We start from the raw sequence: 144,179 nt of genomic DNA, 5'->3' as shown, positions 1-144,179 counted from the left end.
TGATGGCAACTGTAGATCTAGATAAAAGCTAAGATGGCACCATCATTGGAGGATAGGAGATAGGAGGGTTCAGTTCTGCTTTAAAGCTTGCATATATAGCAACAATCAACATGGTCATGAAGAGTGTTATTCAGTGACCCCATGAGGCAGATTCATCCTTTTTATTTGTTTTGGAGACTATTGTTACCCAGACAGAAGTTGTAGCGATATTTTATAATTTAGAGAATTGTTCTGGTGACAACTGAAAAATGTGGGATTTCTTCTCTCTTCCTGTTATATCTGTGGAGCAGGAATTAAGGTAATCTCTCACCAAATGGGATACAGGCAACAAAATAATTTGACAGAAGTTCTAACCCTTCCCCACTCTGTACTGTATGTTTTGGCTGGAGTTTTAGTCTAAGATTGCACCAAAAACTGTGGATAATGTTGCAGACAGGTGAAAGTCAAGTGTGGTTTTGAAAGGGAGACAAAGTTCATAATGCCAAAGAAATGTCTGGCTAGAGGCAAAAGTTGAGTTTTTTGGTAAGTTATTGGCAGTAGCTGGGACAGGCAGCACACATACCAGGGTAAGAACCAGAATAACATTCAAAGCAGAACTGTCCCAGAAAACTAAAAACATAAAGAAAAGCCTCTTTGTGCAGGTACTGATGCAATATAATGCACAGAATATATATCTTCAGTTGAATTTGGCATAGAAATTCCCAAGATTTTCTGCACATATATTGTATTTCACCATGCACATTTTTATTATTGTTAAGATAAGTACTTCTCCTTCTTCTTCTTCTTATAATTATAATTACTATTTTTATAATGCAGTATTTATACAGTGCCAACAGTTTGCACAAAGCTCTACAATATAGTTAGAGTAACACGTTGATATTAGGTTTTTGGGTATTCTAAATGGTACATCTAAACATCATATGTTCCATTGAAATCAGTGCCCACAATAAAATGAACTCATATGCAAAGCAATGTCATGTGCTTAAAGCTTTTACAGTGATGCTCATGGGTTAAAAATAACTGAAATCGTGTACAATAGACAAAATATATAACTCTCCAGTTTGCTGTCTTGTGATAGATCACTAATTATTGGCATATTGTTAATGGTTCGTGGTAGGGCTTAAGTGGTGTAATTTAACTGTCATGATTATGGTTAAGGAATAGGACGTTCAATTTGGGTTACATGTTAAGAAGAAGGTTGAATGTTAAGAGTTCATTTTAGAGATTCCCAAGGTAAGGGTGAGGGACAAGCAAAATGGTCAAGAGAAGGGTTAAGTGCCAGTGTTTAGATGAGGAGTTAAGTGTTTATAGGAATTATTTGGAGGGTTATATTAAGTGTTAATGGTTTAGACAGAGAAAGGATATGTGCTAAAGTGTACCTTTGTGTCAGGGAAAGTTTATACAGTAGTTAAGGACATTTAAAACACAGAGAAAACTAACAATGTTGAGAATTAACATTTGGACACTTATCTTTCTCACATTTCAGCCCACAAAATAACAGCGTTCACTACTGACCAGAGGATCAGAGGATCAGAGAGCTGCTGGCTGCAGGTAAGTGCAATTAAAACTAAGGTTACAATTTAGGGGTTAAGTAAAGTGCTAAGAGTTCAGGAAATAAAGCAGGCCTATTAGTAATATTAATTAATGTATTTTGCAAAGTCACAATATATGATAACAGTATAAATATATAATCATTCTGCTGCATGCAATTTTCCGGCACTTCACAAAGTGTGAGGCAGCCAAGATCAGTTAAGAACAGACAGCCCCTAGTATTTACATACTGGTGTCATCTTTGATCCAACATAATAAATTATCCAGTAAGTAGATACTGACAAAGCTGACAATGATGCTTGAGCAAAGATAATATTGGTCTACTAAGGAAAAGGTAAAATGTCTGTCAAGTAGAACCCTGTGATCTATTTTTGAAGTAGTAACACCTGCAACTATTATATTTTACATTACTGATCATTCACTTACCTAAGGCATAACGTGTAAAAGGGTTTTTCGAGTGTTAGGGGTTCTTAAGAAATTATAAATACTCATTTATGCATTCGCCTGTTGTTGCTGCTGAAAACCTCACACCAAAACCACTACTTCTGGCCTCCAATTACTCAAGAGTACTCATGAGTTTGCCTATGACCTGCATATCCATATTTTTCACTTTACCTAAAACAGTTGTATTCTAGTATCTGATATTTAGATCCAGAGGAAACAGATTCCCTTATAACGTCCTTAGAAAGAAAATGTTTGTGAAATGATAACTCAAAAGAAGAGATTAAAAATTAGCTGTGAGTTCACGTTAAACATGATTTTGACTCAAACTCTAGCTGTCCACAAACAAATAAGTTAGTTTGCGGCCATAGCAACAAACTACCAATCATGCAGTTCCTGGCTATTGAACAACGGCCACATGACATAGAAGGGCCAATGATGGGGGTTTTCTAATGTGCCATACCTCTTCCTATAAAAGTCAGGTTTCCTATTAGCTTCTTGTCAGTGTGTTTTGGAATTGGAGTAGATAGGGACAGCTGAAAGAGTGTTTTCAAATACAGTAACAGTAAAGGTTTTCTTTGCAATTATATATGATTCCTTGGTTCCAGCAACATTTGTAACTGGTGCTAAGCACAATTTCTGTTTAGGCCACAGATAATGTCAAGGGATGGTGCTTTAACATCAAAGCCAAGACATTTAACTGCACTGGAAGTGTTAAGGACTATACAACTCAGTGCACACAAGCCCACATGCATCATTCACAGGTTCTCTGAGTGGAGGTGCCAAAGCTTTAACCCCTCCAGAAGACACATTCCATATGCATGATAAACCAGCATTCACCCTACAGTCTCCAGGCTCCTTCTGAGAGGCCGTTTACACATTTCTAGAAAAGTTAAATGTCTTTAGATCTCTCCAACTACAGAGCAGCACCCTGTGGCAGTAATACATATATCAACTTTTCTTGCTGTGGCCACAGTTTCACACTGGTTGTTTCCTGTTTGGCAGGTCAAAATATTTTAATTATAATGCATTTTGTGGTCAATGAACCATCAGCTAGTTATCTGGCCTAAAGGGACCAATAAGGAGCGATTTTTCTTCTGCCAGCCTGTTACTGTGCTCTATTGCTCAAATTTTCTGCAAATTGCACTTGTGAAACATATCCTAAATTTCCTAGACTTCCTCAAAGTCACTAGAAGCTACATATGTTGCAGCAGATGTAGCAGGACACTGTGGTAGGGAGATGTAGAAAGTGAGCAATAATGGAGGAGGAGTGTAGACCTTTTGTTGCAGATGTGTCTCACTGAGGTGCTGACCCATTGAAAATGGGGTAACACAGTAGTGGGCTTAAGCACTGTATGGCCATATGGTGTGACCAAATCCCCATATTTGCTTATTTGCTTATTATGTTCAGGTGCTTTAAATAGCCTTGAAGGATTTTGAATGACATTTTTGTATGTATGCACTATAATCTTTTGTTCACTGAGGTGCTGCTCCCATCTAGCTCTCTGGTACAAAGTCATGTGTTTCCCCATACGCATCCCTTATTTTTCAGACATTTTGGTGTTTGACATGCCCCACTGTCATCCAAAGGATCAAATTGACTATTGGGTGTCCAGGGTGGACCACTGGCCGGGGCTTGCACATAATACGCTGGATCTTCTGGATTGCCCTAAAACCCTTTTTGTCTTATTTGTTATCATTACATAGTTACATAGTTACATAGTTAGTCAGGTTGAAAAAAGACACAAGTCCATCCAGTTCAACCACAAAAAAATTAACAAACAAAATAAAAAACACAGAAATATCCCATACACCCAACTCTATACCCACAGTTGATCCAGAGGAAGGCAAAAACCCCAGCAGAGCATGATCCAATTTTCTACAGCAGGGGAAAAAATTCCTTCCTGATCCCTGGATCAAGTTTACCTACAAATCTTAGTCCTCAGTTATATTCTGTACATTTAGTAAAGAATCCAGGCCTTTCTTAAAGCAATCTACTGAGCTGGCTAGAACCACATCTGGAGGGAGTCTGTTCCACATTTTCACAGCTCTTATTGTGAAGAAACCTTTCTGTATTTGGAGATGAAATCTCTTTTCCTCTAGACGTAAAGAGTGCCCCCCTTGTCCTCAGTGTTGACCGTAAAGTGAATAACTCAACACTAAGTTCACTATATGGACCCCTTATATATTTGTACATGTTGATCATATCCCCCCTTAATCTCCTCTTCTCAAGAGGGAATAAATTTAGTTCTTCTAGTCTTTCCTCATAGCTGAGCTCCTCCATTCCTCTTATCAGTTTGGTTGCCCTTCTCTGCACTTTCTCCAGTTCTCCGATATCCTTTTTGTGAACTGGTGCCCAAAACTGAACTGCATATTCCAGATGAGGTCTTACTAATGATTTGTACAGGGGCAAAATGATATCTCTCTTTCTGGAGTCCATACCTCTCTTAATACAAGAAAGGACTTTGCTCGCTTTGGAAAACGCAGCTTGGCATTGCATGCCATTATTGAGCTTATGATCAACTAAAACCCCCAGATCCTTCTCCACTACAGATCCCCCCAGTTGTACTCCCCCTAGCATGTGTGATGCATGCATATTCTTAGTCCCCAAGTGCATAACTTTACATTTATAAACATTAAACCTCATCTGCCACATAGTCGCCCAATTAGACAGAGCATTGAGGTCGGCTTGTAAATTGGAGACATCCTGTAAGGACGTTATTCCACTGCATAGCTTGGTGTCATCTGCAAAGACAGAAATGTTACTTTTGATCTCAGACCCAATATCATTTATAAATATATTAAAAAGTAAGGGTCCCAACACTGAACCTTGGGGTACACCACTGATAACCTTACACCATTCAGAGTATGAATCATTAACCACTACTCTCTGAATTCTGTCTTTCAGACAGTTTTCTATCCATTTACAAACTGATATATCCAATCCTGTAGACCTTACCTTACACATGAGCCGTGTGTGCGGAACTGTATCGAACGCTTTTGCAAAATCCAAGTATATCACGTCCACAGCCACGCCTCTGTCCAAGGTTTTACATACTTCTTCATAAAAGGAAATCAGGTTTGTCTGACAACTTCTGTCTTTCATGAATCAATGCTGTCTGCTGCTTAAATATATTTTTTCCAGCAAGAACTCATCCATGTGGTCTTTTATTATACGCTCCAGTATCTTCCCAACTATAGAAGTTAAACTAACAGGTCTATAATTACTTGGTAAAGACTTTGTTCCCTTTTTAAATATGGGCACCACATTGGCCCTGCGCCAATCCAGTGGTACTTTTCCTGTCATTAATGAGTCCCTAAATATTAGATACAGTGGCTTTAAAATTACAGAGCTCAATTCTTTTAGGATCCGTGGGTGGATGCCATCTGGTCCAGGTGCTTTATTCACCTTTATTCTGTCTAAATATTTCTGGACCATATCACTTTTGAGCCATTGTGGATTTGGGGCTGTGTCACTCCCACCACCATTATGGACATGAGCTCCCCCTTGCTCCATTGTATACACAGAGCTGAAGAAAGCATTTAATACATTTGCCTTCTCTTTGTCCTCAGTCACCCACTCTAGATTGTTTTGTAAGGGGTCTACATGCTCAGACTTCACCTTTTTACTATTAATGTATTTAAATAATTTTTTGGGGTTTGTCCTACTATCTTTTGCAATCTGTCGTTCATTTTGCATTTTTGCATCCTTGATTTCCTTTTTACATATCCTGTTATATTCTTTGTAACATTTAAACGACACTAGTGTTCCTTCATTTTTATATTTTTTAAAAGCTATTTTCTTATTGTTTATAGCTTTTTTAACTTTGACCGTGAGCCACATAGGTTTTATTTTTAGCCTTTTAAACGTATTGCCCATGGGAATATACTTTGCAGTGAGTTCACAAACAGTCTTTTTGAAGAATTCCCATTTCTGTTCTGTGTTTATCGGTGCCAATATTCCCTTCCAGTCTAAGTCCTGGAGAGCAGCCCTCATCCTTGGAAAATGTGCTCTCTTGAAATTGAGTGTTTTTATCTTTCCTGTATGTATTTCCTGCTTATAGTTAACATTAAATGGAAAATATGATCACTGCTACCCAGGTGTTCCTTTATCTGAACATTAGTAATAAGCTCTGCATGGTTTGAGATGACCAGGTCCAACAGAGCATCATTCCTAGTTGGGGCCTCAATAAACTGGACCATAAAATTGTCCTGTAATAGGTTTTTAAATTTTTGTCCTTTAACTGTCCCAGCAGTGCCATTAATCCAGTCAATTTCTGGGTAGTTAAAATCCCCCATTATTATCACAGTCCCAGCCCTTGCAGCCCTTTCCATCTGTGCAAGGAGCTGAGTCTCCACCTCCTCCTTAACATTGGGTGGTCTATAACAAACTCCAATGATTAACTTTGAACTACGCACATCTGTATGCAGTTCCACCCATAATGCTTCATTGTCAGCTCCGGCATTACTGCTTGGATGTAAAGGGGTTGTAAAGGTCCGTGTTATTTCACCTTAATGCATCCTATGCATTAAGGTGAAAAAACACCTGGCAATCACCGTTCCCCCAGCCCCCGTTTTACTTTCCTAAACCCATTTGTCTAATCGGCCCGTCCCCACTGCCCTTCTCTCCACAGAGTCCCGGCTTTGATTGGATAGATTAATAGCAGCGCAGCCAATGGCTCCCACTGCTGTCAATCAAATCCATTGATGCGGGTGCTGGGAGCAGGGCCGAGTTTCACACTCGGCTTTTATGGACGCCAAGTGTATGACCCAGGAGCATGCCCGCAAAGTAACCCCCTAGGGAGAGTACTTCTCCAAGGGGGTTATCTAATGCGGGGAGGAGCTGCGAGAGCCGACGAGGGACCCCAGAAGAGGATGTTTGGGGCCACTCTGTGCAAAATTAACTGCATAGTGGAGGTAAGTATAACATGTTTGGTATTTTAAAAAAATCAAAAGGGAACCTTTAGTATCACTTTAAGCTAATTGAGAGGGTGTTCAATGCAGCAGGAGATTTTGTTATGCAAAGGCATTACTACACCGGTCTCCTGAAAGTGTGGATCGGCTCTTTCATTAAAATGAACCAGTCTTGAATTACCAAAGACTACAAAACCCCTGCTGCTGATGCTACAGACTAAACTTATAATTATCATCTCATTTTAGCTGCCATTTTTCTAATGTTTACTGCAGTGTAAATCTTGTGATGTCTCAAAGTTTGAGGCCTATTCCAGTGCTCAGTAACTGTAAAAAGTGCCACACAATGTCAATGTCTTCTTTGTTTGGCCTATTTTGTTTCTGGAGCACTGTAAAGATGGCACACAATGATTTTACAGCTGGACCTCAACTACCTATGGTCTCCAATGTGAGATAAAAAAGTTTTAGTGAAAAAAGTGTCAAACAATAAGGATACACCTAATGCCGCATATATACGTTATTCATGTCATGGAAAAAAACGACGTTTTTCTCGACGTGATTCCTCTCAAGCCTGCCTTGCATACACACGATCGTGATAAAAAATGCTTGAGCAAAGCACAGTGAGGTACAACACGTACGACGGTACTATAAAGGGGAAGTTCCATTCGGATGGTGCCACCCTTTGGGCTGATTATGCTAATTTCCTGTCTCATAACTTGCTTCTAAGCATGCACGTTTTTCCCCCCTCGTTCAAGCGTACACACGACCGTTTTTCATGACGAGAAAAACGATGACGTGAAAAAAGACGAGAAAAAAAAGAGCAGGTTCTAAATTTTGAATGGCCATTTTTCTTGTCGAGAAAAATGCTCTGGAGCCTACACACGACCGTTTTTCACGACCAATTAAAAAATTGCATTTTCTCGTCATGAAAAACGGTCGTGTGTACGCGGCATAAGCTCTTAAAACTCCCCCAAAAAACTGATGAGCCTGCCCCACATCATTATTATTATTATACAGGATTTATATTGCGCCGACAGTTTGCGCAGCACTATACAACAGTAGGGCAGACAGTTCATTTACAATGCCATTCAATAGTCATCCACATACTAACCTAAACACACCATCAGGGGTGTCTTTGTACAAAGATTTGGCTTGTGCTACACACAGGACATATCACCACATATGCTGGAGTGAGATAAATTATAGACTTGTTATTCACGATTAACTCCAAAATATGTTGTAATTTTACTACCATATGCAAATTCAAAGCTCACCATGTTGGGTATCTATTAATTTGGCATAACCTCATCTTATATCCTTTTTAAAAAGTTGGGTAATATATATTTAGTGCCCTTAAATAAACCTTACTATATTTTTAATTGAAAGTTTCTGCTTGATAAATCTTTGTGCAAATTTTGTGTCAAAAAAAGGTACTACCACTCTATTATTCTCTGGGGTCTCTGCTTTCTGGAAATATATACCGTTTTTGCTTTGCTAAATGTCCTTTAGGGCAGTGCACAGCTCAATGTGCCCTTTTTTTGACCAACATTTTCTATTTCCCTTGAAAAGAGACAGACGTTTGTATCAAGATACACCCCTATACTGCAAAAAAGTTTTTGTCTGATTTCAAACTGGATTCAATAAAACTCCCAAAAAATTAACCCAGCATGAGGAAAGCTTCTCCCCAACTTTTCTATTCACTCTCTATTTCTCTTTCTTTCTCTCTCTCTCTTTGAATGCTTTTTCCCTACAGACAAGCATAAGTTGCTTTTTCCCCAACTGCAGAACGCTGAACCTTTTTTTGACTACTTGATGACCTTTCTCCTTATTGGAGGATACTTTTCCTATATTAAGAGGCTGCTGTTATGCAAATTTAAGAGAGAAAAACTTCATTTTTATGAAGTTAGTATTGGACTTCGAATGACGTCACCAAACATATCAGGGTGACTACCTAGAAGGAGAGACCGTTGTCCCAAACATCCCTTGTGATAGCTGGGGCAGTGACAGGTTCTCTTTATTTATTAGACCCTAGGTCTCTAGTCTGCTCTCAAAAGGCATCTGATCAAACAGAGATTGCTTTGATCAGATGCTTTACAAGTCAGTAAAGGCTTGTAAAAAAAAAAAACTAAATTGGAAGTGACAAAATCATCGCTTCTGGTTTCATAGGCTATAGAGATGATTGGAAAATGGACATTCCTCCTTTATCGATATGTTGTACTTCCCCAACTGCCAGTTTTAGTCCTGGTGGAATGGGAGAGCCTGGGAAGGCAAGGGGGGAACCACATTCTGCCACACGCAAAAGTGATCCAGCGGCTGTATAGCCACTCAGATCACTTTTACATTATAGAACATTGCCAGCTGTAAAAAAGATACCAAAGTGATAACTACAGCTACAACCACTGAAACCTAAAGGACTTATGGGTATGTTCATTTGAGCAAAGTGGTTAATTAAAGGGGTGTTCCAGGCTTTTTTTTTATGTTTATTAAAAGTCAGCAGCTACAAAAATTGTAGCTGCTGGCTTTTAATAAAAATATACTTACCTGTTCCTCGGTCCAGCGACATGCCGCTGGGAGCTTCGTTCTGGTCTCCCCCCTTCACCGCCGGCTCCTCCACTGCAACTGTGGGCACCTGGTCGTGACAGCTTTCGGCTTCACGGCCGGGCACCCACTGCGCATGCGCGAACGGCGCCGCGCTCCCTGATTGGACAGGCGATCTCCTGGGACCTGTCACGTGTCCCAGGTGATCGCCTACAGGGAGAAGCCACTAAAAAGCAATATGACGTATCGCCTTAGTGGTCCCTGGGCGGAAGGAGGAAGTGGGACAGGAAGTCCCACTCCTCCTGAAGCCCCCACTCCTCCCCCCCCAAGAAAATGACATGCCAAATGTGGCATGTAAGGGGGCGAGGAGTGGATTAAGCGGAAGTTCCACTTTTGGGTGGAACTCCGCTTTAAGTAATTTTAAATCAGTAAAGTGTTGATAAGTTAATGTATCTGTATAATAAACCACAGTGTAAAATGATTTTAGTAGATTGAACATGTTATACAGAGATTTTGGTAGAGGAATACTTTTCCGAGCACACTATGACACTAAGCAGCAAGTATAAAAGTGCAAATGTTAACACTTAAATATGTGACAGAAAAAATGTTGCACTAAATGTAATAATACATAATACCAGCATAGTGTAAAAATTATTCTCAAATATCAAATTATTAACAAACATTCAAATCCTAAAAATCTAAATCAAACACAAAAATAAATGCAAATTGAAATACTAAACACTGACCACCTGTATTTGCAAGCTGTGACAGGTGTTAAAGTGTGTATGTGACCAAAAGTTACAACTTTTCATCACACAAATGTCCTTTTTCCCCATTATTGGAGGTATGATAGCCTTGACCTGGCTTTTAAAGGGGACATGTGCACACCTTGTTGAAAGGTTATTTCTTTCAGGTAAGAGAATGTCCATATGAATGTTGGTGGTATTCACTGGACACAAATGCTAGGGGGTCTTCAAAAAGTTTCTGCACTTTTTTAAAACTCTATTAAATACAAAAAAGTGCGTAAACTTTTTGAAACCACCTAGTATTTGTGTCCAGTGAATACCACCAACACTCATATGGACATTTTTGAAGAACCCTTGTATAAACTGGTTTCATCACTTATGGAAGCCACGTACACACGATCAGAAATTCTGACAAGAAAACTATGGATTTTTTTCCGACTGAATTTTGGCTCAAACTTGTGTTGCATACACACGTTCACATAAAATTCTGACTTTCAACAACGCGGTGACGTACAACACTACGACGAGCCAAGAAAAATTAAGTTCAATGATTTTGAGCATATGTCGACTTGATTCTGATTTTTGATTCTGAGTTTGTTTGTGCATCGGAATTGCATACAGACGATCAAAATTTCCGTCAAGAACCTTTCCCATCGGAAAATTTGAGAACCAGCTCTCAAATTTTTGCTGTCGGAAATTCCGATGGGGCCTACACACGGTTGGAATTTCTGACTAAAAGCTCACATCAAACATTTCTTGTTGGAAATTCTGTTCATGTGTACGCGGCATAAATGATTAAGGAGTACTATATTTGGACTTATTGGCCTAGATTCACATAGGGTGGCACAACGTTGTGCGGGCGTAGCGTATCTTATTTACGCTACACTGCCGCAACTTAGAGAGGCAAGTGCTGTATTCACAAAGCACTTGTGTCCTAAGTTACGGCGGCATATCGTAAATCGGCCGACGTAAGCGCTCGTAATTCAAAGTAGGCAGGTCGTGGGCATGTTGTATTTAAATTAAGCGTGACCCCATGTAGATGCATGGCCGAACGAATGGCGCATGCGCGCGCATGCTCAGTATCACGTCGTATTTACGCCCAAAGATACGCCGGCTCAATGCCTGTGACGTGAACGTAACCTACGCACAGCCCCATTCACGTACGACTTACGTAAACAACGTAAAAAGATACGCTTGTTCCGACGTCCATACCTTGCATGGGCTGCGTCACCTAGAGACCAGCTTTATCTTTATGCCGGCGTATGTCTTAGGTAAATGGTGTAACTAATTGCGACGGGCGTACGTACGTTCGTGAATCGGCGTATCTTGCTCATTTACATATTTGACGCGGAAATCAACGGAAGCGCCACCTAGCGGCCAGCGTAAATATGCACCCAAGATACGACGGCGTAGGAGACTTACGCCGCTTGTATCTTGGCAGAATTTATGCGCAACTGATTCTATGAATCAGGCGCATAGATACGACGACGGCCATTCAGACTTACGACGGCGTATCTGGAGATACGCCGTCGTAAGTCTTTGAGAATCTGGGCCACTTTGTATTTTGGAAGTAAACTTGGAGTTTTGGACTATTACAAGGCAGTTTGAAACTTTTTTCCCAGATTAAAGGACATTTGTGTGATGAGAGATTGTAACATTGCTGGTCACATACACTTTTGACAGCTTGCACATATAGGTGGACATTGTTTATTATTTCGTTTTGCATTTGTTTATTTTTGTGTGTGATTTTGATTTGTATGATTTGTATGTTTGTTAATCATTTGATATATGAGAATTATTTTTACATCAGACTGATATTATTGTAGCACAGCATTCTTTTTGTCACATATTTAGGTGTTATCTTTTGAACTTTTATGCTGCCGGCTTAGTATCACAGTGTGCGTGAAATTTCATTTTGTCATTCCCCTACCATGTATAACACGTTGAATCAACTTAATCCTACAACCAAAATCATTTTACACTATGGTTTATTATACAGATACATTTAAAAATATGTTGAAATAAGATCACTTAACAGCAAGTTACTGATTTCAAATTCCTTACTTAATTTGTGTTTGGAAACATCTAAATAAGTGATTTCAGGCAAATGAAACATTTATTGAGCTACAGATACTATGTAGTAAGCATAGCAACAATACAAAAGTATAAAGTTCACTCTATTTGCCATAATCTGAAATCTGCAAATAAGCACACACAAACCTATACTGTGTTAGTAGGAGTGTAAAGCCTCGTACACACGATAGGTTAACCAGAGGACAACGGTCTGAAGGACCGTTGTCCTAGGTTAACCGATGAAGCTGACTGATGGTCCGTCATGCCTACACACCATAGGTTAAATAACCGATCGTGTCAGAACGCGGTGACGTAAAACACAACGACGTGGTGAAAAAAAAAGTTCAATGCTTCCAAGCATGCGTCGACTTGATTCTGAGCATGCATGGATTTTTAACCGATGGTTGTGCCTACTAACGATCGGTTTTGACCTATCGGTTAGCAATCCATAGGTTAATTTTAAAGCAAGTTGTCTTTTTTTTTAACCTATGGTTAAATAACCTATGGGGCCCACACACGATCGGTTTTGACCGATTAAAATGGTCCTTCAGATCGTTGTCCTCTGGTTAACCTATCGTGTGTACGAGGCCTAATTCCAGAACTGCGTACTGTATAACTTCCTTGCTCTCTAAATTAATAGGGTAATGGGTGGCCTAACTGATCTCGGGTACGGATGTAGCACTACCCACGTAGGAGTTTCTAATGTCAGGGTTCCCCACTGCTGCTCAGCCAGTCACATAGCATTTTCTTCTTGCATCCAGACACAGAAAACATTATTTTTCTTGGTTTTGTTGTTTGATTATGGGATTCTAACTTGGATGGGATAGGGATTATGGGATGCCCAACTTGACAATAATAACAGAACCCGGGACAACTTCCTACCTATTTACAGCTTCCACTCCTTCCTCCTGCACAAATCTTGATCCTTTGCACAGCTCTGCTGGGTATACTCCTTTAGGCTTTTTGTTAGCTTAGCAACAGCCCCTTACAGGCTAGGAACTCTCAGTCCCCTGAAAAAGTAGCACAGGTGGAGTGAAATGCTTCCTGAAACACTTTTAGCAACCTGATAGACACTGGTCCCAGCTCTATTTCTTGCAGGAAATGACAGCCCATCTGGCTTCCATTCCACCAGCCCACCTGGCTGCTTCTTTTTCCCAGTCTATCCAACTGAAAAACACTGGAGATCTCCCAGGGCAAGGCTAAAGACTTAAGCGGTCTTCTACAGATGACAATTTCCCCCCTTGTCTGTCTCTGTATCATAATGATCTACTCACTCTGTCTCTCCTTGCTCCCACTGCCTCCCTGAAAAGCCTTCTTTCAACTTGTCCTGTGGTACCATCCTTCTAGGTCAGTAAACTGAGCCCAGGCAGGTAGAGCCCCAGGCTGGCAGGAGTCCCGTAAGGGCCAGCAACAGACTCCCTCAGCACTGCATCTCCATCTTTCATCCTACTCCCCTCCCAGCATGACAAATGTCTATTTACTTGCACTTTACACTTGCTTATAAAGATGTTGGCCACTGAGGGTGCATATGTGGCCCCCATGGCAACTCCCTTCCTTTGCCTATAATGATTTCCATCATGCCAGAAAAAAATATCACTCATAGCTAGATCCAATGCCTTTACCAAAAATTATTTTTGCTTTCTTTTTAAGTCAGTGCTTTGTAAGTCCTACGTTACTGCCTCTAAGGCATAATTTTATTTGGTGTTTCTATATATCGAGTTTACATCAACACTCGCCATTGTTGCCAAAATACTGCTTATTATTGGTCTACCCGGAGGGGTTTTCCTTGCAGTTTTGAATTTTGGGTATTTGATATATAACCAGCATCCTTGGAGCATCAGGTACTAAATACCTTGACTCTTTTTTATTGATTAGATCTTCCCTTTTTTTTACTAATTTCTTTAACTTTGCCTTATATTTATTAGTAGGGTTCTTCTTTAATTTCTCATATGTGTCTCTATCTTTTACCAATCTATTAAATTGCCAAATAATCTGTTTTATCTAGGATTGCCAGTCTGCTAGTCGTATAACAACCTCTTTCTTTCTTTCCAGCATTTTTAATCCCTTCTCTATGTCTTTCTTCTACCTTCCTGGTGTGATTTTATTTATCTATGAAGCTAAGAATCTCTGTAAGTGTGATTTTAACCTTTTATATAATAAACAAGAACTTACTACACTATATGGATTCTCTTTCCTTCATGTATGAGTGGTGACAACATAGGAAGATACATCTTCCTGCTCACCAGTATAGGCTTAATAGACCCACATGTAGTGTTGCTAAGGGGTCCATACTATCTGGTAAGTAAAAAAAACAAGGGGGTGTGTGGAACACCATTCACTGCGTGATATTTTGGAACACTACAGCACTTTAGAAACTCTTGCACAGGAGCACATTAGAATAAAGTGTGTTTTTTTTGGGACTTTTCTAGTCTATCTTTGACTTTCACTAGCTACCTACTTTCTAGCTTATATGAAATTGGACTTTTATGATTTATTTGGTTTGAAACTCACAAAGTGATTGATTTATATTTTATTTTTTATGGTGAATGCACATTGTTTGCACTTTGTTGTCAAAATTAGTACTATTTTCACTGTGATTTGTTGTATACAATTAGAATCTTAGTGATATTGTAGAAAAATAGCTTAAATTGTTAGTTTACATTTATTTTTTTGTCTGCGTAATTGTTTTGCAATGTTCAGTAATGAAAACCTGCCATTATAAAAACATGAGTCCTGATTTCCTTTCGAAATTGCTTGTTACCTGACTAGTGTGTTGATTCCCTAGTTTAATTCTTCCAGAGTCACTAACCCAGAATAAGTATGCATATAAGGAATTTGGACTTTTCCCCCGGTTGTGTTTGCTGCATCTTTGTGAGCTGGGAGTCTCAAACAGTTTAATTCCGCAAAGAAGCAGAGACTGTTCTTTTAGCAAGATAAATAAAGTGAAGAAATTGTGTGCACTCGAACGATCCAATCACTTACAAGTAAAAAAATCATGTGTTTTTCATTTCTCTTTGTACATGATTGAATGACTGAAGTGAACGCAGCACAATCTTGCCCTAAATAATCTTTTTTTTGCTTTAAGGTAACTTCAACAAAAGTGACACTAAGCATACAGTAAATCATTCCCTTGCACTGAGCATGCTGTAAGCGAACTGGAATTTTAAAGCCTTGTGAGAAATATATACGAAGTCCTTTTCAATCATTTTTTATGTGATCATGAACCTATATTCTCTAGTACCTAGAAGGGTTATTAGATGGCTCAATAAAACTTGCACTTATTGTACACTATAAAGGCAGACAGCTTCAAATCCAGTGGAGTCTAATCCCCACTATAATCACCAGTATATAAAAGCACCTCTTCAGCACACACTATATGCCCCGTTGCCTGTGCTGTGGTGATAATGAGGGTAGACTGAACAGTTCACTCCAACTGAACTGATAAGTATTTTCTCCTAAGCAGTAAACTTCTCTGAGTATCACCCCCTCTGTGAAAGAACGACTGCTCCCTTCTGTTTTAACTAGTTTTCAAGCAGTAAAAAAACATTTTATTGCTTTCAATAATTCTCATTTAATCACAGGCCATTTCAGTGACTAATGAACATGCTTAGCTTTTTGCATAGTGCAGAAGTAAGAAGGCTGGTGAAGGAAGGTACAGTAATGTTTAAAGTCACTAGGGTGTGCCTGTTCTTTCATTAGGACATAGAAAGGTGCCATTCAAATTGTTCTAAACAGGAAGTAAAGGATTCTGTAGACAGACCAGTTCCAGCAGTGTTTTCTGGTGAATATTGCAGAGAGAAACCATACTTTTTAATTCTTATTATAATACACTTGTGACATTGTGTATTGTTTAGAGTCTTAAACCACTGTAGTCATATACTTGCATCACACAGAGATCAGGCAAAATTAAGGTTGCTTACAACTGAACTTCGGGCACAATACATTTTTATTAACATTGCTCAACATTCACAAAGGATATAAATTAACTTTGTCCGCACTAAATTCTTTTGCAAATTGAGTTATTACCTTGAAAAAGGTGTAGTGACCTCATCAGTGATCACAGCGCTGCACAATAGTCTGTGCAGAGAACAGGACTGTGCAAGATATCCAGCAGGCCCACAAAGTTCAGGCCACCTACAGAAAAATAGAGAAGGGAAGGTGATATAAAACAAGTCCTGTTGCATGATGTGAGGAGAGAGAAGCAGTGACCAGTCATTATTAGAGCTCGCTCCAGCACTTCGGCAAAGTTTTACACTTAATTTTTGTACAGATTTGAAAGAAATGCGCAAAGCACACCAAGATTCAGGTAAGAATACACATTAATTTTGTATCTACACAGTTGTGTATTTAGAAGTTAAGATTCAAAGATAGTTACATAGGTTAAAAGGTTAAAAAAGCACACAGATCCATCCAGTACAACCTCTGTGTGTGTGTATGTGTATGTGCTTGTTATTATCGATTCCCATAACATATTCTAAAGATGGAGTGAGATTCAGATTTGCCAAGGATTATATTTTGCAGGGAAACAAAATTTGCACATTTTTTTTTTAAACAATTTTTGTACAGATAGGCATCTGAGAAATATTATCCATTGCATACTGAGAGATATAGCTTGCAACATAAGTCATATCAAGAGTGAGCACACAAGGCACAAAAGTCATGTTCCATTTCATGAAACACCAGTTATAACAGACACTTGAGTCTCTACCATCCTGACTGTATGTCATTTTTCTTAAACCGCAAATCAACAAAGTAACAAAACATATATAAAGAAAGGAAACACAAGAAGTAGAAAGAAAGAAAAAAGGGGGGGGGGAGGGAAGGGGAAGATAAAAGGGGAAAGGAAAAGGGGTAGGGTTTGGGACCCCTACTCCCCCTCTACTAGTACAAAGCCATATTGACTAGCGCTGAGCTGCTTATTGGTGCATTGCACCTTGGACAAAAACCCTCCAGTTTTCAGCTAGATCAGAAGATATGCAACATGGTACCCTTGGCCTCCCTGCGATGCCAACAGGTGTTCGCCACATTAGGGTACATTTTCTTTAAGAGAGACAGGACCTTATACCAACACGTGAGTACCTTATAGCTCAGCTCTGGTATTTACTGGACACTGAGGAGTAATGAGCAAAAAAAAGGATATGATCCCGCTGCTCAATGGAAAGGGTAAGGCCCAGATCCCTTTCTCAATTCTGGAGAAATCCAGGGAAGAATCCCTCAGGAGGACGTACTAGCAATTTGTAGTCCTCATGAGTAGAGGGGCCCTGTTGCAGATATACGCTTTCCAGTGGTGTGTTAAGACCACCCCTTACTGAGTACAAAATTTGCAAATTTTTATCTGAATTCACCAGAACATTTATTTTTGTTTATGAAACTGCTTTGCATGACCTTTAAACCATGGGCAGCAGGTTTAGGAGAACTGGTAAGGGACTTTTGGGTAAGGCAGCCTCTTTGCTGTAAAAGGGAGGGCTCAGAGCAGCCATAGTGTTAGTGTTTGGAAGCTGCGGTAGGGAGAGGAGAGGGATAGAAGACCAGCAGAATAAGGAGAGGTTAGTGTCAGCTAAAGGCCTGCACTTTATTTCTATGTGTTCTAGTTAAAGTAAGTTAGCGTCCCTCCCAGCCAGTGTCAGTTAGCGTCAGTCCCTAATTGCTGATCACCGCCATTACTATAGTGTCTGTCTGGTTTCTGTATCCTTGTCACAGTCAGAACTATACTAATAGTGTTCTCAATAGTATAGTATCCCCCAAAACACAGTGTTAGCAGGATCAGCCCCGATCACTACCAGCACTTGTGACATGTAGCAGAATACATTTTGGACTATATGTATAAAGAAATTTGATTTGATTGGATATGTCTTATGACAGAAAGTAGAAAATATTGTTTTGTTTTGTTTTTAATTTTTTTTTTGTATTTTTCATTTATATAATAAAAAATAAAAACCCCAGTGGTAATCAAATACCACCAATAGAAAGCTCTATTTATGTTAAAAAAAATGTATACATTTCATTTGCGTACAGTGTTTCATTACCAAGATATTGCCAAATAAAGTAGGACAGTGCTGAATAGCAAAACAGGGTCTGGTCATAAAGGGGCTAAAACTTTCTGTGGTTAAGTCACCCTATTTGCCAGCATTTATTTTTATTTTTATTATTGTTGGCTTTTTTTATTTCATTTTAATTTATGATTGATTTGAGGGCAGCAGCCATTTTTATCTGATGTCCCATCCATAAAAAAACGAATTATATGTTGATAATGCCTTTTGATTAAAGTTTGGAGTTGTTTAAGTACAGCTTTTTGCAATCATCTGTTCTTGAAGCTGCCTATTGTTTCCAGCACACCGCTGCATTGTTTAAAAGAAAAACGAAGTTCAAAACCAGTGTGTACCTATACCACCTCAAATGATATTACTCACATTTGTCACACCCACCTATCCCTATAGAAAAAATAAAAGTAAGACACACACTGGTTAGGCATGACTGCTGCTGGCCAGTTTTTACAGTTCTGTATTGTCTTCATTTTTTAATAAAAACATCTGTCTGTGGCCTACATTTTGGTCTAATTTTACAAGCTAAGCTATATCTTTATAAAAAATGCTAAATTGGACCTCCTTTCTTAGCAAAGCTCAGCGCTCAGGGGGGTTAAAGTGTGCGTGATGAAACAGATATAGTTAAAATGTGATATAGATAGACCACTTAAATCACAAGCTATATCTTTGGTTTAATGCTCCTAAATTTTGAAAACTTGAAACTTGTATATTCCTTGTATCTCTAGTACATGTCAACCAATTAAAATGCCCCGCCACTGGCCAGTTATTACACTACTGTATCTTAACATAGAAATTGATCAGAAACAGGACAGTTTTGCATCAGCAAGAACAGGAATGGCCTCAGCAGAACCTCTGGCCAATTTCTTTCTGCTGGTCAAAACAGACCTATTACCACTTGTCAGATCTGAAACTACCTAAAAAAAGCATCTTTTTATAAAATTTAAATGATCAGATTGGGGTACTACTGCTGTAGGTAAGCCAAGCAAATTGTAATAGTTTTTTACCCCCACAACACCAGTTGAGTGTTATTTTATTTATTTGTGTTTGACTCTTCAACTTCAATCGCGTACACACGATCAGTTAAACCGATGAGAATGGTCTAATGGACCGTTTTCATCGGTCCAAACCGATCGTGTGTGGTCGTCATTGGTTATTTATCCATCGGTTAAAAAAAAGCCAACTTGTTTTAAATTTTACCGATGGATTCCTAACCGATAGAAAAAAAATGATCGTTAGTAGGCACAACCATCGGTTAAAAATCCACGCATGCTCAGAATCAAGTCTACGCATGCTTGGAAGAATTGAACTTCCTTTTTTTCAGCACATCGTTGTGTTTTACGTCACCGCGTTCTGACACAATCGTTTTTTTAAACGATGGTGTGTAGGCATGACTGACCATCAGTCAGCGTCATCGGTTAACCGATGAAAACGGTCCATCAGACCGTTCTCATCGGATGGACCGATCGTGTGTACAGGGCTTAAGTTCTGCAGTAGTGAAAGGTCACTTAAAGTCTGATAGCCGGTTTCCTTTAAATCGCTCAACCTCACACACTGTCACCCGGCTTCTGAGTGTGCAGTAAAATTTGATTTCAAGTACCCTTTCTTTTCCTGATTAAAGTTTACCTTTGTGCTATGCAAGTAAATAAGGGGGCACATTTAGGTCTATCATGAGTAATCCTGTAGCTTTGTAATAATTCAGGAAAGAACCTTTAGATGCATACATAAGCACAGTCATGATTGGTTTTCCCATGAATCTGTGATAACTGTAGAAGAGATTGGTCAGAAAACCACCATTGAATGGAACCAAAAGATAACACTTTGTAAATAAACAAGCCTACATTGTTTTTAGGCCTCGTACACATGACCGAGGAACTCGTCGGAAAAGACACATCGTTTTCCTCAACGAGTTCCTTGTTAGACTTGTCGAGGAACTCGACAAGCTTGCTTTGCGTACACACTGTCAAGACAAAATCTCCTCCAAACGCGGTGATGTACAACACATACAATGGCAGGGGAAGTTCGATTCCACTGGCACAACCCTGGGGGCTGCTTTTGCTAATCTCATGTTACTGCGTGTTAAGTAAAAGTTTGGTAAGAGACGATTTGCACTTTTCAGTCTGTTACAGCTTGAAAAATGTGTTATCTCCATTACAAATGCTACTTTTACTGCCGTCTCATACTTTATTCTGAGCATGTGCGGGTTTCTTAGCATACACACGCTCGAGTTTCTTGTCGAAAACCAGCCCGACGAGGAACACGACGAGGAAATTGAGACTCCCGTTCGTTCTCTTTTTTTCTCGTCGAGTTCCTCAACAGTTTCCTCGATGAAAAACGTACACACGACTGTTTTCCTCGGCAAAAAAGCTCTGCCACCAAGTTTCTTGATGGATTCTGTCGAGTTTCTCGGTCGTGTGTACGAGGCTTTAGTCGTAAATACAATTTAAAAATGTAAAATAGGGAACATCTGATGGTTTGAAAGATATATATATATATAGGTGTGTGTGTGTGAAAAATATATTTTCGGCAAATAAACTGCTGCCAAATTTTGCCTCCTATATATGAGCAACTATGCATAAAATAAATAAATAAAGGTGCCCAGACATAGCTTGACCTTGGGGCAGGTTACATCACCTAAATCAAAATGTACTGGTAGTCAAGCCAACTATGTAACTCAGTAGTAATTGTCTATGAGGTCATTGTCCTCCTCCAAACTCAAATATTCAGCTTGTGTACCAAATATCTTATTTCAGAGCATCCCACCTTATGCCAACATTGTTAAGGGGTCTCACTCCTCCTGCCTCGTTTGCTTTCTGTTTTGTACAGGTCATATCAGAGTTCCTGATGCAAGAAAGATATTTTAAAACACAGAACAGGGGCAAAATATGACACCTAATGGAACAATTTAATTTCCAATTTCCCAAATAGATATGAAAAACAAAAAATAGATTCACCACCATAAACCAAGTACTGAAATAGTTTTTAAATATACTAACCTTTTCCCAATATACTGTGCTTGCTATTAAATTCTGCAAACTGTTATCACTACAGAACTAAATGATATGTGGAATAGCATTACCCCTACAGTATTCTATCTGGCTATTTTAAGGCTGTATTCACAGTTGTGTGTTTTGGTAATGCACAATAATTTACACATTGTAATGCATGTTACTGTAGAATTTCCAATGGCATGCTTAGATGTAAATATATATATAAACACACCTACATTGTATTGCATCACAATGCACTGTTTTAAATACAAAATACATAAATAAACGTGTGTGTCTTAATACATGCAAAGATGTAAATCGTCCCCTATTCACTGAGAAGCTTTGAGAACACAAACATTTTTATTATGGCAAACAATTGTCAAGCAGGTGTAGAATAATTTACCTGGATAAACTACTTAATGGAATAAAGTTCCCTTCATATTACCAGAGCCCTTGTTCATATCAGGGGGAAAAAACTTTTAATCTGGCACTTGCTGTATGGATGGGTGTGGCTTAATTCAAATACCAATAATTTATCAGTTAGTGTTCAGACTTGATATAATTTACAAGAGCAGCCAAAATAACAACAACCATAATAATATTAATACTATTAATATGCATAGTGTGAATTTTTTTAAATCATTTTTTTTTCTGCTTTATAACGTTTAGAATATAGCTGGCACACATGTATTTTTCCACAAGCCACAAATGCATTTGTGACGATTAACACAAATAGGTCTTGTTTAGATTTATAAGTTGTTCTCCCATGGATGGGGAAAGGACGGCTGGTTCATTGAAATGTTGATCAGAGCCTATGTATAAAATATGTGGCATCTGATGGGTTGTCCTAGACTCTGTCTAATTCCACTTTGACAGGAGACAGGACGTACCCAATAGTGAAAGGATGGGCTGTCATCAGGACACTTTGATGTCTACAGCTCCCTGATAGAAGGTCAGAACATACAATGACATGTACAAAATAACACTAAGTGGGGGTAATGCTGGGGCATTTATCTGTGCCTTCTATATCTATTCCAAACGGCCCTCGTTTTGTATTATTGTGTGTGAAATATATACATAAATGAAACTCAAGCTACACATGAAGTTTATGTACTATTCACTTAACCTGCCTGCTTTTATTCTCCAATAAGACAGTGAAAATTACATTTAAAGTGATAAATAAACATGAATAATAATTTTTAAAAAATGAAAAATTCTACATTTATATATAAAAATTAAAAAAAAAACGCAAATGCTAACCTTACCGGGGTATTAAATAGAGTAAAAGTTCAATCATTTAAAATAAATATTTGTCATGTTTATTTTTTATTTTTTAACATTCGTTATATTTTTTAACTTAAACATTTCTATGTCTATATAATAACACGTTATTGATTTGTTTCATGTAATTAGAGGTAATTTTGAAAGACATATATAATTTATCAGACCTTTGTCTATAGAATTACATCCCGGGTCTGTTTTAATGCACAGTGGTAAGGTTGTATATAATTGTATCTCTATGGCTTGCAAGCTGTCAGGTGGGAAACGTACAAGCCAGGGCAGACTGCAATATAAGCATTATATAGAGAAGTCAGACTAATTAGGACCACTGCCCACTCCTGATTTGGATGTCAAATAGTGCAAGGGGTGCAATCCTTTGCAGCAAGGTGGGAGGCTGCTTTTGCCCAGCTATGTCCAAGTGGATCTTAGCTTTGAGCCTTGCCTGGGGCTAAAAAGCTAAGCACTGACTTAAAATGGCCAGAATAAGCAGCCAGGCTACTCCTTCCCAATCTCCATCACCCATATCCACTGAACAAGCCAAAAGAACGGATTGCTCCATGAACGCCCATCAACCTCCACTTACATACTAACATTTAAAATGAAAAAAAAAAAAAAAAAAAAAAAGGTTACTCGTTTAATTTCTTTAATAGGCCTGTAGAAAGCTACTTGGAGGGTTAATCCAAATAACTTATCCTCTTTGTTACTTCTTTCTAAAATATTTTGTATCCTTTTGTATTATTGTCACAGCTTTTTTTTTTTTTTGCAGGTAAATCGAATATGTTTATTAAATAATGTGATTTGTTTTAAAACCTAGGTTACATTTAGGTTAATCAAGTCAAGTCGCTTATTTTTATTTTTTATTTTATTTTTAAAAGGCGCATATATTACTTTTTGAAAGTTCCAAAGCGTGTGTTAAATGGTCGTTCATTTTTCTGCCTACCTCAAACAGTCTATTCGTTTCCCTGGCTGGCCAAGGCTTGGTATATGTGATATATGGCTTGCTGAACACTGTTAATAAAACTAAGGAAATGTACACTGCCTATAGTGACAAAGTATTTCCTATTGCTACATCTCATTAGTAGTACACCCTTTAAGCCCAGCTTTAACGTGGTCCGTGGAAATAGTTTGGTTTTTGTTTAACTATTTTGTTATTTTGAAACTTTAATATTGGATTGTGTCTAAGAATGGAGCTATGGCATTGATTTTTATGTATTTGTGAAGAGAAAACTTTGCAGAAGATTTGAGCTGCAGTAAGTAAAAGGCGTGAGGAGTGCATATGGGGAAATCAAGTCAGCCCTCTAATGAATAATGTGAGTATAGGCATATAGCATTACTGTTAGTAAACGCCAACCCTTGTGTAAATCTCGCTTGTGTGTTGGAAAAATACAGCACTTCATTGATAGGGGTCTTGACAATTGTCTCAGTATATAACAGCTCATTTCTAGGCTGCTTCTCTTTTTTTTCAGGCTTCCCGCTGCTAATTCTATGCATGTGTGTAAATTTCCTTTTTTTTTTTTTTTTTTTTACAACTTGTACATAATATTCCCTTGAGTTGTACATTCCTCGGAAAGTAGATGGCACTGGGACAAATGAAACATCATAAACCTCTTCTGTATCTCCCATTTACAAACGTTAGCTTCCTGAATGATTAAAACTCGTCCTAGCCCAATTACATCTAATAACTTGTATGGTGTCGCAGTCTTGCATGTCCCTGGTTACCAATTGCTTCAATTAGATCTTCTTGTCTGCTGCAAAGCAACAGGGACGAGCTTCAAACTTTAGAACATGTTAAACTAGTTCAAATGAGCATTTTACAATTAAAAAGAAAGAGAGAGCGAGAGAATGGTCGCTTTGTATTTGTTGCTTCGGTGTAATAATGTTACAGTACTGAACATATATATATATATATCATCCTATTACTGTTTAAACTTTGGAATTAAATCTAAATAATATGTTTAATTATATTGTGGTCTCAATTTTCATTTATTATAGACGTCTGTGTGTGTGTGTGTGTGTGTGTGTGTGTGTGTATTTTTGTATTCCTAATTTCTATATATTGAGATAGAGAGATATGTAGATAGATAGATAGATAGATAGATAGATAGATAGATAGATAGATAGATAGATAGATAGATAGATAGATAGATAGATAGATAGATAGACAGGCAAATAGATAGATAGATAGATCGATAGATAGATAGATAGATAGATAGATAGATAGATAGATAGATAGATAGATAGATAGATAGATAGATAGATAGACAGACAGACAGACAGACAGACAGACAGACAGACAGGCAGACAGACAGACACAAATAGAAAAATAAAAAAAAAGAACATAGACAAATACTTTTTTTTATTTGTGGCGATTTGTATATTTGATTACACCCCCCATATGTCATCGGCGATTCCTGCAGCTTTATTAAATAGGTGGGACTCCCATACCCTTTCCATTTTGTACGATAGATAGATAGATAGATAGATAGATAGATAGATAGATAGATAGATAGATAGATAGATAGATAGATAGATAGATAGATAGATAGATAGATAGATAGATAGATAGATAGATAGACACTTTGTTTACGTTATATATAAATAATGCCATACAGTGTGATTTTATTGACCACTAGATAATTGAAGCACTTAAAAGTAAATTAAATCTCTCTCTCTCTCTCTCTCTCTCTCTCTCTCTCTCTCTCTCTCTCTCTCTCTCTCTCTCTCTCTCTCTCTCTCTCTCTATATATATATATATATATATATATATCATTTACTTTTAAGTGCTGCAAGGATATAGTTTAATAATTGTATACTGTGTATATATATATATATATATATATATATATATATATATATATATATATATATATATATTATACAGCATGAATATATATATTTAGAAAAATTACATATATATATATATATATATATATATATATATATATATATTTACAAAAGTAGATATAACTATATTTATATATTTTAAATATATATGTATATAGTATATGTATAGTATACAGTACAAATATATATATTTAAAAAAATATATATAACTATATTTATATATTTAAAAAAATGCATATATATATATATATATATATATATATATATATATATATATATATATATATATATATATATATATATAAAATGTATATATAAAGATAGGTAGATTGCCTTATTGCATCGCTATACCAGTTCTTTGCAGCCCTTAAAAGTAAGATTTCCTAAAAGGGACTTGCTGTAAATTAGTGCTGGTAAGATACACTACAGTCCCCTAGTTGTTAATAACAGGCGCTTCTAGCTGAGAGGAAACGTAGGTAGGAAATAAATGAAGTTTGTGTGATTAAAAGAATCCGGTCTAATTATGAAAATGTCATTTATTTGGGTGACGGAAGCGTTCAGGATCAATCAGCTTCAATTAGGATTAAAGTGAGCCCATTCAATGAAATCTATTAGCTTCTCATTTCAGACACGGATTCGGCGCATAAATCAATAAACAGCAGAAAAGAGAGACCAGTGGCAAAACACAGAAAAAAAAAAAAAACTATTACAACCCAAAGACTTGTAAAGAAGCATCTGTAAAATTCTGAACCCTTTTGATCAATACGATGAATATTTAATAGTTAAAAGAGGAAAATTGAAATCTATTAACACCATCTCCTCCCTTCTTATTAGGACTACACCATGCCCTGAGACTTGTTTGATTTTGGAGCTCCAGAAAACGACATGGGCAGTCTTGTCTTAAACCTCTATTAAATACCTCTCGTTCTTCCTAGCTCCATCAGAGATTTTTCTAACACTCCAATATTCACCAGCCAGCCTCAAAAAGTCCTTTTTTTTTTTTTTAGAGAGAGAGAGAACTTCCAGTGTGACGTCAGGGACAGCTAGGAAACAAACTTTAATGTGCAAATTGTAGATCACACAAAAGTGACCTCTTCAATAACGTTGGACAGACCTCAAGTTCAATGCCATCGCCTGATTTTGTAGAAAAAAAAATCATTTGAAATTCAAATTGTTTTTTTTTTATTTTTTTGCACTATGACACGATCCTCCATTCATGTGGTTGGTCTGGATGCAATAGCCGGTGTGTGTGGCTGTATTTTTTTAAACTTTCGTATTTTGCTTAAATACACTAGCCTATTGATAGTTGTATGACAGCCAAACATGGCAGAAAAAAAAATTACTGTGTGCCTGAATGGGAGAAGTATTTCAAGCCCCTGTGTCTAGATTAATATTTATATGCTACTATGTCATTTAAAGCAAGCCATTACCCCAATTAATGGAATTATAGGAACATACATCATTGACCCTATGCAGGCATGTAGTTAATTATGCCCCCCTAACAGTTTTCTACTCGTTATCTGTGAAATAACAGGGATCTGAACGTCCAGATTATATGACCTATAGCACTTGTAGCAAGAAAGGAGTGTTGTTCCTGGGTCTGATGTTTAATTACTTTTATTTCCCCCCTTTTATTCCATGCAAAAGCTGAAAATGATTTAGAAGTAAAAATAGACGTTAGATCCAAAGGGGTGAAGGGTTCTTGCTAACTAAATTATACTAGCAGTGGAGTAGAACTTTGCAAATCCCATTTCAACCTTTCCCCCTGCACCCACCCACAGAGAAGATTATATTTTACGAATTATGTTCATATAGGAGCATATGGGTAGAGCTGTTTGTTCGTGTTCTGAAGCCTATGTGGGAGGTCTGAGAATTATAAAATATATATGGAAAGCTAGAGGGCCAGGAAAATGAAGGTGCTTGAAGTGCAGTTTATTTATGAGGGAGATACACTATGGCTTGTGTATGTGAAGGCGGTTGTGTTTTTGTCTGCTGGTAGCAGGGCCTTGCTGGTTTGTGGCTACTCTGCAGCTTGTTGCTTCAATAGGCTTTGCTATGATTTCAGGAACAATTAAGCCTTTTTATTAAACTATTATTTCCTCTTGGAGTCCCTTTTCCACAGAAAAATAATAAGCTTCAGCCTATTTTTAAACATGTAGGGCCCAAACCCTAGATGACTTTGATAGATTAGATATGGCAACATCCATTAAAGCTGAAAACTCCAGACAAACAGCTAAATATATAAATGACAATTGTCTTACCTGCCAAGGAATTTGTACTTTTATCCATCCAGACCTAAAATTGACACTACCCTGATAGACATCATAGCCAATTTCTTTTCCTGCCCTCTGCTTTCCCCTCCTTTCAAGCCTTGTACACACGACGAGGAACTCGACGGGCGAAACACATAATTTTCCTCGTCGAGTTCCTTGTTAGGCTGTCGAGGAACTCGACAAGCCAATTTTCTCCATTCCCATCAAGGAAATAGAGAACATGCTCTCTTTTTGGCTCGTCGAGTTTCTCGACAGTTTCCTCGACGAAAATGTACACATGACCGGTTTCCTCGGCAAAAAAATATCTCCCAGCAAGTTTCTTGCTGGTTTTTGCCGAGAAACTCGGTCGTGTGTACGAGGCCTGACTCTTTTCACACTGGGGTGCTTTTCAGGCGTTTTAGCGCTAAAAATAGCGACTGTAAAGTGCCTCAAAAACAAAAGGGGTTGTAAAGGTAAACGTTTTTTCACCTCAATGCATTCTATGCATTAAGGTGAAAAAACATCTGTGGATTAGTGCCCCCCCGAGTCCCCCGTTTACTTACCTGGCCCCTTGAAAGTCCCGCCCCGTGAACGCGCAGGCTACTCGGCCGGCTTCACGGCTCATTCATTGGTTGATTGAAAGCAGCACAGCCATTGGCTCTCGCTACTGTCAATCACATCCAATGACGTGGCGCATCGGGGGGCGGGGTCGAGTGATACAGCAAGTGGAGCGCACCCGCAAGAACTAACCACCATGCGAGTTTGCTCGCATGAAGGTGGTGAATTCTTGCAGGGAGGAGCCGAGACAGACGCCGAGGGACCCCAAAAGACCAGGTTCGGGGCCACTCTGTGCAAAACCAGCTGCACAGTGGAGGTAAGTGTAACATGTTTGTTATTTTATTTTTATTTTTTATCTTTAGTGTTCCTTTAAGCCACCCCAGTGTGACAGCCCAAGTGGTGTCACACTGGGGCGGTGCCCTTGCAGGACAGGAAAAAAAGTCCTGCAAGCAGCATCTTTGGGGCGATGCGGGAGCAGTGTATACACCGCTTCCAAAACGCCCTGCCCATGGCATGGGCGCTATTAACCCTTTCTTTGGCCACTAGCGGGGGTTAAAAGCGCCCCGCTAGCGACCAAAAAGCGCTCCTATAACAGTGGTAAAGCCCTGCTAAAACTAGTGGTGCTTTACCGCTAATGCCCGCACCACCCCAGTGTGAAAGGGGTCTTATTAAGCTTATCTCTTCTCTTCAGATATATAGAATATAGGACACCAGATTGGCTCAAAGTGTTGACCCTACCTCTTTTAATGTAAATGCTGCTATAGAGGAGAGTAGAAATATCAAATGCAGGTATTTATAATAGCTACTTTTAAAATAAATGTTTTATTTTAAGTACACACAGCAGCATTTAATGGTGTTTTTAATAACAAACTGAAGTTCAGCTTTACCATCTGTTGGGATGATAGGGAAACCACAGATTTTTGCCAGTTTTCTTGCTAGGAAGGGCCATAATAGAGCAATTGTGATGTTTTTTTGGTCTATGCCTAATTTGAAAAGCAAACCCAAATGTCTACAGACTGCGCCAGTTAGAACCATACATTTGACAAATGCTTTATATATTGTTGATAAATTAAGGACATTTAAAGCACAATAAAAAAACAAAAATGTAATACATTGTGGACTTACAAAACTTAGATGTGATAGCTACATTAGTTTTCTTTTTTTGGCTTGTTTCTTTTTATTTTCACCTGATGATTCCGACAGTAATACGCTATGGGGTTCATTTACTAAAACTGTAGAGTGCAAAATCTGGTGCAGCTGCACATGGTAGCCAATCAGCTTCTAACAACTGTACTTCTATTTTCTTCCTCAGCTCATTCCCCACATTTATTACCTTTTGTATCACCTGACCCTCCTTCTTAGATTGTAAGCTCTAAGGAATGGGCCCTCTGCTGCTCGTTTTGCACAGAGTTGCCCTGAACCTGGTCTTCTGGGGTCCCTCAGTGGCTGTGTCAGCTCTTACTTTCAAGAACTCAGCACCTTCATGTGAGCGAGCTCGCATGGTGATGAGTTCTTGCGGGCGCGCTCCTGTGATACAGCCGGCAGCCATAGCCGCTCACTGTATCACTCGGCCCCACCCCCGGCACGCTGCATCATTGGATGTGTTTGACAGCAGCACGAGCCAATGGCTATGCTGCTTTCAATCAACCAATGAATTTGCCGAAAAGCCTGGCCGAGAAGCAAGCATGTTCACGGCATGGGACTTTTGAGGGGTCGGGTAAGTAAACGGTGTGGGGCTCAGTTGGCTATTCCTTAGATGTTTTTTCACCTTAATGCATAGAATGCATTAGGTGAAAAAACGTTTACCTTTACAACCCCTTTAAGGCGTTTCCAGCCTTGTTGGAAGAGCAATCGAGTCACCTTTGGGTAGCAGCATTGTCAATTAGGGTAGGGTAGAGGATAATGCAGATGCACTACCAGAGATGGACTTGATTTAACAATTAAGTTAAACCCTAAATTCCATGTGCTTAAAAAAAATGTCAGTTCACTTGGCAGAAGTACATAGTTTAGATGAGTTTAAGAGAGTTTTAATTTTTTCTACCAGAAAGCTCCAATCAGAAGCGCAAACCAGAAACATTTTTATTTGTAATGTACACGGGACGTTTTACAACCTCTCCTGCACGATTTACTTGACAGATAGTAACCGATAGTAACGTGAGTTTTGCCACGTTTACATTTTTAAGCTTTTTTTTCAAATAGTCAAAAATTTTAAAGGCCTGTAAATGAAACGTGGCTAAACAAGCTTTTACAGGTTTTTAGCATTTCAAATGCCTCTGAATATCCATCCTGAATGCATTTTTTTTTTCTTCTAAACTCACCTGCCTAGAAATTACTCTAAACGACCCTGTGTACATTGTATGTACATGTATGTAAGATAACAGGAGGAGAGTTCAGGGGCAGCTGAAAAAAGCGCCCAACTGCTCCTAAATGTTATTCTTTTAGGGATAAAGGTTTTAAATAAATGGATACAAGCAGATCATTGTAAGGGCTCAAGCACACAGGATGTTTTAAAAACACCAGCCAGCTACAGCAGCAGTAAAAACGCGTTTAGCCGCGTTTTTACATTGCATGTTTTATCGCGTTTTCAGTGTCAGTGTTTTTTTTATTGAAAACACTCTCTATAATCTAAAAAACACCTAAAAACATCAAACGCGGCTAGACGCGGCTAAACGCAGCTTGGAGCGTTTAGCTACATTTAGATGCGTCTTTGTGGTTTTTCATTTTCACAGCTTGTTTTTACTGCTCCTGGAAGCACAAGTTGGCTGTTTTTTTTTAATGCCAGTAAACGCTAATGCTTCAAAATGCCTCTGACAGTTTGCGTGCATAGACACATAGGCTAACATGGGGGGCTTTTAGAGGCAGTTAAAAAATCTGGACTTAAAAAAAAACTGTTCTCTTTGAGTAAAAAACATTTTTTTTATACAAAGTTTAGACGAGTTAAGGAGAGTAAACAATTTTCAAACAGAGAATTTTTTGTACAAAGTTTACGTTTTTTAAGCCAGTGTGCATGGAGCCTAATGTTGATCTTAAAATATGCCTGTAAACATCCTAATGTACATGGACATATAGGATAACATTGAGTTGCTTCTACAGGCAGAACACAAAACTTCTGTAGAAGCAACATTTTTAACGCCAGTGTGCAAAATGTGAAAACTCAAAATATGCCTCAAGGCCTCATGTACACTGCTGCTGGTAAACAGACGTTCAGAGGCAGTTGGACATTTTTTTTTGCTGCCCCTGAAGGCCCCTTTCACACGGGTGGATTATTCAGGTCCGCCTGTCAGTTTTTTAGGCGGACCTGAACGACCTGGTACTCCATGTACCTCTATAGAGCCACGGATGTCAGTGGTGACATGTCCGCTGACATCCAACCGGCTCCGATCCGCCAAAGTGTGATGGATGAAAACCCTATTTTCCATCCGTCTGGTGGATCGGATTTGATGAAGGCAGACTCTACGGTCCATCTTCATCCGAACCTCCATAGGTGAGAGTGGTGCTCTGACAGGTTGGTCCCTGTACAGTGTGCAGAGACAGACCTGTGATCTGCCAGCTCAGCGGGGATCGACGGAGCGATTTTATCCGCGTTTAGGAGCGTTTTCGTTTAGAAGCATTTTTAAAGGTGCCCTATTTTATTTGAGGGTCTAATGATGTTATCTTAAATAAACTCCTAGAAGCGGACGCGGCTAAAAGCACGTAAACACGACCGAGGAACTCGTCTTAAAAGAAACATTGTTTTCCTCAACGAGTTCCTTGTCAGGCTTGTCGAGAATCTTGACAAGCTTTCTTTGAGTACACACTGTCAAGACAAAATCTTGTCGTTCTCAAACGCAGTGACGTAAAACACGTACGACGGCACTATAAAGGGGAAGTTTGATTCCACTGGCGCCACCCTCCTGAGCCTGTGCGGGTTTCTAAGCATACACACAAACTTGTTTCTCGTCGAAAACCAGCCCGATGAGGAACACGACGAGGAAATTGAGACTCCCAACGAGGAAAAAGAGAACTTGTTCTCTTTTTTTCTCATTGAGTTCCACGACAGTTTTCTCAATGAAAAACATACACACGACCAAAAAAGCTCTGCCACCAAGTTTCTTGATGGATTCTGTCGAGGAAAACGGTCGTGTGTACGAGGCCTAAGTGGGGCCTGCTAAACAGATGTTTTTAAACGCAAAAACGTCCAGAATGTCCTAATATGCTAATATGCTAATATCCTAATATGCATGGGCACATAGGATAACATTGAGTAGCTTCTACAGGCAGGACACACAACTCCTGTAGAAGCAACATTTTTGAAGCCAGTGTGCATGGGGCCATGGTAATTGGTTTGCCTCACCCTTGGCTGAGAAGGTTGGTCTGTTAAAGGAAGTTGAAAAAAACAGACCAATTTAAAATAAAGGGGAAAGGCATTAAAAATAAAGAAAACTAATGCAGCCACCACATGTATATTGGTTTTGCAAAATATTAAATATTTATTAATAAAAAATAAGTACAGCTTTTTTTTTATCAGTGGTTACTGGTGTTTTATTAAGACAAGGTAAATTAAGCAGAGTCCTAGGACAGAGCCCAGCCATGTAATGTAGGCACAGGAGACCAGAGATTCTAGGAGTTCTGTTACTATAGAAACGCTGGAAGTGAAATAAATCTCCATACCAAGCATGATACAACCTCCATCGAACATAACTGGGATGTTACAGTCTTTCTATGTGAACCTGATCACTGCCACCCTCACTTTTTTGAAGGGCTGCAGTGCAATGTCAACCCCAGCACGTGGCTTGGCTTCATTACTGCTTTGATGTTGCAAAACCTCCCCGTCCTAAACCCAGCATTTAATTAGCGTAATCAAGTGTTTATTTTATCCTTGTTCATTTATTGAATGTTAGAACTTTCTTGTGATGTTCCAAGCTTCCTACGAGAAAAAAAAAATTGCAATGCAAAACTATATATATATATATATATATATATATATATATATATATATATATATATATATATATATATATATATATATATATATATATATATATATATATATAAAAAAATCTTGAAGGCTCTCTGATACATTTAATAAACTCTTTTATATAAAGATTAATAGGATTTAAGTGGTAGTGCATAGGGAGCCTTCCTCTAAGCCAGGGTGGAGTTTAATAGGCGATGGATGAGAGATGAAGCTTCTAGTAGAGACACACTTTTGCCTGATGCTTATCAATGTCAATTGCAAGCTGCCATATTGCTCAGTCTCTTGGGAAAGTGGAGCACTACTTGTGGCTTTTGACAAGGCTCTGGGTATTTTTAGAACCTTTGCCCTCGTTCTGTCTTCAGCACCATTGGTAATACAGAGTGGTACCAGACTTCATAATCTCTATAGATATTATAGGAGTTTCTGTCTATTTTTCAGATTTTTAGGAGGTCGGTGATCACATTGACCTCCCAATATCGGTATAGCTTCTCTCTTAGCTTGTCATTCTTTGCAGAGGTTAATCCATCCCTGCAGCAGGGTCATGTCCAACCCAACACTCTAATGTATACATGTGATGTTCTAAGCAATGCTCAGGCGTGGGCTCTTTCCAAAAAATAAATGTATAGAAATAATAATTACAGCGGTTCCTCTGATCACTGGAAAGAATTAAAGCTAGGCGTGCACTTGGCATTCACATCTTCCAATCCCACTGATTAAAAGTCAACTTCTATTAAATATGCGTGTCTGTGCATGCTCTCTGGAGCTGATGGATGAAATATGGAGATTAGACTTTAAAGGGTAAAATCCTTTATATCAGCTTACCTGTTAGATTTGGTGGCTGCATTCATCCCCCCCCCCCTGCACATTTTTCCTTTATTTTGACCTGGCATATTTTTGTGTCATAGGGTGACAACCAGTGTTATCCCCCCTAGGACAGGGAGTGAGTTAGCACCATATAACACTCCTTAGCACCATATAGCACCTCTCTCTTCTCCATGATAGGTGTGTAGTCCACCTATAGCAGGGTATAATACTCCAGGGGCAGGGGGTTGAGTTATTAAAGGCACTTTGCAAGGGAAGTTGCACTTTGCAAGGAAATTTGCCCCAAAGCTTAGTGAATGAGCTGACTTTCATCATAAAATTATATGCAAGCATGCTGTTTTTTTTTTCCCCCTTGCGAGTGATTGAATATTTTATGCAAAGTGTCACCACATTCACTGAGCTCAGGGGCAAATACCCTTGCAAAGTGAGCAGCCTATTTGCCTTTAGTAAAAAATCAACCCCAGAGAGCGCAAGAAGATATCAGCTCATAAGACTACTAGAGAAATGAACAGCGATTTTTTTGGGACTTGCAATGGTAAATTTAGCTAACCAAAAGGGAGCAAAAAAAGAGAAATTTATTGTTAGGGCTTACATTCAGTTTAATATATAGTAATATTTAATTTGGAAATAACCTGTGGGCACATATAACATTACATTAGACACACATTCGCTATAAAGAAAGCAGCTAGTATAGGGAACCTAAGCTGAATGTTATAGCAGCGACTATAATATTATATAGCCATGTGTCAAGAGATCACTATGGTAGTACATCTAAATAATAATTTTGCGCTGATTTTGGAGAAAGCATGTAGAGACTCTTTTTATAAGACTACTAATAATAATATTATTAAATAATAATACAAATTATATATATATATATATATATATATATATATATATATATATATATATATATATATATATATATATATATATATATATATATATATATATATATATATAATATAAATAATAATAATAATAATATATATATATATATATATATATATATATATATATATATATATATATATATATATATATATATATATATATATATATATATATATATATATATATATATATATATATACATATAGATAGATATAGTTTATAGGTAAATCGGGTAGCAGTAGGGAGGATAGAAACGTCTGCCTGTCTGTTGCAATCATCAAGGCTATCTAATGTCACCTTGGTGGGTGACCTAGTCCCATGGACTTGAGACCAGACCCTGGGCAAGACCGGCACTCAATCCTAGCACAAATTGACTGAACAGAAGAGATCAATGGCCACAATGACTCTTGAGTCGCCTATTCCCAGTCCTCCTTGTACCTTACCTTGTTCAGCCGAGCAAAGCAACACTACAAGGGGAAATATTGTTTGCAAGTGCAGATGTTGCGGTCACATAGCATTCATTGAATCCATCATGTCCTTTGAAATATGGATAAAGCAGGATGTGAAGCTATTCCCCCAGCCAGGCCCCTGATCACATTAGACACCATTCTAGCAATCCATCAGTACCACTGCAAACTTAATGCTATTTTGAGTTAATGCTCGCTGTAATTATTTTTGCCTTGTAAATATGTTAATTCGCTTTAATATTGACGATAAACTGACATTTACAGTAGACATTCATTTATAATCTATATTACCACCGCATAATTTAATAGAGCAGGGTTGGCTGATACGTCTCTTGATATTTGCCTGAGACAAGTTTCTTACATAGGAGCAAATCAGGAATTAAAAAAACAAAAATGGTCACTGATCGCATTCTTAAATCAGAACTAATATAGATTTAGATTGTGGCATGATGGTGAAGGCTGGCGGCTACATCCATGAGCTGAGTGGTTGTTCTGCAACCCATCCTCTAAGTAAGGCCCTGGCATTCCTATAAACTTTGGTGTGAGCCTTTTTTTTCCAGGATTTGCCTAATTGAACACGTTCTCCAAGTATATTGTTAAAGGAGCACTGCAATTAGACACTTCCCCTGGAAAGGAAACAATTGCATCTAGTGCATGGGCAAGCATCTCATTGACAGCGATCTCACGCAGGCTTTGGGTGGAATTAATTATGTAATGTGATTAAATAATGAAGGCGAGGATGAAATCATGGAAAGCTAACCCGCTATGAAATGACTTTCAACGCTGCAGACACTTGTAGGGGATCATTTACAGTTTCTCTTTCTTTCTTTATTTTAATTTCAACTTTTATTTTAGATTCATCAATGTAGCTGCATAGTCAACGTAAATGAGGATATGTTGATGTGTGAGCTAGTCTGATTTACTAATGAAGCTTAGAACATTCCTATTTACACAAATAGATTTAGTAAAGCTTGGAACATTCATATCCATACAAATTGTTTCCCTAAATGAGCTGGGAACATTCATATTCACACACATTGGTGTACTAAAGGAACTTGGAACATTCGCATATTCACATAAAAAGGAGCTGGGAACATTCATATTCACACAAAAAGGAGCTAGGGACATTCATCTTTACACAAAAAGGAGCTGGGAACATTCATATTTACACAAAGTGATGTACTAAAGGAGCTGGGAACATTCACATTCACACAAAAAAAGGAGCTGGCAACATTCATATTCACACAATTGGATGTAGGAGCTGGGAACATTCACACAAAGGGGAGCTGGGAACATCCATATTTACACAAAAAGGAGCTGGGAACGTTCATATTTACACAAAGTGATGTACTAAAGGAGCTGGGAACATTCACATGCACACAAAAAGGAGCTGGCAACATTCATATTCACACAAATGGATGACGGAGCTGGGAACATTCACACAAAAGGCAGCTGGGAACATCCATATTTACACAACCCGTTCATATTCACACAAATTGATTTACTTAAGGAGCTGGAAATATTCATATTCACACAAAAAAAGTCAGCTGGCAACATTCATATTCACACAGATTGTGCGAATATTCACTTTAATTACCCAGTGATGTGCAGATGAAATAGAGTTGTGCTATTCGCATGGGCGAATAATTTTTAGTGAATTTTCACATACTTGTGTGAGCATTCTCAGATCCTTTAGTAAATCAGCCTCTGCATTTCAGGTTGTCTGCTAGCAAAATGGGAGAATTCTAGCACCCAACACACTCTATAATACACATGTCCAAAAACTGAAACAAAACTGGTATTGGTTCTGGCTGGAATGTCCATTGAAAGCATTTATTAATTCATTGAAGAACAGTGGTCATAATACTGCCCAAGTTCATGATGAGTATCCTAAAACATGTATTTTCTAATCTGTTTCCTAGGCAGCAGCCTAAAAATCTGACCATAAATGCACCCTTTCAGTAGTTATTTATTTACTAACAAACAGATGACACAAGGCGATCGTGAAGATCTCCAGTTTCTTTTTGCTCTGACAATGACAAAATAGTATTTTCTTGCACTTTGCTTTTGGCCATTGTACATTCAGCTAGCTTGCATTAGCCCTGTTTCCATATTTGTCTTTTTTTTTTTTTCCTTAGGAATAATTTTTATATTTTTAGTTGTGTGTTGCTGGTTTTCTATACAAAAGTCAAGGTGCACTGATGCCAAGCAGTGATGAAATAAGAAGAAAGCCAATTGCTGGACTGAGGTGGGGGGGATAGCTGCTAGGAATCCGCCTGCAACTGTGGAGAAGTCAGTAATTGCTGGAGACAGGGAGAGCTGGGAGGGGGGGTTGGGCTGAACTATCCATGTATAAATAGTGTGATCTCAAATTGAAAGGCATAAATAACAGCAGGAGTGATCTAACCCTATGCAGTTCATCCTCGTCGTGAAAAAAAAAAAAAAAGGGAAGGAGAAACAATAAAAAGCTTCCAGGGGACGTGTAGATCTCCTACTGAAAAAAACGAGTGGATCTCTGTGGGTAGGTGCTACAAGATCACAGGGCAGCCATGGAAGAACTTACAGCTTTTGTATCGAAATCTTTTGACCAAAAAAGCAAGGAGAGCAGCGGCGGTGGCAACAGCAAGAAGGAGACCATCACCTACAGGGAAGTTTTGGAGACGGGCTTGGCTCGGGCCAGGGAGCTGGGGAACTCTGATAGCAACCTCCAGGACATTACAGAGAACAGCAATCACTGCCCGCTCCATCTCTACAAAGAGCACACAGACATTGACAAGGACAAGCTCAAAGATTACAGCACCAGCAGGATTTCTGAAGGTAAGTATGTGCATGGAGACAAGGCTTGATTGCCTGACTGCCTGCCTACCTGCCTGCCTGCTTGCTTGGACTGGATCAGTGCTGCTTGTGCTCTGGTTGAGGTCAGCAAAAGTTCCAGCCATATCCACACCGATCTGTACTGATTCAGCTTTTAACAGCTGTATTGTTGCATGTTTGTCCTTCTATCCCTCCTATACATGGGTTAATTCTTCCTGGCTGCCCATGAATTCCATCCGATCATTGAATTTTAAGGAACATCTGGTTTTTGTGTAATGCATGTTGTCTGTTAGCCTATTGCTTTTCTTTCTTTCTTTTTTTTTTTACTATTTGAAATAATTCAGGATTTTTTTTTTTTTAAAGAAGAGAGGAACATTATGCCCTATGCTGGTGTTTCTTTGTTATGTAGAAAAGGGACATGGCATTTATTCTAGGCTGAGCTGTGTAATAAAGTTTGCACAAGTTACATTGTGATTGTTAGGAAATGTTTTTTTTTTTTTTTTTTTTTTTTTCAATGGGGCCCAGCGACAACCCATTCTGCACTCACTCACATCAAACAGCAACGTTGTCCCTCTATCTCTCAATCAAAGCCATCAAGTGGCCGGACACAAGGGCCACATCGGTTAAATCGTTTCTGACCCGGGCAAACAGGTGTCCTTTCTTTCAAACAGGACTATTCCATTGGAAAAAAAAAGACATATTGCAACCAGCCTGCAAAACATGTGGCTCGACTAGGGGGTGGGGGGGGGGGAATCCCAAAACGTTTTCATCTGGTGTGACTCAAGGTGAAACTAAATTAAAAACAAGACAAGTGAGAGAGCAGGATAAGAGGACATGAGTGGTTTTCTATTTTACTCTGAGCTGGGGGACACAAACAGGAATGTTATTATATTGAGCATTGAGCTTGATTTACTAAAGGAGTTGCGAATCTACATTATATATTGTATGTTATTTGTATTTTATATATATATATATATATATATATATATATATATATATATATATATATATATATATATATATATATATATATATATATATATATATATATATATATATAAAATAAAAATAACATATAATGATGCAATCATGTGAAAAGCAAATTCTTGTTGACCTATGTCATCTGCTATGATTATGCATGTGATTAGGTATTTAAAGTGAATATCCATCCAATTTATTAGGTGCTCATTTTCAACTCCTTTAGTAAATCAGCCTTTTAATGCTGTCTGCATTATCCCCTTCTTTGCCTGCTGCTATTATAAACCACAATGTTCCTCCTTCACATGCAGGCTTTAACATTGATCGAACAAGTGTTTATTGTCTTGCCAGCAATGAGCACACGACACAAATAAATATCCTGTTACCATTTGCAACATGCAAAACTACAGATCCCCTAATATATATTTAATATTTAATACCCTGTCATATGTCAACACGTGGGCCTTTTCGACTTTAGAAATACTCTAACAATATATATATATATATATATATATATATATATATATATATATATATATATATATATATATATATATATATATATATATATATATATATATATATTTTAAGTCACTATTGTGCCTTAAAAAAAAAAGTCTGCTGTGGCCTTCTAACACTCACAGCCCCAACAGCAAATGTAATAAAAAGTTTAAGTGGACCGCAAGAACAAAAAAGGATTATAAGATGATTAAAACAGCGTACACGGACTCTATAAACACGTGGAAACAATTACACGCCCATTTTCTTTACAACCTTTGCAAAGTTAATTTTATATAATGGATTACACCAAACTGAGAGAAGTTTTGGCAGGAGGTTCCAATAAAGAGCAATTTTACAATTTGGAATTTAGCTTCTCATCTAACAGTCTGTAATATCTATCTATCTATCTATCTATCTATCTATCTATCTATCTATCTATCTATCTATCTATCTATCTATCTATCTATCTATCTATCTATCTATCTATCTATCTATCTATCAAACATTATACATATATTTTAAAATATTTACCTACATTTTAAAAGGCTGCCTAAATGCTGTTTTGTACTGCAACAGCGTGAGTGTTTATAGATAAATTATAAGGGAAAGCCTTGACACTTGACTATCATATTTCTAATTGAGGCTCCATTAACCACCTCCAGAGCCACTTTCTTGCCTTGTTGATTGAAGAATCATTGATAAAAGCTACACATGACTGTTCCCTGCATTCTGTACAGCACAGTTCTGTGTTAATGACAGACGAGCCTACTGAGAGGCATTTTATCCTCAAACTACCGAATACATGATTGCTACACATTCTATCAAATATACTATAACTATATATATAAAATAAAGAGCTTGACTTACTAAAGGAGTTGGGAATATATATATATATATATATATATATATATATATATATATATATATATATATATATATATATATATATATATATATATATATATATATATATATACATACACAGCTGATGTCAGCTAAAGTGGTTGCTGCATGTGCTGGGAAATACACTAAAACTAAATGTCAGCTAATTTACCTCTGGCTGCTATATGTGCAAATGAATACACTATAATCTATCACTACATAATGGCAACTAATTGTTCTATGGCTGCTATATATGCTGTGGAATACACTATAACTTTGTATCCATGTCAACTAATTGATCTGTGGCTGCTATACGTGCAAAGGAATGCACTAATATGTTAAATGTCAACGACATTGCTGCTAGATGTGTAATGGAATGCTCTGAAACCATCAACCAAATTACCCCAAAGGATTCACTATAACTATATATAAGTGTCAGCTCATTTATCTCTGGCTGCCATGCGTACAACTATATTACTATATATGCATTTATTGCCAAATACTTTAACTATGGGTGCTATATGCTTTACTGTCAGCCAATTTATCTCTGGCTGCCATTTGCATAACTATATAACTATATATGCATTTATTGCCAATTGATTTAACTAAGGGTGCTATATGTGAAAAGGAATACACTTATCTCTAGATATATACAACTATATAGCTATATATGCATTTATTGCCAATTAATTTAACTATGGGTGCTATATGTGCAAAGAAATACTCTATACATTAATAATGTCAGCTAAGTTATCTCTGGCTGCCATTTATACAACTATATAACTTTATGCATTTATTGCCAATAAAGGTGCTATGTGTGCAAAGAAATACGCTTTTCTCTAGATATGTACAACTATATAACTATATATGCATTTATTGCCAATTAATTTAACTATGGGTGCTATGTGTGCAAAGGAATACACTATATGTACCACTATATAACTTTATTTGCATTTATTGCCAATTAATTTAACTATGGGTGCTATGTGTGCAAAGGAATACACTATATGTACCACTATATAACTTTATATGCATTTATTGGCAATTAATTTACCAATGGGTTCTATATGTGCAAAGGAATACACTATATGTACCACTATATAACTTTATATGCATTTATTGCCAATTAATTTAACTATGGGTGCTATATGTGCAAAGGAATACACTTAACAATCTATGCATTTATTGCCAACTAATTTAACAATGGGTGCTATATACGTGCACATGAATACACAGCTAATTTATTTCTGCCTGCCATATGTACAACTATATAACTATATATGCATTGTCAATTCATTTAACTATGGGTGCTACATGCAGAGAAATACACTTTATACATTCCTGTCAGCTAATTTATCTCTGGCTGCCATTTGTAAAACTTTATAACTATTTATTGTCAACTAATTAAACTTTTGGTGCTATATGTGCAAAAGAACACACTACATATACATTCATGTCAGTAGGTTAATCTATGGCTGCTACATAGGATAGGGAGTACACTATTTTTATTTTATTTTTTCTATTCTTCTCTGTTCTGTTTTTATTTTGTATTATTACATTATTTTCTGTTCCATTCTATTGCCCCTTTTTTTAGTTTATTCTGTTCTATTGTCTATGCATTTGTGTCTTCCTAAGGATTTTCTGCATGCACTCCTGTCATTAATGTACTTTGTAAAGAAATGCATGTTGTAGGTGTCTAGGAACTGTAGGTGTGTTAGGTGTAAGCTCTGGCTGTACAGTGACTCCAGTGTTCTTCTATAAACCCAGGAGAGTGGGTAGTGTAACATTTGCTGATAATCTATTTATTGTGTGTAATGAAGCAACTGAGCCGAGTGTGCAGGGCCACTGACTGGATTCATTATCATTATTAAATGATATTAAATAGATACAAATCCTTGGTCCCATTGTATTTGCATTCGATGTGTCTCCAATTGATTTCTGTGCCTGTGTTCTCTACACCGCTTTTGGACTAATATAAATCGATTGAGAATACATTAGAAGGTATCTGCTAGAGCGGGTTAGTTCATGAAATACATGGCGGATAAAGAGTAATTATTAAGATTACTGGCTTCTTCCTACTGAAGGGAAATCAAATTGCATCGATTTTTTTTTTTTTGCTAGGGCAAAAGAATAAAAAATGAGAATACACACAATTGTTAATTGAAGATCATGTATGAGGTCATTTATCAAAAGAGGGTTCGCTAGTTATTGTGAACACAAATGGGGGGAGGAGGAGGGGGGGTGCAGAGATATCAAAGAACAGGTCCTTTGAAGTATTAGGGGGATTTAAGTCCATAACTGTTGCTGAAGCTCAGAGGCCCCAGCTAGGCTTTGATAACATGCTGACACCTTTCACTTACTTTCTGGCAGGCATCTATGAGTGCAAAGACAAGAGGGACGATGTGAAATCCGAGGATGAGGATGGGCAAACCAAGCTGAAACAGAGGAGAAGCAGGACGAATTTTACATTGGAGCAGTTAAATGAACTTGAAAGACTGTTTGATGAGACTCACTACCCTGATGCTTTTATGAGGGAAGAACTGAGCCAAAGGCTGGGACTCTCTGAGGCCAGGGTGCAGGTAGGTGATAACGCTTCTATAGGTGCTGAACAAAACTGCTAGATACTCTAGACCTCAGCTAGTATTTTGTAAAAAAAAAGCACAGAAAATACATTTATTATTATTATTTTGATTTCTTATGATGATAATAATAATAATAGTAATAATAATAATAATGATGATGATGCAATTAATAATACATGTTACTGTAAACCTCAGCTAGTATTTTGTAAAAAAAAAAAAAAACATAGAAAGTAATTTGTTATTATTATTAATAATATTATTATTTCTAATGATGACAATAGTAATTATAATAACGATGCAATTAATAATAAATGTCACTGTAAACATCAGCTAGTATTTTGTAAAATAAAAAAAAGCATAGAAAATAATTTGTTATTATTATTATTATAATAATAATATTATTAATATTATTTCTAATGATGATAATAGTAATAATAATGACGATGCTATTAATAATAAATGTTACTGTAAACCTCAGCTAGTATTTTGTAAAAAAAAAAAAAAAACATAGAAAGTAATTTGTTATTATTATTAATAATATTATTATTTCTAATGATGACAATAGTAATTATAATAACGATGCAATTAATAATAAATGTCACTGTAAACATCAGCTAGTATTTTGTAAAATAAAAAAAAAGCATAGAAAATAATTTGTTATTATTATTAATAATATTATTATTTCTAATGATGATAATAGTAATAATAATGATGATGCTATTAATATTAAATGTTACTGTAAACCTCATTTAGTATTTTGTAAAAAAAAAAAAAAAAAAACATAGAAAATAAATTGTTATCAATATTATTATTATTATTATTATTATTATTATTATTATTATTATTATTATTATTATTATTATTATTATTACTATTATTATTTCTAATGATAATAATAGTAGTAATAATGATGATGCAATTAATAATAAATGTTACTGTAAACCTCAGCTAGTATTTTGTAAAATAAAAAAAAGCGTAGAAAACAATTTGTTATTATTATTATTAATAATATTTTTATTTCTAATGATAATAATAGTAGTAATAATGATGATGCAATAATATTAATAGAAATAACAATGATATGAAATATGATTATTAAAATGATTATGATGATAGTAATAAGAAATAATAAAATTAGTAGTAATAATAATAATAATAATAATAATAATAATAATAATAATAATAATAATAAAAAAATGATGATAATGACGATAATGATGGTGGTGATGATGATAATAAAAGATAAAAAAATATTATTATTTTCGTCAACATAATCAAAATAGTATTAATATTATTTCTATCAGCATCATCATCATCATTAATATTGTTATCATCAGCATAATATTTATTATTGTTATTAAAAAATATATATTATTATTATTATTATTATTATTATTATTATTATTATTATTATTATTATTATTATCATAATAATCTTCATCATCATTATTATCAATATCACCATTAATATTATTATTACTATTATCATCATCATTATTAATATTAATATTATATTCATCATCATCATTTATATGAATTATTGTTGTTAATACTCAGGACTGACATATATAGAATAGAGGAGCTAAACGCCTATTTTGCATCCAATCAGCATGGCCACGTTGTGCACATCCATGGAGCTTTATCCAGGCACAATTTGGCACCACATGCACATCTAACCCTATTAGTTTTCAGCCCAATTTTCCACCTTATGTCGTTGCCACCACCGAATAAAATAGGCCTCTTTTAAAGGTTATTTGGCTGCTTTGGGGCTGGATTATCATGAGCCGGGGGGTAAGGGTGCCCCAGCTGACCTACTTGACAGGCATATGGATTTATGACATCCAAGTCCACCCCATCTGCTCACTCGCTGCTTTGAAAGCGCTGGAAACACAATCCTGAAAATGATTATTTAGTCAGTAAAACGTATTTACGAGCTTTTAGCTGAGCGTTCAACGTTTATGACAGGACGCATTGAATTAAATCTCTATTTAGACATAAGTTTTCCTGTCCCAGCAGCAATCGATAAAGAGAAAATAAGTCAAAGCTTAGAAATAATTGCGATTTAAAAGCGAAGTGCAAATTCAAGCATGTAAAGTTGTATGCAGAAATGCCAGAGCCACAAGTATAGAGAGTACAATGGAGGTGCATGGGGAGAAATCTTGTATCATTTTTTGTTTCCACTCGGACTAGTAGACAAGTAAATTAGATTGCTAAAAGTGGCGACGGTATGAAAAAAATAAGAAACTAAATATTGACATTTGGGGATTTTTTTTTCTTTTTTGCATTGCTTGCTGTATGAAATGGTTATTGTATTGTTTATTGTATAGTAGTGATAATCTCTTCTTTGTGGGGTTTCAGTCTTACAAAGTGACCACAGTCCATATTGCTGTTTTATATTGCTGGCTTACAAAGTGACCACAGTCCATATTGCTGTTTTATATTGCTGGCTTACAAAGTGACCCCGCAGTCCTCAATGTTGCTTATATCTTTGCTTTATAATGTGACCACACAATCCCTCAGTACTGATTATTATTGTTGCCCTACAAAGTGACCATGATGCAGTCGCCTTTGCTGCCTAACTTATATGGCTACCTTACCCAGTGACCACACAGTCCTCAGTGCTGCACCTCAAAGTCCCCATTGACTTTCATACTGCTATGGGACCGAACTGTCCCTACTACTGGGTGCTTATATTGCTCCCTTACACGCTGACCACACAGTCCCCCAGTAATTGCTGCTTATGTTCTGCCTTAAACAAAATGAGCGAGCGGTCCATATTGCTGCATATATTACCGCCTTATACAGTCTACAGTACTTGCTGCATTTACTATTATCTTACACAGTGACCACACAGTCCCTAGTACTTGCTGCATACATTGTCTTACACAGTGATTACAGCCCCAATTGCCTATAGTACTGCTTTTCACAGAGACCGCACAGTTCTCAGTACCTGCTGCTTATATTGTAGTCTTACATAATAACCACACTGTCCTCAGTGCCTGCTGCTTATATCGTTGTCCTACACAGTGACCACACAGTCCCCAGTACTTGACGCTTATATTGCTGTCCTACACAGTCCTCAGTAATTGCTTTGTTGTTGTCCTACACAATGTCCTCAGTACTTGATATTTATATTGTTGTCCTATACACAGTGAGCACACAGTCCTCAGTATTTGCTCTGTGTTGTTGTCCTACACAGTGACCACACAGTCCTCACTATCTGTTCTGTGTTGTTGTCCTACACATGGTCACCCAGACCTCACTATTTTTTCTGTGTTTTTGTCCTACACATTGGCCACACAGTCCTCAGTACTTGATGTATATATTGTTGTCCTACATAGTGACCACAGAGTCCTCACTATTTGTTCTGTGTTGTTTTCTTACACATTGGTCACATAGTCCTCCCTCACTATTTGTTCTGTGTTTTTGTCCTACACAATGGCCACACAGTCCTCAGTACTTGATGTTTATATTGTTGTCCACAGTGACTGTACAGTCATCACAATTTGTTCTGTGTAGTTGTCCTACACATTGGTCACACAGTCCTCAGTACTGGGTGTTTATATTGTTGTCCCACACAGTGACCACACAGTCATCATTATTTGTTCTGTGTTGTTGTCCTACACATTGATCACACAGTACTCAGTACTGGATGTTTATATTGTTGTCCTACACAGTGACCACACAGTCCTCTGTGTTGTTGTCCTATGGTCACACACTGTTCTCAGTACTTGAATTTAATATTGTAGCCCTACAGAATGACTACAACGTCCTCAGTACTTGCTTTATGGTTGTCCTAAACAGTGACATCAAATCCCTCAGTACTTGCTTTATTGTTGTCCTACACTGTGACCACACAGTCCCCAGTACTTGATGGGTATATTGTTGACCTATCTAGTGACCACACAGTCCCCAGTACTTGATGGGTATATTGTTGACCTATCTAGTGACCACACAGTTCCCAGTACTTGATGGGTATATTGTTGTCCTACACTGTGACCACACAGTCCCCAGTACTTGATGGGTATATTGTTGACCTATCTAGTGACCACACAGTCCTCAGTACTTGATGGGTATATCGTTGACCTATATAGTGCCCACACAGTCCTCAATACTTGCTGTGTTGTCCTACACAATGGCCACACAGTCCTCAGCACTTGATGTTTTTAATTGTTGTCCTACACAGTGATGACAAAATCCTCAGTACTTGCTTTATCATTGTCCTACACAGTGACCACACAGTCCTCAGTACTTGCTGCATATACTGTTATTACTTTAACTGACCATGCATCGTATTCCCGGCAGTTTTGTTTCTTCTTTCCCCAGGCCTGAGAACAAAGTCATTCTAATGTCATATTTTGTACATAAGCATTCCCATACTAAACACTTCCCCCTGTCCTAAGTAAAGTGTGGGATTATAGGGTCCCAGCACAGTTCAGAGCATGTTTGTGCTAGGCTCAGTTCACGTGAAGGATTGATCTGACTGTCTTAACCCAAATGAATACAAAATAGAAAAATAAATATTTTTTTATTTAGCTAAAGGGGATATCAACTTTTATGTCATTGCCAGTTCTCACGTTCTAGAGCTGTAATATCTCATTGTACCTTGATGTACTGTTTCTATAAAAAAAAAAAAAGACTTGTAATGGAATTCTGCACTGCCTCCTCTTAGTACTTTATTAGAGAGCAGCACCTTAACAGGATGTTCAAAGCTGCACAAAATCATATTCTCTACCAAAAAAAAATCTATATTGATTCAGGTGGAGGGAATGGCAAGAAAAAAAAAAAGGAAACAAAAGTGAGTGCTTTGATATATTAAAAAAATGAAGCAAATTATGAAAAAAAAAAGAAGAATGGAAAAAAATAATATTACAAATGAAAATAAAGGAGAGGTGTTTAGATACAGGAGTAGAAGTCACAGGGGCATTTTAATACTCGCTGGCTTGTAGTAAAAGCCATTCTATCAGCACACCCTGTCCTTGTTGTTAGAAGATCCAGTTTCAATTTAGAGTAGAAATTTGCTGTAAATAAATTGATGCTCCTATGTCTTGCTGGTCCTTATTAACCTTTTATTTTTAGCGTGTCCTGGAACCCCATACCACCCAGCTGTCAGGGTTATAATTGAAAGTTATGAGACCACGGTGAGGAGCAGGCAGTAATTCAATTACAAGGAATATCTCTTGGTTTAGGGTGCACAGCTAAATTAAATGTCATTATTCACTGTCTCTAATGGAAATCAAAAGGAAATCAGATTAGGGTATTTGTGAAAGGAATCATTGAGTGATGCTTAATGAAGAAATAACTGTCTAAAACAGTATGCTAAGCTTTACTTGGAGTATTCCTGTCTAATTGGAACTGGTTGCAAATCGCCACACACTGATTCGTTATTGCTTAACCTACTGGCTAATTTATCACTTTTATTTATCATAAGCTGTTTTTTTCCCCTTCATTTGATGTCTCCCATGGAGAAAATCTCCTTATTTCTGCAGCCTCCCTATTTGCAGAGGTCCCTAGCTAATGCGCCAGGAGCTATCCAAGAGATGACACCAGCTCAAATCACATTACACACTGATTGCACATATGCACTTCTCTTTGTTCACAACAACTACATCCACAATACACAGATTTTCAGGACCAGCAGCCTTCTAAAATATTCCTTGGATTAAAATGTAGTGGGGTGAAGGGTGGGGGGGGGGGTAGTAGTTTGTTATGATGAACAATCTTCAAATCTCATTTCCATGTCAAATTTGCTGAATCAGCCTAAAATGACACCTTCAATTTTAAAATGATTTATTTTTTTATTTTTTATTGAAATGCATGATTAAGGCTACTTGACATCTAAAGCCAATGACAGATTGCAAGATGATTTTATTTTTTTTCTTAGACTGTATCAGCTTAGCAGAAATAAATATTTCTAACCTGAGATCGTCCTTTAAAATAAATGACAGCTGGCAATAATTATGTCATCTACACGGAGCCTCTTTTTACACTGAGGTTCCAGCACCATGTAAAGTAAGAGTAGAATGTGCAGGACATGCAGGCACATCCAGAGAGCACAGTGTGACATTACTGAGAGCACAGTGATAAATGCCTCTCGACTCTCTTCTCACTAATTACTGCCTTGTAAATGACCGTCATTAAGGCAATTGAATAAAGCTTGAAGGGAAATGCAATGTAGAAAGTGCAGCTAGTAATAATTAAACAGGGAGTCATTTGACAGGCAATTGCACGACCCATGTTTACATTACTGCACTTTTAATGGCTGTAGAAACTTTTTCTAAGTACTGCGAAGTAGATTACACTTTTGCTACTCATTGATCCCCAATATTCCCCCTAAAATCTGGAAATGGCTTTACAAGGGATGTGTGTGCAGAGAAAAAAATAATGTTGCCATCTTATATTAGAATGGAGATATAGATGTTTTAGTGCTGGTAGGCAATGGTGACAATATTAAATACCATCTTGTGCATGTTATAGAAAATCTGAGAATTTTGGTGTAGCACATTGGAGAACTCTGGATCCATGGGTAGTTGCTGAGCTCTCCTCTTGACTGTAGGGATGACTTTTGTTACCCTGCACTCTGGGAAAGGCTGATATAAAGACCTCTAAGATAACACTGAGCTGCTTCATACGAGAGAAGTTACAGATCAGAGAACCAGTGCACACATCTGATACCTAGAAGGGTTCCCTCCAACTGATCCAGCTTTTGAAGAGAATGTAATAAAGTCACACTGTACTAAATAGCCTTGCTTTGTAAAAATAGACTATACCATCTACCACTGCTAGGGAAAGTAGAATATATATATATATATATATATATATATATATATATATATATATATATATATATATATATATATATATATATATATATATATATATATATATATATTTATATATATATATATATATATATATATATATATATATATATATATATATTTATATATATATATATATATATATATATATATATATATATATATATATATATATATATATATATTATAAAGAGCGTTAGCACAAAGGAGTGCAAAAAATATAGCATATTAGAGAATCAAGTAATATACATACGGTTATTAAACAAGTGTGAGAGTATATATATATATATATATATATATATATATGTATATATATATATATATATATATATATATATATATATATATATATATATATATATATATATATACACATATACATTTTTTTTACTTAATTCCCTAATATGCTATATTACTGTACTCCTTTGTGCTAAAGCTCCTTACAGGCTAAGTACACCATATCCTTTTAGTTAGTAAGAGCTATATAATATCAGGGTCCACATGGCTGGATATACCCTCCCTCTTAAGCTGGCCATACGTTATGCAATCTTCTTACTCAATTTCCTTTAAAAATTTCCTTCAACTATGTAGTGCAAGGGCCTTCCTAATTGCATACACATTGAAAGTGTTTAGGGTTGACCTCATATTATATGATTTTGGTCAATTCTAAAGGAAATTTGTACAAGAAAATTGTTTAATGTGTTGGCCAGCCTTAGATTGTAAGCTTTAATGAGCAGGGCCCTCTGATTCCTCCTGTATTGAACTATATTGTAGCTGTGATGTCTGTTGTAAAGTGCTGTGCAAACCGGTGGTGCTATATAAATCTTGTATAATAATAATGCTATGCTTGTAAGGTTCTTGCACTAAAAAGTTGGTGGCAAAACTCAATAGTTATGATATATATATATATATATATATATATATATATATATATATATATATATATATATATATATATATATATATATATATATATATATATATATATATATATATATGTGTCAAAATGTAATCCAGGACCATGGTATTGTAGTGCATATTCACACACTTCAAAAACTACTTTTGGTGTAAAGTCATAATGCCATTGCCAACTAGTCAGCAATAGAAAATTAATCATTTGAATTCCTTTAATTTATTTAAATCTCTCTAACTATCAGCTGCAAAAGACCTGTAGGGCATTGCACCTCTTGATTCAGTTCTAAGCCATGGGTGCCACAGAGATTTATTTAACATGGCTGTTCCCAGACTACATTTTATAAAGTACTGTAGCATTCATTTGGGAACAGGCAAACTCAGGGGAAATTTGCAACTTTGTATTGTCCAAGCATAGGTAACAGATTCATTTGAAATGTTTCCACTGGGAAGGTGATAGTACACACGTTTAACAATGTAGGCTGGAAAAAAATAGTCTATATATATAATTTAATTTAATACATTAATTTAATACATTTTTATTAAAGCATCTTAAATATTACCAGGCAATTTATTATGTTACATGAGCGGGCTTTTAAGGTAGTACACAGTGTATTTGCTAAGTACACCTGTTATTTAAATGTAAGGCTTTATAGCAGAACTTGCCTGGGAGGACAGAGAGTTGCTCTGTGCTTAGACCCTGCAGATAACGACTCAAAATAGCTCCATTCATGAATTTAAATTAATTTGAATGCTGACAAACACTGTGGAAATGTACTACTTTGTCTAATTAGTGAACCATGTTTGAGCTCCCTTCTTGGAGATTGACAACTTTAAAATATTATATAGTGGTTTTAATGTAGATCTCAAATGGTTTTGTGCAGAGTTTTCTGAAGGGGATGAAAGAGATAACCCTGGCATCCTTAGTGTTATAGTATCACTGTAAATGTTTGTCATTAATTATTTAGCATTTAATGGAAAAGTATGATGTATTCCATGCTATATAGACATTCCCAGGTTAACCACTAGAGGGAGATCTGCATTTCCTGGCAAAGTGGCAACCACGGCCTCCCTGCAATTTTTGAAATAAGATATCAGCCAGTTAGAGAGTGCATACATTTCTAAAGATAAGTAGGCCTGTTCTTGATTTACTAAAATATTATGGAATGTTCACTTAGCAAAGTAAATGTTTATTGAACTTATTGAATAAGGGGAATACGTGTTCACTTTATTCACCCAGTTTTACAAGCAACGTTTATTTTTTTGTATTTCTATTGCAAATGGTTGAGTATAAAAAGGTTCACATTATTTACTACACTAAGTTAACAATCTTTACTGTTTTAAACAATTAATTTGGACATGCTCAGTGAGAAAAAGTTTCTTAATTTCCCTCCTTCAGCGGCTCAGAGAAGCCACTCCTGATGAGGCAGAGTTAACTAAGTAAGTTATCTACAGCTAGGTGAGAGGCCCTCCATTGTCAGAACTGGCAAGTGGGCAGCAGAGTCAGAGGCAAATAGTGTTCAGCTTCTCTGAAAGGCCCAACTACTGTGGGGAGCACCTCTCTAATTGCTACTAGAGTACTCCAGTTTCAGTGGTGTGGTCCTTTTTACCTGGGCCTTGAAACTTTTGTCAGGTGTATTTCCTACTCCATCCAGCAGGTGGTGTGTTCTGCTATGTTTATGTGAGAGAGGAGACTTGGATGGATGTTTTTCCTCTGCAGCCTCTGTAGGAGTCATGGGGAGAGAGGCTCTCTGATAGGACACTTTGATCCCTGGTGACCTTCCCTGGCCATCTTTGTTGTTGCAGCCCTTTTATCTAGAGGGTCCAGCTGAGGTATGGTGCTAATTTTGCGAGTGGTTAGTGGAGGGCTCTGTCAGGGAGGGAGATTGAGTGCTAGGAAAAGCTTCCACTGTGAGGAGCACAAGTGTAGGCATATTGCTACACACCCTCAAGACACTGGTCTCCATGGTTGCTAATGCAGACCTTCCAATCTCCTCTTTGGGCTTCCAGTGCATTATGCCCTGCCAGTCAGCCAATTCTGGTAAAGTAGGCCTTGCCTGTGCAGTGATATAATGTACAGTATATTTCTGCCTAGCTCTGCTCTGGTGCTGTGACATTCTGGTTCAAGCCAACTTACCTGCACCATTTATCTTCACCTGTGCCATTTAGAACTGCGCAAGCAGTCTATAGAGAACCATTATTGTGCCTGTTACTGGAAGTGAATTGCACCTGTTACCAAAAGAGTTACTGTGCCTATTGCAGCAAGTTTTATCATGCCTGTTATTGCAAGTGGTGCTGTACTGTACTGCAAGTGTTCTCTACCTGTTGCCATCAGTGATTATACTAGTGCTAACTACTGTGCTCGACAATCATGTATGTTAGGCTCCATTCACCCTTGTACAACTCCAAAGTTGTGCCGAGTTTGGAGCACAACTTTGATGCAACTTTGGATGGGTGCAATTTGGATATGACTTTGTCTTTGAGCAGTGATAATGGACAACTTTTGCACCACTGTTGCATTGTATAACATTCAGGTATGACTTTCATGCAACTTTTGAGGGTTAACATTGAAGTATATGGCTCTCAAGTTGCATGAAAGTCAGACCAAAGTAGTGCATGAACTGCTTTGAAGTTACCGAAACTTTAAGTCACACATATATGAATGGTTATCATTGGAAAACATGGGGAATGACTTGTCATGAGACTTTGATGTCCAAAGTTGCATGACAAGTTGCGCAAGTGTGAATGGAGCCTTAGTCTTCAGCCTGCATACTTCTAAATACAAAAAACATTGACTCTTCGTAGACGCTGTGTGCGCTGCTTCCTTACATTGGGCACCCTACTTCTGGCCCTGCCCACAAGCGGTTTTCTTTTGTTACCAGAGCTACCCCAGACTTCAATAAGAGGGGACACTGTTTATGAAGATAACCACAAGTAGCTGTGTTCTGAGCTGTTTAACCGAATTAGTGATTTTCAGTTTGACTTTCTTTGGTTATAGAATCTTATAGAAAGTATGCCATGCAGCCACATGGGTCCCTTTTGAGACAGGTATATTATTATTGTTTTTATTATTATTATTATTATTATTATTATTATACAGGATTTATGCATTCCTGTGAAACATCCATGTTTGTGTAGCTTTCATTATTCTGCAGTGTATGTATGTTCATTGCCACCCTAAAACTGTTTTTCATTATTGCCTCGCTCTAACTATGCACCTGTTTAGCCAATTGCATTTACAATTACTCTCAGTCTGATAACTATGCAGTATACTGAGAGAATTAGGCTGCCCCCATTTACTGCACATATAACAGCAAGGTTTTTAACCACTTCCCATCCCAGCCATAGTCATATGATGTCCGCAGGCCGCCTAGAGGTGTGCGTGCCCGCCGCGTCACTTGGGAGCGGTGCGCGTGCCTGGCATCCGCGATGTCCTCCGGGCCCCCGCGATTGCCTGTAATAGAGCGGGGACATGGATCTCTGTGTATAAACACACAGATCCACATCCTGTAAGGTGAGAGGAGACCGATGGTGTGTTCCCAGTACAGAGGAACACCAATATGTCTCCTCCCCTTGTGAGTCCCCTCCCCCTACAGTTAGAATCACTCCCTAGGTAACACATTTAACCCCTTAATCGCCCCCTAGTGTTAACCCCTTCCCTGCCAGTGACATTTACACAGTAATCAGTGAATTTTTATAGTACTGATCGCTGTATAAATGTGAATGGTCCCAAAATAGTGTCAAAAGTGTCCGATATGTCCGCCGCAAGGTCACAGTCATGATAAAAATCGCAGGTTAACCATCATTACTAATAAAAAAATAAGCCATAAATATATCTCGTATTTTGTAGACGCTATAACTTTTGCGCAAAGCAATCAATATACACTTATTGTGATTTTTTTACCAAAAATATGTAGAAGAATATATATTGGCCTAAACTGAGGATTTTTTTTTTAATTGGGATATTTATTATAGCAAAAAGTAAAAAATATTGTGTTTTATTCAAACCTATCACTCTTCTTTTGTTTATAGCACAAAAAATAAGAACCGCAGAGGTGACATTTGGGTACAGTGTTGCAATTGTCATTCACAGTGCGACAGCGCTGAAAACTAAAAATTGGCCTGGGCAGGAAGGGGGTGAAAATGCACTGTATTGAAGTGGTTAAAACATTACCAGATAGAGATAAGAATATTTTCCAGCATGCCATTCTCTTTCACATGTACAGTAAATCTAAACAAGACCATACATTCCACACCCCCCATGTTAGATAACTCAGGCTCACATTGTGAATCAGAAAACTGGGCATTTGTGGCGATCTACAAGCAGCATTAAAAGAATCACTGGCAGTGGTGCAAATACACACATTACAACTGATAGAGCCTGCAGTGGAGGGGTGATTTTGATTTTGCAGATATACATGTACAAAAGATCAGTTTGATGTAATTAGTCTTATTGATGTAAGTTATTATAAAAAAAGAGTGCTTCTATGTATACATTTTTAATTTCATACATATGCAGACACAGCTTCTGATTTAACAGTGCTGAGAGATTGATTGTGCTTTACTGCAGTTGGCCTGCTCACTGAAAACAGTATACTACTGAGGCCATTGCTGCTAACACAATAAATGAGTTAGGTAGGGTAGCCTCAGTAGCTAACCCATATGCTTCTTGTGACTAATCTACAGATCATTGCATTTAAAGCCAGGATATGCAAATATTTTCTAAATACTTGAGGAATGTGTATTATTACTTGAATCTTGGTGTCCTTCATGTATTATTTGCAGATCTGCGCAATAATCCTAGTTTAAAATGTTACCTACGTACAGGAGCTTCCTGTAATAAAGACCAGTAGCTGCTGCTCTATCTCCTTGTACAGGTGACTGGTTTTATATACACCCTTCCTGTAGTTTCCTGCAGACAAGATGTAGTGGGTGGAGTCTGCTGGGACACTTCCATAGCTATGCTCCCTGCACATGCTCTGTAGCACAGTATTGATGTCACTGCTTACTTTACAAGGTAATAACTGGACTTTGGAAGCTTTTAGTGCACATAAAGTGGATTTATATCTTTTGTGGCTGTCAAGGAGAATATTTAGATGAAAGCTTTTGTGACAGAAGTTTGGAAATTTAAAGGTGCAGGGTAAACACATCTTAAGTAATAAGAAATCTCTCCAAAGTATGGCCTCGTACACACAACCGAGAATCTCGTCGTAAAAGAAACATTGTTTTCCTCGACGAGTTCCTTGTCAGGCTTGTCGAGAATCTTGACAAGCTTTCTTTGCGTACACACTGTCAAGACAAAATCTCGTCGTTCTCAAACGCGGTGACGTACAACAAGTACGACGGCACTATAAAGGGGAAGTTCTATTGCATTGGCGCCACCCTTGGGGCTGCTTTTGCTAATCTTGTGTTGCCGTGTGTTAGAAAAAGTTTGGTGAGAGACGATTCACGCTTTTCAGTCTGTTACAGTGTGACGAATGTGCTATCTCCATTACGAACGCTACTTTTACCGAAAATTAGGGGGTCGTCTTATACGCCCGGTCGCCTTATATACCGGGGAAATATGGTAAACTTTATTTGATTTTCAGAACATTTTTTTAAATACATGATCACATCTATCTAATATACATTCAGCCCATATCCCCTTTAACCCCCCCCTCCTACCCCCCCCCTTACATCCCTCTTCTTTCTTTATTGTGATTCCTCTTCTTCTTGACTCTCCACCCTTCTGCCTCCCCTCATTACCTACTCTGCCCATATCTCTGCATATTTCCTAGTTTCTTTAAATTCTGTCAATTTTTCCCAGATGTTTGAGAATCTCTCTGTATGCTTTTCCTCTCTACTGCTAAGATTCATTGGAATTTGGGTACATCTCCCTTATAACAACAAAAACCTGACGGGTTCTAACCCCACACTACGCAATCAAAAAATAAATAAATAAAACCCCCTGGGAATTGCTTTAAAATATTTCCACATATGTGGTTCAGCAGCTGTTCAGTATTGTTCAATGCCACTAGAAGTAACCATCTACAGAGTTACAGAGAGAGAAGTGCAATTGACATAGAGACCATCAGTTTCTTTGACAAATGTTGCTGACTGTTCACTTACCACCATAATACATAACCAACGTCAGTCAGTTATTACATGAATAAGTATTGTCTCTGAAAGACACATTTTGAGGCTGTCAGCAATTATCCAGTTTTACATTTTTGCTTAACTATCCATATTATATTTTTAATGATTATATTATAAGCTACATTTTCTCAATTTTATAGTCAAGCAGCATTTTAATGACTTTCGCTTTCCAGGTTTACTGTAGCTTTACTGTAGCTTCCAGGAATATATTGAGTAGATTTTTACTGTACCTCTAACTCTGCCGGTATCCAGATTCAATTTAAAATGTTATCCCAAAGTCAATGTCAACATAGCCATTTTTGTATTTGTTTTTCTTTGGTCCAGGTACAACGCAATGTGAAAAGCAAGACTCCAGGCAGATTTCTAGAATGGAGTTTGAAATGTAAGGAGAACAGGGACAAAATATGTATGTAGTCTAAGTGCTCTGCACCTGAAGAGGGTGTTTCTTTCCCCTCAGACCTACTTTCTGACTGTCTACTAAGCTGATGCATATGGTCAGTGTACAGATATAGAGACTAATGGCTGTTCTGAGCATAATAAAGTATGACCATTAATCTCTACACCTGTGCAATACTTCCCTGCCTCCTCATCAGATCACTGTCTGTATTAGAGGTCTATATAATATTTACCAAGTTTGATTAGGAGGGTAGGCAAGATAGAACATTTGTTTTAAAGTTACAATCATTCTTTCAATTGCTGTTGAAATTCAGTAATATATACTATACATTGGAGGTTGTTGTTCATTAATATAGAGACAATTAGTTTAGTAAAACTGTATTTACTTCATTCATACAATCAGTTAGTGTTTTTAATAAATACCCCTGCAAATTACTTGAGTATTCAAATTGAACACAGCTTTCCTTTTGCTAGCTTAAAAGCACTAACATCCATAGCCTGCGCAATAATTGCAATGCATAAATAGGTGATTATACCAGGATCATGGCTGCAGCTGCATGGCCTTTGGTGCCAGTGTTGAGCTTTACTTGTGATCATTTTTACAGTGCTACAAGACCCTCCCAAATCCCCATTGGCACCTGCCATCATTTTCAGGCTCACCCATTCTGGGTACCATCCTGGTACTGTTTACGGGTACCAGTGTTCAGATTTACTTGTAACAGTGATAATTTTTATAGTGCCCACCTTCCCAGGACCGCAGGTTTCGTTGGCTGCCCACAGACCAAATGGAGAGACATTCATTCCAGATCTATTCTGCGATGAATGAAGCCAGAAACAACAAGGATTTCATCACTTTCGATTTCAGAGCTGTCTTTCCCAGGCCATTACTGCCAGGGAAGCAGCTGATGAAACAAATCTGTGTTTGATCAGATACCTTGGAAGGCAGGGGAGGCATCAGGGGTCTAAAAGACCCCTGATGTCTCCCTACAAACTCCCTACAAACTACCAGTCACTGCCCAAAGCTATCACAAAGGGTCTTGTTCACCCCTTGTGATAGCAATAAAGTTAAATGAAAAATATATAAAAATGTGTAAAAAATAATAACAAAGCAAACATACATATCCAAACAGTGATTTCACCACACGTGTGAAGTATCGCTTGGAAACAACAGTATGAGAGCATTAATTCTAGTGCCATAGCTCTAAAGGCTTTTAAAGTGTAGTTTGTAGCACAGGTGTGCACAATTTAAAATCGTGACACGTGTGGTATCTATTTACTTGAAGCACCATCATATTTTATATATATATATATATATATATATATATATATATATATATATATTTTAATGGGTATTATGTTGTGTTTGTGTGCACTAAAATTCATCAACAGTCACAATTTTATTTCCCAAGGCGTTTGCTTTGTTTTTTGTTTTTTTTTTGTTTAGGGGTATTATGTAATTTTTGTAACAAACAATGCTGATTTTATTTTAATTTTTTTTCACAAGATTTTAAACATGTATGGAAAAAATATAAAAATTTCCCTAGTATGCAAGCAGTAAAACAAATCTGAAATCTGACATGGTAGTTAAATCATACAAGCTGCACAGTTTAGTCTAGTAGAATTCTGAGGTCTTCCATACCCGTGCATGTTCCATACTATAGAAAACATGCCATATCCGCATGCTCATTCCAGGACTCAACCCTGATGCTTTCAGCTTTACCTCTCACACTTGTGTTTTCACTATTTACATAAAGCATACAAGGCTTTTTTATTCTACATTAGAGTACTGTTGGTGATAAAAGTTTTCACTTACATATCACAGCTGCCTATATTTAAAACAAAAGGGACTCATTGAAGGAGTAGAGAAGAAAAATGGCACATGTGGAGCTACCCAGGCTCATGTGGGTATAGCAAACATGTGGGCATGGCCAATAACGTAGGTGTTGCTTCATGAAATATGACTTAACGTTCTGCACCTTTACCCCTAGGGTTTGCGAGGCACAATAAGCAATGCTACTTTAGAAGATTTTGTTATAATTTACAATTGTTTCTTGTACTCTGTACCTAGGGCTTCACATATACTTTTCTGCATAACAGATATGACATGCATCCCCGCATATGCATGCCCATGCCTATCAGAATATTATCATTTATTGTTTCCTATGTTGAGATGTAGCTGTGCAGTATTTTTTACTTTACATGATATTCCTATTTTTGGATTAAAAAATACCCATGAATTTCATGCTCATGTTCATGTTATATCTAACCAGAGGGCAAAATCAAAGAGATTCCCCCTATATTATTGATAAAGAGCCACTTATTATGCACTGTCTGCATAATATGTCTCCTAGATCATATATGCCATAGATCATATATCAGATAATACTTTGATAGGACATGCTTATAGGGATGTGTGTCATACCTGTTATGCAGAAAAGTACTATATTACATTGTATTGTAAGTTTACTGTCTACCCTCAAGTTGTAAAGTGCTGTGCAAACTGTTGGCACTATATAAATCCTGTATAATATTATATATATATATATATATATATATATATATATATATATATATATATATATATATATATATATACATATATATACAGTATCTATCTATCTATCTATCTATCTATCTATCTATCTATCTATCTATCTATCTATCTATCTATCTATCTAGCTATCTTTATATGCATACATACACACATTAGCGCCTAGGGTACATTGGGGAGAGAAGGTGGTGGCAAAAAAGTCCCATATAATTGGTGTCACTAAAATTAAAAATTGTCATCATTAGTGTCAGTGGAATGAAATAGGCCCCATTGCTGGTGTCTGTGGGCTACAATTAGCTCAGTTGTTGTGCAACTGGGATAAAAGTCCAATATCATTGGTACTACTGGGATATTATAAGCCCCATATTGCTAGAGTCACTGGGATAAAGTGTCTCATATTGTTGATGTCAATGAAATAAAATAAGCCCCATATCATTGGTGCAACTGGGATAAAATATGCCCCATTTTGTTGGTGTCAGTCTAAGCAGAGACTTTCTATGTTTGCATTGAAGTTCCTTGGTTACTAACCTCATCACACACTCCCTTGCTAGTGCTCTACCTTTCTCCTTCCGTCATACCAGCACTATGCTGTCACTGTTGGGCATTCTGCCTGAAAGTGCCAGCATAACCATAGTGTTAAAACACAGAAAACAGTCAGTAGGTATTCTTAACATCAATTATCAAATTAAATTATCTAATTTGACTCTTATAATAGATGGAAAATATTACATTATTTGTCAAAATACCTCAGCCGATGCATACGTAGAATGCTAATTATGTTAACCTCCTTGGCACAATCCTCCTTCGTAGGCTACTAATAAAGTGGTTGGTTGACAGTATGGGTCATGGCATTCAATACACTATATTTTGCCAGGGTTCGCCTACGTGCAAGTCTACAATTGTATGGCATCCTGGAACTGTTTTCATCCTTTCTCCTTCAAACACACAAACCAGTTTCTCCCTTGCCTTTTGCCTGACTCTTTATGTGCTTAAATTTACAGCTTCCATAGATGCATTGTTTATCCCTCTCAATACATCATGCTTTCTCGATATTCACCCTACTAACCCATCATTGTCTATGTCTCATTTATGCTGCTTGTATTTACTGAAAACCCACCTTTCAACTTGATTCAGGCTTTACAGTTCAGAGCAACATGACAATGCAAAGGGTAGGAAGCATGGTGGAGGTGGGGGGAGGGGGTCGGCACAAGGGACATAACTTCATAACTTTATCCCCTGTTGTCTTGTGAATTCAAGCTGTTGGTAGCAGGAAAAATTTATAATAGGCAGGGAGCATCACATTGTGATCCCAGGACACAGTCTTGGACATAGATATCATGGGACAATTCACTAAAATGCAGGATTATCTTGGCAAATCTAGGCCAGTTGGCATATATGAAATGGCAAACTGAGTTTATGATATTTAAATGAAAACTGTTAGTTGTGAAATGTCACATAATACAGGCTTTATTCAAAATATATTTTCTTTTTGACAATATTCCTGTTTTCACCATGAAAGGCATAATCACCCTGTTCTGCAAGTACGTTGTTTACTAGATCCTACATTTTCCACCTTTCACTACCAAGTCTCGCACTCCACATTTAACCTCAGGTTAAAAGTGGAGTACAGGACTGCATTGGTGGGTATTGTGCTAAACTGATGTAGGCATACATTTGCACACCAACGACACAACCCTGTTCCGCAAATAGAGTTGAACTAATGTAATTAAAAAAAGAAAAGAAAACAAAAACAAGCACTGTGATGTGCACAATACACACCACAATGCACATGATATATGCACCATAATGTGTGCCTGCTGGTATGAATGGGCTCACAGTGCACCAGCACCTGTAACATGCATTTTGACAATGTGTATAGTACTCATGTACTTTATGTGTGTGTGTGGGAGGGTGGGATGTAACAGAAACATCTAAAGGGCTGTTAAAGTAAATCCATATAGAGTAAAATACAGAGGTTGCCATTGCTATGCTCCTTTTGAAAATTCTAGTTGCCAGGTCCCAGGAATCATTTGGATGATTTACTAATGGAATAAAGACTGTTCATTTTGAAAAGTGAATTTGCACATTATATTCCCTTTGCTTTCTGAATAAGATAAAGATGCGTTCAATTCAGTCATCCAATCATGTACAAAAAAAAAAATCCTGTTTTTTCCCCTGCATATGTTTTGAGCATTTAAAGTGAATGCAGCTTCCCCTTTTTTACTAAACTATATGAAAATACACTTTTCAAAGTTAACTACCTCCAATCTTTTTGTAAATGATCTCCATTGACCCAGAAACAACAAGTAGTATCAGTATCTGTATACTCATTCTAGGTCATTGACTTATGAAGTACTAAAACACTTGGAAGCCCCTGATGATGTAACTGGTGATGAAATGCATAGGGTGGACCCAGTCGTTTTGATGTCATCACACACACAGAAGTGTACCGATCAGGTCCTCATTCATTGCGGATACATAGCATTATTACCTTTAAACTATGTGAGTGTTTTTAAAGTTTTTTTTTTAATATATAAAAACTTATTTTGAATTTACACTATTGGAAGCACTTGGTTCTTCCTTTTCTTTTTCCTATATATATGAGTTTTTGTGGAGATCCAAAAGGTGGTAGAAGCCACTTTCCAAATAGATCCCAAGATGGTTATAATGTGCTATTTGACCACTCATTAAATGGTGGTCATGGCTCTCTGATAAGCCTTTAGGTATTGTACAGTGGTGGAATGCAGCTTGTATTGTTGGGCCCATTTGAAGATCACTGCTTTTCACATTGTGACACAGGAAGATTTTGTGATTATTCCACAGGCAGTTCTTTTTATTGGCACAGATATTCACTAATTATTCATGTACTTGACTATTTACAGTATGTGCTTAGATTAATGTTGTACTTGTCTGTTGATTTAATGTTTATTGCTATGTTATATCACATATTGTGTAAGCAGCTCTTCTTATATTAGTATTGTTTCATTTTTGTTTTCCAAGCGTTTGGATTAAGGGCCCTTTCACATGTACGGATCCCGTGAGGATCCATACCTTTATCATCTGCTTGCTCAGCGGGGATCGCTTTGTTGATCCCCACTGAGCTGGCAGATGACAGGGCGGTCCCTGCACACGGTGCAGGGACCGCCCTGTCAGATCTTTGCTCTCCTCTATGGGGGATCGGATAAACATGCATCAGACAGTCAACCAGCATATTCAAAAGCAGAATTCAACAATGGCATCTTGCATATTTTCCCTTTTAACAAATGTCCAACATTTTTGGCCAAAAAAAAAAATGATATAATGTTGAGATGCCATCAGGCACTACTTTCCAAGTATAAATTGTTTGTAGGATAAATGATTGGCCATTTTAGGAAAACCTTGATCACTTATAATCTTGCTAGTCTAAACATGAATGGATAAAATATCATACCTTTTTAATGCTTTACATTTCTCCACCCTTTTACTGTGATGATTTGTGACTGCTTCCTGCTTGGCAATGTTACACAATGCAATATTCTCTTAGTATAAATACAGCATCTGGCTCTCCAATATTCTGTGCCTATCTAGATGAGTAACAGCTACACAACTTATTATAAATGTCTTCTTGCAGACTTGTATTACAGAAGAATGGAAGGGCATGTATGACCAGATATGGTACTAGTGCTGATTACTGAGTGTACTGGGTCTAGCTCTGGTGGCTATTATAATGCACAGTTGTGTTTAAACACTCTAAATAACAGGTGTAACAGGAAAGTCGAGTTACAATTATAAAAATGAAGGTTGTTACTAAAATGTTTTTATGTTCGATATTTTCAATGAATTCAACTTCATGAATTGTATCTATTAAAGCCCATGCAAATGACATAAGCCTGAGGATGGCAGATTGTGTCTGTATGTATTACTACTCCATGCTGCAGAGGCTGAAGATCTACTTTAAACACAATTTTTGGACTTGTGTCCTGTAGAACAGAACATCTTTCACTGTTGGTTAAGGATTGCTCGATCAGTTTCAATAACATCATTTCCCCTCTAATTCACATAGCTATAGTATGTTGGGAGGAGGTTTGGTGTAATCGATTGCAACAGTCCCCAACCCAGTGTATTTTTGTGGTCTTAAAAACATACCCAAAAATAAAAATCTTTACAAACTTTGGAATACCAGTATCAGGCCCCGTACACACGACCAGTTTCCTCGGCAGAATTCAGCTTCCGACCGAGTTTCTGGCTGAATTCTGCCGAGAAACCCGGCCGTGTGTACACTTTCGGCCGAGGAAGCCGACGAGGAGCTCGGCGAGGAAATAGAGAACATGTTCTCTATTTCCTCGTTGTTCTATGGGAGCTCTCGCCCCGCCGAGCTCCTCGGCGGCTTCAGTGCTGAACTGGCCGAGGAACTCGATGTGTTTGGGACGTCGAGTTCCTCGGCCGTGTGTACGAGGCCTTAGGCCTTTTTTTTTAATATATAAAAACTTATTTTGAATTTACACTATTGGAAGCACTTGGTTCTTCCTTTTCTTTTTCCTATATATATGAGTTTTTGTGGAGATCCAAAAGGTGGTAGAAGCCACGTCGAGTTTGGGACGTCGAGTTCCTCGGCCGTGTGTACGAGGCCTTAGGCCTCGTACACACGGCCGAGGAACTCGACGTGCCAAACACATCGAGTTCCTCGGCCAGTTCAGCACTGAAGCCGCCGAGGAGCTCGGCGGGGCGAGAGCTCCCATAGAACAACGAGGAAATAGAGAAACATGTTCTCTATTTCCTCGCCGAGCTCCTCGTCGGCTTCCTCGGCCGAAAGTGTACACACGGCCGGGTTTCTCGGCAGAATTCAGCCAGAAACTCGGTCGGAAGCTGAATTCTGCCGAGGAAACTGGTCGTGTGTACGGGGCCTCAGACTTACACTTTGAGCATTCTTGGTTTGCTGTGTTGACAGATAAACTCTTTATTGTAACTGAATATACATTTTTTGTTCCCCATAGTAATACACTGAATGGATGTGTTCTCTATTATTGCCATATCTGGTAGTTTGTCTAGCAGTGACAATATTACTTTAAAATTCTGATTCTTTGTTAAGTATACCTTATTGAAACTTGAAAATCACAGCCTCTTAAGTTTGTAGCAGTGTTTCTCAGTTCTGATCATCAGTGAACATCAACAAGTAATTTTTCCCAGATCTGTATTCAGAATTAACTGTGAAATCATCTGTGTGTTCCCTATAAGCTGCTACTTATTTTCATAGCTGAGGTTCTGCCAGAAAGCAAGGTGACATGATTTGTTAGCAATTGTTGAGGCCCTGTGCTTAGAACACTAGTCTGTTGCAATATATATATATAAAAAAACCAATAATCAGTATAGAAATAAAGCAATAGTTAACAAGCAAAACCAGGACAATGATACACATTTACATTTGCCACTAAATGGTCTGTAATATTTTACTGATAATAACAGGACTATTCATATCTTGACAAATACTGTACTGATATTATTATAAAAGACAGAAATGTTATTTTTTTTTACAATAATTGTTTCTTAATATATACATTCCTACTGATGGTTGAAAATCTGTAACCTATTTTTGTTTACATGAAACCTGGATATAATTATGATGGATGCAGAACACTAATCATCTGTGTGTTTTATAGGTATGGTTTCAGAACCGAAGAGCAAAATGCAGAAAACAAGAAAACCAAATGCATAAAGGTGGGTATGGTGAGTAACATGATCAAATTTTACTTTTTTTCAAGATGCACACACACAATTAGCCATCTCTTTTTAGACATTACCTCAAAAGCAGCCTTCTGCCATTTTCTGCAAGTGGTAGCAATTACCATTCCTGCACAACTGATACTTAACCAACTCTTGTTGGTTAGCTTAGAGAAGGCGGAAATCTTTGGCTTCACTATGCACAAGGGCAAGAGTCTCCTCAGTTGGTTTTGGGGCATAGACAAGCCCCACTAATTTTCCCACAGTGCAATGAGCTTGAGCAGCCTATCACTGGGCCCAAGTATTGTCTTGCAAGGCAACTGTAACTGAAAATGCTCAGAACTGTAAATAAACTTACACTAAAAACCTTAATTACTTTAGCATAGTATTAAACTAAGATTATGCCCATATATTCTAACATCCGTATCATGTGCAATAATACTTAAAAATCCTAACTAGCAAAGCACCACCAATACATGCACTTTCCCCATAAAGTTATGAAATATATATATATATGCCAGAAATGCAGTAATTTCCTAACTTCTTGTATAGGACTGTCAACATCGCCCTGCTATACTATCCTACACTGATATACAATAGTTCAGCAGAGAAGAACTTTGGCAGGGCTGACAGTGCTGCTGGGAATTTTAGTGCAGCCGTGCCAGTGCTGGCAGCCCACTACAGAAAGCTAGGAGCTCACTGCATTCCTGGCAGGATTATCAGGCATTTTTCAGTACTTTACTGCCTTGAAAAGGGGCTGAAAATGCTCATTATCTCCTCACCTGTCTCTTGATGCTAGGAGTCTGATATTGAGCATGCAAGTGCTTTGTCCTGAGCACTTTAGGGTCATTTAACACAGGAGCTGCTTGTCAGAGCTCCTGCACTATTCAGAGAACCCACAATCCTCATTATTCTAGAGAAGTTTACAGTAACAAGTAAGTAATGAAGCAACATATGTAATTAGCTGCTAAGGGTAACAATTTTCTCCAGTTGTTTAAATAAGCCATACATATTTTACCTCTTGGCCTTTGTGAAGTCAAACCCAACATGAGGAAGCCCCACAGAGCAACACGTTTAGTCCAATTATCAAGTATAAAATAGTGAAGCCACAATTTAGACATCCCCCTTTGTTATTTTGCTGACTTAACAGTTCTGGTTCAGTAGTAGTTTGCACAAAGGATGAATTGTCCTATTTATGCTTTATATTAATATCAAAGTGAACCAGAATCATATTGCTCAAGATAAGGCAGTGAGGTACCTGCTATTATAATTGATAGTTAGAAAATACTTTTTGGCGCTTTTCTTTGATCCCAGATTTTCTGGGTTGGCATGGCTTGCTGATTACTTATTCCTAAAAGATTATAACCTGTCCTTTTAGTTTAGAGAAGGGATTACATCTATTAGTCCAATACAAATGTATGCAGAACTGACCTATATTTCTATTTCAGGTGTGATTCTGGGAACAGCGAGTCATTTAGAAACATGTAGGGTTGCACCATATGTGAACATGGGAGCGTTGAGGATGCCTTTCCAACAGGTAGCACATTATTTGCATTTGCTGGGGAAAAATATATGAGTGTGAATATAAAGCCTGATACCTGGAAATGTATTTCTTAAATTTTTTTACACAACAATCATAATAATCATTACAGGTAAACAATAGATGCTACCTAAAGCTATCAGTCAAATTGTCTGGTACAAACAATAACATTAAATCTAACCTGTGATTGATATGGACATCTGGATGGCTTTTTCTTTCGGCTATTTTTGTTGGACATAGATTACATGTTTCCTAACTGCCAGGTCCTCATGTAAGGTAATTACAGCTTAACACTGTTGTAACATTGGTAACAGTCCTAGGCCAGCACAGTTGTTCATACAGAAGAATGAAAATCTGATCCATCTCTGCATTACATTGTAAATTGTTTTGAGGGATTGATCTAAAGATAATTTCATAGTTACTGATAATGCCAGATAGCAATAGCATGGTAATGTTGGATGTCCTTAGAATGCTTGCTAAATGCTTGGATTAGATTGCAAGTCAAGCACCCTTTTCATTTGCCCTCATTTATTTTGAAAATATATAAAACTAATTTAGTATTAGACTGGTTCCACTTTTTCACCATTAGGTGCCAGGGTGGTTTATTTTTAGTATTGGAGATGTCTCAGTTTTGAATCATATAATATTTAGCTTTTCTAATCTACCCTAAAATATACATCTTTTAATTCAGTACAGGCTTTAATTTGGTAGTGGATATGATTACATACATTTTATCTTCCTATGTTTTAATTAGGAAGAAATAAGACAGTGAAATGTGATTTTTTTATGACTTAAAGCGGCGTTCCACCCATAAACTGTCAAATCCAGGTATCTGCTCCCACTTCCGGGGAAAGAACGCCACACATTGTGTAATGTCCAGCCCGCCTCCCCCCGATGCCTTCTGGGAGACACTCAGGTCCCAGAAGACAGCAGGGACCATTCAGAAAGCGCAGCCTGACTTGCGCATGCACAGTTGTAAACAGGCAGTGAAGCTGAAAGGCTTCACTGCTGTTTCCCTTAGAAATGATGCCAGCACCTGCACCCGGAGCCGAAGGACAGGTTGGCTTCGGTGCCAACATCGCGGGCTCCCAGAACAGGTAAGTGTCCTTATATTAAAAGTCAGCAGCTACAGTATTTTTTTCTTTTAATTTAGAAGCACTTTTTCTCCTTTCAGCATTATATTGCAACATGCACAGGTACAAGCAATGCAAATCTGCTTGTGGAAACTTGGGTTTGGACAGAAATGATCATGGAGGCAACATTTTCATAAGTTTGGGAGCTCTAAAATACTTATTGACCCTTATGCTCTCTTATGTCAGTGTTTGACACTCACTTAGTAATGCAAAATGCCATCCAGTGCATCCATTCTGGGGATTAATGGGATGGGGAGAGGATTTTGTTTTTTTGTTTGTGTTTATTTATTTATTTGCTTTATTGTTTATCAATTTTTACATTTTCTTTTTTTTTACACTTTTTTTGGGAGCTAAGGGAAGACTTGATTTAGCCCCTCCCCAATGCTCCTTTGCAGCAAAATATCACTTACGTTAGTGATCTATTTGATCTCTTTTATTGTAGTGAATTGTTGCTGTAGGGGTAGGCAGGGCGAACTAGAGCAGTTCTGCCCTGTTCAAAGATGGCTGTGTGAGCACACAGGAAGTCCTGTTGAGACCACAGATGACTTCACAGGGCAAACAAATGAGACCTGGGGCTTAAGTAATTAATACAAAAAATAAATTAATTATACATTTTGAATAATAAGATAAAAATGGAGTTTAGCAATGTATGTAATACTGTCAGGCCTCGTACACACGACCGTTTTCCTGGACAGAATCCATCAAGAAACTTGGTGGCAGAGCTTTTTTGCTGAGGAAAACGGTCGTGTGTATGTTTTTCATCGAGAAAACTGTCGAGGAACGCGACGAGAAAAAGTTCTCTTTTTCCTCAACGGGAGTCTCAATTTCCTCGTCGTGATCCTCGTCGGGCTGGTTTTCGACGAGAAAAACATATGTGTGTATGCTAAGAAACCCACGCATGCTCAGAATAAAGTATGAGATGGGAGCGCACCTTCGGTAAAAGTAGCGTTTGTAATGGAGATAGCACATTTGTCACGCTGTAACAGTCTGAAAAGTGCAAATCATCTCTTACCAAACTTTTACTTAACACGCAGTAACATGAGATTAGCAAAAGCAGCCCCAAGGGTTGTGCCAGTGGAATCGAACTTCCCCTGCCGTTGTATGTGTTGTACGTCACCGCGTTTGAGAACGAGGAGATTTGGTCTTGACAGTGTGTACGCAAAGAAAGCTTGTCAAGTTTCTCCACAAGCCTGGCAAGAAACTCGTCGAGGAAAACTATGTTTCATTTACAACGAGTTCCTCGGTCGTGTGTACGAGGCCTCATATGATTTTAAATATTAATGTCTTACTCTCTAGAAGATAACCATAATGTTGTTTTTGATAAATCATGTTTTTATTGGGAAAGAAATTGATAAAGATAGAGCAAAAGACATTTCCATATCTAATCAGTATCTTAGTATTTGACATGAATTACAAAAGAAGGAAAATGTAAAAAAGATAGATGTAAGCAATACGTATAAATATAGTTTAGGAATATACCCCATATTTGTTAACATTTTTCTTTATATCATGCTTTGGTTTTGTACTAGAATGACCAATGTGATCTTAATCAATTTAGCAAGAAGTAGCATAGAATTTTTTATATTGTTTTATAGCAGCCCTGAAGTTATCTCTTATCATAGAACTATGGTAGCATTGGGTGTGTTGTAGTATAACATGCTTAGATGCTTAGAAAGGTAAATCAGTTAACATAGATTTTTTTTTTATTAAAAGGGACACAGACATATTTTAAACTAACCTTCATGGTGTTTCATTTAAAATTAACACTTTATGTACAATTGTAGGGTTCACATACATGTAAAATCTATACCCGTTTCCCTTTCTTTAAACATTTTAAGGAATATATCTCACTGCCATTACTATGCAGGCCTGTTAACAATACTATTCAAAAAAATAAACTGATTTGAAACTAGAGAACTCAGGGCATTCATGTTCATTATTTAAATTTCAAACAAGTCACTTGTGGTGTATTAAAAAAAGTTCCTTGCATGTAGCTGAATGTTTAGCGCAAGGACAATTCACTAATCTAATATTAACAGTTATAAAATATGTTTTGTACATTTTATTTCTAAAGGTAAACATGTAGTATAGAACATTCGTCATCATAAAGCTGTTAATAAGCTATTTTACATATTGTTCCAATGAAGCCGTTTACAGTTTATTTGAACATGAAGGAGGAAAAGCATCTGGTATAAAAATGAAACATGAGAAATAGTTAGTATTGGAATTTTTCCTTGTCTGTAAATGTATATGGGAAAACACATAAATGATTAATCAAAAACAAATGTATGCGCCTTCAACTTGTTATAGTCATTAATATACAGTAGAATATTGGTAATAAATACATTTTGTTTTGTCCAGTGGATACATTAGCACCTTTTCTATTATTTTTGCCATTTATCTACATCTGACTTGTCATTACACTTTTCAAGATATGCCATATGGGTGTTAATTTGTTCCTACAGATTGAGAACAATTTGATATTGTGTGTGTGTGTTTTTTTTGTGGCAAGACTGCAGTCCAAGTTATATTAATTTCCAGGTGTGAATTTTCAATTTTTTTTGATGATGTGGGGGAAAAGCATTTAAACCAGTCTACTTGTAAGTGCTACTGTGTGGTAACCAAGTGCTTCCTAAAAATGGCTCATATTTATTAATGAACTTTTCAGAAAAACAAAAATGGCAAATAGTGCATGTGTCTAGCTTATGAAAGCTGTTTTTGACTTTCTGTGAAACAGATAAGTACTGTCGCTCATTTTTACAATACAGTGGGGACTTTATGAGATGGTTGGCCACCTAAAGTTGTATTGACTAACTGATGTTTGTATGGAGAAAGTGGCAAACTTCGAGCATACATGTGGTTGCTGGACAGATGTCCAAAACAAACGTTTTCAGTCAAATTCATTTTTTGTTGGCCATTTCAGCTAGATTTTTATGGTACAAAATGAAGACAAACATGAGTACCTTATAACAAATTTACACTGTGCCACACAGAACCTTAGAACAAGCTGAAAATATATTTCATTTTCTCTGCTGGTGATGATAGGCAGTCTTCTAGTGGCGTGAATTTATTCATGATTTTGGTGGGCTAAAGGAAATTTTTTTGCTTCAGTTTCTCTTTTCAGTTACTGCAAATGTGTAATTTACTCTCAGTTTAGTTGAACAATTGTAACTTTAGATAATAATTTTAGTCCACCATATAAGTGCCAAATAATCTATAAAAAATAAGTAAAAGAAAATAAATTCTCCACTTCCGTTATACTCCTCTTTTAAAACATTTGTCTACTTAATATGCAATTTTGCTTCAGAAAGCTACAGGGCCAAGAGAAACTTAAAAAAGGAAGGTTATACCAATATTAGTTAATACAGTCATCAGAAATGTTTTACTTAGCTCAGAGGAACCTCCTACTCAATGCAGCTCTGCAGTATCCAGTCTTTTTTGTGTGTTAATATTAATATAAATATAATGGCAGCATGTATACCATAGTAACATATTTACTTACAGCATGTGATTTTTAAACTCAAATGAAAAGGGCTGTTTTACTAAAAGAATTGAGAATCTTCAAAAATGGTGGATATTCACTTTTATTATCCTTTTTGTATGATTTGAAAAACACCCTTTTTTTTGTTTTTATTAATCAGCCTCACCATATTACAGTATCTGATTTTTAAGCTCAGATGAAAAGGGCTGTTTTACTAAAAGAATTAAGAATCTTTAAACAATTGTGGATATTCAATTCTATTATCCTTTTTGTATGATTTGAAAAACACACTTTTTTTTTGTTTTTATTAATCAGCCTCACCATATTAAGCAGCTCTAGTAGCTTGTTTGTGTGATGTATTGCACAAATTCACATGGCTTGTAGATTTTGAGCAGAATGATCCAACTCTATTACCTACTTTTTTTTCTTGATTGAGTAAGAGTTCACTTGTAGATAGCTTTAGTTAGCTTCCAGGGGGGTAATATATGACATATTTTGTGTTATGTGCAAGTGTGTACAGAGAATGTCATGTGGTATACTAATGAGGTTTGAGTTTATTATAATTTTTACGCTTTAGTTTGAGTTTACTATAATTATAGCATGGAAGAGAATATACATAAAACACGTTGCTCCCTGATCGTATAAATAGCAAAGTTTTAGGTTTTTATGATTATAGATTATTATGTCAATGTTGTATAATATCATATCAATGAAATGTATTTTATTACTAGAACGGAAGTTGGGGCCAACTACATATAAAGGATCATTTACCCCTCCGTACACTGCACTGCAAGACATGCATTTTTTTGATGTGTTGAGATACGTTGTGGCATTTTAAAATTAATAGGCTGCAATGCATGAAAATGTTGTGGTTGTTTTTCAGTGCACCACATTGGAGGAATTCAATAAGGCATTTGTAACACATTTCTGGAAGTGTGTATGTATTTGAAAGCCTTGCACCAAATTCAGGAAAACTCCTTTTATTTTCAACACTTTCACTGTATGATGCTTTTGTTACAACAAATTCATAAAGAAATCCCACCATATTGATTGTAAGGAAAGTGGAGGCAAATTAGATCTTTTCCATGTTGGATTAAATTGTTGATTGTGCCACACATTTAACTATTGTGTTTAATTCTGCAACAAAATGTATCTTTAAAGTGGAGGTCTGCCTAATTTTTTTTTTAAAGTCAGCAGCTGACTTTTAAAATAAGGACACTTACCTGTCCAGGGCGCCCGCAATGTCGGCACCCGAAGCTGATCTATCACTCGGCTTTCATGTGCTGCCGCCGCCATTTCCAGTAATGGAATCAGGAAGGGAAGCCTTGTGGCTTCTCTTCCTAATTCCCTACTGCAAATGCGTGAGTCGTGCAGCTCAATCCCACTGGTCCCTGCTGTCCCAGAAGACAGCAGAGGGATGAAGGAAGTGGCGTAGATACCCGCGGGTGACTCGGGCTGGTATCTATGCTTGGAAATGGGAGCAAATACCTACCTGTATTACACAGGTATCTGCTCCTCCTGAAAGGTGCCAAATGTGACACCGTAGGGGGGAGGTTTCCGAAAAGCAGAAGTTCCATTTTTGGGTTCTTTAAGTTCTATGTAACTGATAGTTGATACATTTGCATTACTCTATTAACTTCTCCAAATAGCTTTTCTGCCTGTATAACTGCACCACTTTGCAGGAGAGATGCTTGTGGCAGTTCTTCCAGAGTTGCCGCAGATTCATATATACCTTAAAGGGTCACTAAAGGAATTTTTTTTAGCTTAATAGCTTCCTTTACCTTACTGAAGTCCTGGTTTCATGTCCTCATTGTTAATTTTTGCTTTGATGTTGCTGTAATTCCTCTCTGTTCTGGACACTTCCGGGTTGTCTGTTTCCTGATCACCACAGTACTGGGAGATTTCTCACTGTGGTGACTAATCAAGGAGGTGTGATTACTGTTTGTAAAATGAAACTGGATTGGTGCTGAGGGGTTTTAGACAAAGCATCGCTGCCCTCTATTGGCTCTCTGGCTCTGTACATCAGAGAACCAGGAAACAACAGCAAAAATGAAACTAAACTGTAGGTACATTATATGCTTGGTTTTTATCTATTTTTAATCATTTTTAAAAGGAATCAGTTAACTATTATGTCTCTATACCCTGTAAACAGTCATTTCAGCAAAATGTTTTTCCTTTAGTGACCCTTTAACCACTTACCCCCCGGAACATATTGCTGCCTAAAGACCAGAGTACTTTTTGCGATTCGGGACTGCGTCGCTTTAACAGACAATTGCGCGGTCGTGCGACGTGGCTCCCAAACAAAATTGGCGTCCTTTTTTTCCCACAAATAGAGCTTTCTTTTGGTGGTATTTGATCACCTCTGCGTTTTTTATTTTTTGCGCTATAAACAAAAATAGAGCGACAATTTTGAAAAAAATGAATATTTTTTACTTTTTGCTGTAATAAATATCCCCCAAAAATATATAAAAAAACATTTTTTTTCCTCAGTTTAGGCCGATACGTATTCTTCTACATATTTTTCGTAAAAAAAATCGCAATAAGCGTTTATTGATTGGTTTGCGCAAAAGTTATAGCGTTTACAAAATAGGGGGTATTTTTATGGCATTTTTATTAATATTTTTTTTACTAGTAATGGCGGCGATCAGCGATTTTTTTTTCGGTATTGCGACATTATGGCGGACACTTCGGACATTTTTGACACATTTTTGGGACCATTGGCATTTTTATAGCGATCAGTGCTATAAAAATGCATTAGATTACTATAAAAATGCCACTGGCAGTGAAGGGGTTAACACTAGGGGGCGGGGAAGGGGTTAAGTATGCCTGGGTGTGTTCTTACTGTGGGGGGGGGGGTGGCCTCACTAGGGGAAACACTGATTTTCTGTTCATACATTGTATGAACAGAAAATCAGCATTTCCCCTGCTGACAGGAACGAGAGCTGTGTGTTTACACACACAGCTCCCGTTCCCCGCTCTGTACCGAGCGATCGCGTGTGCCCGGCGGCGATCGCGCCCGCCGGGCACACGCACGGGAGTCGGGGGCGAGCGGGGAGCGCGCGCGCGCGCCTCCGGCGGCGCGCACGCGCCCCCTAGTGGCGGCTATACGATAGGACGTATAGCTACGGGCTCTCGCCCAGGAGAGCCGACCTGCCGCCGTATAATGACGGTGGCTGGTCGGCTACTAGTTAAGGACATATATATGAATCTGAAGCAAGCTCTGCCATTTGCTGCACTACCACAAGTAGTGAACACAAAAAGTGTTCTTTTTAGTGTTGTAATTGGAATGGAAGACCATTTTTAATTCCAGGCTTAGAAGGTCATTTTTTTTAATTGGATGATTTAAGTTAATACAGCTTCTCTTAGCATAGTGTAAACAAATACAATTAGTACATCATCCCCACTTTATTGACATATGGTTAGAGGTCTAGAAAAGTCTTGTTATTGGATTGGATCCATTGGATTTTTCCATGTTAGGGATTTTCTGATCAATAGTTTAGTAGTTTATAGGGTGTAAAGTATTACACACCCCAGTCTGTTATTGATTCACAATTTCAAAAATATGTTAAAATAAGCTGATTGAAGCATATTCCACTCTTTACGATTCATACTTTATGTACTAGATGGTGTAACTGTGGGACACCAATGCTGGACGAAAAACCGAGGCCTTACTCAATAATACTGAAGACAGACCAGTAAAAGAGGATTGGTTGCTATAAACTATTGAATAAGAATATGAACACATTATTGAATACCATTGGACATGCCTAATCTCTACAGACAAGCAAACTTAAGATTGTTACTGAATTCCCCAGCTCGTATGTCCAGCTTGTTTGATGCTCAGCAGGAAGTATGTAAATATTAAGTAGACAATTTTTCATATGACAAAAACAAACATCTCATGCCTGGGCATATCTCCACTGTATGATTTACTTTTGCTTCATTTAGTTAATGCTATATTTTCCTCACAGTTTTAAACTTTAAAAAGGCTGAGTTTCCTAAGGAACCATTTTTGTGATGACTTGGCAACCTTTTGTGTAGTTCAGTCATCAACTACATTTCAGAAAGATATCTCTATTATATAATCAAGCAAGACAGGAAGGAGTGGAGGCAAGGGGATAGTGGCTGAGACTAACCCTGTAGCGTCTCCACCCAAAAAATTACTGGACTATCTCGGTACTGGTGATAACAGAATACAATATAATATAAAAGGAATTAGTTTATTATAAAAAAAACACATATACAGTTAACATTATTAAAAAGAAAAAAACAGACGCTCAGGGGTCACCCAAGAGACATCTGTGATTGTTGATTGATAGATTGGTCGGGGTCTCGACTAGTTTCGCGGTTACCCGCTTCCTCAGGAGAACCAATCTATAGAACAAATAATACAGTAAGGACATGTAAACATAATAATTCAAAATAACTACAGCGAATAATATATAAGTACAACCAGGTAGCTTACCTGATGAATGAGAAATAGTGTGCGAGCCGTGGTTGCCATGAAAGGATCTTTATGATTCACTGCTGATAAATAGAACAACTGAGCAAGTGCAGAGCAGGGAGAGACAATGTCTTACTGGATTTTAAACAGTATGGGCAGTTATTTTTTATGTTTTACATAGCTATACCTGCAAAAGGGGCCAGCCTGAAGTGATCTAGCAGGACTTAATCATCTGACTTTAACTTTTTGTCTGAGTATAGTTTGTCCCAAGCATGTTTGAATCTACTTACTGTTGACTGAATCACTACCTCTGCTGGAAGTCTATTCCCAGAACCAATTACTCCTTTGCTAAAATAATACTTTCTAAGATTAGTGTTGAACTTTCCTCCTGCTTGTTTGAGGTCACAAGGATAAATATCCTTAGCTAGGATACAGCTGTGTGACAGAAGGTCTAACCCTTTCACATTTTATTCAAAACTCGAAAAAATGTTTTGGCTTTAGGTGTGCTCTTAAATAGCCTGTAAAAATATCTTCTGGTAGGAAAGGGGAAAGATGTGCATTCTTCCAATGCCTAGATGGTCACATTTTCAAGATGCTCTGTGACATAAGTGACAAATTAAAAGTAAAGATATTGAGTCTTCTTTGGAAAATTACGTATTTTTTAAAACATTTTGGCAATCATAATTTGTATTTATAGTATGATTATGAAAATCTTTAATTTGCTAAGGGTGAACCTTTCTTGATTGCCTAGAGCATGTGTGAAAACCCTTATATTAGGATTTTTAAATATTTTTTGTTATTTCTTAGGATCACTCAGTAAAGAACCTCAAGGTGTAGAGTAAAAGTAATACCCAAAGTCATTATTTACTAAGATTTGCCAACTTTTTCTAAAATGTTAACTCCACAAAGCTGACTATATTAAAGGGGTTTTCCATTTTCTTCTGTAAAGTTCAAAAGTCTTACATCTGTTGGACGTTGAGGGATGATAGGTGTTACTTTGAATCATCTGTTCCTTGTGTGAAAATAGCAATCTCAAGGCTGCTAGAACACTCAAACCTCCCTGACCCTTTTCAGTGCAAAGCAGTTCTAGCCTGGAAAATTAAATGAAAGACTGGAGCACCATCACTTTAAAAATGTCATTGTCTACTATAAAAACAGCAGAGCCTTACTATTTTGAATAAGCAAAAGGGTTTCTAGTTAATCATGGAACATCTTTTTGAGGAATACTAAACTGTAGTTTTTAGTAAATATATATTTTTTGGGATAATTTATTTAATGATAAAATGTACCATAATGCATTCCTTTAGTAAATCACCTCTATGGTGACATACATATGAAAGCAGTTTTTTTTTACATTTTTATATTTTTTGTCAAAGACCCAGTTTGTCTTATAGACATGCAAAGTCTATTTTATTCATTTAGTCTGACCTGACCTGTAGACTTGCATTATAAGAGTGAAGCAGTAAAATACAGTCACTGTGCAGTAGAAATAAGTATGACAGAAAGTCAGTTATTTGCTCAGGTTTTACAGTGAAAGTGTTGAAACTAATGGGATGAGTTTGGGGTTCAGAAAATTATTAACTATTGAGATAATGTGTGCACTGAGGACACCTAGCGCTGTCATTTTTGTTTATGTTTTTTTTGTACTACACTATTCCAAGTGTATATTGACAGCAGCATAGAGCAGCCCTGGGTCCTCCCATTCTCACTCACAATCACTTATGATCTATTGCTATAAGCGCTCAGAGTACATGGTTGTTCTTGGTTCAAACAAATGGCCTTATTTGGCAATTGTTTATTACTAGCACTACTGCAACAAAATGAATGACCCCTGTAGACTCACGACTGCTGTATTTGACCAATGATGCCAGGATCCATATTGGCTTGTCAACATATAGAAGCTGGTAAAGATCTGTCATTTTGCTACAGGAGTAGCAAGTAGCATGACAGGTCATTATGATTGACTTTGGTCTACATTTCTTGATGATGTTATTGACATTGTATTTACATCAGGGAACATTGTTTATTTTTTATTTCTAATAAAAATTTTGATAGGTCCCCTCAGTAGAACTCAACATCCCTTTTGAGAGACAGGATGTGGGGATAGGCCCTTCTCCTCATAAACTTAAGGACATTGTGCCTTAGAGGAAAGCAAAGCCTTACCCCTTGCAAGGTAAATTCCCAATATTGAAGGCATGTGGTCTGGTATGGTTTATAATAGGGGTGTGCACTCACTGCCCCCCTTTTCTGGCCACCCAAGGTTCATGTTTGATTAAGGATGCTTTATGCAATATCAGGGGGAGGCCATGTCCTTTTTTTGGAAGTGAGAGTACACATTTTTGTAAACAGTTTGTATTGTCCCTTTAAAAAAAAAAGCTTTTAACGTTGACTTGAAAAAGGCCAGAAAAGTGAAAAACTATAGGCTTCAATAGCGTTCAGTGCTGTGTTCAGCAGATTTGTTGCTAGGTTTGTTGAACCTCCAGAGAATGGAACTTTGCCAGGATGCTCACCCTACTGGACACAATCTTTAAATCCAGGCTACTTAAATTACAACATTACACAGATCTTCTATAAGTAAAAAAATATAAATTCAAATCTAATCAGCTGGCAATACACCAGTGGTGTAAACTCAACCTCAGTTTAATAAAATAATCTTTTTCCTTACATGCTCTACCCATTGTAGCTAACCAATATACTGAATGACCTAAAACATTTTTTTCTAGTAAATCATTCTCACAAATTGAGATATAAACTCTAATTTGCTAGTAGTGAATGTGAAGAAGTTGTGCAAACTTCAGTCACCCAATCATGTGCAAGGAAAAATACCTGTTGTTGGGCATTCCACACAAATTTAACTTTATCCATATTCACTAAATTAAGTAACCATTCATTTGCAAAGTGAACGCTTTCTACCCCTTTGATAAACCAGGGTCATTGTGTGCCAGTTAAGGGCCTTATTTACTATTTTAAAACCTGTAAAAAAATCTATAGGCAGCTTTATCTATGAGTAAGGTTGGTGTGGAAGAAAATTGAAGCTATCTCATTTATTTTTTAGGAACATTTACATTTTCATAGTGTATATACTAAACTTACGGATTTCCTGTTCTGCATGTAGGATGTGGTCTCTGGGCTTTCTTAGTGCTAATTTATGTCCTTGCTTTCTAAAATTTGCACTCAGCTGCCTTCTGCTCCATGAAATTGTTTGAGTTATAAAAGCCGGATATATTAGTATGAAATCCACAACTGTACAAATGGTTCATTCATGTCTCATATATGCTTCCAATTATATTTATAAATCACTTTTCAAACTGTATACACAGCATATTCAGAGAATAAAATTTGTTTAGTATGTACAGTAAACACATTTTCACTTAGCTGTGGTACCATAGTTCTATTTATATAGTTATTAATAAAATGTTGTACAGGGCAGATTGTAGAGAAGTAAACTGGGCAATAATAATCTTACAAAAATGACAGCAAGTATAATGTGTTCAAGGTTAGTCTCGGAACTTAATTTGGATGATTTTCAATTTTTCTAGACATTATCATAAAGCTAAGGAGGGTCACAATTAACACCATACTTTCCCAACAAAGCAGTTTCATAACAATTCTACATGTTCCTAATTTAGTAGCTAATAGTATTTGCTAAATAATTATCCACAGTGTTATTTGTTCTTTAATGTGAGTGTTTTTTGATGGTAATGTTCTGTAAAACTTTGGTGTTGATTTACTCAAGCAGTAGAGTATATTTACTTTATAAGGGAATTTTCACTTATCTTAGACTACTCAGTCACATGCAGGGAAAAAAACAAAAAACAAACAAGCATGCATGTGAATGGGTGAAGTCAGCACACCTTCACCTCATTCAGCTAATTGAAATTACCATGCAAAAAAAAAAATTTTTTCAGCTGCCGTAGCTTTTATCAGTTGAAGCCAAAACGCTTATTCTTTTAACAACCTTACTATGTTTTAGCTATTTTGTATCTCTAAGTCCAAAGATACTTTAAAAGCTAGTTTTAATGCAACTATGCTTTAATTTGCACATTTATTTAATATTAATATAGTAAAATTTTGAAAGAAAAAACAAACATAAAAATGTCATATGCATTATAGGATTCCAATAAGCATTTGAATACAGTATACGCATTTAATACTATAAATGATCATTATCGAAAAGTTAAATTACGGTAGTTCAGTAACAGTGACAGAAATAATGTCAGTTGAGGTATTAACATGATCTTACTAAAATGTAAAAAATAACACTTTTTTATAAAAAAAACTAAGATATATAGATGGATTTCAAGTCAGTTTTCTCACTGGCAGAAAACAGCATACACATGGAACGGCTGCTAAAGGAGACATTTTTACCTACGTGCTGCCTTTATTTCAAATGCCCAAGAAGGTTTAGAGAAAATGTCTTTTGTTTAAATTTCCAATGACTATGATTAGGTATTTAGGCTATAAGCAGGCCTCTGCTTTATTTTAAAAACAGCCCTATAATCCTATGAAATATTTTTTTTATTTACTAGCTTCACTAATTAGTAGTTCTACAAAAAACAGTCGTTTAATAACTTCAAATGTCTATAGCCTTACATATTGACAAATTACTTATGGACCTACATCATATATATTTTTAAAGTTATGTTTCATGTTACTTTTAGTATTTCTAAAAAGTTTTACATATAACATTTCACTTTCATAAATTTTTTTTAAAACCTATAAATACAAATGGCTCTAATGAGTATTAGACTAGTATGAATTCACCAAGTTCAAACTGATAGATTTGGTTATCTCCTATGGGAGGTTTTTTGCTATATCCAAAAATGCATTCTTTGCTAATTTTCACTAGGAAATTCATAAATGGTGTGGTTAACTCCCTGTCATCACTAAAATAATGCCCTGGCTTCCTTAATTTTAATGTACAACTTCACTACTGCTTTTTGCTACTATTTCTTTAAAAATAAGAAGAAGGTCATAGTTAAGAGACAAGCTAATTTCTTTAAAATGGATATGCATTGTTTAGAGGTAATCTGTCCCTTACAAGAGAACAGTTGGACATAAAGTAATATGTTTCTTTCTGTGAGTGCTTGAAATATTACATATACAGTATAAAATGTATTCAGAATTTAGCCATATGGAATAATTTACTGAAGTGTGCAGGCTCAGAACAATGTTGAGAAGCCTAACTTTATCCGTACAAAGCTTTCTATGGAAATTCTATAGAGTTAAATAAAATGTGAAAAAAAAATCAGTGACCTGCCACTGCTGATTACTCAGCAGTGGTAGCATTAGCTTATATATAAGATATTTTTGTAATATTTACTCTTCTCTACTTTCTTGCTTTCTAATTACCCTTTTAAAGGCTTGATTTACTAAGTTCATAAGCATGATCACTAAGTCATCAGCCTGAGGCAATGCAGCATAAATTCCTTACCCTGATTTACTAAGACTCAGTGTACATGTCTATATGTGTGAAATGCATGCAACAAGACAATTTGGAAATTTAGAATAAATAAAAATACTTTTATAATGCTCTAGTAAAGTTTTAGTATTTTTATTAACTATTGGAATTTTATTTTATCTTGAGAATTAACAGCTAATTGCAAAAAAAATAAAAAATAAATACTATCTTATATTTAATTTTAATTAATCTCTGTTACCATTTTAACTTTTATAACATTCCTTAAGTACAATTTTTGCAAAAACATTTATGCTTTGCTATTTATAAATATCGCTAGAGATTTAAAGAGCATTATATTTATTTTCTATATTTTATCATTTTAATGATAAAGCATAAAATTACTGGTACATTAGATGGATCATTATGATCAATACAGAGAGAGTCTCACACTGCCCAAGGTGTGCACAAGATACACATAGATGATCTTTCAGACCACATCAAAGTCAATGAGCATGAAAACACCCAACCTAGGTATAACCAATTTCCTGGAAGTATTTGTAGAAAAATGTGGGGGATAGGTTGGAAATGTGTGCAGATGTACTTTCAAACACCCTGATTGAGTAAAATCAAAGGAGAGGGCAGCAGACACTCAAATCAATGACAAATGTTATGATTAGTTTACAGTTTGTTAGTGTACTGATCCACTCATTCAAGCAATATGTATATTTATAACTGACCATGGAGAATTAAAAAAAAAAATGTAACACAATAGCCAAAAGTGAAAATACAGATTATGCATTATGTTGGCTAACTGAAGATAATAACAATAATAATATAATATATATATATATATATATATTTATTTTTAGTTATTTTTTCTTAGTTTTTCTTAGATTTATTCACATAAGTAGATTTTTACAAAGTTATTTGATGGTCTACATGTGGTATTCCCCTTTTTTGTGCAGAATGATATTTAGAATGAAAACTGTTGGACTATGTTTTTATGAGTAATAGTTTTAATCAGTTATAGTCAGCTATAGTACATCCTAGATGTTGAGTATGTTCTGTTCATGTGCGCATTCACAGGAACATTTTTTTGCCAGTGAGGAAAGGTGAACACTGCTCTCTAAGGCCCCGTACACACGACCAGTTTCCTCGGCAGAATTCAGCTTCCGACCGAGTTTCTGGCTGAATTCTGCCGAGAAACCCGGCCGTGTGTACACTTTCGGCCGAGGAAGCCGACGAGGAGCTCGGCGAGGAAATAGAGAACATGTTCTCTATTTCCTCGTTGTTCTATGGGAGCTCTCGCCCTCAGTGCTGAACTGGCCGAGGAACTCGATGTGTTTGGCACGTCGAGTTCCTCGGCCGTGTGTACGAGGCCTAACAGTGTGAGCTGAAAATAGCAAGTCAGGCCTTAACTCTGTGTGGTGCAAACACATCAATCTGGATAATGGGCAGAACAATCAAGGTTAAAATGCTACAAGGTGGAGCATGATGTTTTTATGATTTTACCTGACATTTAGATAATAAACTACTTCCTCTAATAGATTAATATATATATATATATATATATATATATATATATATATATATATATATATATATATATATATATATATATATATATATATAGTTTATCAATTAACTAGTATTACTGGAATTATGTTTTGGATTATACTCTTTGTTAATGTTTTGTCTTAGTTTTAAAACATATAAATGTAGGCTAACTAATTACATTATAAGAGACCCAAAAGATAAATTTTGTTTTAAAAAAAATAATATTTGCAGACAGGCCTTTTATATGTGCTAGCATACATACAAATGCTTTCCTGTAAGATAAATATGCTCATATATAATGTCCCAACTGTACTGTAGTATGAATACTACATGTACAATGAGTACATATTGTTCTGTGATTTATGTAAATTCCTATATCGTATGACACATCTTTGTTACTGCTACATCAAAATACATTTGTAGAACTCTGTCCCGCTAGGTTGTTTTTAACATTGGGGATGACTTACTAAAGGAGTAATATTTGCTCTTCTGCTAGGGAACATACTTTCCATCGAGCAATCAATTGTGTGGAGATGTAAGAAAATAGGAATTTAAAAAGATATTTTCAGCAAAAACAGATTTCATGTGCAAAGTAAAAAACATCCCTTTAATAAATTAGCTGCTAAGTTTTCATGTGATTAGGAAATATTTATAACAGATTTTTTGCAACTTGTATCAGTTGCAAAAAGTTGTAAAAGTTGTATATTTAAAATAGTTACAGCAACTTTAGCAATCAGTCAATCAGTCACAAATTTTGTTTGTGCAGTATTTACAAGAAAATATTAAACAGCTTTGATAACAGTTACAGTTTTAGAAATGAAAGATCCTGCTAAGGTTATATATAGTGTTAAAATGTAACTAAATACAGAAAGACATTATTTGACACAGGTTAAAGATTCAACACACCAGACATTCTCTGTGTTTCAAATACCCAAGCACACTAGGCAACTTAGCAATTAAATCTAAATTTGTTTTAGCTTTTTCATATATTTTATTTATTTTCCTTATATTCCCACAAATGAACACAGCTAGCTCACCTCACATAAACAAATAATCCCCTAAAAATGTAGTTATTACTTTTCACAATTACATTTCTCATTTAAACAGAAAAAGACTGCTGTAGCTATAAACACTGAACATATTTATATGCTTAATATTTGTTAAAATGTGTAACTATGCAAGTTATTTCTTTAAGCACAGATAAATCTTTACTTATGAATACATTGCAACGATGCATGTCAGAAAAGGTATATCATTCAAATTTCTGTTTTCTAGACTGTGAAATATTCTATACCACATTCATACAGGAAATTATCCCATTTTGGGAATATTGGGATTTTCTAATTTAATCATGCTATAGCAACAGTTTACACTGCTATTCAAGCTTCACACATTTTTATTATAAGAAATTATTAAAAGGATCATTGCACAGTTCGTGGGATACTTCTCAGTACATTCTGCAGACATTTGCCATCAACTGGGCTTTTTTGTTTAGTCTTTGGCACATTACTTTGCTGGCATACTGATGCCTTCTTATATACTTTAGGATGCTTTAAATGTTCCAACAGAAATATAAACCACTTGTGTTTAATGAAAAGTTATGAAGTTAGAAATTTAAGAAAGCAATAAAGGAAGCAAACAAATTCACCAGCAGTATAGAAATGTGTGGGTATGTATAGTCCCATTCTTCTACATCTCAAAAGGAAAAAAATAATATTTTGCAGTTCATAATGATAGTACTGTTTAATGTAAATTTTAATTGTCATTATGCATCCCTTCACAGTAAACTAAAAAATAACTAATTGAAAGTATGTAGATATACTCGGTCTTTCATCTTTACATATATATTTATATATATGTGTGTCTTTATGTATGTATGCATGTACAGATGGAGACTTATTTTAGAAGCTCTGTTTAAATAAGAATATGACAATGTAATACGACTACTACCTCTAATTATTATTATTTTTACGACTAACGCTACAGTATGCTTTTAGACCATTACCATTATATTTTTTAATATTTTCTAATGTGTAGTAGTATGTATGTAGTAATAGCACCATTTTTAACATGTGCTATTTGTAATAAATAGTGAGGTTAGGGGATATTTTCTCTATCTAAATATCTTTTTACAGGTAATTTTTATGTTATGTATATTTTTTGTTCATTGTTGATATTTGTGAGTGAGAGACCTAACTTCTGTAATCTAATCCAATTACAGGCATACTCCACTTTTAAGTACACAATGGGGTTTATTTACTAAAGCTGGAAAGTGCAAAATCAGGCTCACTTCTGCATAGAAACCAATGAGCTTCCAGGTTTTATCACCAAAGCTTAATTGACCATGCTGGGGTTAGAAGCTCATTGTTTTCTATGTAGAAGTGAGCCTGATTTTGCACACTTCAGCTTTAGTAAATAAACCCCATTTTGTACTTAAAAGTGGGGTATGCCTCAGAATGGTGGAAATAAAGATGGGAGCTACACTGGTGTAGTATGGTCTCATATGAGTAGGCCTAAATGATTTTCATTTCAGAAAGCACATGTTAGAAAATACCATTCTGATATGGTAAAACCAGCCTTTTGTTTTTTATACAGTATTGCGTAGCATGTTGGATCTCATGATTACAAAGCTAAATAGTTCCAGTTTATTGAACCTAATTTACTAAGGACTTGTCTCTACTCACAAAATTGTGTGGATACTGATTTCAATTATCCAATCATGTAAAAAGTGAACTCCTGCTCACTTTGAATACCCAATCATGTGCAGATGCTTTTTGTAGTGATTGGATAATTAAAGTAAACATTTACACAGTTTTTCTCAGCTTCTTTAGTTAATCAGTTCAACTGTTTGCACACAGTCTAATAATATTTTCTATATATGCTGTGTTATTTTTCACATAGTAAGTTAATTATTGCGTGCTTTATTATAGTAATAGTTCAGAGTTGTGCAAGTAATTTTGCCAATAAAGCGGAGATTACTTCGCTAATTCATTTTTAAAGGGCCAGGCTCCAGGGCTGATATACTGATTCCGGTTCCAGTTTCTCTGCTCATTGAGTCACTGACCTAAAATAGGTATGCGACTACTGAATCCTAAACTTCCATACTGCAAACTTTGTGATGTTTGGGCCACACTGGCAGCCTGAAGCCTGTGACCTTAAAATCAAGTCAGCAATAGAAACTCATATATTTCTATAGTCCCATGTTTACACACAATTCAGAATCAAATTAATCTTTACCAAAGAAAGAGTGCTTTGACTTTTAGCAGCTCACTAAATGGATGATGAGCAATGTTTTTATAAATATGGGAATGTCTGTAATAATGTTACAAGGTAACATTTTAGTTGTGGGTCTGCAAACTTTCTAGATATACAGCTTAAAAAAATTTGATTTTGTACTCATAATAATAAATTAGGCCAGCCTCCTTTGACTAAGAACTCACATACTGTTTTACATTGCGGTATCTTCATTAAAATGAAGATCTTCCATTCCCTAAGCATGCAAAAATAGTGGTAACTTTGTAATCTGCTGCATCAACTTTTGCGCTCCTTTCCCCAAAATCATTACTGTTACTGAAATGCAAATTACATAGCTACATAAGCACAAGACACAAGTCCATCTAGTTGAACCAAAAGAAAAAATAAATAAATAGAAAACCCCCATATACTCACAGTTGACCCAGAGAAGGCAAAAATAAAATAAAAAATGAAGCATGGTACAGTTTGTTTCCGCAGAGGAAACATTATTTCCTGATTCCACAGGAGGTGATTGGATATTCTCTGGATCAACAATATATGGTATTATTACTTTTAAATGTTATTTTCAAGCTATATTTTGTGCATTTAGTAATGCTTCCAAATCTACTGATCTGGGCAGAACTAGTTCTTGATTGAGTCTTTTCCCCATTTTCACAGCTCCTACTGTCAAGAAGCTTATTCACATGTAGAGGTTAAATCTCTTTTCCTCCCAATGTAAAGAGTGGTCCCTTGTCCTATGTAATGACCTGAAAGTGAATAACTCTACACCTAGTTCACAATATGGTCCATCTATGTATTTATACATGTAAGTATGTACCCCCTTAATCGCCTCTTTTCAAGAGAGACTACATTTACTTCAGCTAACATTTTCTCATAGCTAAGCTCCTCCATGTCTCTTATCCGTTTGGTTGCCCTTCGCCAATATCATATTTGTAAACTTGAACCCAAAATGAAATTGCATTATCCAGATGTGGTCTTACTAATGATTTGTACAAAATGATGCCCCTTCTCTGGAGTCTATTCCCCTTTTAATACAAGAAAGGATTTTGCTAACTTTAGAAACTGCAGCTTGGTCCTCCTAGAATGCATGATGCATGTATGTTTTAAGCCCCCCAAATGCATACCTTTACATTTATCAACATTAAACCTCATTTGCCATATAGTTGCCCAATTAAATAGTGCATTGAGGCCGGCTTATAAGTTGGAGACATCCTGTAAGAACAATATTCCATTACATATCGTGAGTCATCTGCAAATACTGAAATTATACTTTTTAATCTCAAACACTATGTAATTTCTAAATATGTGTAAAAAGTAAGATAAATCTGTTAAAAACTAAGGGACCCAACATGGAACCTCGGGATATACCAATAATAAACTTAAACCATTCAGAGTATGAATTATTAATCACTTCACTACTCTCTGAATATGATCTTTTAACCAGTTTTCTATCTTTTAACAAAATCCAAATATACCATATCCACTCCTTTGTCTGAGGCCTCGTACACACGACCGAACATGTCTGCTGAAACTGGTCCGCGGACCAGTTTCAGCAGACATGTTCGGTCGTGTGTACAGCCGACCGGACAGGTTTCCAGCAGACATTTGTCCAGCCGACCGTTTTCCAGCGGACAAAAATTTCTTAGCATGCTAAGAAACATGTCCGCTGGAAGCCTGTCCGTCGGACATGTTCGGTCGTCTGTACAGACTCACCGGACATGTCCGATCGGCCGCCATCCCTCGCATATGTCTAAGTGATTCGACGCATGCGTGGAAGCATTGACCTTCCAGCGTCACGGACGTCGCCGTCTCATCGTCGCGGCGACGGCGCGGACACGTCACCGCGCTGTCTGTCCGCGCGGATTTCGGTTTGATGGTGTGTACAACCATCAGACCGAAATCTCCCAGCGTACTGTCCGCTGGTGTGTACGAGGCCTAAGGGTTTGCTCAATGCATCCTAAAAAGGAATTTAGATTTGTTAGACAACTTTGATGTTTGTGAATCACGGCCGCTGGGCAAGCATATTGGGTGCCGAGTGAGGCGGTAGATCGGGAAGTAAAAAATGTCATATGTCGGCGGCCCGGAGGGACAAAGGGTTCCTGCCGCCGTCTTATCACTATACGCGGTAGGGAAGTGGTTAAAATATTGTTTTATAGCAAAAAATCTTCAATGTGATCTTTTATAAAACTCTCAAGTATCTTTCCAAATACAGAAGTTAAACTAACTGTAGTTTCTTATGATTATTTTGTTCCAAAGTCATCAGCAAAGCCTTAATTTCCTTATGTAAATACACACCCTGAGCACTAATTAGAGCAGGGACACATGACGGTCTCTCTGAATGACAATCTTTCTTTACTTTCTGCATGGTAAGAATCAAATCGGCAGTAAGGAGTATAGGAACAATTGGGTCTCTTGGAACAGACTGCAGCAAAGTACTTGGTTGTTAATGAGCTGAATAGTTAATATTCCATAACGATTCCTGTAAACATCAGCAGAGGGAAGTTTGCTTTTGTTAAATTGTTTAACAAATCAAGATCATGTATGGAAAAATACTGTGAACTTCTAGGTTAATTGTATCATAAAAAGTGTAACTCGAGTCCAGTACTATATCTAATGAGTCAGTTTCTCTAATTAATTCATATGTGGGTTGATTTCCCTAACACGTTGATGTCTATAATATTTTCACATGGTTTTGTTTACCTGTTCTTCACAACATATTTCTGTTGAGCTCATCATGGTCCTGCCCAAAGATTGTTTATAGTGGAAGAGCTTTGAATGCCTTTAAGACTAAAAATGATTTTGACTTGATTTAAAATACTCAGGTTTCCTTTAGTACTGTAAAGCACATATTGCTTATCTCCTTGTAATTCAGAATTCTACAAAGATCCATACACTGGCATGTTGTGCAGCTCTCAAACAGGTGTCAGCGAAAGTATCAGTTCATGCTCTTTAGGCAGTTCACAACATGATCTTGTAGTATATAATACTGGTGAACTAACAGCAGATGAAACCATAGCTCTCCAAAAAATTGGCAGGTTTAGTTTTGCTGAAAACCACCCTCAATTTTACATTACATTTGAAGAAAGAAAACAATTGCACAACAGATAAGCCTTGTTCTATTTATATAGAACAGTGAAAAGAAGCCACCAATGACTCAGTGATCCGATAACATCAACATACTCGAAAACAGGTCACGGAAACAGATGAAGATCAAAGACAAATCACCACACACGAGTGCGAAATCTGGTGCAGTTCTGCATAGTAACCAATCAGCTTCCAGTTTTTTTTGTCAAAACTTATTTGAACAAACTGAAGTTAGAAGATGGCTACCAGGCACAGCTGCACCAGATTTTGCAGTCTCCAGTTTTAGTAAGTCAACCCTACAGTGTCTCAGACAGAAGGAGTTTTGTATAGAATAATGGGTAAAATATTTCATAATTACAGCACAACTAAACACACCTTTGGTTGAAGTTATTTTAGTAAAGGAGACTCCCCCAGTTACCAGATATGCAGGTTTATATATTTCCCATCAATCAGCTTGATTGTTTAAAGCAGATAGGGCAATGTAACATATGCGTTATCTAATAGATAGAACAACATTCAGTCCACTCAAACTGATTCATAAGGTTTTCATAGATGTTGAAAATGTTGTTTTATCTTATGGGGACATATTGGTCTGCTGTGGCCATTCTGAAATATTACTGAATTATGCAAAATTGTAAGGCAACACCCAAAACACCCAGGGGAGCAAGAAAATATTTATGAATTAAAGTGACACTAAATTCTGTATTAAAAAAATATTCTATTCAAATATGTATTCTTAACTCAGAAAAGTACATTCTATTTTCTTTTACCTCCTCCAAATATCCTGCTGTGATTACAATCATCCCTCACGGTCCCACTTTATATAGGAACTTAGACACTCTCTCTTGCTCACTCTTAAGATGTACTAGGGACTGTGGACCATGTACAATGGCATGTGAAGTGTTCATAGAGCAGTGCACATGTCCGCAACTAATATGCACTGCCCATTCCAGTTAAACAAAAGTGAAGGGGAAAGAAACAGTTTGGGAGCTCATGGAGGGCATTACAACAAGGCACAACAACATAGTAAGTAACTATTTCATAAAAAATAGATTACAGGGCCATTAAGTGTATGGATTATTTTTGAGAATAAGGATAAGAATAACAATACTTTTAGTGTCACTTTAAGCCAGGGAGATCGCAGTGTCGGAGCACTGTCAGATATATAATAAATCAGGGGCTGACTCAAGTCACCAAGCTTTACCTACAGTATAACTAACTGACCCTGTGTTTTGACTTAGATATCGATCAGAGAACATTTTATAAACCTTTCACGGAAAACTCCCAAAACCCAGATTCATTTATTATAATATGTAAAGGCTACTTTTTTTTGCTTCTAATTACCTGGAATTGATAGCATACATTTGATAATGTAAATGCTATTTTATGTTGGTTGCTCTCTATATCTTCATGGTTCTGTCTCACATGTGACCTTGTTTGTCAATAAGATTTTTAGGATCACTCTCTAAGTATTTATCACCCATAGACTGATATGTTTTTAATATCCTTCCAACCACTTTAGATTTATTACAGGACATATTGTTCATAGCACTGTCCAGATGTAAGTGTAAACTGGGTTAGCTGTGACTGCCTGAGGGGCAGTGCATAATACTCAACAAATTGTTTGGAAACAAGTCAATTTTTTTCTTGGAGGGGAGGTGGGTATTTAATAAAGTGGTAGGGAATGTTCATTCAGTTTTGTAAATAAAGTAAATCTGTGTTCATTTTAATCATCCATATCAGGTGCATGCAAAAATCCTGTAGTTTTTTAAAAATTGTCATTGTACATTTGGGTATTTAGAGTGAAAACAGCTTCCCTTCATTCACCAGCCTTTTAGTAAATTAAACCCAATATTTGGCACTGCCAGTAAACATAATGACATCATAATATCACAATGAATTTCCTTGTTTTTTTGTAAGGACAATAGAAGTGCAAGTGAAATTCTGTTTGGCTAGCCCATACCAATTAAATTATCAGTCAGCTACAATGCTGATGTAATAGAAACTCACAAGTAAAATCATATTAGATCCTGTAGTAATCATCTGATAAAGTCAACAAGCAGAGGCAACTCACCAAAACCTTCCTCTCAATAAAACTATGTGTGTGTGTGTCAATGAAATATTATAAAATACGCTACATTTGAAAATGTACACTGCAGATAAAATTGCCTTAAAAGCAGTTGAAAGTGGTTGAAAAGGTAAAATGTTTTTCCCTAATGCATTGTATGCTTTAAGGTAAAAAAAAACTTCTGTGTCTATCTCCCCTCCTTTCCCCCTTATACTTACCTGAGTCTGACCCAGCACAGTACATGAGAGCAGCGGCTTTCTCCCTCCTAACAGGACAGATTGATAGCAGTGGGAGCCATTGGCTCTGGCTGCTGTCAATCAAATCCTGTGATGAGGGAGCAGGGGACAGGGCTGAGCCTCACTGTCTGTGTCAATAGACACACACTGCACAGCTCAGGATGGAGCCAGAGGTGTGCCACCATACAAATTAGATTCCTATGTTGGCACACCAAGAAGAGGAGTTGTCAAGAGAGCGTAGGGGGACTTGAGAAGTGGAGGATTGGGGCTGCTCTGTGTAAAACCAATCACTTTAACTTTAAGTAAAACAAAGTGTTAATTATGTACTTAATTGAAGTGGATGTAAACCCGATTCATGAAATTTGAGCTGGGCACATACTGTATATCTTTAGTGTTTTCTTATCTCTCTTCCATGTGTTTCTTCTGTTTGGTAGCTCTGTTATCAGCCTGATAACTTCTGACAAGTTCTCAGAGACGGGAGATAAAGGCAGCCTGAAGTTTGTGTCGTGGGAGGTTGCTATAAATAGATTAGCACAGAGCTAAACTATTCAAAGCAGAGCTGTGCACATTACTTCCTTCCTTTGCCTATGAGGAGTGGGGGTGTGTGCCTTTCCTCCAATTAGCTATCTTGGCTGTATGCCAATAATTCACTCCCAGTGCTGAACAGGAAGAGAAAATCTCTAACACAAGGTGCACTTTCTAAAGGATATATGAAGCTGGAGACAGCAGATATACATGTAAAACTTATATAGGGAACTTTGTTTCATCCCTGTATATCATCTGATGCTGTTCACTTCACTGGCTATATGTAAGAGTTTACATCCACTTTAAGATTATTCATCTTTAAGAAAATATCTAGGAGTACTTAGCTGCATCTAAAAATAAATAATAGTTCATTCTAATATTGCTGCACAGCTTTCAGCATATTTTCCTGCTTGCAGTAAACTAATCATCAAACTTATAGTATTTTTACCCTAGAATACAGTTTTCCGGAGATTTATGGTTGTTATGGGTTAAGTTTAAGTTAAGGGTTAAGTTCTGTAGTTAAATTTAGGTTTATGGTAGGTTTGGGCTAAGGGTTAAGTTTAGGGGTTAATTGTAGGTTAATTGTAAATGTATGTGCTAAAAATGCAAGATTTTCAGAAGCCAATGTCTGTACTGTAAAATAATTATGTCTGAATTCAGGGAACCTCCCTGAGCAATAAAGGAAAAATTTATTGATTTATATGTACTGCAAAAACAAACGAAAATAACAAACTAGGTTATTCAAAGTTATTCCAGGTTATTTGGTTGAAATGTTAGGCTTAATTCACATCTGTACAGTAGGTGTGTTGAGTTACATAGAGTTCAAATCCAACAAACATAAAGCTTACATAAAACATGTAACATGCATACAATATATTGAAATATGAAAGAGAGATTTGGGACTTTAAATGAAGCACATGGGAAAAGTGCCTCCATCCTGGGTAATGGTTATACATTAACCAGTTTCCGACCTCCTCATGTACATTTACGTCGGCAGAATGGCACGGACAGGCACATCCACGTACCTGTACGTCCTCTGCTAGACGTGGGTGGGGGGTCCGATCGGGACCCCCCCCGGTACATGCGGAGGTCGGGTCCGCTCGGGGAGCGATCCGGGACGACGGCGCGGCTATTTGTTATTTGCTATTTGTTTTTTTCGCTCCCCGGAGCTGAAGAACGGGGAGAGCCGTGTGTAAACACGGCTTCCCCGTGCTTCACTGTGGCGGCGCATCGATCGAGTGATCCCTTTTATAGGGAAGACTCGATCGATGGTGTCAGTCCTACAGCCACACCCCCCTACACTAGTAAACACACACTAGGTGATCCCTAAATGTTACAGCGCCCCCTGTGTTTAACTCCCAAACTGCAACTGTCATTTTCACAATAAAGAATGCAATTTAAATGCATTTTTTGCTGTGAAAATGACAATGGTCCCAAAAATGTGTCAAAATTGTCCGAAGTGCCCGCCATAATGTCGCAGTCACGAAAAAAAACGCTGATCGCCGCCATTACTAGTAAAAAAAATAAAAAAAATAAAAATGCAAAAAAACTATCCCCTATTTTGTAAACGCTATAAATTTTGCGCAAACCAACCGATAAACGATTATTGCGATTTTTTTTACCAAAAATAGGTAGAAAAATACGTATCGGCCTAAACTGAGGAAAAAAAAATTTTTATATATGTTTTTGGGGGATATTTATTACAGCAAAAAGTAAAAAATATTGCATTTTTTTTTAAATTGTCGCTCTATTTTTGTTTATAGCGCAAAAAATAAAAACCGCAGAGGTGATCAAATACCACCAAAAGAAAGCTCTATTTGTGGGGAAAAAAGGACGCCAATTTTGTTTGGGAGCCACGTCGCACGACCGCGCAATTGTCTGTTAAAGCGACGCAGTCCCGAACTGTAAAAATCCCTTGGGTCTTTAGCCAGCATATTGGTCCGGGGCTTAAGTGGTTAAGGGGAAATTTTGGGACTTTAAATGAAGTAGCTGACTTCATTTAAAGTCCCAAAATTTCCCCTTAATGTATAACCATGCATACAATATAACACACTTCACAGAAGATTACCCAAAAGTTATATGGAACACTTGAAAATAAGTGCTAATTGCTAGTAAAAGAGTAATACTAGCTCCCATTGTAAAAAAAAAAAAAGTTTACAGAGAATGCTTGTTTATATTTAGTTTGGGATCCCAGGTCCCTATTTGGGTTTTGTCAATTTTCTTTTACTTCCTCTTTCGAAGATAATAGTAAACAGGACACTTGAGAGGATGAATCTGCCTAACAGGGGCACAGACAGTAATAAAAACTTGCCAGGGGTTCTAATCCCTCCCCACATTATCCAAAACTGAAAAAAAGTTTTGCCTTTAATTACACTTTAAAATATATGGTAAGGTGAATAATTTGATAACAATATAATGTGAATTATTCCTTAGGGCTGAAACACACCTTTTTTAAAAAGGTATGCAGTAACGCGTGCGTTACCATAACATATGGTAATGCATGACACAGGCATTGGGGCATTACACAACTACACTCACTAAAGCATTCATTATGTACAACAAAACACATGTTCGTGTATGTGCATTAAAGCAACATAAAACAGCAAAGTGCAAATCTAGCCTTAATGGAATACTGGATATTTATATTTATACCACAGGTGATCATAACTTCTTTACCAAATTCCTCCAGTCATCGCTGGCAAGAATGCTGCATGTCACTATGGTGAGTGCTCTGCAGCTGCCATTCCTTTTTAAAAGTCATCATAAGCCATCTTTTTATATATTGAATTACTGCTGGCTTGTCATAGTCTTGTCTTTAAGGTGTTTTTCTATGTTATAATACTGAGGGGAGGTGCTCTGTTGAAAGTGAAATTTAAAGGTAGAAGTTATAGTGATTGTAAAGTCAAATTTTTTTTCTATAAAAATAACAAACATGTTATACTTACCTGCTCTGTTGCAGTTGGTTTTGCACAGAGCAGCCCAGATCCTTCTCTTCTCGAGTCCCTCTTCAGTGCTCCTGGCCCCTCCCTCCTGTTGAGTGCAGCTTGCTATGGGGGCACCCGAGCTGAGCCACAGCTCTGTGTGTCCATTCAGATGTGGAGCGGCGGTTTGTCCCCGCCCTCTCTCTCTCCTCAGTGGCTGACTGACTTTGACAGCAGCAGGAGCCAATGGCACCACTGCTGTGTCTCCACCAATCAAGAGGCCGGGGCACTTGTGGACATCGCTGGATAAAGATGGGGCTCAGGTAAGTATTAGGGAGGCTGAGGGGGGCTGCTGAACACAGAATTATTTTTATCTTAATGCATAGAATGCATTAAGATAAAAAACCTTCTGCCTTTACAACCACCTTAATAAAAAGATGAAATCCATACAAGTAGAACATTTTCCTTACGTTGATTTGCTCTTTGTAACAAAAGCAAGATTATTAAATCAGCCCCATATAGTTTTGGAAGTGGAATTTTTAAATGGTAATTGCTAGCGCATGAGCCTAGGCATTAGGCATAAAGTAACTAATCTATATGCAAATTATACAAATATGTCTGATTCTTTGTTGTTTGCTTTGTAAGAAAAGGCAGCATTAACATGCAGAATCTACGGCCACGGTCAAAATGATGACTCCCAAAGGATGCAACAGCTGTCTCTTGAATTAATTCAATGACTTTGTTGATCTTCTGCCAGTCCTAGGTTTTCTAAGGCTAAATAATGAAGCTTCAAACTCGGACCAATTCACAAAAAACCTTTATGTATAGGAAGCTTTGGCACTTGAAAACAGCTATTTATAGTTTTAAAACACAGTTTTGTTTGTGATAGAACAATTATATTAGAACATTTATAAGATCATTTAAATTGGTGTACCTTAACTAATTTTGAGAAATCGTGCCAAATATAGTATGGTTAATTACAGGAAACACATTATTACCCAAAAGGGGTATTGCATATAATTTATAAAATGTGCTTAAATCCATATACAGTTTATCAATCTGATAGCACAAATATTGTAAACACTGACGCTTTTAAGTAAAGTTATATTGTACATAAGGGTACTACTTGTGAACTATTTTTTTCTCATAGATTTATATAGTGTATCATATATTACTGTTGTAAAAAGCTTGATGTAACATATGCATTGTGCTAACTGTCTCTATAAGGCCCCTTTCTCATGGGTAGACCAATAGGTCTTGTAAGTTTTTCAAGTCAACCCGATCGGACCATCCATTGCCCTCAATGAAACGGCAGATGTAAACAGGCGTGTGTCTGTTTACACCCACTAAAAACAGATGGATGGGAATCTGTTCCCCATCCCTCTGGCAGATCAGATGACAGTCAGATGTAAATGCACAGGCGGTCTGTTTACATCCCATCACCCATAGAGGAAAGCGGACTGCATCCACTCTGCATCAGCGTAGCTGACCCGGACCTGTCATCCGCCTGCTCAGCAGGGATCAGCAGACAGATTCCCCACTGAGCAGGTGGATCTGCTTGCAGAGTGCACCCATGTAAAAAGGTCCTAAGTTAAATATAACCTAACTTAAATACATTGATACTCAGCCCCAAAAACATTAGATTTATTTTAATCTCTAGTAGAACTAAAGCTCAGTTTTCGTTCCTTTTTGTTTTTTTACTGAATGGTTTTCAGACTTCTAAAAGTAGGAACAGATTTGCTTTCTTAAGAGTAAAATATCCTTTACACTTCTATTTCAATATCCCCCAATTGTAGTAGCTAGGTTGCAATAAACTTTGAAAGCTGTGGAGGTAAATTTAGCTAGGTACAATATTTGACTGTTTGAATAAGAATCAAGGTTTTCTGTGCTAATGGGATGACATTTTCTTAATATCGGATTACAGGTGATGTTATCTTGGGGACTGTCCTAAATCTCTAGTGTGCAATAACTATGTAGTGTTCATGAATACATTCCTTGTAAAAACCACTCGATGTGACCAGTTTTTTTTTCTTCTTTCTTCTAGGTCCAAGCTCAGTTACAGTTAGAAGGTGTAGCTCACGCACATCCCCATCTTCATCCACATCTGGCCCACGCTCCCTATCTGATGTTTCCTCCTCCCCCCTTTGGACTTCCAATTGCATCATTGGCAGACACAGCCTCTGCAGCAGCTGTGGTTGCAGCAGCTGCTAAAAGCAACAGCAAAAACTCCAGTATTGCTGACTTGCGACTCAAAGCCAGGAAACATGCAGAGGCTTTGGGACTTTGACAATTCAGCCATTGGCTAAACATTAACTGACTTTTTGATTCTCTTCTCTGCCATTATATGACTCTTCAGATGCCAAATGGGTTGGTAAAAATACTTTGCAAGTATACTAGAACAATTAAAGGGCCTATACCTGCCTCTGTAGAAGATCAACAAGGATTATTTATCAAAGGCATCATTTGGTTTAGTTAATTAAACTCACAATAAGCTTGAATGAAATATCATGAAATTTGAACAATGTTTGAAACCACAGTGATTCTGAAGCTGGAGACAGATGGAGAAAGATAAGAACATAGCCTTACATAATTTGGACAATTGTGGAATTTTGAAGAGGAATGGAAAACAAAGATTTTTTTTCTTTACCCTTGACAAAAAAAGGAACTTGAGCATTACACCATTGGCTGCTTTCAGTTTCTCTTCTGCATGTTTCTGAGGAAAACAACATGGAAAATTCATATACATAGATCAATATATTGTAGATAACAAATCACTGGGGCTGGTCTCCATTAAAAATGGCATCTCTTTGTTGCCAATGATATTACTTACTTCCATACATTTCTTCCTTTGTAGACACAGTCTCCTGGATATACATGGAGTTTTGGATATAGAGAAAGCAAGAATAACCATTCATTATGTGCAGCAGCCTGCTCACAAAAATAGGCAGCAATAATTTATTTTCTTTTTTTCCAAAGATCACATTTGGAAAAAAATATATACATTACACCAATTGTTGGTGCTTTCAATACCTGAAAATAAAAATACCTAATAATTACCACAAAGACATTATACTTTTTAATATAATGCAGTATCATGTGCTCTGTGCCATTTACCTTTAATCTGTCACCATGTCCAAAATTCAGAAATAATTTGATTTGGAAATCCCGGAGGTATTTATTGTAAGGAGGAAGAAGATGGAATGGTGGTGTCAGAAAGTAATATTAATACAGAATTAATGTTAGTAAGATGCAATTAAAGTGCAGTAAAGTGCAATACTGTAAATAGTATAGGTTTACGAAATGAAATCTTGAGATATCAATAATTAAATTTGCCTTCACCTACGCTAAGCCTTTGAGGCTTAAATTGGGTGTTGCAGTTAATTTGCCAAATGAGTATATTCCATGAGAATGTATAAAATAATATTGTCTTCTTCCTTGAATGAAGAAAGTTGTTATGGTTGTTAATAGTCCGTGTGCCATATTTTAATGAAATCAGCTGAAAATCTGGCATGGTGGTTTTAGTATTGATTTGCCATTTTTAATACACAATTTCAATTGGACACATCTATGATCAGGGCATTGTCGACTGGTTGACGTATACATCAAAAAAGTAAATATTCATATTAAAATAGATACCAAAGTGTTCGCTTTTTTATTTTATTGCAAATTCCTTCTGCCTAAGCAACTTGGATAACATGCATACAATTTCCTGTTTACCTCTACAAGAAAACATAAATATTTCATCATTTTAGTTTGGCATTTGTGTTAGGTACATCCAAGACAGGCAAACCTTTCTGTTTCTTTGTAAAGATGTAAGTGGATGTTTTATTTATTATTTTGTTTGAAATTTTATAAATGTGTAATATTTTAAATATGTTGAGTGTAAATTTGACAATGCTTTGCATTTATTTTTATATTTTGGAATTTTGTTGCTTTTGCAAAATGTTGTAGGCATTTAGCCTAAAGTTTTTTTTGGCATTGGCTTTACCCACACAAATGTAGCCCTTTTGATTGTAGCCTGGAGACATAGCCATGTGTGATAAATAAAGCACTTTTGTATAGGGCATGTTACATTCTGGCATGATCTGCAAAATCCTCTCTTGCTATAATTTCTTAGCATCATGTCAACTAGTACAATTAGTTGGGCTGCATATATACATTTTGTATGTCTGGATAATCAGACATTTCAGGGATTGTAGATAGGAAGATTTCAAGCCTGTCAAAAAGCAAACTGGTCTTAAAATCTGTCATACTGCATCATTTTACATTTCCATATCCAAGCTTCAATACCAGCATGCTTCAACACCGATTCACTAAATCATTTTATGTTCAGTTTGAGAGTGTATTTTGGTAAATCACAAGGTATGAATGTACATCTCAAACACGTGGAATATTAATAAACTTATAAATATTTGCATTTGTGAGTTTATATGACTTAAACGGTTTTATAATAGATTGTCATTTGTTACCAAGGCCCAAGTTAACAAAAGTGGAGTAGACTTCTAACTTGGAGGGAAGAGAGGAATAATACCTGAATTTTACATATACAAAATAGTTTTTTCTTTCAAGGACACTTAGAAGTAAAAAAAAAAGGCTTTACATACAGATCATTCCCTACAAATATTAGTCACATTTTTTGATTCCATGTGGAGTGAACAATAAACATTGGACCGGATTAGATGCCTTAGATTAATAGCATAACTCTCTATAAAATGATGTTAGTAAATGACTGGTGCATGTAGCAGTAATGATGCTAATAGTTCCTTACATGTGCTTTAGATGCTTTTTGGTTGTGTTTTACACTTTTTTTTTGCATTTTGGAATATTTTGTTGCACATGCTCTTCAATACATCTATAATAATACTTAACTACTTCTGCCCCAGAAAATATTACCCCCTTAACCTGCCTGGCGGTGTTCCCGAGTCTGACTCGAGGTTAGATTTTCCTGCTGCGAGCGGTAACCCCGAGTCAGACTCGGGCTTGCCTCGCTAGATCCACAGGCATGTTTTACTTACCTTGTCCCTGGATCCAGCGATGCCACCGCGCTGTGTGAGCGAGCGGGACCTCGCTTGATTCACACAGTGCCTCTGTGTGACGCCGATCTCCGTTCCCTGCGACGTTACGACGCACGGGGACGGAGAACGGCGCCAAATTCAAAAAAGTAAACAAACACTTTACATACAGTATACTGTAATCTTATAGATTACAGTACTGTATGTAAAAAAAAACACACCCCCCTTGTCCCTAGTGGTCTGTCCTGTGTCATGCATGTCATTTTATATAATAAAAACGTTTCTTTCTCCCTGAAAACTGTAGATTGTCCATAGCAACCAAAAGTGTCCCTTTATGTCAAAAATAGTTTTAGATCAGCTAAAAAACAGCGATAATAAATTATAATCACTTGCAGAATTGTGCGATAGCGATTTGTGGGGAAATTCGTCATAAAAAAAAAAAAAAAAATGACAGCAACAATTCTGCAACTGAGCAAATTTCAGTGATTTTAATTTGATTACATTATTGAATAATTTTTATTATAATTATATTATTATTTTTTATAATTATTTATTATATTATAATTTATAATTTTGTTTTTAAAAAAAATGTCATACCCGGGATGCCTATTAGAATCTGGTTTGGTCAGATTTAAGTGAGTTATTTCTAAAAATTACAGACCTACAATATAAAACGCCAAATTTCCTTGCAAATAATGGTACCGCTTTCAGCATGTTTTTTCTGAAAGAATCATACCGCCAGGGAGGTTAATGACCAGAGCATTTTTTGCGATACGGCACTGCGTCACTTTAACTGACAATTGCACAGTTGTGACCAAACAAAATTGACGTTATTTTTTTCCCCACAAATAGAGCTTTATTTGGGTGGTATTTGATCACTTCTGCAGTTTATTTTTTGCGCTTTAAACAAAAAAAGAAAATTTTGAAAAAAAAGCAATATTTTTTGCTTTTTGCTATAATAATTATCCCCAAAATATATATAAAATAAACAATTTTCTTCCTCAGTTTTGGAGGACATGTATTTTTCTACATATTTTTGGTAAAGAAAATCACAATAAGTGGATATTGATTGGTTTGCGCAAAAGTTATAGCGTGTACAAAATAGGATAATTTTTTTTAAGTAATGATGGTGATCTATAATTTTTATCCAGACTTTGACATTGTGGCAGACAGATCAGAAATTTTTGACACTATTTTGGGACCATTGACATTTATACAGTGAACAGAGCTAAAAATAGCCACCGATTACAGTATAAATTTCACTGGCAAGGAAGGGGTTGAACACTAGTGGGCGATCAAGGGTGTGTCCCCCTAGCGTGTTCTAACTGCAGGGGAGATGGGCTACCACTGACAAGATAGAGATCACTGCTCCTGATCACTGGGACCAGTAGATCACTGTCATGTCACTAGGCAGAACATGTAAATGCTTTGTTTACATAGGCGTTTCCCCATTCTGCCCCTCCTCGCAGAGATCATGTGCTGAGTCCTGCTCTTGTGGACTTATGTACAGGTTTGTCAGTTTGCCGACGTATATAAACATTCCAAAATGCATATAAAATGTGTAAAAACAGACTCACAAAGGCATGCTAGAACACATTTTTAAAACATAAAACATCAGTTGACTTGTCTTTATGAAATAAAATCTATGAATCTATAATGGACTGTAAAATGTAAAGGCCGTACAGGTTCCCAAACATGGTTTGAGTGCCACATAGCTTAACCACTTACCCCCCGGACCATATTGCTGCCCAAAGACCAGAGTACTTTTTGCGATTCGGGACTGCGTCGCTTTAACAGACAATTGCGCGGTCGTGCGACGTGGCTCCCAAACAAAATTGGCGTCCTTTTTTTCCCACAAATAGAGCTTTCTTTTGGTGGTATTTGATCACCTCTGCGTTTTTTATTTTTTGCGCTATAAACAAAAATAGAACGACAATTTTGAAAAAAATGAATATTTTTTACTTTTTGCTGTAATAAATATCCCCCAAAAATATATAAAAAAACATTTTTTTTCCTCAGTTTAGGCCGATACGTATTCTTCTACATATTTTTCGCAAAAAAAAATCGCAATAAGCGTTTATTGATTGGTTTGCGCAAAAGTTATAGCGTTTACAAAATAGGGGGTATTTTTATGGCATTTTTATTAATATTTTTTTTACTAGTAATGGCGGCGATCAGCGATTTTTTTTCGGTATTGCGACATTATGGCGGACACTTCGGACATTTTTGACACATTTTTGGGACCATTGGCATTTTTATAGCGATCAGTGCTATAAAAATGCATTAGATTACTATAAAAATGCCACTGGCAGTGAAGGGGTTAACACTAGGGGGCGGGGAAGGGGTTAAGTATGCCTGGGTGTGTTCTTACTGTGGGGGGGGGGGTGGCCTCACTAGGGGAAACACTGATTTTCTGTTCATACATTGTATGAACAGAAAATCAGCATTTCCCCTGCTGACAGGAACGAGAGCTGTGTGTTTACACACACAGCTCCCGTTCCCCGCTCTGTACCGAGCGATCGCGTGTGCCCGGCGGCGATCGCGCCCGCCGGGCACACGCACGGGAGTCGGGGGCGAGCGGGGGGCGCGCACGCGCGCCTCCGGCAGCGCGCGTGCGCCCCTAGTGGCGGCTAAAAGGTAGGACGTCCATTTACGTGGTCTCGCCTAGGAGAGCCACCTTGTGGACGTATAATGACGGTGCGGCGACGGCAAGTGGTTAAAGCTGAGCTTGCAGCCAAACATCTAAATAAACAGATGAATTGCATACAATGTGACCTGTATTGTTTACAAGCCAACATATGTGTCATAGCCAAAACAAAAATTACAAGCTCCAATCATATTAACATTTTTAAAACTGCCTTTTTAAAGTAAGGTGTACATGGTAAGGACATTACAGAGAAAGAATTAGGGCTAAAATGTAGTCTGTTGCATGTCTTTGGTAAATAAAAATCACAATAAGTGTATATTTATTGGTTTGCTTAAATGTTATAGCATCTACAAACATATATACTATAATTTTTTTACTAGTAATGGCGGTGATAAGCGATTTGTAGTTGGGCTGCGATAGTGCAGTGGGCAATTTGACACTAACTGACACTGGGTGGGAACTGAATCACTGACACTGACATCACCAGTGGCACAAATACAGTGATCAGTGATAATACTATGCACTGTCACTGTACTAATGACACTGACTGAAAAGGGGGTAACATCTTGGGTAATCAAGGGGTTAAGGGGTGCCTAAAAAGTGTAATATGTATGTCATCTGCAACTTTTTACCTAAAAAAAATTGTTCCCTCTGTACAGAGCCCTGTGTTGTTTGGGATGGGCTGTGATTGAACACAGTCAATCAGCAATGATTCATGGCCAGGTTCTGCTGCTAAAATCCAGCTGTGATTAGTCAGTGGGAAGGGGGGAGACGCATGCATTCCCTGTACCTGGAAGAGGATAGCAATGTACAGGTAAGTTGCTGTGCATGTAGCAGCTGTCTGTCCACATAACAATGTGGTTGGGTTGTCCTGAAGAGGTTAAATTTATTGGAGACTGATATTGGGCTAATCCAGTAGTGTTCATTTTTTGAGTGCTAGTGTTAGGGGGCATTTTTTGACAAAATGCAACATATAGCTTTCTGACCACTTGCACCAGATCACACTGCGGGGATATACTAAACAAATTAGTAAAAATTTAAAAAAATCCACACCACAAGAATCAACATATATTTTGTGTGTGTGTGTGTATATATATATACTATACAAAAAAAATGTTTTAGCTGAACTTAAAGATCTACGACTTTTCCTATGTACTAGAAAAGGCCTATTTGTCTCATGTCACCCATTTAGCATGTTTGGGATGCTCTGGATCGGCATATACGACAGCATGTTACAGTTCCTGCCAATATCCAGAAACTTTGCATAGCCATTGAAGAGGAATGGACAAACATTCCACAGGCCACAATCAACAACCTAATCAACTTTATGTGAAGGAGATGTGCTACACTGCATGAGGCAAATGGTGGTCACACCAGATACTAACTGTTTTTTGGACCCCCTGACCCCTCCAATACAGTAAAACTGCACATTTTAGAGTGGCCTTTTATTGTGGCCAGCCTAAGGCACACCTGTGCAATAGTCATGGTCTTTAATCAGCATCTTGATATGCCACACCTGTGAGGTGGATGGATTATCTCGGCAAAGGAGAAGTGCTCACTAACACAGATTTAGACAGATTTGTGAACAATATTGGAGCAAAATAGGCCTTTTGTGTACATAGAAAAGGTTGTAGATCTTTAAGTTCAGCTCATGATAAATAGGGACAAACACAAAAGTGTTGCGTTAAATTTTTTTCTCAGTGTATATATATGCTATATTGCCAAAAGTATTGGGATGCCTGCCTTTACATGTACATGAACTTTAATGGCAACCTAGTCTTAGTCCATAGGATTCAGTATTGAGTTGGTCCACCCTTTGCAGCTATAACAGCTTCAACTCTTCTGGGAAGTCTGTCCACAAGGTTTAGGAGTGTGTCTATGAGAATGTTTGACCATTCTTCCATAAGCGCATTTGTGAGGTCAGGCACTGATATTGGATGAGAAGGCCTGGCTCGCAACCTCCGCTCTAATTCATCCCAAAGGTGTTCTATCGGGTTGAGGTGCAGGCCAATCAACTTCCTCCACCCCAAACACGCTCATCCACGTCTTTATAGACCTTGCTTTGTGCGCTTGGGGATGGCCCATTCCTTTTCCAGCATTACTCTGCATTAGTGCACAAAGCAAGGTCCATAAACATATGGATGAGCGAGTGTGAGGTGTAGGAACTTGACTCAACAGGATAGAATACCTTCGGTATGAATGATAGGCGGAGACTGCGAGCCATGCCTGCTCATCCTATGTCAGTGCCTGACCTCACAAATGCACTTCTGGAAGAATGGTCCGACATTCCCATAGACACACTCCTAAACCTTGTGGACAACCTTCCGAGCAAAAATTGAAGCTGTTATAGCTGCAAGAGGTGGGCCAACTCAATATTAAACCCTACGGACTAAGACTGGGATGCCATTAAAGTTCATGTGTGTGTAAAAGCAATACTTTTGGCAATATAGTGTATATTAATACTGTACACCCCAGGACGATGTCAGAGTGTGACGAAACGCGTGTCAGGAGAAGTGGCGTGCTGACGTCATTGCATTGTGATCCCGAGTGGATAAGTGTTCGCGAGTCGGCTGGCTTTTAAACCTTGATGTTTTATCACTTCTTGTTAGTGCACCCTTTTAGTTTTAATACAATTGTATGATTCAATTTACACTATGATGAGGTAATTTCTATTTTGGGTAATGCCTGGTTCACATTCATGACTATTAAATTGTCTAGTCTCCCTGGTCGTTTGCTGTGTGTTCCTGTCCCATCATACCAAGTATCTGAATGTAAGATGATATTCAAATACCTCCTGGATAAAGGCCTTGGCTGGATTAATAGCTCCAAGCTTATAGTAGCTTGCCTTCTGGTAAGCACGCACTTTATGTGGTGGAGGTTCACGAGTTTATGGTGGTGTTCAAAGTTACTTCAAGATTTATGCACATTCATCTGTGTTATATGGACTATTTGCATATCAAATGTTTTTGGTGTTGAAAGTCATTTTAAGATTTATGCACATTCATCTGTGTTATATGGGACTAATTACATATCACAACATTTGTTTTTTACTAGTTTAGCGTGGCTCAGTTCAATTATTAATATATATATATATATATATATATATATATATATATATATATATATATATATATATATATATATATATATATATATATATATATATATATGTATATATATATATTTTAACATTTTGTGTCTGTGCATGTGTGTGAGTTTATGTTTATGGGGGATATTTTTAGGGATACATTATTAGATAAGCACTGAACATTTTGAGGTATTTTATGGAACTTTATTTTAGCTAATACAGAGCTTTTTATGATTTTACCTTTTTCTTTATGACAGATTTTTTTAATCACTTGATACATTTTATATAATCTATTTATTTCATATTGGTACAGTGATTGCACATAATAGAGCATAAAATGTTGCACAGTAAAACTAATTTAACTCCTATGTCACAAAGCCTTCTAAAGAACATCTGTGACACATTTAGTTTGTCTAAACCAGAGAAAATGAAATTCTAGCCCATCCTTTAACCTATTAATCCTCCAAGGTGCTTCTTAGGGAAGTCAAAAAGGTGTTTTCATTACTGTAAGCCCCCCCCCCCCCTTCAACATCACCCTTTAGTAGCTTTCAAGTCTGTGTTACACTATAAATAGTTTTCTTTCAGTATAGGAAGTGATGGAAAATCTTTTTAGTCTGAACACAAACCTTTACCTAGTAAAATGAAGAAGGGTTAGAACTGCTGTTTAGTCTTCATATCCCTGTGAAATCTGCTTTCCTAATTTTTGACCTGCTTATATCGACATGAAGTATACTGAAATTGTCCTATTAGGGTCACAAACAACAACAAAATTGAAATGTCGACTGCTTTCAAGTCTTTAAAGTGGAGTTCCTACAAAAAAAATTATAAAAAGTCAGCAGCTACGAATACTGCAGCTGCTGACTTAATAATCGGACACTTACCTGTCCCAGGCTCAAGCAATGTGGGAGATCGAAGCCCTACTTGTCTCCCTCTCCTCTCCGCGGCGCCGGCATTGTCACTGCGGGCGCCCGGGTATGGCTTCACAGCCGGGCATACACTGCGCATGCACAAGCCGCATTGCGCACTGTCACTGGCCGAGCAATCATCTGGGACCTGTGACATGTCCCAGATGATTTCTGAAAGGGAGAGGGGAGAGGTGAACTTCCTTTTGGCGCCCCTGTGCCTCAGGAGGAAGTGGGAGCTGGAACACTCTAAAAAGAGGGTTTCCGCCCCCCCTCCAAAAAAATTACATGCCAAATGTGGCACGTCAGGGGGTCACCTTCCCTTAAAGTGGAAGTTCCATTTTTGGGTGGAACTCCTCTTTCAAAAAAAAAAAAGGATTGCATTCCTAAAGGGCCGTACACAGGGACTGAATATTGGGCCGCATTGACCAGTTCAATAGAAACCGGTTGACATTTGGCCTGTGTGTACCGCTGCCAGTCTGACAAAGGGGCATGACCGAAAAAGGTCTGCCGATTGCACATGATCAGCACTCTCAGCGCTGGTTTGAATGGGAAAAAAAACGACTAGTGTGCACCAGAAAATATTTTTTACTTTGCAAAGTACATTTTTTCTAGATTATGAAATAAGGTAATTAAATAACTTAATAAACTTCATTTACACCATGTGCAAAATTGCAAATTTGCCCACACCACACAAAAATGCATTGCCCTTTTGCAGACATGTGCTGGTCCCATTAATTCATAATTATTATTGGCACCCTTATACATCTAGCAAATGCTTGTATGTTCCCACCCACCAAAGTGCATGGTACCACAGTGCCATGCATCTTTGTGCGGAGTAATTTAAAAAATCACATCAGTACATTTTTTACATATTTCTCGCACATAGGGAAGACCATGAAAGTTAAAGGATAAGTTCAGGCAGAATCTCTCCTGTAGATCCATCATCAACTATGTAGTACAGGGGCCAGTTTGTTTTGATACAAATTGAATGCATTGTTCACGTGGGTTCTCCTATTACATAGTTTTGGTAAATCTAAAGGAAATTGTACAGAGATTGTACAATCAGTTTGAATACAAGTACACGGGAGGGAGACATTCAGCTGCCAATGTTTTTGTAATCTGGGGAGAGGGTGTAAACACACCAATTTCACTTTCAGGTCCCATTTACACAGCCTTGTGGTTTTTGGTGTGTTTTTTTTCCCCATGACACGCGTAGAGCAGCCCATTAATTTCTATGGGCTCCCCTATGCATGACAAGCACAGAAAAGTAGCTCATGGAGCATTTTGGCACGTTAATGCTTACACAGTTTTTACTGCACGTTTTTTGTACTTAACAAAATGCTTGTTTACGTCCACATTTGCCATGCTGTTAACAATTCAAGGCACAGAAAGAACAACTTGTTAATTTTAGATGTATAAAAGTGACAATACACTATACCATCTGATTGTACAATCTCTGCACAATCTCTTTTAGTTTTACCAAAATTATACAGTAAGAGGACACACTTATCTATCCTATCACTCTGTATCTAACCAGAAAGACCCTTTCATTACATAGTTGATGGTATATTTAACCACTTGTCCACCGGGGCTTATTCTGGCACTTCTCTCCTTCATGTAAAAATCACAATTATTTTGCTAGAAAATTAATCAGAACCCTCAAACATTATATATATTTTTTTTAGCAGACACCCTAGGGAATAAAATGGCGGTCATTGCAACTTTTTTTGCACGGTATTTGATTCATTTTTCAAACACATTTTTTGGGGGGAAAAACGTTTTTTTCATGAATTAAAAAATAACATAACAGTAAAGTTAGCCAAATTTTTTTGTATAATGTGAAAGATGATGTTACACCGAGTAAATAGATACCTAACATGTCACGCTTTAAAATTGCGCACATTCATGGAATGGCGACAAACTTCGGTACTTAAAATTCTCCATAGGTGACGATTTACATTTTTTTACAGGTTACTATCTTCGAGTTACAGAGGAGGTCTAGTGCTAGAATTGTTGCACACGCTCTAACACACGTGACGATACCTCACATGTGGGGTTTGAATGGTGTTTAATTATGTGGGCGGGACTTACATGCTTGTTCGCTTCTGAGCATGAGCTACCGGGGACAGGGGCGTTTAAAAAAAGAAAATGTATTCATTTTATTTTTATTTTACTTAATTGTTTTTATTTTTACATTTTTTTTATCACTTTTATTCCTATTACAAGGAATGTAAACATCCCTTTTAATAGGAATCACTGTGACAGGTCCTCTTTATGAAGAGATGTGGGGTCAATAAGACCCCACATCTCTCCTCTAGGCTTACAAGCATGAGATCGTGAAAAAAAATTCACAGATCTCATGCCGACAGACGTGATTGCGGCTTTGTTTACTTACAGGTACTGCCTCCGACAGTCATCTGGTCACCGGAAATCTCTATCGTCATGAGCCGACGCTGGTCGATTCGTTCTCCGGGCCCCCGATGGCACGGGAGAGCCCGAATAAGCACTGGATAGCGGCGGGAGGGGGGATGTGCCATCCCGCTGCCTATAAATACGATCAAGCGGTGGAACTGCCGCTATAATCATTCTTATCGTGCACAGAATAGCCGGCAGAAGACAGTGATATCTGAATGATGCCTGTAGCTGCAGCCTGTAGCTGCAGGCATATTCAGATATCACCGCACAGGACATCATATGATGTCCTCGGTTGGCAAGTGGTTAAAGGGGATTGTGCAATCAGATTGTAGAGTGTATGGTGAGCTTTACAGACTTCCAGGGACACACTTCTGTTTTCATCACTACAAATCTGCTTCACATTGGCTGGTATGTGATTTCTCAGCTCCTGCATACACTTTCAAATGAATGATCTATGCAATAAAGAGGTAAGATACAAAATGAGAAAGACCCTGGCTATGTTGTATTCAGTGAGAACAGTGCATTGGATTAGCATGTAACTGCAGAGGTGGGTGGCAGCAGTCTCCTGAAAAGGGGGGGGGGCAGGCGCAGAGTGTGTGTTAATTAGATTAGATGCTGATCCACTTCCTTAGTTCATTACCAGTTTTTCTGTCCCAAATACCAAATAACTGGACAGAGTAGGCAGTAATGCAAGAGTTTTCTATAGGAGACATTGGAGGCTAAGGCTTGTCCTGGAACATACAAAAGCAGACCATGATACCATATCTTAAAGCAGGGGTGCCCAACCTTTTGAAAAGCGGGGGCCACATAAGCGACTTGGTAACCGGTCGCGGGCCACAATGAGTGGAGCGGACGGAAGACAGAATCAGTGTCCACTCTGTAAATGCAGAGGCGAACACGGACACAGCCCACTCTACTCTGTGTGCCCTCCCATCCGATCCAACCAGATGGAAAGGGACAGAACCTTTTCTGTTTTTTTTTTTTTAGTGGATTGGATTGGAGGTAGGTGGGTGCAAGTGGACACAAGTCTGTTTACATCTGCCGCACCATAGAGATGAATGGAGGGTCTGTGTGAGTTTAACTGATCATGTGAAATGGGCCTAAGGCTGCTTTCACACGGTTCGGCAACATGCGATCTGGACTTGCGAACCTGCCATCCCAAAGCAGGAGGTCACGGGCCACACCAGAGGGCTCTGTGGGCCACATGTGGCCCCTGGGCCGCTGGTTGGGCACCCCTGTCTTAAAGGCTTTGTTCAACTTTTTTTCTAAATTCTGGCTCCCCTCAATACCAATATAGCATTAATGTACTTATTTTGCAAAAATAAAACAGCTTTCCATTAACCCTACACATGCTTACCTACCACTTGCCGACCGCCTCCTGCATACACAGTATGCGTCGGCAGAATGGCACGGCTGTGCAAAGCAACTTACAGGTACGTTGCTTTGAATTTTCTGCCATGCATGCCCCTGCTGCAAGCTCTGTGACCGTGCCCCCAGGACCCGCGGACTCGATGTCTGCTGGTGTCCCGCAATCGTGTCATCGAGCTGCAGAACAGGAAGATGCCTGTGTAAACAAGTCATTTCCCTATTCTGCCTTGTGACAGGACACTGATCTACTGCTCCCTTTCATCGGGAGCAGTGATAAATGTCATGTCACTGTTAGACCAGCCCCCACACAGTTAGAATCACTCCCTAGGACACACTTTACCCCTTCCTCGTCCCCTAGTATTTAACCCCTTCCCTGACAGTGTAATTTACACAGTAATCAGTGCATTTTTATAGCACTGATCGCTGTATAAATGACAATGGTCCCAAAATAGCATCAAAAGTGTCTTATGTGTGCGCCATAATGTCGCAGTCACAATAAAAACGCAGATTGCTGCCATTATTAGTAAAAAAAAAAAAATGTTAGAAATCTATCCCCTATTTTGTAGACACTATAACTTTTGCGCAAACCAATCAATATACGCTTATTGTGATTTTTTTACCAAAAATATGTAGAAGAATACATATTGGCCTAAACTGAGAAAGACATTTTTTTTATATATATATTTTTGGGCATATTCATTATAGCAAAAAGTATATTTTTTCTAAATTGTTGCTATTTTTTTGTTTAATAGCGCAAAAATAAAAACCGCTGAGAGGTGATCAAATACCACCAAAAGAAAGCTCTATTTGTGGGAAAAAAAGGAAGTCAATTTTGTTTGGAAAACACATCGCACGACCGCGCAATTGTCAGTTAAAGTGACGCAGTGCCGAATTGCAAAAAATGGCCCGGTCATTGGGCAGCCAAATCAGGGTTAAACACACTGCTCCATTAGTTTTGCCTTACTTCCTGGTCAGACTTTAGGTCATGACACAGGAAGGAGTTGACAGCTGATCTCATTAGCACACAACCTGCATCATCTACCCTCAGCTGGTCAATTCTTTTCTGTGTCATGACCTAAAGTCTGTCCAGGAAGTAAGGCAGAAGTAATCGAGCAGTGGGTTTAACCACTTCCATACCAGGCACTTACGCACCTTCCTGCCCAAGCCAATTTTCAGCTCTGCCGCACTTTGAATGACAATTGCGCGGTCATGCTACACTGTACCTAAACAATTTTTTTGTAAATAAGTAAGTTTTCTTCTTCAGTTACGGGCACTGATGGGCACCGATGAGGTGGCACTAATGAGCACAGATGAGGCGGCACTGATGGGCACTCATAGGCGGCACTGATAGGCACTCATAGACGGCACTGATGGGCACTTATGGGTGACACTAATGGGTTCCTTTTGGGTGGCACAGATTGGCACTGATAGGTGGGAACTGGGCATGGATGGGCACTGAGAGGTGGCACTGATGAACACTGAGGGGTGGCACTGATGGACACTGAGGGGTGGCACTGATGGCATTGATGGGCATCACTTATTTTTTTACTAATTTTTGACAGTGCCCATGTTGCCAGTCAGTGCCCATTTGTGGGCGCTGATTGGCATCTATTGTGCTTTTTTTTACATGTGGATGGCCATGGGGGATGTACCTGGCCATCCACATGTTGCCCCCTTCCCTGGTGGTCCTGGTGGCTTCCCTGGTGGTCCAGTGTGGGCATCCGAGGGGGAGCTGCACTGATAAACAATCAGCGCGAACCCCCCCTGTCAGGAGAGCCGCTGATCGGCTCTCCTCTACTCGCGTCTGCCAGACGTGAGTGAGAAAGAGCCGATCAACTGCTCTTCCTGTTTACATTGTGATTAGCCGTGATTGGACACGGCTAATCACGTGGTAAAGAGCCTCCGCCGGAGGCTCTTTACCGAGATCGGAGATGCAGGCTGTCAGACTGACACCCTGCATCACCGATCGCCGCGCTGCGCGCCCCCACTGGCATGTTATCCTGCTGGAAATCAATAGACGTCCAGTCAGGATTACACAACCACTTCCCGGACGTCAATTTACTATTGACCGGGCGGGAAGTGGTTAAACAGCTTTGAAGAGATTTAGGTAAGTAGGTGTAGAATTAATGGAAAGTTGGTTTGTTTTTGCTAAATAAGTACATTAATGTGATATTGGTACATAGGGAAGCAGGAATTTAGAAAAAAAAAGATAAAAGAACTTAGCCTTTAACCACTTCAGAAAAACAGAAGGTGCAATCAGCACAAAAAATTCACAAAAACCCTTAATAAATATGCAAGCTAAACACTACAAAATAACACAAAATTCCAGTGAAAGATACTATATAAAGAATAAGTGCAGCGCAAATAGTGAAAATCTAAACTAGAAAACAGTACATGAATCAACATATGTAATCATATAAAAATAATGAATGCAAAAAATAATATAATTATATAAAAGTAAATATATTAATAAATAAGCATGTTCCTACTTAGTAGAAACAGACGATCTGTTTCTCCTCCCCTGTCAGAACCAGGATTTGTGTGTTTACACACACAAATCCCGGTTCTGAGTCTTGTGCCCGCAGGTGGCCGGTGGGGATCGTGCATCGGCTCCGGGGCCACGTGGCACCTGCGTGCCTGCTATAGCACTTTGAAGAGCCGACGTACCATGGCGGCTATTTGCACAGCCGTGCCAACCTGCCGCAGTATAACTGGATGGTTGGCAACTAGTTAAAGCATAGCTACATAGCTACACAGCTTGCCAGTCCTTAGATGAGGTGGCTGGTTTAGCTTTCTTTTTCAGGATTTTTTTAACCTTTATTTTAAGCTGGTGATCCTGCTAATAACACACTTCCCATCCCTGGGTAAAAACACTCACCCACTGCACTGAATCTTGGTTGTCAACCTTGGCAACCTAGGCTATCTCCTGTTCCTTACATTGGGAGGATGGATTGTGCAGTTCACAGTAGACTGAAACCACAGTTACAAGGACACAAGATTTCTGACAGGATCAACAGGTATTGTTCTGTACTTGAAGACAATGTACTTGGCCCACAAAAAAAGGAAGACACCACATCTAAAGACTGGTAAGCTATAAAATATTACAGTTTTGTTCTTGGGTATCATTAAACTTTAATGCTTTTTTGTGCTGACTTCAAGTGAAATTTGAGATATGTTTAATTTTGGATGCAAATGCTCTTTTAAGTTTAGAAGGTCAGCCTAAGATTGTATTAATGATTGCAAGCCACTCATGTGTTACTTTTATGTCATTTTCTTTATTTGTATATGTCCATGGCCTTACATTATATCATTTCCAAAGTGTAATTTAATACACAACAGAATTGTCACTTTAGTTTAAAGTGTATGTAAACCCTATCAATTAACTGTATCTATTTTCTCCCCTTTTGTCTGTTAAAGTGTCCTGAAGAAAGCATGTGAATGCAAAAAGACAGAGAGCAAAGCAGGGCTGCTGGAGGGGACAACTCCGGATTGATTACGGTATCAGGTAAGTATTTAGGGAGAGGGTGGAGGCACAAAGCGTGGAAGGTTTTTTAAAAACTTAAATAAGGTGCAACGCAACCACAACCATGCTACAATAGCATAAATGGAAGTTAAAAATGATATTATTCCTCAAACAAAACATTTATTTGAAAAATATGTGCATATATACTAATAAACTGAAAAACAAATAGTCCATGAACATATATAACCAGGGCCGGTACAAGGCAGGGGCGGGCGGGGCGAGTGCCCTGGGCGCTACCATTCCGTATAGGAGGGGGGCGCAGTTCTGACAAACAGGCAGCCACGACCGCCGCCCGCCAGACCAGTACACTTGTGTGTCACTGTCTTGTACTAGTAGTAAGCGCGGGCAGCGGCTGCCGAGTGCGCTCCTCATCTCCTGGCTCCCTTTCCTCTTTGTTTACTAACTCCCCCTATGGAGTCAGTTGGTCCATTCCAGCGCCGAGAGCCGCGTGACGTCACGGCTGGAGGTGGGCAGAGAGAGGGAGGACTCGGAGCAGCACTGCGCAGGGAGCTGTGTCTGCTGAGCTGGCTGGCAAGGACTAGTCACGAGGAGCCCGAGCGTGCCTAGGAACCTAGCAGCAGTGTGCTACGCTACAGTCAGTACTGCAAAGAAGACTACTGACTACTAAAAAGTAAGCAGAACAGAACCTGTTAAAGCAAGTAATTAAATGGCTGTATTGGGGGGTAAGCTGACTGAGGTGATCAGCACTTTGTGTTATTTTGAGCCATGCCTTCTCTGACTAGCAAAAAAAAAAAAATCAATTGCAGCCTCACTATGCCACCAAACGCAGCCACTGTACCAACACACACAGCCACTGTACCAACACACGCAGCCACTGTACCAACACACGCAGCCACTGTACCAACACACGCAGCCACTGTGCCATCAATTGTCGCCACTGTGCCCATCACACGCAGCCACTGTGCCCATCACACACAGCCACTGTACCATCACACGCAGCCACTGTGCCAATCACACGCAGCCACTGTGCCCATCACACACAGCCACTGTACCAACACACGCAGCCACTGTGCCATCAATTGTTGCCACTGTGCCAATCACACGCAGCCACTGTGCCCATCACACACAGCCACTGTTCCAACACACGCAGCCACTGTGCCAATACACTCAGCCACTGTGCCCATCACATGTAGCCACTGTGCCCATCACACACAGCCACTGTTCCAACACACGCAGCCACTGTGCCAATACACTCAGCCACTGTGCCATCAATTGTCGCCACTGTGCCCATCACATGCAGCCACTGTGCCCATCACACGCAGCCACTGTGCCCATCACACGCAGCCACTGTGCCCATCACATGCAGCCACTGTGCTAACACACGCAGCCACTGTGCCAATACACCATCAATTGCCGCCAGTGTGCCCATCAATTGCCGCCAGTGTGCCCATCAATTGCAATCAACGCAGCCACTGTGCCCATCACACGCAGCCACTGTGCCCATCACACGCAGCCACTGTGCCCATCACACGCAGCCACTGTGCCCATCAAACGCAGCCACTGTGCCATCAAACACAGCCACTGAGTGGCTGTGTTTGATGGCACAGTGGCTGCGTTTGATAGCACAGTGGCTGCGTTTAAAGGGCATACTGGCAGCACACTGGCGGCAATTGATAGGGCAAACTGGCAACAATTGATGGTTACAGACTGTGTTTGTGTTATTTTGAGCCATCATTGATTCTTTCTTAAAAAGGGGGGGGGGCGCAGTTTGCCATCTTCGCCCTGGGCACCAAATGGCCTTGTCCCAGCACTGATATAACATATATAAATAAACAGAAAGGTAAGTACAATATAACAATAAGTGTTCTTTGTGCATAGGGACACTTATTGTGATATTGTACTTACCTTTTTGATTATTTATATGTTTTACAAATGTACATGGATTATTTGCTTTTCAGTTTGTATCAGTACTGTATATATGCATATATAGTTTTTACATAAATGTTTTGTTTGGAGAATATTATCACTTTTTACTTGATCCATTTCTGCTATTGTAGCACGGTTGTTATTGCGCTGCATCTTATTTTAGTTTTTTATTTTCATTAATGACTGAACACACCTCAGTGCCAGGCTGCACCACATGTGATTGTATATATTTGGGTAAGCGCACAGTATTTTTTGTTTTTTTAGTGGAAAGTTTTTTACCTTAATGCATAGAATGCATTAAAGTGATTGTAAAGTCTTGTTTAAAACACAAACAAAAAACAAACATGTTATACTTACCTGCTCTGTGCAGTGGTTTTGCACAGGACAGCTTAGATCCTCATCTTCTCGGGTCCCTCTTCTGTGCTCCTGACCCCTCCCTCCTGTTGAGTGCCCCCACATCAAGCAGCTTACTATGGGGGCACCCGAGCCGAGCTGAATCTCTGTGTGTCAATTCAGACACGGACGTGCCGCTCGGCCCTGCCTCCTCTCTCTCCTGATTAGCTAACTGACTTTGATTAACAGACAAGGAAGCCAATGGTGCCACTGCTGTGTATCAGCTAACCAGGGATGGCCGAGGAACTCGTGGACATCGATGGACAGAGAGGGGTCTCCGGTAAGTATTAGGGGGTGCTAGGGAGGCTGCTACACACAGAAGGATTTTTATCTTAATGCATAGAATAACCATAAAACTAAAGCACTCACATTTCTCTCAATCGCAAGTTAACAATTATAGATTAAAATGTATAAATAATGTTGGAAGAAGACTTTCAAATGCTCTGTTACCAGCTTAACACACAGTGGCAACTACTGTACTCTATTTCATTTAAAAAAATATTTTTAAACATATTTAAGTATTTCTATTTTTATCTACTGTTGCTAACTTTTTATACTGTAGTTTCAACCTATAGTACTGCAGAAGATAAGTGCACACAACTGCTAGAAAATTATAAGCTAAATTTGCCCTTTCCCTGAACTCACAACGCTTGTTTCAGGGATCACAAGAAGATAAAGAGAAGTAAAAGTTACAATATAAATTCTGAATACAGACCATTTTAATGATAATACAAATGACATGGATTGATGTTTAGCCTAAAAGGATCTAATTATATTTAATAAAAAAAAAACAAAAAAAACATAAATACTCTGTAATGAAACTTCGGAAGTAAAATACAATCCCTAGATTTCTTAAAGACTTGTCGATACCGATTTTGCAATCCCACTTGTGTTCTAGAAGTGGCACAGCATGTATTTGTTTAGAACTTGCACTTGAATTTGGCACATGCTGTGCCGCATTAAGAATGCATGTGATGCACTTTTTCGAAATGTCCACACCAAAAGAAAGTTTGTTTTAATTAGCTTCCCTTTCCTAAGATACAAAGAGGGATTTCAATAAAGCTGCTGCACCACTTTTCTGGCGTTAATTGCTCTTGTTAATTGTGTTACACCAAATTCAAAATCCATCTGTAACAGTTTTGGTTCTGACAGCGAAACAGTGTCAAATTCAGGTACTTCTAATTTGTTCCACTTTCACATTGTGGTGCAATACCTGCACCAAATTCAATATAAAATACTAACAGTTTGTATCTTACGAAAGTAGAGATAATTAGAACCAACTTACTTTTGGTGATTTTGCAAAAGTGTCTCACAAGCATTCTACAAGTCAAATTCAAGTACAAATTCTAGATAGGTGCATGATTATGGCACAAACTTCACCACTTTTAGAATGCATGCAAGACACTTTTGCAAAATCTGTCTGTGCCAGTTTTTATGAATTCCATGAAAAGTTTCTGCATTTTATTTTGAATTTGATGTAGGTGTTGTGCCACAATATAGAATAGGAGCAAATTAGAACTGCCTGAATTCGCTGTCAGAACGAAAACAGTTTCAGAAGTTTTTTGACTTAGGCACAACACATTAACAAGATCAAATAATGCCAGAAAAGGGGTGCAGCAGCTTCTCTCCAATATGTGCACACATGTCCTCCTCTCTCTAAATTACTATCATTGATGTGCTGTCCAATTAAAGTGATTATAATAAATAAAAATTTAAATAAAAAACATGTTGTACTTACCTGCTCTATGCAATGGTTTTGCACAGAGCGGCCCCAAATTCTCCTCTCCTTGGGTTCCCATGCTGGCATGCTAGGCTCCTCTTCTTCTGCATGTGCTACCATAGGAAGCTGCTTCCTATGATGGCAGATGTGCAGGCTAAATTCCAAACTGTATAATGACACACACAGTGTGTCTCACCTCCACCCTCTGCTCCCTCCTTTTTGGATTTGATACACAGTAGCAGGGTATAATGGCTCCCGCTGCTGACTCCATGTTCAGTTAGAAGAGAGAGAGCAGCATCACTGATCTTGGGCACAGCACTGGATTGAGATCAGGCTCATGTTATTGGGGGGGGGTTTGGGAGAAAAAATGACAGTCTTAGTATTCAAATGAAATCCTTACATACAGTCTAAGTAGTTCTATTTAAGGTTTAATCAACCCAAAATCAAAAGTCCAAACATGCACAAAAATTGTAAGTTACATTATATACACACATATTGGATTATTATAGCTAATCTTTTTGTTAGAACATTCTCTGTCCTTATTTATTACCATTAATGGGCTGTCCAATGAAAGATTGTGTTCATGCTTTACATTGAGTCTGAATTTTTTTACCAAAAATATTTTCATTTTTATTCATCATGCAGATAATTCATGGGATACTTTTTATTGACATTCATCACATAGACCTTATAAAAGATATACTGTATTTCTATGACTACTATTAACCTGATGCTGTTCCGTGAAGGCAAGGCTCTCTTTAGGTTAGGCCTACTGTAAAACAAACCCAAAAAAAGAAAAGGAAATGGGCCTCTAAGTGTTGATTTTAATATACTTTAACCACTTAAGCCCCGGACCAAAATGCAGCTAAAAGCCCAGGCCAGGTTTTGCGATTCGGCACTGCGTCGCTTCAACAGACAATTGCGCGGTCGTGCGACGTGGCTCCCAAACAAAATTGATGTCCTTTTTTCCCCACAAATAGAGCTTTCTTTTGGTGGTATTTGATCACCTCTGCGGTTTTTATTTTTTGCGCTATAAACGACAGAGCAAATTGTTTTTCTCAGTTTGGGCCGATACGTATTCTTCTACATATTTTTGGTAAAAAAAATCGCAATAAGCGTTTATCGGTTGTTTTGCGCAAAATTTATAGCGTTTACAAAATAGGGGATAGTTTTATTGCATTTTTATTATTATTTTTTTTACTACTAATGGTGGCGATCAGCGATTTTTTTCATGACTGCGACATTATGGCGGACACTTCGCACAATTTTGACACATTTTTGGGACCATTGTCATTTTCACTGCAAAAAATGCATTTAAAATGCATTCTTTATTGTGGAAATTACAGTTGCAGTTTGGGAGTTAACCACAGGGGGCGCTGAAGGGGTTATGTTTCACCTAGTGTGTGTTTACAACTGTAGGGGGTGTGGCTGTAGGTCTGACATCATCGATTGTGTCTCCCTATAAAAGGGATGACACGATCGATGCAGCCGCCACAGTGAAGCACGGGGAAGGCGTGTTTACATACGGCTCTCCCCGTCCTTCAGCTCCGGGGAGCGATCGCGCGGGGGTGGCTAGAAACGAATAGCCGCCCCCTCATCCCGGATCGCTCCCAGAGCTACCGACCGCCGCATGTAACGGCCGTTAAGTGGTTAATGATAACGACAAAATAGCCACTCACATATATAACAAGGAATAAAAGATCATCTGTAATGTGCCCAGGACGCAAGAGATACCATCCACAACCAACAGGAAAACCATTTCATCCAATAATATGAAAAAAAGAAGTAAACTTACTGATAATGTGGATCTTGATAAACTCTTAGCGTATACAGGTATTTTAAAATATTTTCTATATATGTTTTAATGACTTTTATATATTTATTTAAATGTTTTATGTAGTAGCTTATAGCGTATTGACAATCATTTTGTTTTCATACATTTTACTAATTATTGTAATGAGAATCTTTTTTATTGACCATGCCTTTAGTTAGAATTGTTGATAATTCTCTCATTGGCAGAACTCTACCTCTGGGAGACCTCTGGGCATACCCCTAACAATTCAAACACACAACCCAAAAGTGGACTTATTATGAAACTCCAAGAAATGGCGAGGTGCACTATGTTTGTCCTTGCCTTCTTCAATGAAACACCAAACCTTTTTCTTAATGGTCTGATTAGCAGTTATAGAAATTGTTGATTTTATATGTTTTCTCCTTAGCCATGAATTATTTCTGTCCATATCGCACAAAGCTACAGATCTTACAGAGGGCTTTGTGGCATTGGTACAGACCCTTAATGGGGAAGAGCCATAATGAAGTCAAGGTGCAATTAGGTACTGGTGGTTTCTAGGATCAACTTTGTTTTTAAAGTTGGGGTCCCTTCTATATGTAACCCTAGGTTTCGTTTGAATGACAGACTGCAAGTGCAATGTTTAGCTAGGAAACGCTCCAACTTTTAGTGTTGGTCATGAAAGCGGGTAGTGAACCTAACTATATGTCCATCTTCTTCCTTATTCAGTTTAGGTGGTTTACCATCAAGACAGAAAGAATAGGCTTGCTCCACTAGGGGCTTGTCTAGAGCTTTTCTAAGCTGACAGAACTGACATTTGGGAATGTTCTTGATCAACTGTGGGTAATGGCAGCTATCATAATGTAAGAAGGAGTTCCCCGCAGTTGGTCTCGAACAGAGGTAAAGGATAGCACAAAACAGGGGAGGTGGAGATCTACCTGAACAATATAGTAGAAATCAAAGATCACCAGGCACAGTGTCCTGTTGTTTGGGAGATAACATAGGAAGGTCATTAAAAAGTAGGCAACTTTTTTTTAACTCTCTATTTAGGATTATGTAGTCAGACACAGTTTATAGCGACATTAAAGTGAGAGCATTAAAAGAAAATTAACATGAATCATTTTTCATCCAAAAAGAATGAAATAGACATGTTGACAAATAAAATAACAGTAGCAGTCAAAAGTAATGCAGTTTTTAAGAAAACATAGACAAATACAAAACAAATGACATAAAATAAGAACTTATACTGTACTAGCTTAGCAAGTAAAAACTTGTCATTCATTTTGATAGCTGGGCTGGGTTTGTCCTGTCAGAGCAGTATACATTTTTGTTAGTATAGCAAAGGGGTGAGGAGTAGTGATGGACAAACATCTGACGGGGCGGTTCGCGAACACTAACCACAAACGTTCTCAAATGTTCGCAAACCGCAAGTTCGCGCCGGGCCCCATTGACTTTAATGGCAGGCGAACATTAAAAACCTGCAGGTCGTATTTGCAGCCACAAAATACTTACTAGCTGTGCACAAATAGTCCCACAACATGGACACTGACCTACCAGAAGTATTAAGCGAAAAACCGGATACAGAAGTAAGTGTTGGCCATTACAGGCCCAAAAAATTAGCCGACAGGTGTTGACCTGACAGCAAACAACTTTGTATTCTGTGGCTGGAGGTACATTAAGCTATTCACCAGATACAGAAGTAAGTGTCGGCCAGTAAATGCCCCAAAAATTAGCCCACAGGCGTTAACCTGACAGCAAACAACTTTGTATTCTGTGGCTGGTGGTACATTAGGCATTCACCGGATACAGAAGTAAGTGCCGCCCATTACAGGCCCCAAAAATTAGCCCACAGGCGTTCACCTGACAGCAAACAACTTTGTATTCTGTGGCTGGAGGTATATTAGGCATTCACAGGATAAATAAGTGCAGGCCCCAAAAATTAGGCATTCAACGGACATAATAATAAATGTGTGTATAAACCTGCGCTTAGGCTCTGAGCAAGGCTGCTGCCCCCCAAGTCCGATCCCTAAAAAGAGGTAGGTGGAAAAGATGTAAAATGTAAGAGCGGGGGTGATGGCGCTGCCTATACCTTCACAGTATCATTAAATAATATTGACAGTTACAATATGCAAATTAAGTGCGACTACTGTGATCAATAATATCCCAGGCTTAAAAATAAAGGTTGATCTGGTGCAATATCAATGAGTAATACATATAATTACATAACAATGAATGATAAACAGTAAGCAAACAATTAGTGCATCAACTGTGTTAAATATATCCACAGACTGTAGCCTTCCACCTGATGATGACCCGGAAGTGATGTAATGCGCAGGTTCCGCCTGACGCGCGTTTCATGATATCGTCTTCTGAGGCCTCTGTGTTTTTTTTTTTTACGATCGAACATTTGGGCCAAGGAAGCCTGCCTTTTTGCAGAAAAACGTGAGGACGGCATGAAGGAAGGTGGAGTGGAGGACAATTGTGAGTATAGAGGAGAAGGAGAAGGAGAAGAGGCTGGACGGTGAGAGCCTGGAGTGTGGCTTTGTGGGTTCTGATGGCGTTGCTCCCACTGGGCTCGGTGATGGGAGGCCAGGTGCCTTCTTAAGGCGGTCGTCCCTAGGTGAGTGTTGGGCTTACCGCGACTTATGCATTAACTGCAAAGGCTGCAGATGGCAACACTATTGTCAGCAGTGGACACGTTAAAAAAAGCCCACACTGCGGTGCCATGGGCTGGCATCCTGGGAGCGACAGATGTGACTGTACATGGTTGATGGTTCGCTCCTGATACATTAGCAGTCTGGTTTGTCCCTCCTGTGCAATGTAAATTTGGCCTGCTTCACCTCCCTATCTGCTAGTCCATCTCTCCCTCTGAACTCCCCTCCTCTTCCTCTCTTGTGGGCACCCACGTGACGTCTGTAGACATGTCATCTTCGACGTCACCTTCCCCACCACTAACATTAGAGATCTCGGAGTAGGCAGCAACAGCAGGGACCAACCTCCTTGGGCTGATCTGGGTACTGTCATCAGACTGCTGAATGGCGGCTGTTGCTACCTCCTCTTCCTGATCCAATGCCAAGAATGGCTGCGCATCGGAAATGTCTTCTGATGGATCGGAAAATAATTCCTGTGACTCAAGCGGAGGGTATATGGTGGTGGTGGTGGTGCGTGGTGAGCCACTCAACCAAGTCTGGTGCATCCTTTGTCATAATCGAACGCACCTTGTGCCACTTCCCACTTTGGCTCCGGCCTGGTGCTCCTGCCCTACCCCTACCAACCCTGTGGAAGGGCCTGCCTCTTCCTCTGCCTGTCATTTTTTAAATGACCCTGTGACAAAAGTCTCTAGAGAAGCGCAGTATATGTGGAAGAAGGTATATAACACCCCACTTCAATCTGTCGTTTTGGGGGCCACTGGTTTATCGCACCAGTTATAAAACTTTTTTTCCAGTAACGTTTGTCACTGTGTGTAGCAGAGTTAAAGCAGCAAAACAGAAAAAAAAATTCTGCAGTACCCAAATACACTATTATGAAAGTATATTTTTATATAACACCCTGCTTCAATCTGTCGTTTTGGGGGGCCACTGGATTATCGCACCATTTATAAAACTTTTTTTCAGTACATTTTGTTACTGAGTGTATCAGAGGTAACGCAGCGAAAGAGGCAAAAATTCTGCAGTACCCAAATACACTATTATGAAAATATATTTTTATATAACACCCCGATTCAATCTGTCGTTTTGGGGGGCCACTGGTTTATCGCACCATTTATAAAACTTTTTTTGCAGTAACGTTTGTCACTGTGTGTAGCAGAGTTAAAGCAGCAAAACAGAAAAAAAAATCTGCAGTACCCAAATACACCACTGATAAGGATATCCCCCTGGCACAACTCCAGAGCATAACCATTCTTCCTCTGATTCAAATTCATGACAAAAGTAAGCCTGTAGTCTATAGACAAAATTTCAAACCACAGACCTCCATGTCTTCTGACCCACAAAGAGGCTGAACCTTTATTGGCATGTAGCTTTATAGACAGAGTGACATAATTCATATGAGTACAACTGATTCGCTAATCTATATATGATCTTCTCTTGTGACGTCTCTGCTTGCCACGCTGCTTCACATTCCACAGTCTTTCAATCGCCATTTTTCTTCGGTCGATGGAAGGGGCCGGAAGGAGGGAGGAATAGCAGCTGTTATCACTTATCACCCCTGAAGGTTTTTTTTAACTCTATAATGACTTCTTTTAAGGAAAAAAATCTTGTTGCAACACACCCACACACACATATATATATATATATATATATATATATATATATATATATATATATATATATATATATATTTATTTATATATATATCCATACAGTACAGACCAAAAGTTTGGACACACCTTCTGATTCAAAGAGTTTTCTTTATTTTCATGACTATGAAAATTGTAGATTCACACTGAAGGCATCAAAACTATGAATTAACACATGTGGAATTATACATAACAAAAAAGTGTGAAACAACTGAAAATATATTTCATATTCTAGGTTCTTCAAAGTAACCACCTTTTGCAGCAGACACATCTCTAGAACTGTTAAGAGGAGACTGTGTGAATCAGGCCTTCATGATAGAATATCTGCTAGGAAACCACTGCTAAAGAAAGGCAACAAGCAGAAGAGACTTGTTTGGGCTAAAGAACACAAGGAATGGACATTTGACCAGTGGAAACCTGTGCTTTGGTCTCATGAGTCCAAACTTGAGATCTTTGGTTCCAACCCCCGTGTCTTTGTGCGATGCAGAAAAGGTGAACGGATGGACTCTACATGCTTCCACCGTGAAGCATTGAGGAGGAGGTGTGATGGTGTGGGGGTGCTTTGCTGGTGACACTGTTGGGGATTTATTCAAAATTGAAGGCATACTGAACCAGCATGGCTACCACAGCATCTTGCAGCGGCATGCTATTCCATCCGGTTTGCGTTTAGTTGGACCATCATTTATTTTTCAACAGGACAATGACCCCAAACACACCTGTGTAAGGGCTATTTGACCAAGAAGGAGAGTGATGGGGTGCTACCTCTTGAAGTTCATCAAGAGAATGCCAAGAGTGTGCAAAGCTGTAATCTAAGCAAAAGGTGGCTACTTTGAAGAACCTAGAATATGAAATATATTTTCAGTTGTTTCACACTTTTTTGTTATGTATAATTCCACATGTGTTAGTTTTGAAGCCTTCAGTGTGAATCTACAATTTTCATAGTTTTCATAGTTATTTTCATGAAAATAAAGAAAACTCTTTGAATGAGAAGGTGTGTCCAAACTTTTGGTCTGTACTGTATGTATATATATATATATATATATATATATATATATATATATATATATATATATATATATATATATATATATATATATATATATATCAAGAAATAAAAGAAATAAAACAATATAAGAAAGGAAATCAATATTTGAGTGGTTAAGAGAAAAAATAACATAAACACAAAATAGTCATTTTATTAACTCCATCACAGTCCCCCCTTAAAATGACTATTTTATCAGTACTGTTTTGTCCCTGTGTTTGGCCTCCCTATCAGGATCTTTTTTGTGTTTCGCCTAGCGACCAGACAGGGCTTATCTGTAGTCCTTACCAACGAAACGGCAGGAGGCCGTCAAACACTATTCTTTCCCTCATCATTTGAGAATGTTGTATGTGTTTTTAACAGGTAAGGACTGTAATGGAGGATACGTTCAATACAACAAACCATTATCGTAACCAATATAAGCAGAAATTGCTATACCCATCTACAAATGTGTTGTCACCCAAAATACTGTCCCCAGGTAACATTTTAAATACACCCCCCTTGTCAGCTAAAATCATGTCTAGGGCCATACAATTTTACAAAGTAATTTGTGAAGTGGCCTCTAGTTGTTCAGCTAAACCTTGGAGTGCATCCCTGTTTAGTTAACGAACCTCTGTTGGTTATAGTATATATAATTAATCTAATCTACATTCTTATTTGAACCCTCTTTATCCCATTACTAAATTAAATTTTGTAAAAGTATCAATCTTACCAGATTACTGTATTTTTTCCTCTTACTATACTTTCAATCATAACTATTTTAATTTAGCAAAAAAACATTAATTTATATTGGGCTTTCCTAAATATTTTATTTCTGAAAGAAACTTATTCATGTTGAATTACACTATTTTTTCAGAACCAATCATACAGTATGATTGACTGAATCACATATGCTCTGTCACACTATGACTGTTAAACAAACACATGGCAAGAGGTAAAGCAGCAAAACAGAAAAAAAAACTGCAGTACCCAAATACACCAGTCACAATGCTGCACAGTGCACAATACAAATCCACTATAATATGCTTTCTATGTAAGAAAGTATATTATAAGTGTATTACACCCCTATATACTGCATACCAAACAATAGTACACCTATACCAGTCCTTAACCACTTACCCCCCGGACCATATTGCTGCCCAAAGACCAGAGTACTTTTTGCGATTCGGGACTGCGTCGCTTTAACAGACAATTGCGCGGTCGTGCGACGTGGCTCCCAAACAAAATTGGCGTCCTTTTTTTCCCACAAATAGAGCTTTCTTTTGGTGGTATTTGATCACCTCTGCGTTTTTTATTTTTTGCGCTATAAACAAAAATAGAGCGACAATTTTGAAAAAAATGAATATTTTTTACTTTTTGCTGTAATAAATATCCCCCAAAAATATATAAAAAAACATTTTTTTTCCTCAGTTTAGGCCGATACGTATTCTTCTACATATTTTTCGTAAAAAAATCGCAATAAGCGTTTATTGATTGGTTTGCGCAAAAGTTATAGCGTTTACAAAATAGGGGGTATTTTTATGGCATTTTTATTAATATTTTTTTTACTAGTAATGGCGGCGATCAGCGATTTTTTTTTCGGTATTGCGACATTATGGCGGACACTTCGGACATTTTTGACACATTTTTGGGACCATTGGCATTTTTATAGCGATCAGTGCTATAAAAATGCATTGGATTACTATAAAAATGCCACTGGCAGTGAAGGGGTTAACACTAGGGGGCGGGGAAGGGGTTAAGTATGCCTGGGTGTGTTCTTACTGTGGGGGGGGGGTGGCCTCACTAGGGGAAACACTGATTTTCTGTTCATACATTGTATGAACAGAAAATCAGCATTTCCCCTGCTGACAGGAACGAGAGCTGTGTGTTTACACACACAGCTCCCGTTCCCCGCTCTGTACCGAGCGATCGCGTGTGCCCGGCGGCGATCGCGCCCGCCGGGCACACGCACGGGAGTCGGGGGCGAGCGGGGAGCGCGCGCGCGCCCCCTAGTGGCGGCTATACGATAGGACGTATAGCTACGGGCTCTCGCCCAGGAGAGCCGACCTGCCGCCGTATAATGACGGTGTGCGGTCGGCTAGTGGTTAAAGAACTTTTGTGGACCTTTTAGCTAGCGATTTGTTTCAATACAGCCTGTCCCTGCTCCACATAGCAACCTCTCCCTACACTGACAAAAAGCAGAATGTAAAATGGCCACCAGATCAGGTCAAAGTTCTTCTCAATTTAAAATTGCGGAATATCGCCAGATGTCCGCCTGTTCGGCGAACCGCCAACGAGCAAAGTTCGCCGCGAACCGACCGCCAGGGCGAACTGCCAGGCCATCTCTAGTGAGGAGTAAGTAACACATAGTTCAGATTTAAAAAAAAATGCAAAGCGCTTTGGTCAGTAGTAGGTAACACAGAGTTCAGAGGTAAGGAATCACTATTGCAGGGTTTATAGGTAAGTAGTAAAGCAGAGTTCACACGCCAGGAGTAACCCAGGAGTAACCCAGATAGCAAGCAATTGAACTACAGTATGAAAATGACTTGCTAAACTATCTCTAGACTTGCCAAGCTTCACAAATTGCAGAAAGTCCGCATTGCATGACTCCAGATCAACTTTCTTTGCAAACATTCTGCAAGTTTGCTGCAAGTTCTGGTTCAGTTATGTTGTACATTAGTCATTCCACTACAAGGGTCACTGTGTCTGAATTTGGAACGTGTCCGCTAGAACTTGTGTGTCAATTGCTCTGCAAGTGTACAACTTGCCAGTGAAAATGTGCAGCAAGTTAACAAGACTTACAATTCAATACTGCCACAAATTTGTGGCAAGTTATCCTTGCTATCTGGGAATTATTGCAGATTTCAAGTTCATAGGTCAGAAGTAAGTAAAGCAGAGTTCAGAGGTCAGTAGTAAGTAACACAAGGGTTGATTTACTAAAACTGGAGCTTGCAAAATCTGCATAGAAACAATCAGCTTCCAGCTTTTTTTTAATCAAAGTTTAATTGAACAAGCTGAAGTAAAGAGCTGATTGGCTACCGTGCACAGCTGCACCAGATTTTGCACTCTCGAGTTTTAGTCAATCAACCCACAGAGTTCACATGTCAGAAGTAAGCAAAGAATAGTTCACAGGTCAGTAATAAGTAACATTGAGTTCACAGGTCAGGAGTAATTTAGTAAAGCAGAGTTCACAGGTCAGTAGTAAGTAACAGAGTTCGCATGTTAGGAGTAAGCAAAGCAGACATCAGATGTCAGGAATAAGTAACACAGAGTTCAGACAGTGGCTTTTAAACACATATGACCAAGGATAGACCCTGACATGCCCCCTATGCCTAGCTGCCAGTATCCATCTTTAAACAGCTTATTCTGCTTGTCCTATTAATTTTTAATTACTGTTTTTCCTTTTCTTTCAAATGTTTTTTTTTTTCACAGAAGAATAGAGAAACAAAGAAATAAAGGAACGATATTTAGACATTTCCTGATGTACATTCTATCATTACGTAGAAAATGGCTTGCATGGGAACAATTATAAACATAAATTACGCCAATACCAAAATGATATAGATACAATACATTTTTAATGTGTATTGTATGGTAGTTGTGGCGTTCCTCATACCCAGACACCCCATCTGAGAACAAACTGTATCACAGGGCCGAAGGCGCCACAATCGACCATTACTATCTGTCAATTTGCCATAGGTAATACTTTTCTTTAGGGCCTGTTTACAAGTGCAGCATGCACTGGCACTCCTCTTAAAATTGATCCACACTTATTTTGACAGGTGGTCAGGAGGTGATATGTGACCTGATTTAAACTTATAATTTCTGTACTACCACACTGCAATCCCATGCACTACACAGCAATTATTGGTTTCAGGCAATGAGGAGGCAACATATCATCTCCTCACCACCTGTTAAACATGCTTGGATCAATATTTCAGAGGAGCAGCAGTGCATGGCTAGGGCGGTGGCACCCTTAGGCTCATTCACACGCACGGTTTGGGGTAGTAAAACCCTGTTTTTTCCACCCCCAATTCCTACCCCTTTAGCTGCAGAAGCAGCAGCCAAAGCTGTGCACATGCCACAGTAGGAATGATACCCCTTGTTGCTTTCAGTTGGCTCGTCCATCAATTGCAACCCATAAAGAAATTGAGGCCACTCTGCAATCTCCCCACAATTACGTGCTTCTGTGGGGTCCAATGGGTTAAAGCAGGTGGTGAGGAGGCGTACAACACTTCCTTACCTCTGGCTTTAACCCCTTAGTTGCTGTACTGCACAAGGTTGCAGGGTGCTTGCTGAGTGGCCTCATTCACCTAAATGGGTCATGCTGGGTGGGTGCTACACCCAACAAGGATGACAGGGCATATACTGTAACGCATGCTGAGGCTGCAACACGTGTACACCCCTGGCCACTGCAGCTAAAGGGAGTGCAGTTGTGTGGGGGTTAAAACATATTTTTTCCCCCAGCTTCAAAATTTCTGGAAATTTTACATCTCTAGGCAGGACCGACTAGCAGGTCATAAACAGGTGAGTCACTGTGGAGAGAAAGAAGCTGGCAATTAGCCGACAGTTGAGCGGCCAGCTGAGAGAAGGAAGGGCTGAGCCCAGCCCTGACAATATCATAGAAATCTATGGCTAAGAGCAGCTAACCCACAGGAAAGCTGCACCAGTGTGAATGCAGCCTAATAGGTTCTATTGTGCCCACACACATGCTATTGTATCCATAAACACATGGCCATTTCCACTTTTGCAGTCAAAATTGAAAAAAAAAACACAATTATATATGTGTTGCCATTCACACAGCATGCCTAAATGTGTATATATTTTTAAATATGCCCTACTTCTTAGATGTTTCTCAGGAGTTGGTGTCATGGCTGAATGCAAGCTTTTTTTGAACAATGTTAAGCTGGCCATACGTGGATCAAAGTGCAGCTGGTTCAGCAGGTACTAGACAAATTTCAATCCATGCATAGGCCTACTGGTTACGATCTGTCAATCAATTTGTGTAAAACCAGCCCTTCATTTTTTGTTCACGAATGATCAATGCTTCACTGAACATTATATTTATTGATCATAGTATTTTGCCAGTGGGGATGGCTCCCTGCTGGCAGAATAAAATAGCTCAATGGGAGTGATTCTCTCATCCACATCAAATGTGTGCATGAGGGGGATCAGTTCTTTCTTTTTGTTCAAACCACTGGTTAAATGAAGAATGAATTAATCATTTATAGCCTGCCTTAAGCTGGGCATAGATGGATTAAATCTTGGCTGGTTCAACAGGGACCTGCCGAGATTTGATCTATCTGTGGGCAGGCTGGTTGTACTAAAGTCGGCCGAACAAGGTTTTGTCTTTCATGCAATCGCTGCTGGTGGCTATAGCAGCTAGCAGTAATCTTTATAATTCTACTGGCTGGAAAGGCTACCCCATAAGCAGAAATCACTGGATTCCTCCATCAACACAGTCAAAATTGAGCAATTTCCCACCTGTGATGGAAAGAAAATTGCATCTATGGGCTGCCTTAGAGTGAAATGGATAGGGTCCTACGCTCGCTGCTGATTCTGCGCCATTTTTATTTGTGATCACCTTGTGTAATCATTGCTGGATGCTTACCATTTTATCTGCCCTTTTATTCTTTATTTTTGTTTTTTGGTATTTTGTTCCTGTTTTTAAATAAATCTTTTTTTGGTCAATCTGATCTGCGCCATGTGGAGGCCTTTTTTTTGCTTTTTTTCAAGCTCTCTGTATGTTCTGAAGCTGTGGAGGAGTATTTTTTACCTCAGCACACATCGACCAGTTGCTGGAAGTCTATGACTGTGGAGGATTCCATTTAGATCTGCGATTGGAGGAGCCATCTATGAGGGAGTCGTTAACGGAAGAGACAGTCGCATCAACACTCTTACCTCTGCTTGATTGACTCAAACCAAAAGGTATTTGGGTCCACGCCACATGGTAAGAGTATCCAACTTATTTACTTAAGGATTGTCTACACATCCATGTCTCTCTCATCCCAATCTATTTGAAGATCTGCTAATATTCATTACATCTGCTAATACCCACCACATGGTCGAATAGACTTGTATTGCGTGCACTCTTTCATTAGACCTCCACGATCAGCTGTTGGACTTTTATTAGTCATTGTTTCCTGAGAGCTCATTCATCCAGCAACTCATGCTATTGTGAAAACTCACCATTGGTTGCTGTGTATACATATATGTTTCTTTATCAACCTCCATTTCACTATCATTCACTTCAGGTTGTTTAGACTCCCAGCAATTTATCACTCAAGTGGTTATTGTGTGATATCATGTTTCAATTTCCTCTATTTGATTCATGACACTTGTTATAAACCTATTTACTAGGTTCATTTATCCATCAAGCGCTGCACATATCCCACTTCCTATTTTGTCACATATTTTCTGTATGTTTAGTGCTAGCAGCTACCCCACTTCCCTCTAGCAGCGCGGTATTTTTTCTTTATTTCCATTGCCTTAGAGTGAGTCTGTTCCAAATCTGTTTTCATTAGCATAAGTTAACAAGTGGGACCCCAGATTTTGCCCCCTCTAAGTGAATGAGCTTGGGGTACATTGTGCCCCTACTCATTCACCAAAAAAAGTGTCAATAAGAAAACCTTTATTAAAAACAAAACAAAAAAATGTCATGTCCCCCACGGCAGTACCCAAGCCCCCATACTCTTCTTATGGCCAATAACTTGCATATAAACCTTAAAAATGGGCAATTTTGATCTTTCAAGTTCGATTCCCATAGACATAGGATGGAACTTTTGCGATGTTCGTGAGTTCTGACGTGAACTGAACCTGGGGGATTTTGAGCCCAACTCAAATAACCATTGGAAATGTACTGAAATAAAATATATGCAAAATACATGTGCAATATGTGACAATATATTAAAGAGTTTGTTCACCAATGCCAGAAGTCTGTGGAAAGTTTTGTCCTTTGCATCAAGTGAATAAATCTAATCTAAATAATAATGTGAAAAATCGATGCTAGACCTAAAGTGTACACAGTGCACAAAAATGGTAACGAATAAAAAAGTGATCAGCGCTACTTTCTAATAGTAAAAAAATCACATGTATGTGCTAAAATGACTAATAAATCATATGCAAATATCTGCTGTGCAAGATAAGCAATATATGATACTGTGCAAAATAAGCAATATATCAAACTGTGCAAAATAAACAAAATGTCAAAACGACTGTGCAAATAAGCAATACAAGTCCGAAATGACTCTGATAGGTAAAGACACGTGACTTCCCCTGATGAAGTCACGTGTCGTGGCGTAATGCATAGGGAGTGGCCAGATACTGAACGGAAGTGAAGTAAGAGGCGTCTGCAACGTCGTATTTTGTACTTCTCTGCTGTTTTTACCTTTTTTCTCTTGCGCACCCCCTAGACGCTATAACTTTTGCGCAAACCAATCAATATACGCTTATTGTGATTTTTTTACCAAAAATATGTCGAAAAATACGTATCGGCCTAAACTGAGGATTTTTTTTATAGCTTTTTGGGGGATATTTATTATAGCAAAAAGTAAAAAATATTGTTTTTTTTTCAAAATTGTCACTCTATTTTAGTTTATAGCGCAAAAAATAAAAACTGCAGAGGTGATCAAATGCCACCAAAAGAAAGCTCTATTTGTGGGAAAAAAAGGACGTCAATTTTGTATGGAAGCCACATGGCACGGCCGCGCAATTGTCAGTTAAAGCGACGCAGTGCCAAATCACAAAAAGTGCTCTGGTAAGGAAGGGGGTAAATTCCTCCGGGGCTGAAGTGGTTAAGGACTGGCTACATCTCCAATCCCTATACTTTGCATAAGTCAGCCCCCTTTAATGCAAATCCTTGTGACTATTCTGAGCAGGAGATAAACTTGAATTTTCTCGGGAAGTTAAGTATTGATTACGGGTTGGCCTCCCTTCATTGCATATCCCAGCATGGCATCCTTTGAAGTAAGTATGTGTAAAACAATGAGGTTTGGATCCATGGGCATCCGCTGAAATTTTTCCAGGGGGGGGGCATCATTTTGTGATCACCTATGCTCCGCTTCTTTGACAATGTCATGAAGGGGAGGGGAGGGGCTTAGTCATTATCCTATAAAGCGCAGTCATGTGCCCATGATATGCAGCCTCACTGTGCTGATCAAATGTACAATACAGAGGGTGTACAGTATATGTATATAGAAGGGGTGGATGGTATTGGTATATAGAGGAAGGAAGGTGGGTATATACAGCTCTATATACAGGACAGATGATGTATATCTGCATTTAGTGATGATGGAGGAATACAGGAAGAAAGATGGGTGTATATAGCTGTATACAGGACATATGATATGATCTTTCCTATATCTGGCACCTTTCACTGATCATACCTGTATGCACTCAGCTGCCCCCTAATCTGTATATATGTCAGTCCCCCCCTGTACACAAACAGCCTCCTCCCTTCACTTGTACTCACAGCCCCCACTTGTAAGGTCACGGTGGTCTTCCTTCTTCCAAGTCCTGTTTCCACATGTCCATTTGAAAATACATTATAGGCATCAAAGCAAACACGAGGGCGCACATACAGGAAACGGCCAGAGGTGCCAGTAAAGAGCTCTGTAAGCTCTGTGACACTGTGTGGAGCCTACTCACACAAACACAGAGATTCCAGGGGGGGTCACTCGCCCCCCCTTAACCCTATGAGCGGACGCCCATGTTTGGATCCTATTGTTTGTATACACAAGCCTAGGCACCGAAATGTCTGTTCTAACAAGCACTTCTGTGATGCCATGTTGCACGCCTTCCATAGATTCAAGCTAAATGAAATATATTCATAATTACAATATTTTACAGCTATTAATGGAGATTTCATATAAACTCATAAGGCAACAGTGTACTATTAAGTTAATCATTGGAGTTTGTCACAGGCCACCCAGTGTTAATGAGGAGGTGAAGACTAAGCTCTTTGCACAGAAAGAAAGGGCTGCAAGGCCTGGGACAGTGATAATAATGAGACATATTAACTACCTGGAAATTGACTGAAGTAATGGCACTGCAGGAACATTTAATGGAAAAACATTATAAACCTATTACAAGAGAATTTTATAGTACAGTTCATAGAGGCCCCAACTAGAAATTATTTAATTTAATGTTAGCTATAAACAACAAGCACATACTGGAAAGATAAAAACACTTAACTTTAAGACAGCCAATTTTCCAAGGCTAAGGCCGCGTACACACGACCGGTCCATTCGATGAGAATGGTCCGATGGACCGTTTTCATCGGTTCACCGTTGAAGCAGACTGATGGTCTGATGTGTGTACACACCATCAGTTCAAAAACCGATCCGGTCAGAACGCGGTGACGTAAAACACACGACGTGCTGAAAAAAACAAAGTTCAATGCTTCCAAGCATGCGTCGACTTGTGCGCCGTCGTATCTTTGCGCTCATTCTTAAAATTAGATACGCCTCACTGTTGCCAAGATATGACCGACGTAAGTCTCCTACGCCATCGTATCTTGGGTGCATATTTACACTGGCCACTAGGGGCGTTTACGTTGATTTACGCATCGAGAAATGTAAATGAGCAAGATACGCCGATTCACGAACGTACGTACGCCCGTCGCAGTAAGCTACGCCGTTTACGTAAGGCATTTTTCCGGCGTAAAGATAAACCACCAAAAAGATGGCGCAGCCCATGCAAAGGTATGGACGTCGGAAGTGCCGTCGGATTTTACGTAGTTTACGTAAGTCATACGCGAATGGGGCTGGGCGTAAGTTAAGTTCACGTCATACGCATTGAGCCGTCGTATCGTAGGGAGTATTTGCAACGTGATTCTGAGCATGCGCGTGCATGCGCCGTACGAACGGCCCTTCATTTACATGGGGTCACGGTTAATTTAAATGTAGCACGCCCACTACCTGCCTACTTTGAATTAGGCGGGGTTACGCCGGCCCATTTTCGCTACGCCGACGTAACTTACGGAGCAAGTGCTTTGTGAATACTGGCCTTGCCTCACTATGTTACGTCGGCGTAGTGCAAATGGGATGCGCTACGCCGGCCAAAAGATACGCCAATCTCTCTGAATCTGGCTAATAATAGTTAACTGATTCCTTTTAAAAACGATTAAAAATAGATAAAAATCAATCATATAATGTACCTGTAGTTTCAGTTTCGTTTTTGCATGTTATCCTGCCTCTGTGCTGTATAGAGCCATAGAGAAGTGATGGTTTGGAAAACTAAACTAGAAGCTCCCAGTACTGTGGTCATCAGGAAACGGACAACCAGGAAGTGTCCAGAACAGAGCAGAATTACAGCAACATCAGAGCAAAAACGAACAATGAGGACATGAAACCAGGACTGCAGTAAGGTAAAGGAAGCTATTTAGCTAAAAAAAAAAATCTTTAGTGACCCTTTAACCACTAGCCGACCAGCCGCTGCAGTTTTACGGCGGCAGGTCGGCACGGCTGCGCGAAATCACGTATTATTACGTAATTTCGCATTTCAGCCAATTGGGCGGGCGCGATCACTACTGGGCACCCACGATTGCTCGTTACAGATCGTGAACACACAGCTCCCGGTCCTGTCTGGGGGAGAAATGACTGATGGCATGTTCATACAATGCATGAACAGCGATCTGTCATTTCCCCTAGTCAGTCCCACTCCCCCTTCAGTTAGAACACACCTAGGGAACATAATTAACCCCTTCCTCACCCGCTAGTGTTAACCCCTTCCCTGCCAGTGACATTTTTACAGTAATCAATGCATTTTTATAGCACTGATCGCTATAAAAATGCCAATGGACCCAAAAATGTGTAAAAAGTGTCCGAATTGTCCGCCATAAGGTCGCAGTACCGATAAAAATTGCAGATCGCCGCCATTACTAGTAAAAAAAAAATATTAATAAAAATGCCATAAAACTACCCCCTATTTTGTAGACACTATAACTTTTGCGCAAACCAATCAATAAACGCCTATTGCAGGTTTTTTTTACCAAAAATATGTACAAGAATACGTATCGGCCTAAACTGAGAAAAAAAAAGATTTTTTTATATATTTTTGGGGGATATTTATTACAGCAAAAAGTAAAAAATATTATTTTTTTTTTCAAAATTGTTGCTCTATTTTTGTTTATAGTGCGAAAAATAAAAACCACAGAGGTGATCAAATACCACCAAAAGAAAGCTCTATTTGTGGGCGAAAAAAGGACAGCAATTTTGTTTGGGAGCCACGTCGCATTACCGCGCAATTGTCAGTTAAAGCGACGCAGTGCCGAATCACAAAAAGTGGCCTGGTCATTGACCGGCAAAATGGTCCGGGCAGGAAGTGGTTAAAATGTTTTTTTCTCTCTATCAAAAATTCGTATATGTGGTCTTTTATTAAATGAAATGAAATAAATGAAATGATTATAAATCATATTTGTCTGACAACTTCTGTCTTTCATGACATCATGATGGCTATTGCTTAACCACTTGCCGACCGCGCTATAGCAAAAATACTGCTACAGCGCGGTCGAGTTGTTGTGACACGACGTCCCTGGGACGTCCTCGTGCACTTCCTCGTTTGCGCACCCCCTGAGATGCGCTCGCGGAAGTGTCCATGCTCGCCGGGTCCAGGGGAAGAGCCAATGATAGCGGCTCTTCACCACCTGATCGCTCCCTCCAATGAGGGAGCAGACACATGTAAACAAAAAAAAGGTCATCCCGAGGTCTTCTCTTCTCTCCTCACACCGATACAGCGTGTGAGGAGAGAAGCGATTTTTAAAGTGAGTGAAAATCTACATTGTGCCCAGCAGAGCCTAGCAGTGCCACACAGTGCCACTACACTACCCATCAGTGCCCCTACAGTCCCAATCTGTGCCACTACAGTCCCCACCAGTGCCACTACAGTCCCCACCAGTGCCCCTACAGTCCCCATCTGTGCCACCAGTGCCACTACAGTCCCCACCAGTGCCACTACAGTCCCCACCAGTGCCACCTCTGCCACTTCAGTGCCCATTGGTGCTGCTAGTGTCTGTCAGTGCCGCACCAGTGCCACTACAGTACTCATCAGTGCCGCCAGTGCTCCATCAGTGCCACTACCGTGCCCAGTGCCACTACAGTGCTAATATCCCATTGTTTTTTTTTACCAAAAATATGTAGCAGTATACATTTTAGGCCAAATTTATGAGGAAAAATTACTTTTTTGCAAAATGTTATGATAGAAATGAAGAAAAATTCATTTTTTTTACAAGATTTTCGTTCTTTTTTCATTTATAGCGGAAAAAATAAGAACCACAGAGGTGATCAGATACCACCAAAAGAAAGCTCTATTTGTGGGAAAAAAAGACAAAAATTTAATTTGGTTACAGTGTTGTATGACTGAGTTATTGTCATTCAAAATGTGAGAGCATCGAAAGCTGAAAATTGGTCTGGTCAGGAAGGGTGTTTAAGTGCCCAGTGGTCAAGTGGTTAAAATGTTTTTTTTTTCTAGCAAAAACTCTTATATGTGGTCTTTTATTAAACTCTCCCAACTATAGAAGTTAAACTAACAGGTCTATAGTTACTTGGTAAAGACTTTGGCCCTATTTTTAAGTATGGGCACCACATTGGCCAGTGGTACTTTGCTAGTCATGTCAAGTCCCTAAAATTTTGAAACTATGGCTTTGAAATGACAGCGCTCAATCATTTTAGGATAGATGGGTGGATGCCATCTGGTCCAGGTGCTTTATTCACCTTTTTTCTATCTAAATATTTCTAGCGCACATCAAATTTTGAGCAATAGTGGATCATTTGGGTCTGTTTTAATATCATCCCCATTATTAACATGAGCTCCCCCATGTTCCTTTGTATACGCAGAGCTGAAGAAGGTCTTTAACCACTTCCGGACCGCAGCATGTACATTTACGTCGGCAGAATGGCACGGACAGGCACATCAACGTACCTGTACGTACCTGCCTAGACGTGGGTACATGCGGCGGTTCCCGTGGCTTCAGGAGCGATCCGGGACAAGGGCGCGGCTATTCGTTTCTAGCCGCCCCCTCGCGGTCGCTCCCCGGAGCTGAAGAACGGGGAGAGCCGTATGTAAACACGGCTTCCCCGTGCTTCACTGTGGCGGCTGCATCGATCGAGTGATCCCTTTTATAGGGAGACTCGATTGATGACGTCAGACCTACAGCCACACCCCCCTACAGTTGTAAACACACACTAGGTGAACCCTAACTCCTACAGCGCCCCCTGTGGTTAACTCCCAAACTGCAACTGTCATTTTCACAATAAACAATGCAATTTAAATGCATTTTTTGCTGTGAAAATGACAATGGTCCCAAAAATGTGTCAAAATTGTCCGAAGTGTCTGCCATAATGTCGCAGTCACGAAAAAAAACTCTGATCGCCGCCATTAGTAGTAAAAAAAAATAAAAAAAAATAAAACTATCCCCTATTTTGTAAACGCTATAAATTTTGCGCAAACCAATCGATAAACGCTTATTGCAATTTTTTTTACCAAAAATAGGTAGAAGAATATGTATCGGCCTAAACTGAGGAAAAAAAAATTATATATGTTTTTGGGGGATATTTATTATAGCAAAAAGTAAAAAATATTGCATTTTTTTCAAAATTGGCGCTCTATTTTTGTTTGAGCAACAAAAAAGCAATAGCCATCATGGTGTCATGAAAGACAGAAGTTGTCAGACAAATCTGATTTATTTTCATGAGGAGATGAGCAAAACCATGGAAAGAGGGTGGCTGTAGATGTGGTATACTTGGATTTTCCAAAAGCATTTGTTTCCCACACATGGCTAATGTGTAAGGTAAAGTCTACAGCCATCTAAAAGTGAGTTGCACAACACTACACTGACACCAGGTCATGTAGGCACACAATTCATCCCAGATCCCCCCCCAATCAGCACCCTCGTTAACCCCTTCACCACCTGTCACTGTATCGCCCAGTACAGCAATCATATTTTTTTTTATCACTGTATTAGTGTCATTGGTGACAAACATCAGTGTTAGGGTAATTAGTCTTAGGACCAGATAGGTCTAGGGACCCCCCAATAAAGGTTTAACCCCTTGATTACCTCCTGTCATCTATGATCACAGGTTTCCCGTAAGGCTAGACGCTGGTACCAGGCCCGGACTGGGACAAAAAATAGGCCCGGGCATTCTAAGCTGAGCAGCCCATTTTGTTAAAAACCAAAATTGGGGGGGCAATTTATCAGGGAAATGACTAATGTTAGCGCTTCAATGATCATGGCACCATGGTTGTTATGGTATCAGGATGATTGAAGAGCATTATTTCTATTATTACATTGTAATATAAAATTAATTGGTTCAACTCACCATAATATCGAATCAGTGGGAGCCCCGAGTGTGTCACTTGCCACGTCACTTGCCACAAGTTGCTGATTGTTACTTGCCACATCACCTGCCACACATTGCGGATTATCACTTGCCACGTCACCTGCCACAAGTTGCAGATTATCCCTTTCACGTCACCTGCCACACATTGCAGATTGTCCCTTTCACGTCACCTGCCACAAGTTGCAGATTGTCCCTTTCACATCACCTGCCACAAGTTGCAGATTGTCACTTGCCACATCACCTGCCACACGTTGCGGATTATCACTTGCCACGTCACCTGCCACAAGTTGCAGATTATCCCTTTCACGTCACCTGCCACACATTGCAGATTGTCCCTTTCACGTCACCTGCCACAAGTTGCAGATTGTCCTTTTCACATCACCTGCCACAAGTTGCAGATTGTCACTTGCCACATCACCTGCCACACTTGCGGATTATCACTTGCCACGTCACCTGCCACAAGTTGCAGATTATCCCTTTCACGTCACCTGCCACACATTGCAGATTGTCCCTTTCACGTCACCTGCCACAAGTTGCAGATTGTCCTTTTCACATCACCTGCCACAAGTTGCAGATTGTTACTTGCCACATCACCTGCCACACGTTGCGGATTGTCACTTGCCACGTCACCTGCCACAAGTTGCGGATTGTTACTTGCCACATCACCTGCCACATGTTGCGGATTGTCACTTGCCACAAGTTGCAGATTATCCCTTTCACGTCACCTGCCACACATTGCAGATTGTCCCTTTCACGTCACCTGCCACAAGTTGCAGATTGTCCTTTTCACATCACCTGCCACAAGTTGCAGATTGTCACTTGCCACATCACCTGCCACACGTTGCGGATTATCACTTGCCACGTCACCTGCCACAAGTTGCAGATTATCCCTTTCACGTCACCTGCCACACATTGCAGATTGTCCCTTTCACGTCACCTGCCACAAGTTGCAGATTGTCCTTTTCACATCACCTGCCACAAGTTGCAGATTGTTACTTGCCACATCACCTGCCACACGTTGCGGATTGTCACTTGCCACGTCACCTGCCACACGTTGCAGATTGTCACTTGCCACATCACCTGCCACAAGTTGCGGATTGTTACTTGCCACATCACCTGCCACATGTTGCGGATTGTCACTTGCCACGTCACCTGCCACACGTTGCAGATTGTCACTTGCCACATCACCTGCCACAAGTTGCGGATTGTTACTTGCCACATCACCTGCCACATGTTGCGGATTGTCACTTGCCACGTCACTTGCCACATCACCTGCCACAAGTTGCAGATTGTCCCTTTCATGTCACCTGCCACAAGTTGCAGATTGTCACTTACTACATCACCTGCCACACATTTGGGATTATCCCTTTCACGTCACCTGCCAAAAGTTGCGGATTGTCACTTACCACATCACCTGCCACACATTGTGGATTGTCACTTGCCATGTCACCTGCCACAAGTTGCGGATTGTCACTTGCCACATCACCTGCCACACGTTGTGGATTGTCACTTGCCACGTCACCTGCCACAAGTTGCGGATTGTCACATCACCTGCCACAAGTTGCAGATTGTCCCTTTCATGTCACCTGCCACAAGTTGCGGATTGTCACTTACTACATCACCTGCCACACATTGTGGATTGTCCCTTTCATGTCACCTGCCACAAGTTGCAGATTGTCACTTACCACATCACCTGCCACACATTGTGGATTGCCACTTGCCACGTCACCTGCCACAAGTTGCGGATTGTCACTTACCACATCACCTGCCACACATTGTGGATTGCCACTTGCCACGTCACCTGCCACAAGTTGCGGATTGTCACTTGCCACGTCACCTGCCACATGTTGCGGATTGTCACTTGCCATGTCACCTGCCACATGTTGCGGATTGTCACTTGCCACAATTTGCGGAATGTCACTTGCCTGCCACCAGATGCAGATTGTCACTTGCCACCTCACCTGCCACACCTTGCGGATTGTCACTTGCTAAGGTGGTGTTTTGCTTGTCAGAGTCAGGTAGCAGAGAGATGATGTAATCTCCCTGCTGCCTGCACAGTGAGGGCGAAAATTACTGCCGGTATGCAAGGCGGGCACCGGGCGGTGAAAGATGATGTCATCTCTCTGCTCCCCCGGCCGCTGGCTTGTTGATTGGCCAGCCACCCACACACCCACAGAGCCGACCAGCTGACCGCCCACTCTCTGACTCTCACTCACTGCTGAACCGCCCGCTCAGACTCTCTGGTGCCAAATTCCGCAACTAAAACTAATTTCTCTCGGGAGTGGCAATTTCCCTGCGTCCGCCTATTGAACACGGCCAAATTACAGTACCTATAAATCTCCATAGGCAACGCTTTTAAAGTCTTTACAGTTACCAGTTTAGAGTTACACAGGAGGTCTGGTGCTAGAATGATTGCTCTCACTAGGTTTGCGGTGATACCTTACATGTGTGGTGCTATTGGGTGGTGCTATTGGCATTTATTTATTTTTCATCAACTTTATTGCTGTTAAAATGGCATGAACAACATCCCTTGTAATAGCATGGGCCGTGACAGTTCCTCTTTTATGGAGAGATCTGGGGTCTATTAGACATCAAATCTGTCCTCTGGCCTCCAATGGAGCCAATCAGTCTGATCGGTAATGGCCAGGTAACCAAAGAGCCAGAACAGGAAGTGACTAAACCCTCGCTCCTTGTTTCTGACGTCACAAGGTAAGAGGAATAAGATCAGTTCCTCTCACTGTGTGCCTAGAGCTGGATGCCACCAGTTGCATCCTTACTGGGTTGCCCACTCACACAGGAGAGCCTGGTGAAGGCGGCGGTGGGAGGGGGTATATATATATATATACACCCAAAAGGTGTCCCAAAGTCGGACTGCATTGCATTGCCGGTTTGAAATCATGCGAGTTCAGATGAACTCGCACAATTTCAAACCGGCAATGCAGTCTGACTTTGGGGGAAGATTTGTCTATTCAAATTGCCCCCGAAGTCGGCAAAAGTAGTACAGGAACTTCTTTTGGGAATTGGTGCGGCGCTGCAAAGTCGATGACACACTGATTCGGACAGTGCTATTGCCGGCTATAGCCGCTGATTTGGTATGTGATTTGACATGTCAAATCGCATGCCAAATCGGCCCAATGTGAATGCAGGATGCCTTTTGGGTACAAGAACTGTCCTTCTCTCACACAATCTCTGACACCATCACTTTGCCCCTTTTACACTAGAGGCGCTTTTCAGCCCTTTTCAGGCGTTTTAGAACTAAAAATAGTGCCTGAAAAGTGCTAGTAGGGTGCTTTTAACCCCCACTAGCGGCCGCGGAAGGGTTAAAACCGGCCGCAAAGCGCTGCCCCTTTGATTTCAATGGTCAAGGGAACTTTAGGAGCGGTGTCCTGCTAGCAGCATCTTTGAGGCGCTGTAAGGAGTGGCAGTGCACCGCTCCAGTGTGAAAGCCCTCTGGCTTTCACATTGGAGTGAAAGGAACGGCTCTTTCAGGGCGCTTTGCAGGTGCTAGTTTTAGCGGTATAGTGCCTGCAAAGTAACCCAGTGTGAAAGGGGTACAAGAGCATTGCTGGTTGGTTTGGAGAGTTTCGTAACCTGTAACAACCAGATTTCATGATTCTGCACTTAGGCTTCTTTCACACTGGGGTGCTTTGAGGGCGCTAAAGAGCTAAAAATAGCGCCTGCAAAGCGCCCTGAAAAAGCGTCTCCCAGGGCTTTCACACTGTAGCGGTGCGCTGGAAGCACGCTCAAAAAAGTCCTGCCAGCTGCATCTTTTGAGGCGCTGTAGGAGCGGTGTATCCACCGCTCCTAAAGCGCTCCTGCCCATTGGCGGTTTTAACCCTTTTTCGGCTGATAGCGGTGGTTAAAAGTGCCCCGCTAGCGGCCGAATAACGCCACAAAAAGGACAGTAAAGCGCCGCTAATAACAGCAGCGTTTTACCGCCGACAGCGCACCGATCCAGTGTGATAGTAGCAAGTTCTGATTGGCAGCTGTGGAGAAATACCTCCTGCTAGTAAATATATATATCATTTCATTGATATCATGAGACTGGCAGACTTTATCAGCTTCTTCTTGCTAGTGATCCAACTAGCAAGAAGAAGCTGATGAAGTCTGAAAGTCTCATGATATCAATGAAATTAAATATATATTTACTAGCAGGAGGTATTTCTCCACAGCTGCCAATCAGATTTCAGGGTCGTTTAGGCATTTTTATTTAACTGCTTATTAAAAACAATGACAGGCAAGCTATTAAAAAAAAAACAAAAAAACAAAAAAAAACATTGGCAGGCTGCCATACTGTGTCACTTACCTTTCTAGACGTCGAGCTCCCTTTAAGACACCAGGCCTCCTCCAGCAGCTCCTCCCCCTTCACAGTCACATGACCGGCCTGACGTAATGAAGCCCTCCTTGCTCCTTCCTTCTAAGCCTAGAACAGAAGGCTGGCCGGCGGCCGTGGAGGCGGCTGTGGAGCCTGCCGTGGCGCAGCCATGCCAGCACAGGG

At 38.5% G+C, this 144,179-nt stretch overlaps 1 protein-coding gene across 3 annotated transcripts; it reads left to right on the top strand.

Annotated features, from left to right (window-relative positions):
• The first annotated feature begins 37,712 nt into the window (after positions 1-37,712).
• SHOX (short stature homeobox) lies at positions 37,713-99,697 on the top strand. Of its 3 annotated transcripts, XM_040336270.1 has the most exons (6): positions 37,713-38,183; positions 42,912-43,120; positions 65,575-65,641; positions 67,084-67,172; positions 95,017-95,081; positions 97,325-97,431. In XM_040336270.1, the coding sequence occupies exons 1-6, from the start codon at positions 37,916-37,918 to the stop codon at positions 97,344-97,346; spliced, it is 720 nt and encodes a 239-aa protein (XP_040192204.1). In that variant the 5' UTR covers positions 37,713-37,915; the 3' UTR covers positions 97,347-97,431. The 3 variants fall into 3 exon arrangements, with proteins under 3 accessions (XP_040192204.1, XP_040192203.1, XP_040192202.1); XM_040336269.1 differs by lacking the exon at positions 95,017-95,081 and having other exon boundaries at positions 37,718-38,183; positions 65,575-65,632; positions 97,325-99,697; XM_040336268.1 differs by lacking the exon at positions 95,017-95,081 and having other exon boundaries at positions 37,719-38,183; positions 97,325-99,697.
• Positions 99,698-144,179: the final 44,482 nt, after the last annotated feature.

This window comes from Rana temporaria, chromosome 2, assembly GCF_905171775.1.
Source record: "Rana temporaria chromosome 2, aRanTem1.1, whole genome shotgun sequence".
Taxonomy (NCBI): domain Eukaryota; kingdom Metazoa; phylum Chordata; class Amphibia; order Anura; family Ranidae; genus Rana; species Rana temporaria.
The sequence above is the reverse complement of the archived record's forward strand: the minus strand, read 5'-3'. Positions and strand labels throughout refer to the sequence as shown.

Excerpts from the sequence above, each read along its gene's own strand:
- SHOX (XM_040336268.1), top strand. The coding sequence starts at position 37,916 with ATGGAAGAACTTACAGCTTTTGTATCGAAATCTTTTGACCAAAAAAGC. Across the intron at positions 38,184-42,911 it reads CACCAGCAGGATTTCTGAAG|GCATCTATGAGTGCAAAGAC; the intron begins GTAAGTATGTGC and ends ACTTTCTGGCAG. Across the intron at positions 65,642-67,083 it reads AATGCATAAAGGTGGGTATG|GTGTGATTCTGGGAACAGCG; the intron begins GTGAGTAACATG and ends TTTCTATTTCAG.